The sequence below is a fragment of the Camelus bactrianus genome, chromosome X (assembly GCF_048773025.1).
Source record: "Camelus bactrianus isolate YW-2024 breed Bactrian camel chromosome X, ASM4877302v1, whole genome shotgun sequence".
Lineage (NCBI taxonomy): Eukaryota > Metazoa > Chordata > Mammalia > Artiodactyla > Camelidae > Camelus > Camelus bactrianus.
The window spans coordinates 29010645-29154823 of record NC_133575.1 but is presented as its reverse complement, the minus strand read 5'-3'; the positions used below and the strand labels follow the sequence as shown (position 1 = coordinate 29154823).

Here is a 144179-nt window from a genome sequence, read left to right as displayed (position 1 = left end):
CCTGGAATTAGTAAAAAGAATGATCTGGACTTAGGGTCAAATGGGGCCAATCCAGGGTTGGCAATTCAGGGGATCATTTGGGTCACTATGGTCATAGAAATGACAGAGCCATTGGATCATGCCAACTTTGCATAGCAGGAGGTGTGTGGGACCCTCATGTACATTAACAGCCAATTAAAGCCTTTTTAATTAGTGATCTAATTGCCTCATTAGACCATATGGCCTTGATCTCGCTGCTCTGGGGAGATCATTGAATTATTATGGCAGCAGTGACATTTTGGGGTGGGTACCACAGGCAGCACACGACGGAGGCAATATGGGAAAGCACGCAGCAGCATGACAGCCCTCCAGCAAGCAGTGTTCTGTTCCCAGATGGTGTCACCCATCTGGGTTAGTCAGTGAGCAAGCCAGTTACAGCTAAAGGGTGTTCCCCTTGATTAATTGCAAAGGCCATCATGCAGTCCTGTCAGCTAGGCCAATTGTTTTGTGCTGGTCTCAGCCTATCAGTAGCAATGCAATTGGATAGAAATGCCTGGGGTCACTCAGCTGGGCCTGAGATGAGCCCCCACATACATTTCCCTGATAGGAACCAATGCTGTGGCTTGACCAGCCTTTGTGGTTCTTATTATAAGATGCACCTAGGTAAAAACCATCAGAGAAGTTTGGGAAAAACCCCAAAGATTATTACTCATAAATCCTGGAGGATACATGGTACACCTGTAGCCATGCAGTAGAGAGATGGTGGACCTATGGTTCTGCCTTTATTGGGGTCTAGGATGGGGTGCCTAAGACTTTACAGGCTCACTCTTTGTCGGTGAATTTAAAATATAAGGGCCAGAATTAAAACTCAGGAACGGAAAAATATGTGGTCAAATGGTCACTTATCTAAGTCAGCCTGAGACCTCTAAAACAAAGGAAGCTTCAAGGGTGGGGCAGCAGGGCTCTTTATCTGGTCCTGTAGCTGGCAATGTGTTTATTCAAGACTGACTTCTTTGAAGGGGATGCCTAGGCAATCAAAAGCTTAGTAAAATGTCATATATTTGCATTACAATAAAAGCCCGGCAAGTGCTTATACTACATTTGCATAAAAATACCCCATTACCCCCATCTTATTTTACATCCTTGAGGGCAAGGATTGGTTACAAAAATAGTTGAGGGAGCAAAAGGTGTCCTTCAAATGCACAGGTGTGCTATTTGATTTTTCTTCCAGTTTTACTGAAATATAATTGACATATAGCACTGTATAAGGTTAAGGTGTGCAGCATAATGATTCGACTTACATATATCATGAAATGATTACCAATGTGAGATAACATCTGTCATCTCATTGTCGACTGAAATAAATGCACAACCTAAAAGTTGACAGTTACGTTTTATTTGGCAGGAGGACTTGAGCCGGGATGACAGCCTCTCAGATGGCTCTGAGGGACTGCTCCGAAGAGGTAGGGGAGGAGCTAGGATATACAGGAGCTTTACAACAAAGACCAGGTAGTTGGGACAGTAAAAGATTACTTGTTATCTAAAAAAAAATAGGCATCTCAAGTTAAAGAATTTAGTGCTTTTCTATGTATGGGAGGGAGCAAACATGTGGGCTCATTGAATTCATTCCTCTGACAAGCACCTGGCTATCTAGGGCCAGTATCCTGTCCTTTCTTATTCTGAGTCCCCTCAGAGTGCACCACTGTGAGTGGCTGCAGAGGCCTGGCTGCAGGCTTGTCTTCACTGGGGGGTGGCGGCAGCCGCTGATGACTTGATGGCTTTAGCATTCTTTGTTTACTGATTTGGCTTGCAGTTTTTTGTTCACAGTGCTCCCCCTTGGTCCTAAATTCAACCAATATTTTGGGAGACATTTCATGACCAATTTTGTCCCATGGTGCTAGGAAGGCTCATTCCTAGATCACGGGAAGATTTTGTTGACCTGCCACTCAAAGGTGTTAACAGGGATTAGGCCCTATTGATACTCAAAAATTCTCTGGATCACCTGTCTTACTCATCTATCATGATCCAGGAAAATATTCCCTCTTGTTGCTCTTCCCATGTCTAGACTTGCACTATTGTTACGGAAACGACAGGCCAGTCAAGAACCAAGCACCACTCGGAGGGTTGAAGTACTCAGATGTATTACACCCGCAGGCTCAGAGGGGCTTTTGCTCCGAAGCTCTGAGCACCAAGACGTGCGCATGAGGTTTTATAGGGTAAAGTACAAGCTTGGGGTATTCGGCCAATAGGCATGGAACAGCTTTAGCAGCATCATCATCACAAAAGTGGAGGCGGGGAGGCAGCAAACCAACATTCCAAAGCCAGATATGTATCTTTGAAAATCCAGCTGGCTAGCAAAAAACATGAGCAGCAAACCAACACTAATTAACCTAGATTTACAAGTTAGTCTAGCAGAACTCAGATCAGTATTCCAATGCTTAGATTTGTGAGTTATCTTGTTAGGCCAGCCCAGCCTCTCCTTCACATTCCCCCCTCTTGATGCTTTCACAACTCTAGTTGGAGTAAGCATCATCACTTATCTGTTGCAGGGGCTCATGATTGGAGGCTAACATCTGAAGTTTTATAGCCTCTAACCACTCACTGACAAAGTGGGTCAGGAAGTTTAGGACACAGGGCCCAAATAGCAGAACTGCAAAAATCAGGAGCAAGGGACCTATGAACAGTGCCAGCCAGGAGGTCCAGCCCCAGGGGCCTGTCCATGGGCTCTTATCTAAAATATGTTTTCTCTTTTCCACTCAGTCTTGTAACTCTTGAACCATTTTTCTGACAACCCCTGATTGATTGGCATAAAAACAGCACTCTTTGTTTAGGAAGAGGCATAGTCCCCCATCTTTGGCCGTGAGTAGGTCCAGACTCCTCCTGTTTTGTAAGACCACCTCAGCCAGAGAGTCAATCTGATTTTGCAGAGTTCCCAGGGTTTCTGCTATTCATTGGAGATCGTGGCTGAATTCACCTGTAAGCTGAAAATACAGGTTGGTACATGGACCACTTGTCACCCGGTTCCATGCAGGTGCATTGTACAGCCAAGGGGAATGAGGGCATTAGCATCAGTAACATCAGCCTTATGATTATCTTAGACATGATGCTGCAGTGATGGCACTAATTATAACAAGATATAAAATAGCTACCAGGATTCTATGGCCTATGTTCCAGTCAGGTGGGGTGGCGCTAGCTAGCCCCACTGCTAATATGCAGACTAGTACAGCAAACAAGGAAAGAGGCAAGGGAGCACAAAAGAAATACATTTAACAGCTGCATTGAGCTTTCCTCAAGCTTCGGCAGTGCGTTGACTAGCCAGCCTCCGGGTGTGGCTAGAGCAGGGCTTGTCGATCATTTTTTGGTCCCTCTTGATCTTGATCTTGAGCAGGTCTCCCGGGACACACTCAATTTTCCAGGGACCCTCTGAGGTGAAGTCGCTCTCTTAACCCTGGAGTGGTGGATCCGAGGGATGATTCCTGCAACTTTAACAGCTGTAGGGGTAGTTAATACCACTAAATCTGGTCCCTTCCATGTTGGTTTGAGAGGTTCCTTTTTCCAGTCCTTTACCCATACTTGGTCACCTGGTTTATGGGGATGCACTTGGACCCCTAACAAAATGGGGGTTCTATTACCCAACCCCAAACTTCTCGTAGTACTTGTCCTAGTCCCAACAGTTGTTGGTGGAGCCCTAAATTTCCTATTATGGGATGGGATTTCCCATCCTGACTAAAGGTGGCAGTCGCCCATAGAGGATTTCAAACGGAGAGTACCCAATATTAAATCTTGGGGTGCATCTTATTCACAACAGAGCCAGGGGTAGAATGTCCACCCAGGGGAGCTGGGTTTCTTGGCTGATTTTAGCTATCATTTGTTTTAGAGTTCTGTTCACTTGTTCTACCTTCCCTGAGCTTTGAGGCCGGTATGCTGTGTGCAGGTTCCAGCGGATGCTCAGTGCCTTTGCCACTTGCTGTACAATTTCTGCCACAAAGGCGGGTCCATTGTCAGACCCGATGGAGGTAGGTATTCCAAATTGAGGGATAACATCCCTGAGGAGAGCCTTTGTCACATCCCTTGCTTTTTCTGTCCTGGTGGGGTAGGCTTCTACCCATCCTGTGAAGGTGCAGATGAAAACCAGCAGGTACTTATATCCCTTACTGGGCCCAAGTTCAGTAAAGTCCACTTTTAAATCTTCAAAGGGAGCCAATCTGCATCGTTGTATTCCCATTGGCCCAGTTAGCCCCTGTTTTGGATTGTTTTGTGCACAGAGCAAGCAACGTTGGGAGACTGATGCGCACAGAGTAGGGAGACGAGAAATTAAGAAATACTTCTTTAAGAGGGCCTCCAAAGCCGTTTTTCCCATATGTGTGGCTTCGTGTTGTTGTTGGACTAGACAATAAGCTAGTCGTTCTGGGATGAAAACCCTCCCATCCGTCGTGATCCACCATCCGTCCTTTCCTTTCTTTCCCTGTTCAGCCTGTGCCCACTTGTTTTCGTCGTGGCTATATTCTGGGGCAGTGGGTAGCTCTGGTGCTGCCATAACTTTAATTACTGAGTGTTCCCAGGCGGCTGCCTCTTGCCTTTGATCAGCCAGCCTGTTCCCCTGGCTCACAGGGTCATTTCCTTTTTGGTGTCCCTTACAGTGAATAATGGTATGTGTCAGTAGATGGCCTCCTACTTGACAGGATCATGGTTGGCAGAAATGGCGGGCAGTTGAGTCCCCAGTAGCCCCTAAAATAGTCGCGTTTTTCTTGGTCGGGGGGGTACAGGTTGGGTCACCACAGAATACTCTGCTCCTGTGTCTACCATAAAAGTCATTGGTTGGCCCCCTATAAACATCTTGACCTTGGGCTCCCGGGGGCCCAGGGGCAGGGAGCCTGGTCTCTCCTGTTCTGAGTCGACCCCAGCCAGTCCGATGTGATTACTGGCTGGTGGCTCCAGCTGATAAGTAGGCCTTTTGGGGGTGCTCTCTTTCCATCCTTTCTGTTTGGGCACTCGTTTCTTCCAGTGTCCTGTCTCCCGGCAGTATGCACACTGGTCTCGGCACAGGGGCATCCATGGTTGGGGTCCCCTCTTCCGGGGTGGTGCAGGATTCTGGCTGAAGCTTGTTTTCCCCAGGGCTGCTGCAAGGAGTGCGGCTTTCTGCTTCATTCGCTGGTCTGCTTCTCGTTGGGCTTCCCGTTCTTGGTTTACAAAAACTTTGTTTGCTACTTCCAGCAGCTGTGTAGCGTTCATCCCTGCAAATCCATCCAATTTTTGGAGTTTCCAGCATATATCTGGGTATGATTGGGCTACGAAGGCAGCGTTGACCATCCGCTGGTTTTCTTGGGCCTCAGGATTAAAAGGAGTGTAGACTCGGAATGCTTCACATATTCTGTCATAGAAGTCAGTTGGGGTTTTGTGTGGCCTCTGGGTCACCATGGTCGTTTTAGACATGTTAGTTGGCTTCTTGGCTCCTGCTCTTAGCCCTTGTAGGATGGCCTCCCGGTACTCACACAGTGCTTCTCTTCCTTCTTGGGTGTTAAAATCCCAATCTGGTCTGGTGTCAGGGGCATGTGTCATGGCCCACCCCTCAACATCCATTGTGTCCCCAGGAGCTCAGCCCTGCAGCCATTTTCGTGCTTCAGTGAGAATGCGTCTCCTCTCCTCCGTATTGAAAAGAGTCAGAAGCAGCTGGCGGACACCTTCCCAGGTGGGCCGGTGAGAATGGAAGGTAGACTCTACGAGGTCAATCATAGCCTGTGGCTTGACAGCCTGATTACAGTCGTCACATACCACCAAGTAGAAATCATCATGGGCTGGACAGAGACCAAATATTCGCATGTCTTTGCGACAGAGCCCTATTACTATCCCAGCATCATTTCAGGACTGGGCAGGGGCCGGTCCTCCCCGACAGTTGCCATGGAGGTGGCGGTGGCCCAGGTGGAGGCGGTGCCAGGGCTGCGGGGGCTGCTGCTGCTGCTGCTGCCGGGCGGCAGTGGTCGCTGTTCCATCCGCCGCCGCTTGGCGTGACTCCCCATGACGTCCTCCGTGGCCCGCTCTGACACTTTTCACTCCTTTTCTTTGGAGGGCAGGCCAAAAATCCTGACAGGTTTACCAGTGACTCTTTATCTGCTGTTATTGTGGAAGCTCTTCTTCTTAATTTTGTTTAGACCATAATGTGATTGTAATGCCTGCAGTTTTTCAGAGTAGGAAGGAATACGTTGGCGCCAATTGAGAAGGGCTGTAGTGCTAAAGGGTTGGTAGCAGAGTACGGGGTGCCCAGGCTGAACAGTCCCATCTTCCCCAACTTGTGGCCCTTGTGTCTCCCGCAGCGGCATTTGGAAGGCCGGTGGTGCTGGCCTCCCAGCTTGTGCTGACCGGAGTCTTCTTCCTACCGGCTCAGGCTGGGGGCTGGGCTCTGCCTCTGGGTCTTCAGGTTGGGGAGGTGTTGGTGCCCCGGGGGCATATGGAGGGGGCAGGCACATTTTGTTCTCTGTGTCTCCCTGGAAAATAGGCTTTTTTTTTTTTTATCTGACCTTTTTGGCCTGGACCGGCTGAGCTGCTAATATCTTGCATTGTCCAGGTCCATTTGAGCAGAACCAAATCCATGGGGGTAAAGTCTGGGCGATATTTAGCCAGGAGTCAATGTAAGGGAATTGATCTGGGTGGCCTGGGGTTCCAGTGATTATTTGATAGACTGCTCACACTGTTGCTAGGTCCAGAGTTCCTCCTGAGGGCCACCTGACTCCAAAGGCCGGCCATTCAAGCTCACACAAAGTGCGGATCCTGCCGGGGATCATTCGAATTCCATAGTCTCCTGAGAACCCCCTTTTGAAATTCTTAATCATGCAGTCTAGAGTGGTGGGTTTTGACTTAGAGCCTCGCATTCTTTTTAGATGTTTAAGGATAACAGATCTGTTGCTCTAGATGTCTGGGAAGGTAGCCTTTATATCTTTTCCTTCTTCACTCCTCAAAACACCGGAGTTCCCAGAGAGACTGCTCTCTTGCTGGGTCTATGAGTTGTTTGAAGGCTAGTTTGGTCAGGGAGTCTGGGTTCCAGTCACAGCTGATGTCTCTGGAGCTCAAGGCCTCAAGCAGTTCCAGGGACTTTCTTCATTAAATCCTCTCTATATCCTGAACTAACGTATCAAGGGCGTGGGACTGATGGCGGATGGTAAAGCAAATGGACTAGAAAAGGGACCTCCAAGGCCGGGTGATCCCGGTCCTGAAGGAATTCGTCTTCTAAACTTGAGTCCTGGGGGTCTGAGGCTAGGCAGAAGGGGCACTACTTGGGTCAGTTCAGTAGGGGAACAACAAGTCTTGGGTGTTCTGTGACAGAATCAGGTAGGAGACTTTCTCAAAGAAATAGCATCCTAGCCTCTGAGGGCACAGGGGCGTTGACTCGTTGCCTGGCTATGTCCTTTTCCCTCCCAGTGTAGCCACCCTGTGCCGGTGTCGCAGACAAGACAAGGGAGGGTTTTCGTTGCGTCCGCCTGGCCGCTCCCCTCCCGGGGACGAAGGTGCCTCTTAGCTTTGGCAGGTCAGTATAAGCCGCTGACTCTGATCGGGACCCTGAGGGACCGATACCGCCCTGAGCCGTATGAGGTCACCACGGGAACCGCAGGTTGGGACTCACTCGAACTCCGTAGCAGAATGCCGTGGAGCTACAAACTCGAGACTGATCGCATGCTTCACAGGCCGCTCATTTACTCACACACACACACACACAGAGGTTAACAACAGTCCTCCCACCAATACCAATATCCTGTTTCCTGTAGGAGGGGATCCGCCTCCTCTTCTGTCCACTGAGACAGGATCTGATACCTGACCTGATTTCCCTGTCTGAAATACCATCAGACAGAGAGCCTGTAGGAGGGGATCAGCCTTTTCTTCTGTCCAATGGGACAGGACCTGATTCCTCCCGGGGGTTCCTACCTTGTCCGGATGGCCACCTGGTGAGTCTGCCAATCCCTCCACAGAGTCTGGCTCTGGTTGTAGCCCAGCCACCCGGGGGGCCGAGTTGCCGTCACGAAGGAGAACCCGGAATACTGTCGGGCGGTGCCACCTCGCTCTCTGCGGGAGTCCCATCCCCCGGTCGGCTGGAGCCACCAGTCCAGTGGCTCAAGGGGCCGGCCTGGTTGTATCTCGCTGGGGCCTCCAGAAATGTTACGGAAACGACAGGCCAGTCAAGAACCAAGCACCACTCGGAGGGTTGGAGTACTCAGATGTATTACGCCGGCGGGCTCAGAGGGGCTTCTGCTCCGAAGCTCTGAGCACCTCCAAGACATGCGCATGAGGTTTTATAGGGTAAAGTACAAGCTTGGGGTATTCGGCCAATAGGCATGGAACAGCTTTAGCAGCATCATCATCACAAAAGTGGAGGCGGGGAGGCAGCAAACCAACATTCCAAAGCCAGATATGTATCTTTGAAAATCCAGCTGGCTAGCAAGAAACATGTGCAGCAAACCAACACTAATTAACTTAGATTCACAAGTTAGTCTAGCAGAACTCAGATCAGTATTCCAATACTTAGATTTGTGAGTTATCCTGCCAGCCCAGCCCAGCCTCTCCTTCACATTCCTAGACTTGTGAGTTATCTTGTTAGACCAGCCCAGCTTTTCCTTCACACTGTTACAATCATTGGTCTCATACAGAAGTATGTATCTTGTCTACTCTTTCAAGTTCCCTAATCATTATTTTATCAGAGGTTCAGTCATACATTTGGTAATGCAAGAAACAACAATTTTGTAAAACAGGCAAAATACAAATAATATAGTTAGAAGTATTACTAAGGTCATAAGTAAGAATTTGAGTCAAAATTTTTTATTAGGTGCAGCTCAGTGTATCCCTGGGTCATCTGACAGTCTGCTTTGTATCAATCCTTATCTTTAAGGAAGACGTTATACAGGCATTGTTCATAAGACTCCCAGCCAAATTTCCTAGTGTTGTTAGGTTGGTTATCTTTAGTATAATTTAATTTTTTCCAACATAAGAGAGCCTTTAAACCTAAATGTCTATACCCTGGTGTTAACCATATAAGTCCTTTCCATAATTGAGGGAGGTTATATTCTTTGGCTGAAATTTTGCTTGTTGCCTTGATTGAGCTTGAGTGATCTTATAAGAAAATTCATATTTATGGCTAGGCTCAGAGCAGGTATTATTAATTGGCCAGGTGAGGGCTCCCACCTTGTAATGTCAATAGTGGCCTAAATAGAACTATAATTTTTTTAGAATAAATTTTCTCAGGGCTATCTAGTTAGAGCCTTGGAGTAGGGAAACCCACCAAGGTAACACAGAAGTGCTAGATATAGGTAATTGACCATAAACCTAACAGTTGGATTAGTTCATAAGCAACAGTATGAGCAATTATCAAAGTAATTGGTATACAGATCTGGTCCAGTGTCTTGGGTCAGCTGTCTACCTCAGATGTCATCTTCTCATCTTGGGCTGGTAGCTTCTCCATTTGAGCATTGTTTTAAGGTGAGCAGTCCTCTATAGGCCAGTCCAGTGCAGGGGCTCTTTCTGACTGGAAATTAATCCAAAAGTCAGTTTCCTTCAGCTTTTGCTGTGCATGGTCTAGTTAAGAGTACCTGATAAAGGGTCCTTCCATTCAGGCTGAAGATAGTTTTTAAATCATGTCTGTTACAGTATGTATAATCCCCTGGTTGCAGGTCATGGGGCATCAGATCTTCATCCAAGGATAGATTACTGAGCTTCAGAAACAAACCTAGAGTGTCCTTTTAATAATTCAATTAAACACAGTAACAATATAACATAACAGCAAGGAATGATCTGGTGAGTCTTAGTAAATAGACCTCAATTAACAAAACTAGAATTTAATATCCATGAAATATAATCTTTTTCTCTCTAACGTTACCCTCATTTTTATCAAATATAGTCAAATCAAGATTAATTTATGTGCAAATTAAGTCTGATTATTTGATCATATAGGCTCTTTTAAATTGTCTGTGCCAGAACTCAAGGTGAATTTTTAGTAAGGTCTCCTAAGGCCAGGTAAGCCTTGTTAAGGGCTTGTCACAGATTTTGCTTTACATATTTAGGTGAATTCTTCTCTTTTCAAGTTCCTCAAAATACCTTGAGACTCCTATACCTGTTAGGTGATTTTCCTTATTTATCTGATAGAGCCACTGGGGACCTAAGAGTTTCCAGTCTCTGGATGGATCAGATAGAAAAGATAACTGTTCCAAGTCTGCTTACATAGGTATAATTCATCAAATTGCTGAGTCATAATTAGCTCAAGGAGAAGGGTTTCCTTATATCTGGGAAACAGACTAAAAGCCAATAATATTTCAGACAAAATCAAAATTATAACTGTATTCATCAGTTTACTCAGTCTCATGGAACTAATCCTTTTTTGGTTGTTGTTAACAGTTTCATGAAATCAGAGTCTCCATCAGACTTCAAATTTCTTGCCCAGTTCAGTGCTATAATCTGAAACTTATCAGAAACCAGTAAATCTCCTTGAAGAGAAAGCATTTTGCAAAGGCATCAGAGTAAAACAGTAACTGTCTATAAATGACAAAAGGCTTAAAGCATGGTTAAACACCTAGTTATGTTGCTGGTGGATGCAACCAGTGTTTCACGTTCTTGTCCCGTCCCAGAAAGAATTCAGAGACAAGACGTAGTGGTTAAAAAAGTAAAGTGAGGATTTATTAAAGGATGGATAGTACATTCTCAAGGGGACAGCATGCAGGCTGAGGTGAGCAGCTGCCCTGTGTTTCTTTGGCAAGTGAGTTACATAGGGTGTAAAAATGAATGGGCGGAATATTCATTGCGGAGGGAAGAGTTTGGGGTCATTTTCCCTGATTATCATCCCAACTCCACCTTCCCAAAGGGAGGAGGGATTTTTGTCCTTATTTAGTCTGGATGGGAAGTGTCATGGCATCAGTGCATGATGGGTACTTCTAATCTGCAAGGCTAATTTTATTGAAATGAGGGCATAATGAGCAAAAGGTTACATTCGGACCCTGGAAATTCCTTCCTTTTCTCACCTTTCTTTGTGGGTCTCCAGGCCACTCATCACCCCAAAAGGTGTGACCACTTATCAGCCCAGAGGTTCCTGCTTTTCTTTCTCTGCCCAGGGACCCCTGGTGCTTACATGATGTATGGTTTCCTGCATTTGGCCTGTGCCCCTCCTTTCTGCCCAATTCCTGCCATTTGGTCTGTGTCCCCCTTTCTCTACTCATATCTGGCTATCTGCTTGCTCTAACAGTTACACTGTAATTGATAAAGAAATCTGGTTACAATAACCAGAATTATGACTGGTAACGTTTCAGACGTACCAGGTATTTAGGGACTTTATATAATTTCTAGAATATCTATAGTAATAACATTTTCTCATACAATATAACCTAAGAACATCACAACACAAAAGTAGGTGGATAATCATTCTGTTGATTCTCATTTTGTGGTTGGCTTTATTCCTCTGATAACTATGTAAGTTTAAAAAGCTAAAGCTCTAGTCTGTTCTTAGAAACAATGATTAGTACATATATGTAAACTAAAAAATATGTGCAGTATATTGTATATATGTATTAACACACAATATAATGTATATATACAGTCAAACTGTATTAATTCTACCTAATGAAACTGGAAAAGAAGTAGGAGGGTACTAAGATAAGTAGCTAAACCCAGTAAAAACAAGAAATTTGAGAATGTCTGAAAAGAAAGACCTTATCCCTTCAGAGATCTAGGAAAAGGCACTGGAGAACATGTCAGAGACCTGTTCGGTGACTCCTTTTCTATAAGCATTGACATAGCTGACTCACTGGGGGTAAAAGTACAGCACTCAATACATATTACTGTGAATGGGCACCCTTAGGTGGAATATTAAGAGCCATGTGGTTTTGTAAGACAGCTTTCCTTAATGGCCAAAGTAGATGTCACCATTAATGATCTTAGTGCTTTTCTAGATATGAGGAAATGAAAGAATTTGGGTTCATAAAATCTCCTGAAAATATTTAATTATCTGAAGACCTATTTTGGCAGTTTTCCCAGAGCACAGAGGGCCTCATTCCTGATTTCCACCCTGAGCTTGACAGGGTGTGATGCAGGTCAGCGACTTCAGTGGCTTGCGACTTAATCCTTGTAGAGGCAGATGGAAGGTGCCCTCATGATGATAAATTCGACCGTGGCTTGGGAGGCATTTCATGATCATTGTGTCCCACAGTGTTAGGATCATTCCTAGGTCAGGCGAGGATCTCACTGACAGGCCGCTCAGTGTGCTATTACTGAACTAGGCCTTATTAACAGTAGCAAAAAGTCTTTTGACCACCTCATGTTGCTTCTTCCCATATGTAGGATTACACTAGTATAATTACAAATCTCCTATGGAACTATATATCTGGTTAAGTGCTTCAAGTTGCTACCTGTTAGTCTGATGGAGCTTGAATAGCTTTAATAGAAAATTCATATTTATGGCCAGGATTAGAGCAGATATTAATTGGCCAGGTGAGGGAATCCCACTTAGTAATACTAGGGGCCAGAACAAAACTATAAGTTCTTTTTTCCAGAATAAATTTCCAAGTGCCTACAGATTAGACCCTTGGGGAGAAATCCACCAAGGTAACCCAGAAGTACTGGATGTAGGTAGTTGACCAGAAACCTAACAATTGGATTAACTTAACTCTGTGTTAGATCATGAAATGCATTCAGATTACTGAGCTTTAGAAACCAACCTATAGTGGTTTTGTAATAATTTAATTAAACTTTGTTACAATCCCCAAGGGCAAGACAGCTTTTTGTTGGCTGTGCCTTGCCCCCTTTCTCAAAATTTGCATTTTGAAAAGATGGCGAGATAAGGGAGAAGACCAGGCAGAATATTTGCATCTCAAAGGCAAGTTCCTCCTAGAATGACTTTGTTCCCTTAGGATCAGATTTTTTTTTTTTTTTTTTTTTTTTTTTTTGACTACATAACAAATCTCTTAAAATAAGTAGGGGAGGTTTGGGGAGTGATAAAAGGATTGATGGGTTTTAGATTATTTCTGGAGTCACATCTCTGGTCCTGGCACAGAATTAGCAATGGTGGTGACCATATATCTGGCTAGCCTTTTGTCTTTTCTTATCCCTTTTTCCTATTTAGCCCTCAGTATTTCCTCTCAAATGTTGAAAACCTTAAAGGTGGTGTCCAATGAAACAGGAAGAGAATCTGGAGAGACACATGCAGCAATTTTATGAAAATCCAAATTTGGGGAGAGGGCCATAAGGCCTGAACATAAGGGACCTCAGACCATTTGCCCAATTTGTAACAGAAAGAATCAAGCTGTAAGACTGTATTATAGCTCAGAGTCCCATGAAGGGACCAAGTCTCCTGATCTGAAAGTTGGTATTGGAGCCTGGTGACATTACAGAAAAAGATAAGCTGCTTTTTCCTTAATGTCTGGGGATCAAACTTATCCCAGTGTTTTAAAATGCAACCCAAAGGAGAGTCCCAGGGAATAGATGAAGCAAAGAGAAGGAAACCAGTGTAGACTATTCTGGGGTGTATCGTACCCCAGGGAGAGAGGCTAAAAGTGCAGATTCTATTTTGTGGCATCCCCAAGAAAGAGAAAGGCTAACAGCTCAAAACTATCCTGGGGCATTCTGTCCCAGAAGAAGAGAGGCTAACAGTACAGACTCTAATTAGGGGCATCCCCCAGAAAGAGAAAGGCTAAACTTTTGATGTTCTTACTTTGGGTGTCTCCCAAGAAAGAGAAGCCAACTGGTGCAAGGGCCAGAACTAGTGCAAGAGCTGAAGAGCCAGCACAAGGGCTGAAAAGCAAAGGAAAAGTGGGGGACTTCTACCTGGCATGGTGAGGAAAGGCTGGAGGCTGGGCCACTCTGAAGGCATCAACTGCAAAAGCGGAAAGAAGGTGCAGAGGTGCACCATGTGGTTTGGCCCAAGAACCAAGGAGTGTCTCCAGGGCCAGAGTCAGAGGAAGGGAGAGATGGAGGAAGGGGGAGATGGAGAGAAGAGTATTTGGAAAAGAAAATACACGTTTCCCATGTGTATTCACTGCTACAGCCCAGGGGTCATTTCCATCTGTCAAACCGAGTTTCAGAGCCCACTGAGCTGGGGTTCCTCAATCCTCCACAAGACTTCAGGGAATTTCTGAATGCTAGGGAGCAGCAGGAAGGTATGAGAGAGGAAAAGAAAGCAGAAAAGAGAAACGTGCCCTGAGGATTCTAGCCTGCAGTACAGAGCTTTCTTCTGATTAAGCCAGGGGGAGACTCCCGTAGGGAGGGGGAGAAAGAAGGAGAAGCCCAAAGGGCTCCCCCAGAGTCCTAGCCACATACGGGCCACCAAATGTTGTGGGCCACAACGGGGCGGCCCGTACAGGGACATGGTGATGTGGGTTCAGTAAAAGAATTTACCAGAGCTTAAGTATAAGAATGGAAAGGAGTTTATTAGGGTGCCCTGTCACAGACAACAGCGGGCCACACAGATGAGACGTGTCTGTCTGAGCACTGGGGTGAAGGACAAGGGAAAAGGTCAATAGTTAGGGTGCTGTTGGCAACAGCGGGCCACACAGATGAGAGGTGCCTGTGTGCGCACCGAGGGCTGGTTGTTGGGGTGTTTCATAAGGTATAGGGTCACAAGGTGCGTGATCGGTCTGTGCACAAGTCTCTGATTGGTTGCAGGTGAGGTAAGAGGTTTAGGGTCCATGAAGGGCAGTGAAGTTTATGACTCTGATAAGATGAACTGAAACAAACCAGCCTGAGCTATTGTGAGATTAGACATTCCCTAGGCCTGTTAGTTTGTGAGGGGAAACATGCCCAGTAAAGAATGTACTTCATCTGCAGAGGGATCACAGGCAGACATCAGGGAGCCCAGAAATGGGGGTCATTGGACTTTGAAGGACATCAGTGGGCCCAACATTTTTCTATAAGTTGTTTTGTTTTGTTTGGACTCCATATATAAGTAAAATCATACAGTATTTCTCCTTTCTGTGATTTCACTTAGTACAGTGCTCTCAGGGTCTATCCATGTTGTCACAAATGGCAGGATTTCTTCCCTCTTTATGGCTGAATAATACTCCATTGTATCTATGTATACTATGTCTTTGTTTACCATTCATCTGTAGATGGACACTTCGGTTGTTTCCAGGTCTTGGCTGTTGTAAACAATGCTGCTCTGAACATAGGGGTTGGGTGGGGACAGATATCTCTTCAATGTAGTGTTTTCATTTCTTATGTATTCCCAGAAGTGGAATTGGTGGATCATATGGTAGTTAATTTTTTAAGGAGTCTTCATACTATTTTCCATACTGGCTGTACCAATTTATAATCTTGTGCACCATCAGTCCACAAGGATTCCCTTTCCTCCATATCCATGTCAGCATTTGTTATCTCTTTTTGTTCCTAGCCATTCTAACAGGTGTAAGGTGATAGCTCATTGTGGTTTTGATTTTCATTTCCCTAATGATTAGTGATGTTGAACATATTTTCATGTACCTGTTGGGCATTTGTATATCTTCTTGGGAAAAATGTCTGTTCTAGTCCTTTGCCCATGTTTTTAGTTGGATTTTTCCCCCCTGTTTTTGCTATTGAGTTTTATGAGTTCTTAACATATTTGGATATTAACCCCTTATTATATAGTTGGTTTGCAAATATTTTTTCCCATTCCATAGATTCTTTTCATTTTGTTGCTTGTTTTTATTGCTATACAGAAGCTTTTTAGTTCAATATAATCCCACTTACTTTGTTTTGTTTGCTTTTGCTTTAGGAGTCATATACAAAAAAATCATTGCTGATACCCATGTTAAGGGGCTTGGTTCCTATGTTTGCTTCTAGTAGTTTTATGGTTTTTGAGTTTATATTTAAGTCTTTAATCTATTTCTAAGTTTATTTTTGATTTTTTCTGGTGTAAGGCATAATGTTTCAGTCTTACATATACATACATATATTTGTTTTCATATTTCCCATTATAGGTTACTAAAAGATACTGAATATAGTTCCCTGTGCTATACAGTATAAACTTGCTGTTTACCTATTTTATCTATAGTAGATAGTATCTGCAAATCTCAGACTCCCAATTTATCCCTTCCCACCCTCTTTCCCCCAAGTAACCATATTTGTTTACTAAGTCTGAGTCTGTTTTGTAGATAAGTTTATTAGTGTCTTTTTTTTTTTTTTTTAAGATTCCTCATATAAGTGATATCATATGGTATTTTTCTTTCTCTTTCTGGCTGGCTTCACTTAGAATAATAATCTCCAGGTCCATCCATATTGCTGCAAAAGGCATATTTTATTCTTTTTTATGGCTGAGTAGTATTCAGTTGTATAAATATACCACAACTTCTTTATCCAGTCCTCTGTTGGTGGACATTTAGGTTGTTTCCATGTCTTGCCTATTGTATATAGTGCTGCTTTGAACGTTGGCATGCATGTGTATTTTCAAATTAGAGTTCCCTCTGGATATGTGCCCAGGACTGGGATTGCTAGATCATATAGTTAAGTGTGTTTTTAGTTTTTTGAGGAATCTCCAAATTATTTTCCATAATGGCTGCACCAAACTACAGTATTCTCCTAGGGCAGTCTATCCAGGCAATAGAAATAAAACCAAAAATAAATAAATGGAACCTAATTAAACTTACAAGCTTTTGCACAGCAAAGGAAACCATAAGCAAAACAAAAAGACAGCCTATGAAGTGGGAGAAACTATTTGCAAATGATGCAACTGACAAGGGCTTAATTTCCAGAATATATAAACAGCTCATACAACTTAACAAAAAAAACAAAGAACCCAATCCAAAACTGGGCAGAAGACCTAAACAAGTAATTCTCCAAAGAAAACATACAAATGGCCAATAGGCACATGGAAAAAATGCTCAGTATCACTAATTATCAGAGAAATGCTGATCAAGACTACAGTGAGGTATCACCTCACACCAGTCAGAATGGCCATCATTCAAAAGTCCACAAATGATAGATTCTGGAGAGGGTGTGGAGGGAAGGGAACCCTCCTACACTGTTGGTGGGAGTGTAGTTTGGTATTTCCAGTTAATTTTTGTGAGTGGTATAAGATAGGGGTCTAATTTCATTCTTTTACATTTGAAGATCCAATTTTCCCAGGACCATTTATTGAAGAGATTGTCTTTTCTCAATTGAGTATTTTTGCCTCTGTTGTCAAATATTACATACATACATATATATATATACATATACATATATATTTGGGTTTATTTCTAGGTTCTTGATTCTTTTTCATTGGTCAGTGCCTGTTTTAATGCCAGTACGATACTGTTCTGATAACTATAGCTTTATAATATAGCTTGAATTCAGGAAGTATGATGCCTTGTTCGTTCTTTTCTAGGATTGCTTTGACTATTCAGGGTTTTTTTTTTTTTTGTGTGTCTACCTAAATTTTAGGATTGTTGCTTTTATGTCTGAAAAAAATGCCATTGGACTCTAGGTATGGATTGCATTAAACCTATGAATAGCTTTGGGTAGTATGGAAATTTTAGCAGTATTAATTCTTCCAATCTATGAACAAGCTATATCTTTCTATTTATTTGTGTTTTCTTTGATTTTTCCATCAGTGTCTTATAGTTTTTAGTGTAGAGGTCTTTTGCCTGCTTTGGCTATATTTTTTTCCTAAGTATTTTATTGGTTTTGATGGTATTGTAAGTAGGATCATTTACTTCATTTTGAGATAATTCTTTGTTAGTGTATGGAAACATTACTTATTTTTGCATGTTAATTTTGTATCCTGAAACTTGACTGTATTTGTTGCTTAGAGTGAACCTTTTTTGGTGAAGTCTTTAGGATTTTTCTGGGTATAAAATCATGTCATCTGGAAATAGAGACAGTTTTATTTTTTTTCCCCCCAAATTCTGATGCATTTTATCTTTTTTTTTCTTGCCTGATAGTACTGGAATTTCTAGGCAGTGCATTATCGAATGGAAGTGGTGAGAGTGGGCACCCTTGTCTTATTTCTAATCTTAGAGGAAAGCTTTCAACCTTTCATCATTTAGTATATTTGCTGTTAGCTTGTCAACATTATGACAATGTTTTATATTATTCTTATATTAAGGTAAATCCCTTCGGTACCTAATTTGTAAAGAACTTTTTTTTTTATCATGAACTGATGTTGAATTTTGTTAAATGCATTTTCTACATCTACTGAGTTGATAATGTGGTTTTTACTTTTCATTCTATTCATATGAAGTATCACATTGATGAATTCATGTGTGTTGAACCATCCCTGCATCCCAGAGATAAATCCCACTTGATTATGGTGAATAAAGATCTTTTTAATGTGCTGCTGAGTTCAGTTCACTAGTATTTTACTGAGAATTTTGCATCTATATTTATTAGGGATATTGGTCTGTACTTTTTTTTTCTGGTAATGTCCTTTTCTGGCTTTGGTAGCAGGGTAAGTTTGGGAGTGTTTCTCCTCTCTGATTTTTTTGGAAGAGTTTGGAAAATAGTGGCATTAATTTTTTAAATGGTTAAATTCAACTCTGAAGCCATCTGGTCCTGGGCTTTTCTTTGGGAATTTGTGATTACTGATTCAGTCTCTTTACTAGTAATTGGTCTGTTCAGATTTTCTTTTCTTCCTGATTCAGTCATGCTGATTGTATTTTTCCAATAATTTTTCCATTTCTTCTAGGTTGTCCTGTTTTTTGGCATATAGTTAATCACAGTAGCCTCATGATTCTTTGTATTTCTGTGGTATCTGTTCTAATGTCTAACTTTTTATTTATAATTTTGTTGATTTGGATCCTTTCTCTTTTTTCCTTGGTTAGTCTAGCTATAGGTATGTCAATTTTGTTTACCTTTTCAAAGAAACAACTTTTAGTTTGATTAATTTTTATATATATTATATATATATTTATATTTTTATATTATTTCCCTATTCACAATTTCATTTATTTATTCTCTTATATTATTTTCCTCCTGCTAACTTTGGGCTTGGTTTTCTTATTTTTCTAGTTCCCTAAAGCATAGAGTTAGATTATTTATTTGAAATTTTTCTGGTTTCCTAATGTAGGTGTTTATTGCTATGAACTTCCTCTTAGTATTGCTTTTGCTATATCCCAGAAGTTTTGGTATGCTGTTTCCATTTTCATTTGTCTCAAGTTACTTGTTATTTCCTCTGTAATTTCTTTGATCCACTGGTTGTTCAGGAAAGTGTTTTTATATTTCCAACTATTTGTGAATTTTTCAGTTTTCCTCCTGTTATTAACTTCTCATTTCATACCACTGTGGTCAGAAAAGATATTTAGTATGATTTCAATGTTCTTGAATTTGCTAAGACTTGCTTAACATATGGTCTATCCTGGAAAATGTTTCATGTCTGCTTGAGAAGAATGTGTATTCTGCTGATGTCAGATAGAATGCTATGTTTATGTCTGTTAGGTTCATTTGGTGTATGTTGTTGTTCAGATCCCCTGTTTCCTTACTGATTCTCTGGATGATCTCTCCATTGTTGAGAGTGGGTAAAGACCAACTATTATTGTATTGTTGTTTATTTCTTCTTTTAAGTCTGTTAGTTCTTGCTTTATATATTTGGGTACACCAATGTTGGGTGAATAAATACTTAAATTTGTTATGTATTTTGTCTCTTTACCATTTTTAGTTTGAAGTCTGCTAGCTATTCCTGTGTTTTCTGGATACCATTTGCTTGAAATATTTTTTTCTGTCTCTTCACTCTTAGTATGTGTGTCTGAAAGGCTGTCAGTTTCTTGTAAGCAGTGTATCATTGATCTTGTTTTTTTAATCCATTCATCCATTCTATGCCCTTTGATTGGATAATTTAATTCATTTACATTGAGTAATGAATGATAGGTAAGGGTTCACTATTGTCATTTCCTTAATTGTTTTCTGACTGTTTTGTAAATGCATTGTTCCTGCTGTCTTTTTTTTGTGTTTATTTTGATGTCTTGGTATCTGTATACTTTGAATTCTTTATCATGTTCTTTTGTGTAATGCTAAAGATTTTCTCCTTGTGGTCATCTTGAGACTCACATAATACAGCTTAAAGTTGCAACACCCTATTTTACACTGATAACAGCTTAACGTCAATTGAATGTGTAAGCTTTACACTTTTACTTCTCCTTCCCTCACGTTTTTGGTTATTAGTATTACAGTTTATATATTTTTCATATTGTGTAACTAATAACAGATTATTGTAGTTATGGTACTTTTTACTGTCTTTGTTTTTAACTTTTAAACTACAGTGGTAAGTGAATTATGTACCACCATTATCATATTACAGAATCTAACTTTGACTATACATTTACCATTACCAGTGAGTTTTACTCTACCTTTTTATGTTTTTATGACGTTTATTATTGTCCTTTTACTTCCACTCAGGGAACTACCTTTAGCATTTTTTACACGGCAGGTCTAGTGGTGATGAACTCCCTCAGCTTTTGTTTGTTTGAGAAAGTCTTTATCCCACTTTCATTTCTGAGGGACAGCTTTGTTGGGTATAGAAATCTTGGTTAACAGTTTTTTTTTTAATTCAATATTTTGAATATATCATTCCATTCTCTCCTGACCTCAAATATTTCTGTTGAAAACTCCATTGATAGTGTTATGGGGGCTCCCTTGTCTGCAACTTCTCTTGCTGTTTACAAAATTCTTTGTCTTTGACTTCTGACAATTTAATTGTAATGTGTCTTGGTATAGCCCTATTTGAGTTCAACCTATTTGGGATCCTTTAAGACTCATGGGTCTGGATGTCCATTTCTCTCCCTTGGTTTGTGAGGTTTTCAGCTATTATTGTTTTAAATATACTTTCTGTCTCTTTGTCTTTCTCTTCTCTTTCTGGAATTCCCATAATGCAGGTATTATTTTTTTTTTCTCCATTGTGTCCTGTATGTCCCATCAGCGTCTTTACTCTTTTCATTCTTTTTTCTCCTCTGATTGGGTAATTTCAATATTCCTGTCTTCTCAAGCATTAATTCCTTATTCTGCATGGTTGAGTCTACTTTTGAAACTCTCTATTGAATTCTTTAGTTTACTCATTATATTTTTATACTTTTTAGCTCTAGGATTTGTTTTTATTGTCTTTTTGATGGCTTTTATCTCTTTGAACTTTTATTTTTGTTCATGTATTGTTTTCCTAATTTCACTGAGTTGTCTGTGTATTCTTGTATTTAACTTCTTTAAACAGATTATTCTGAATTCTTTGATGGTTCATAGATTTCTGTTTCTTTAGGGTCAGTTATTGAAGCTTTATTAATTTCGTTTGGTGGTTTCATTTTTACGTTTTTTAAAAAAATGATCTTTGATTCCTTATATTGGTATCTGCACATATTTAAGTGGTTTCCTTTTTCAGACTTTACAGACTTGCTTTGGCAGAGACAGCTCTTAACCAGTCAGCTCAGTTTGGGTTCCTGGACGTACCTACTGGTAAAATCCTTGAGCTGATGGGGCTTGCCATCTGGGTCTATTTTTCGGTGAGGCCACTGCCTGAGCTCGAGGCTGAGGGTGTGTTGTTGGCTGAGAACTGTTGGACAGGACTGTTGGCTCAGTTCCCTGCCCCTACGAGGCTGTAGGATGGGCTCCATGGTTGCCTGGGTTCTCTGCTCGGGCTTCCTAGACGGCGGGGACCGTGTACTTTAGTAAGCAGTAGGAGGAGCTATGAATTAATATTAGAGAACAGCAACTCTGGGAATCAGATTCTCCCCCCTCCTCAGGGTTTGCTTTTGATATTCTAGTAGTTTGTTGTTTTAGTGACATTTGAAACTCTTTTGTAAAGTCTGTATTGTCTGTGATATGTGGCCACTGAAGTCTCATTTCTGTTATTGTAGCAGTCAGCTAGTGATCTGACAGTTCCTTAAACACCTAGCATGCCCCCTGTAGCCCCGTCATAAAAGAAGTGTCCTAGTTTTTGCAGATGGGCTCTTTGTGTCAGAGGAAGCCTTCAACTTCCAGCCATACAATACACAACTCTATCACTTTACTTCTTGCTTATGGAGGACCTGAAGGTCAAAGGTGAGCGTTTAAAGCCTCTCAGATTTTTTAGAGCATGCATCCAGCTCTGGATATGTGCTTGGCTTTCTATATTCCTAAGACAATGTGGGAGCTTTTCAAAGCCCTTACTGTCTTCATTTCCTAGCCTTTCCTCCCAAGATTTTCAGTTTCTCTGTTTATCCCATTGTTATCCCTTGTCCAGTTGCTAGCAGTTAATGCTTTTACCTCTAAGTATTTTTGACTGCCTCCCTCACCCCTGTCCCCGTAGGTGCCTCCAAGTTCGGAGAGTTCCAAGTAAGGTGAAATAAACATAAGCCCTTTGAGCTGGTACTTCAGGAAGCCAAAATACAGGGCTAAACGAGCAACCACAATTCTTTGAGAATAAGGTCCATTTTCTCCCAGGAACCTGTATCTGGAAAGTGAGCTGTTGTCTTCCACGATGCCACTGAGAAGGGAAGCAGGGGATAAGGCCAGAGTAAGTTAAAGGTTTTGTCTTGATTGGTTGCTATAAACTGTAGTTTCCAGTGTTCTAATGAAGTTGATTCTCAGTTTTTGGCAGGTTGTTTGCTACTTTTCTGGAAGAACATGCTTTTGGAGTTCCCTATTCCATGCTATCTTCATTGACACTACTCCATGCTTATTTTTAAATGTGGTTTATGAAACTATCATTTCCACAAATGCAAGAGGACTGAGTATTGAAAATGTAGCCAAAAGTATGGTGATGATGAAAATGATGTAAACAGTCAGAACTGTTAACATTCCATGGCTCTCTTCTGACATAATTTTGATAGATAGTGTATGTTGCTTGCCAGTGCAGCATACTTGTGAGTTGGGAACTATTGGTCCAGAAAGAACATTTTGAACCCTAAGCAGTCTGTTAGTGCTTGTGTGTGTGTGTGTGTGTGTGTGTGTGTGTGTGTGTGTGTGTGTGTGTGTGTGTTAAGATGAGGGGCTATGAAAGTGGACATCAGTAGATGTTGTATTATAGTGGTTTTCCAATTATGTTCATCAAATTCTGATGTTTGCAGAGTGAACTTGGACTGACCTGAAGTAAGGGGGATTGACAAGGAAGGTCACAGATGGTGAGGTTCCAAGCTTCCCACTTCCCACTAGTAGTCAACCACAGTAGTCTAGGGTTCTAGGGGAAAATTTTTGAAGCTTAGTTTCCATTGCTAAAAACTTATAAAAATCACAGCACAGCCTGATACACAAGACTGCGTGGTAAAGATGACTGATTGTAAACACCATGGGACTTTGGGCAAGAAGAATCTCTGTGAGATGGGGTGGGATTAGGGTTACACTAAATTAGAAGGTGAGAACGTTAGCCCAGTCTAACCCCCAGGGACAAGGGCTATCGGCACCATTGCTGTCTCACCCCATTAGTGTCTAACGCAAGGTAGGCACTTTGTAAATATAGGAGCAATGGAAAGAAAGAAGGTTAGCTAAGCCTGTGGGGCCAGATTATAGGTTTTGATTTATAAAAATGTAGTAGATAAAGTAAATAAAATTGCTGAGAACAAAATGTCACCATACAAAATTTAAGGAAATGGCAGATGATAAGAGTTATAGCAGAAAGACAAGCATTAAGGAGACCAGAAAGGTGCTGATGTTTTGGTCACAAAGTATTAGAGAAGTCCTCACTTCTAGTTTTTTGATGTATTTGCGCAAGGGAGTGAAAGGATTAAGCACAATTCTGGCCCTCAGACAGCTTCAGGTATGTGGAAAAGGCTTAGCAAGAGTAGGTGATTTCAAGGAGAGTCAAGAGATGGGAGAACAGATCTGGAACTTCTGGCTGGAACTTTCTGGAAATAGACTTAAGAATTTAAAAAAGGAAAAGAAGCAAGTCCATATGGCCACAGCCAAGTTTGAAATTTTAACAATTGATCTTTTATGATAGATGTGAGAATAGTGTTATCTTTAAGGAGCAGATGGGGTAAGAGGGAGCCTTCTGGGTGCTGGAAATGTCTTGATCTAGGTGTTGGCTTTCATGGATGCATTGATCTCTCCATTAATTTTTATAAACTTCTATATATATAAAAATATGTTTATTGAAGTATAGTCAGTTTACAATGTTGTCAATTTCTGGTGTGCAGCACAACGCTTCAGTCATATAGGAACACACATATTCATTTTCATATTCTTTTTCACCATAAGTTAACAAGCTATTGAATATGGTTCCCTGTGCTTTACAGTATAAACTTGTTGTTTATCGGATTTTGTGAGAATCCTCCTGTACTTCAAAGCGAGAGACACTCTGCCAGAGTTCAGTAGGTGTTCTGTGCGAGTCCGAGGGTTTGTAGATGTAACTCTTGGTGTGTTTGTGGGAGAGGGCGAGTTGTGAGTCTCTCTACTCCACCATCTTGCTGCTACCCATATAAATTGCTATATATTTTTAAAAGTACCTTTTTATGACATTTTAGACAACTCTCTGAAAACTTATGCTTATAAAAGGTGTATTTAGACCTACAATTTATACTTAAAATTCTTCCTTGGATAGAAGTAAATAGTTTTAATTTTTTATACCGTAAAGATCAAGCCACATTTATATTTGCTTGGTTAATGGTATATCACGTCAGCTTTTAGTTACTTCAAGTAACTGCACTTAGGAAGATACCTTGTGGTCACAAATGTTCCCATCTTGTGCTTTCCTTTCTCATTTCCTTAAATGTCAACCACAAGCTTTTCTGCTAAGGAGGAAAAACCCAGCTCCTTTGTATCTGCAGACAACACTGTTCCCACTAATTGACAAACTGCACTATAGCAAGCAGCTCGGTCTATCCCATTGGAGCGAGTCTTCCCATTTTGTATCGTGGCAGCATCATTCAAAAGTGGTACAGATACTTCTTTCTCATGCAGAGCACCCTGAGTTTTTCACCAAATTCTTTCTTACACAGAGAACACCCTGAGTTTTTTACCAGGTAATTTATGATTTCTTTACTGAGCAGTATTCCCTAAATATACAAGAACAAAAAGAAATTAATCATTTTATCGTGTTAAAAAGATCATAATTAATAAGAGCTTATGCAGCATGTTTATCACCTAACCATAACATAATTGACACATAGCAGAAGAAATCTCTTGGGTTTAAAAATAGCTTTATTTAGCATACCAAAAACACAGAAACATAAGAAAAACCTTACCTAGTATAAACATAAAAATAGTTAAATACCATAATTTAATGTAAACCAAGTATTTTAAAATGTGAAATATTACAATAAAATACACACTATTTACAGAGAACGAAGTTAAAAGCTCCCTCTACAGTTATCATAGCAGATCATCCATCTTGAAGTCCATTAACAGTGAATCAAACACAGCATCTGTATTTGTACAGGAGATAGGAAAAAAAGAAATCCTTTCACTTACTTTAAGCAGATACAATTCGTTGTGACATTCAAAGCAGGGAGGCAGAAAAGTGCCACTTCGGGGATTCCAGACCCAACCACTGCAGGTGGAGGCCAGAAACCATTCCACTAGGAAAGACCACGAAACCCATTCTTTCATTTAGATGCAAACTGGTTGATTCAATTTAGTTACTGCTTAAGAAAGGTACTAAATAAATCTGTAAAAATAAACCTTTATTAAAAATGATCAAAGGTGAATGTAATATCAATCAGGTAAGAAAGGCAAAAGCATAAAAAATATATAGTATTCCAGACAAGCCCCTTTATAATAAATGTTAAGAAACTCAGTTTATAAAACCAGATGGAGTAGCAAAGGGGTTTTTAGAAATGTAAAACCGAAACCAAAATCAAATGAACAAGCCTAAGGGAAGGTTTCTTAAAGTCAGTGTTTATTTAAAAACTGTGTTTATCTTGTCAGCATCACATGAGCGCTGCTGTGAGACCTGTGGCTGAGGCCAGTTATGACTGGAGGAGAGTGTTTTCTTTGACCAACAGTCTGACAAGCTGTAGTCATTGATCAGTGTAAGCATTTGGCTTTTGCTTTAAGGATCAACATTCATTCTTATACTTAAATTCAGGTATCTCTAAGAGGCAGCATTAAATCCAATATTGGGAGTTTAAAATGTAAAATAAAATTGCAAGAATATATTCTGCTCCTTTGTCTAACCCTGTAATTGTCACACTTTTGGTCTCCAGATCCCTTTATACTTTTAACATTTACTGGGGAGCTGGACGCCAAGGAGCTTTTGTTTCTGGAGTTCATATCTACCAGTATTTGTTGTATTAGAAAATAAAACTGAAGACAGTATTCACTTAAAAATTAAGAAGTCCATTACATGCCAACATAAATAACATTTTAAAGAAAGGAGCTATATTATTTAAAAGAGAAAAATAATTTGTGGGAAGATGGCACTTACTTTTTAAACTACTTTTTTAAGAGAGAGAGTGTAAAAAGACAATGTCTGTGTATCACCAGGAAAGCAGCTTTGATCTCACAGATCCTCGCAAAGTTCCTCAGGGACTCCCAGGGCTTCGTAGGCCATACTTTGAAAACTGCTGGTTTAGTCTAAGGCCTGATATTAATGACCGAAAAAAAAAAAAAAGTCCACACAAAAGGAACCTTAATTTTCTTTTAAAAATAAACCGAAACACACACACACACAAATACAAATCAGTGGATCAGATACTCAGCCTTTCAGCTTTAAACAGAAGCCAAAGATCACCATGTACTTGCAGCCAAATTTAAAACATTATTGTCATTTCTGCTGAGACCAGGTTCAATATTTTTAATTCACGAAAGCTATAAAACCTATTAACTAACCATATACATCGCAGTTCCCCTTGCCAACATCTGTTGATTCCTGTTTGTGCTGAGCTGGCAGTCGTCGTTAAGTTGGCACAGCTTTGGTGTAGACCAGAGAATGACAGGAGTTTAAGAGGCCATACGCTCAGATTAGGAACATGTTCGCCATTTATGGGGCAGCCTAGTCTATTTCTCACTGTGTGAAAACTCGGATAAATTTTAGGGAAACAGGGCGAAGATTCTGCCTTAAGGGCAGTGAGGACAATGCTACGACCTTACACCTAGACAACTCGTCACATATTACAGATTATGTTCATGCACACCATCTCATTGGATCCTTTTAAAGCCCCAGGACAAAGGCAGGACAAAAAATACAGTCACCATTTCAGAGGTGAGGAATTTGAGGGTCAGAAATGGGTGTTTCCCAGGGTAGCCTGGCAAGTACGTGGCAGGGTGGGATTAGAATTCAGGTCATCTGACTCATTTAGGGTCCTCCTTCCTTGGGCTTGGGGCAGGGGTTGGTGGGGATGGAGACGGAGGCAACAGGGTATGACATTTCCTCAACCTGCACTCCCTCTGCCTCGTCAACCATTTTACCCGACACTCAGGAGTCTGGGGAGTGGCACAGACACGTCCCTGACTGATGGGATGAATTTTCCATCAGTGCACACATAATAGAATTTCACACCAGACAACTGGTTTCTTTCTTTTCTGAGCCAATTGATGTTGCAGTTCATTCACAGCCAATTCCCCCCGCTCCAAGGGAAAAGTAAAAATCCTGCAGGTAAAATAATCTGATGAAAATACAAAATGAAATACCAACACTGAGATCTGTGTGCAGCTATAACAGATTTATTGTGCACCTGCCACAGCACAGATTTTGCACTCTTCCGCCACCTACTGGAGAACAATATAAAAATCACACTTCTTAATTTAATGGAAAATTACCTCCTAATCATTGTGAGACAAAAGCTTCACTCTATACAAAAACATTAAGAAAATAACATCAAGAATTTTAGCTAAATTCCTAGGTGTTTGAAGATTCTGTGGTGGGAGCAGAGGGAGTAGACTAAAATGCAGTGAAACAACGAGGAAGAAAATATTGTCCCCAGTGAGCAAAGGAGAAATCTGCATCTGTTCCCTGTCATTAATACCTATGTCTATTTTAGAAAGTATTCCGTTGCCAGGAAATCCACGCCACCAAGATGTTAATACAAATAGCATGAGACATTCAAAGATAATAAGCAAATACTGTTTAATTCTTGTGGGGGAGGCAGTCAACAGAAAGTCCCTCCTACAAAGCCAGCCTGATGCCACTAATAAGCAAATTTGTGTTTATTGTACCATCTTCATTATCTTTCTGAGATGTTTCTAAAGTCGAGATTGACTATATTCATTTTTTTTTCCTTTTAAGGTAAGAAAACCTTAAGAAAAAGGAGGTTAATGAAAACCTGTAAGAATTAGAAGACATGCTCGGGTCATCTTATTTTCAAAAGTCAACAGCATATTGCTGGCTATGACACAAATGGTTGGTGCCTTCCCCTCCCCCCCCAATTTTGGTGAGTAATGTTCCCTTTATGGGTGATTTAGACAGAAGTTAATAGTGTTTTAAGTGAGTTGTGCATATACTGGGCTGACGCACGCACACGTATATGTGCATGTACATATATACGCACACACACGTGTGTGTTCACATGAAGACCCCCCCACTAGCCTGTTTTCCCTCTTCACATATTTCCATTAGCAAAAATGAGCATAGATAATGATTTTATAGTAGGAAATCAAACTAATGAAAATCAAATCAGAATGTGAAGTGGTATGCTGTCAGAGTCCAATAAGTCAAATGGACATTTATGTAGTGGTAAAGTGCTAGAAAGTTCTTTCATTAGTATTTTAAAAACAATTATAGTAAAAAGAGGTTTGTAGTTTCACTTGACGGTGGTGACCACTGGCACCATAGCAATGGCACTGGCTGAGTTGGAGTTGATGATGTCCTCATATTCCGGGGGTGGATCCAAATGAGGTTCTGTTTCACTCCTCCGCAGGTTCACCTGGCCAGTGGCTTCCTCGTAGGTCGGCGGGGGGTCACAGTTGGACAGGCGGGTGGAAACAGAATCCGAGCGCCCAACGACATATTCCAGAAAGCCTGGGGACAATCCGCTGCTATCAAACACTTCGTCTGGTGGGGGAGGCGGAGTGATGATATTGAGGTGCTGAGGGAAAGGAATGTGGCCTTCAGTCACTGTCTGCCTGCGAGTTTTATTTCTGAGGAAGCACCTCCAGATGAGGAAAATGACAAGGAGGATAATGAAGAGGCCAAAGATTAATGGGAAGGTAAGGTAAAACTGAAACCAGTCACTTCCTCTGTTGCTCTCGCCTTGTTGTGCTTTTGTGTAAGTGTTCCAAAACTCCTTCTGGAAACAAAAGACGAAATGAGTTGAAAATCAGTGTGACCCAAAGATAGGAAATACCATATGAACACATAGCTGGGTTCTAGTAACCTGATGAAAACAAAATCCAAAACCAGAGCTGTTGTTTCAAATATTTTTTATGACAAGAAATTACAAATAAACTGTGGTGCTCACTCTGGATCCTCCCCTAAAACGGTCAGAACCCAAAAGTCCTCAAGACTTGGCGTTATTTATATTTTCAGTTATGACATCTTAGGAGGAAAAAACAAAGCATGAGGGATTTCCTCTTTCCCAATCATACCAAATAATCTTCCTTTAAAAATCTAAGTGAAATATCATTTTCCACGTCCAGCTGTGAGGTGGTCACCCCGGATCCTGTCGTCAGTATGTGCTATTTCAGGCAGTTAGAGGCTTTCAGCGCTCAGACGCTTCACAGATGAACACCTTGTTTTCAAATGGTTCTGTTTCGGGTCCCTTTCTACCAGAAATTCCTCCCCAACTTTCTCTCTAGCCCTGAAGTACACAGATCTAATACATCTACTTAAGGCCCTAGCATATAAACACTCAGTAATTTATAGTGATTATAATGAATTTTTACATATCAAGTTTTTGGTACAAACACCACCTCCAATCCCAGTGCCTCTGTTTTCAATGCTTAAACTTAGCCAATAAAGGCCTTTCTTACAGGCATATTTGTTTGCAGGCATTACAGGTCACTAATATTATTTAACTATCTGGCAGAAAGTAAGACTCTGGGCACTAAAGCTACTTGTTTTGTAGCACTATATGTTACTAGTCACACAGGCTTTTAAAGTACTCTGTGGGGATAATGATGACCCAGAGCCATCAATGTTCCCAACCCTGAGCTAGCTCCTCTATGAGGTACAGTATTACTCTAACCATCCAGTGATTCTGAGAGAAAATTTGGACATGCTATGTAAGAAATGTGGTCTGCTCTACTGAAGGCTCTGTACAGATGAAAACATGCAAGGTACAGTATGAAAGCAAGCACAGAGTGGAGATACAGCATTTATTTTAGGAAAATACCCCAAACCTGAAATTATCAAGTGATTGTTTCACTAATAATCACTGGATGGAAACTCATAAAACACAGATACAGGAAATTTTTTAACAATAACTTTTTGTATAATCGTCACTTTATTTCTGATTATAGAATAATGCAGGCACATCTAAAAAAGAAAACCAGTCATCTACAATTATAATCTGCAAGTATATCACAAAGATATAATCATTATTAACATCTTTGGTTTACATCATTTAAAAAACAAGGTTTTTAAAAGTTGAAGTATAGAACCAGTGAATACTTGTGATTGCAAATAATTGTATAATGCTAACCTTAGATAAACAGTAAAAAGTGGCTTCTTAATCTTGTCTGGCCACTTTGGGATAATCGAGCATCAGTAATACACATGAAATTGACTTTTCATGTTTCGCTTATGTAATTCAATCTCTGGTTTCTCTGGCATGTTGGGAAATGAAACCTACAGACTAGTATGTTTTTTCTTTTAGGGAAAAAAAACTAGGAAAGGAAATCAGACTCTCATTTTGAAGAGTTAAAGTAAAAATGGCGTTGTAATTCCATTTTTGTCTTTAAGTATAGTAACTCAATTCTCAATCCACACGCAATAATGAAGGTGTAATTATCATCCTCACTTTCAGATGAGGAAATGGAGGCTCAGAGAGGTTACCTAATAATAAAACCAAGGTCATTTAAAACAGAAATGTTGGACTTGGGATTTGAAGGCAAGAGGCCCAGCATCAGAGCGAACAAAAAGCAATCCGCTCTGATGTAGAAGGTATTTTGAACTTGGCCACTGTCGGAGAAAATTCAATTTTCCCATGTCATAGGTGTAGCTGAATGTATTCAGATGAGTGTCACTTACTAAGGTACTGACAGATTTCTTTGGGAACTCGACCTATTTTTTGTCCTTGAGGTGAGAGAATCAGGAAAAATTCACCTGACATCAGGTAAAATATAAATAAACTTAGTTTATTGCTCTGGTAAGCTATTTAAATTCTTCTTTATCTTACTTTAAAAAGCCAAAAAAGTTATTAAGACAGAGCAAATGATTTCAAGACTTCTTTAGAGGGAATGAAAATTTGTTTAATGAAGAAAAACAATTTACTGAAACCCTTTAATTCTTTCATTAGTTTTAGATCAGGTAGAAATTATACAAATAATACATGTATTCATCACAGCAGGTAAGTTTTAGACTCTTTCACATGCTGAATTTGGTTCTATCAAGAAAAATTTGGGGGGGGGGGTTCCTTTATAAAAGGTTTGCTTTTCTGTTTTTTAATAGAATTGAGTGACTCTTCAAAGAGTAAGGGTGGGAATGTTTTCAGTCTCTGATTAATTAGCTCAGACTCTACTTTGGAGGCTAGTGATATTCCCAGTGAGCTTGCAATGCTGAGAAGGCCCAGCAGCATCCATCTCCCCCATTCCCAGGGCTTTTCCCGGTCCTTGAACAAGCATGACAGGAAAGACAGCCAGAGAGGAGGGAAGAAACCCACAGTCCTAACTCCAAAAGTTGCCTTGTTGATTGAGAACAAGTTGGGACATTACAGCAAGAGGTTGATTAAAACTTTTAAAATTCTCTATCAAGGATGGATGTTCTACAGAAAATGACTGGAGTTACAAAAAGTCACTTAACATCTTTGTGTTATTTCCTTCAAGCAGATCTACGTTTTGACAAAACAAAGAATACTTGTAAAGTACAATACAAAGAAGTAAGGCCACTATGGTGTCAATTCCATTTACTTCAAGTTGACAGTTACACAGCTGGGGGATGAAGAAGGAGGTACGTACATATATTCCTTTTCCTATTCTTTCTCATTATAGGTTACTACAGGATATCACATACAGTTCTCTGTGCTGGACAGTAGAAACTTCTTGTTTAGCCATTTTATATATAGTAGTTAGTATCTGCAAATCTTGAACTCCTGATTTATCCCTTCCCACCCTTCTCCCCTGGTAACCATAAGTTCGTCTGTCTTTATAAGTGATAACATATGGTATTTTTCTTTCTGGCTTACTTCACTTAGAATGACAATCTCCAGGTCCCTCCATGTTGTTGCAAATGGCATTATTTCACTCTTTTTATGGCTGAGTAGTATTCCATTGTATAAATATACCACAGCTTCTTTATCCAGTCATCTGTCAGTGGACCTTTAGATTGCTTCCATGTCGTGGCTATTGTCTATAGTGCTGCTATGAACATTGGGGTGCATGTATCTTTTTTGAATTAAGGTTCCCTCTGGATATATGCCCAGGAGTGGGACTGCTGGATCCTATGGTAAGTCTCTTCCATAACAGCTACACTAAACTGCATTCCCACCAGAGGTCCCTTTTCTCCACAGCCTCCACCCCATAAGATTACCTGTCAAGGATAAATACAAGTATCAGTAAAAAGCTTTAGCTATTAGAGCAGGTAATGGTAATTTGGTCAATCTGCCAGTGACACAATCGGGATTCAACTGTTACTTATACTCTAATGGATGTTGTATTACTGTACCTGATTCCTGGCTAAAATATTGAAATGGAAGCTTTAGGGTGCCTATGGATGCATGCTATGTATATGTGACATTTTTTCTGCTTCCCGCCTCCCAATGGTATGGTTAATTTATCTCTCAAAGCTCTATTTAATTGACTTACAGAATAAGGGCTTATCAAATTAAATATTTCTAAACTCTCCAAAAGACAGAAATGAGCCACAATGATTTATAAGTTCACATGATCTAGGAAATTAGTTCATTAAATTAAAAAGCTAGTTTATTGATTTAATTAAGATAGGTATGTCCTCAGTTATCAGCATTCAATATAATGCAGACATGCAACTTTTATTCTGAGTTTACTAGTCAAATAAGCTCACATTAGCTCTCTTACAAAATTTGTAACTATGGCTAGCTTTTTTAACTTCTCATGACGTTTTCCTGAGTAACTTGAATATGATTGTTAAGAACAATTAAATAGACATAAGGTGGATAAAAACTTATAAGTGAACTTTTCAACAATAATTACATTTCATCATCTGTCTACTTAAAAAGCTACTCAAATGTTTTTGGTATTTGATGGGAATTCAATGCATTTCTATACCATTTCCAAGTAAGATAAAATACCAAAAGATTAATTACTGAACATAGGGTTACACAGCTTTGGCTTCTTACTGCAGCAAAACTAGAGGTATCTGTCAGCAAATATGTGCCATGTTAAAAAAAAAAAATGAGAAAGCTTGTGTTTCTAGAAATGATGAAATGTATTCACAAATTGCTTCTTAGTTTTTACTAGAAGTTAAGGTGTTGGGAAAACTGGACATCAGCATGTAAATCAGTGAAGCTAGAACACTCCCTTACACCATACATAAACATAAGCCAAGATCCAATAAACCTCCTAGAAGAAGAAATAGGCAAAACATCCTCTCACATACACCTCAAAAATGTTGAAATAAAAGCAAGAATAAAACAAATGGGACCTAATTAAACTTACACACTTCTGCACAGCAAAGGAAACCATAAGTAAAACAAAAAAACAAAAACAACAACCTACAGAATGGGAGAAAATATTTGCAAATGAAACTGCCAAAGGCTTGATCTCCAGAATATGTAAGGAGCTCATACGACTTAATAAGAAAAAAACAAACAACCCAATCCAAAAATGGGCAGAAGACCTAAACAAGCAATTCTCCAGTGAAGACATATGAATGACTAATAGGCACAAGAAAAAATGCTCACTATCACTAATTATCAGAGAAAGGCAAATCAAAACTACAATGAGGGAGGTGTCACCTCACACCAGTCAGAATGGCCGTCATTCAAAAATCCACAAATGACAAACGCTGGAGAGGCTGTGGAGAAAAGGGAACCCTCCTACATTGCTGGTGGGAATGCAGCTTGGTACAGCCACTGTGGAAAACAGTATGGAGATTCCTCCAAAGACTAGGAATAGTCTTCTCAGCATATAGCCAGAAGGAACCCTGTTTCAAAAAGACAACCTGCACCCCACTGTTCATAGCAGCACTATTTACAACAGCCTAAATGTCCATCAACAGGTGACTGGATAACGAAGTGGTGGTATATTTATACAGTGGAATAATACTCAGCCATAAAAAGAATAAAACATGCCAAAACATGCCTTTTGCAGCAACATGGATGGATCTGGAGATTACCATTCTAAGTGAAGCCAGCCAGAAAGAGAAAGAAAAATACCATATGAGATCACTCATATGTGGAATCTAAAATAAATAAATAAAAATACAGAACAGAAACAGACTCATAGACATAGAACACAAACTTGTGGCTGCCAGAGAGGGAGGGGACAGACTGGGAGTTCAAAATTTGTAGATACTGACAGGCATATGCAGAATAGATAAACAAGATTATACAGGATCTTCTGGTAGCTCACAGTGAAAAAGAAATGTGACAATGAGTATATATATGTTCATATATAACTGAAAAATTGTGCTCTACACTGGAATTTGACACAACATTGTAAAATGACTATGACTCAAGGCTTCTAAGGGTTAAGAATTGTAATGAATATCTGTAATTGAAACTACTAGAAATAAGGAAAGTTGGAGATGTCCTGACTAAGGAAAAGTATGGAGATGAATCTTGTGGGGAGGGTATAGGTCAGTGGTAGAAAGCAGAAGGTCCTGGGTTCCTGGTAACCTCGGGACAACAAGTATGTTAAGAAGACTTTGAAAACAGGAGAGCAGCCTCCTCTCCCTTCTCTGAAGTGAACCTAGGACCTCCTGCATGCTAGGCCTACACTCTACCCCTGACCTATAGCCTCTCTCTATCTACCTTAATTTCCCCAAACGCACCTCTGTCCTCCTCCTTCCCCACCCGCGAATCAACAGAGAACCACACAAAGAAACCAAGTTTACTAATTAAACTGTCAAAAGTTAAACACAAACACAATGAGATAATCTGAAAAGCATCAACAGAAAAACTTGGACCCCCCCCCCCGCCAGGTCCATCAGCGGATTAATTACCTCCTCATCACCTCACAGGATTGTTGCTAACCACAACACAGATTTCTGGACAGCACCCAGAACCTGTTCTATATGTGAAACCTCACATACAACACTGCTAATTAAAAAAAAGGGGGTGGGGAAGGAAGATGTAATTTCACAGGAGGCTAAAGAATGCCTTGTCCCTGTAGTCATCTTATACCTGTTAGATTAACCCCAAGAAACAATCCCCACAAAAGGCCGTAACAGTACTTTCTTATCAAGAAGCCTGGGTGATAGACAATGCTAGGGTTGATGACTCCAGCCACAGTCTACATCGCTGTCGTGCAGTCCTCTCAGCCTTTCCTCATGGGTAAAAGGTGGCGTTCTCTGTCTCGGGCATCACATCCTCATACAAACATGCCAATAAGGATCAATAAAATGGGGGTAAAATGCTTTGTTTTCACAGAATTGTCTCCTTTTATCAGGGAAGCAAACTTCCCAGGCGGACAGCTATGTCTCAGGCCAGAAGTCAATACCGTGCCCGTCCTTCGCAGCAGGAGAGGCAGATACAGCAAGTAAGGAGAACGTAACTGCCCTGATTCACCGATGTAGACTAATTACAAATTGTCACCAGTGCCTGGGGACACTGTCATTCCCCCCAAATTGGTGTTGCCTTAGCAAGGAAGGAGGAGTGAATTGGCTGTAGGATAAGCAGCCAACCGCCATACCTCTCTTGGCTTGGACATGCTGTAGTACATCGTTATCCTCCTAGAGTAAATGTATACAGTGCTTTCCCTTCTGCCAGAGTGTGGCTGTGGCAGGGATATTGATGATTCAACTGTCATGTGCATATGTTGGAGGTATAAAGACAGTAGAAAATTTTTAAATATTTAGCAGCCTTAGGTAAATTCAGGGCCTGTGACAAGAAACTATAAAACGGGGTTTTGCAAACATTTTCTATTCAGAATAACATAGTGTATTAGACTCTGTGGGACATAAAGTCTTTGTCTTATCCACTAATTGTGCAAACAGCTTTTGGCAGGAAAGAGTTCTCTGCAGGAGGCCCCTTTTGTCAATGTAGCAAAGCTGTATTTTAACTTACCTCTGGTGCAATCACACCTTTCAAATCTTTTGATCACACAGAGCCTTGCCTAACCTGTTGTTTCCATCCTTAGCTCAAAGAAGAAATAATAAGTACTTAACAGATGACCAGATCCCTTCCCTAGCGTATCCCCTTCAGTAATCTTGCAAACAAACCAAACCGTGTGAACAAGATAGCATCTAAAGAAAGATCACAAGGAGTTGACAAACCTGTACACGATGGGAGATGGTTGCAAATCTGACACCCTATCTCAATGATTATTAACAGAGATTACGTCCCCTTTTTTACCTTTAAAAACTTTCATGGTGGAGGAGAATCTTCTTCAGACACAAGTCTGCCTTCTCCTGAGATTGCCAGCTGTCTGATTAAAGCAACTTTTCTCTTTCTACTGATCCTAGTCTCTCATACTGACTTTTGAGTAGCAAGCAGTGGGACCTGAGTTCAGTAACAATTGTGGCAGCATAACACGAACCCAGCAACAAGCAATTATGCAAGCAAACGGTCATCCATTTGTTCCAATGAACTCTCTTTTTTTTTTTTTAAACAAAAGTAGATGGTGGGCTAGATTTGGCTTGTAGGCCACGCTTTTCAACCCGTGTTTGTGATAAAACATACGGGTTGCCAACCCATTTATAAAACAATGCTTCAAAAGTTTGGGCACATATGCAACATCAATGGAAATGAGAGGTTTCTAAGCCTTCTTTAATATTTGCCAATTCAATAATTGTCAAAGTTATGGTAAGTTTTCAGTGTGTTTGGTCCAGTATATGCATAAGGATCTACCTGGATGAGTTATTTAAATCCTAGCATCAGTATCATTCTACAGCATCCCAGAATATCCCAAGGTATAGCCATCATTGAGAACTAGGATGCTAAAACAGTGCTTCAAACACTTCGTTATTAAACTGTAGGTTCTGATGCGGTAAGTCTGGGGCAGCACTTACAACTACCGAGCTTCTCACAAGCTCTAAGGTGAGGTTGCTGCTACTGGCCCACAGACCACACTGCGTAGCAAAGCGTCAGTGCTGGCTTAACTGCCTGGGATACCTAGGACCTTCCTCCCCTCAGGGACTGATGTAATCGGTCTGGGACATACCCTGGAGGTAACATGCAACAAAGCTTGAGAACCCCCATGGCAAGGTGTGTCATGATTTATCAGTTTTAGTTGTTACTTCATTAGTCGCTCTAACGTGATCCTGTCTGTCTACTCCTCACCGTGCCATTTGTACCCACCCATTCCTCTCCTTTTCAGATCCCAACATCCAGATGATGGTGGGGATCAGGATTAGTACTTCATCCTTTTGCTCTTTTCTGTCTCTGAGAAGTGGGAGGTACTTTAGGATGGAAAGAAAAGACTTGGGCAACTTGGAACTTGGGAAGAATAACCAAAGAGTGTCTGAGGAGGTGATTTAAAGGGGAAGCTGAGTGACAAAATGGCAAAGATTACCAGGGACAGTTATCACAGCAAAATCTGCCTCTAGTCTTGGGCGTGAGTTTGGGGCAGTGAAAACACCAATCTACCCCCCCCCCAAGTCCTGGTAGCACCTGACAACTAAGAGCTACCGAGAATTTTCCCTTGTAAACATGCAATGTGACAGAGTTGGTCAGAATGCGAGAGAATCACCAGTGGCAAAGTAGAAACAGGAAATCTCCCCCCCAAAGCATAAGCAACACTAAAGTACTTAGATGCGACTGGATGACGATGACACATGATGACTAACACAGTGTACTTACTGTACACCAGATGTTGTTCAAAATGGTTTACATATAACTCAGTTCACGGCAAAAACCCAGTGGGACTGACACTTTTATTATCCCTATTTTACATGTCAGAAAACTGAGGTACAGAGAAGCTAAATAACTTACCTTGGGTGAACTTGGTCAAGGTAAGCGGATAAACTGGGATTTAAAGACAGGCAATCTGAGGTTAAGAAATCAGTAAAACAAACTGGTTCCCCAGAACAGGAACATAAACACCCTCAGTCAGTTTTCAGTGATACACAAGACTAGGTGATCTCCCTGAGCTTCCTCATCTCTAGAGAAGAACAGTTAACTGACATTTAAATAGGTAACATCTGAGTGCATGTCAGAAAGAGGAGAGGTCCTCAAAGCACGCAGAGAAACAAATACAGTAAGAAGACCAATTTCACTAAGAAGAAATAAAGGACAATAGCATTTTCTGGAAACTGAACTCAAAGGGCCATAATCTTCATTTTTATAAAACACAGTTACAGTGCAGTGATGAAATGTGGACGGTAAACTTAGTCACATTTTACTAAATGTTCAAAGCAAACTGCTAGCTTTAAAGAGACACACAACCCATGTAACGTTAAATACTGCATACAAAGAAACGTAACTTTTAACTTTCATCTCTGTAACCCACAGGCAGCTCAGAAGAAACAATGTTGTGAGAATTTTTTTTGCACACATGGACAACCTTAGAGTTCACATGGGTACAGATTTCAGCTGGTCAGATACATTGGATTGAGTGAGAGACAGAGGTTATAAAAGTGAACAGAAAAAAAAACATAGAAAAGCAGATCATTTCCTTAGGGAATCTTCTTTTAACTGGGAAATAATTTCCTTCTACCCATAGCCAATAAAACAAGGTAAAATGCTAATTCTTTCACAACCTGAAGAAATCAGAAAACACACTTAGGTCAGAACAGGCTGATGTGGGGCCACTGGGTGTGGACACAGCTGGTCCCAGTGTGGAATGAGGTAATGGTCCAGGTGGGGCCAGCAGCCCTCTGGGTGTTCTGACTCCTCATCCCACCCTCCACTGGGAGCTGCCCTGGGTGTGGGGCTGGCTGTGCCATACTCTCTCCCTACTCTCTTTCCAGTGACCTCATCCAGTCCCATGACCTCAACGTCATCTATGGCTGATGCCTCCTCTATGTATCATATGTTTATTTCAAAACCAGACCTCCTCCTGAGCTCCAGATTATTTTTCTGGCTACCTGCATGACATTTTCACTTGGATGTCTAATAGGCATCTCAGATTTTTTTTTTTTTTAGATGACGCCTTCTCTTCCCTTCCACATCCAATGTGTCCCTAGCAAAAGAAGGTTTAATAAACAGCATCACCATCAACCCAGGTGCTCAAGTCCAAATCTCTGAATCTAGATTATTTTCCACATTTCTCATTCCTCACTTCTTGATCAGCGAGCAAATCCTGTCAACTTATCCAAAATCCCTGTGAAATCTGTCTACATCTCATTTTCTTAACCCCCACTGTCATTTAAACTGCCATGGTCTTTCACCTGCACCACTGCAATGCCTCTTACCTGGTCCTCTTGCTTTAGCTCTTCCCCAAACCCTACATTCTTCAAAACAGTCAGAGTCATTTGCCTACTTAAACCCCTTACAGCCTTCCCATTACACTTGGAACATAATTTGGACTACTCTAATAATGCTCACAAGACCCTACATCTCCATCTTGGCTTGTACAACTCTACCTGAACTCATTATGGTCCAGTGACGTACATCTCCTCCTTTTTGTTACTCGAACATCTAAAATGCTTTCAACTGCCTATTATATGCTGAGTCTCACTTACTCTTTGACTTTCAATCAAACATCAACCCGCACAAGTATCCCTGATCACCTTATTCAAAATAATAATAATGTCTCCTCAAGCAATACCTACTCTCCATCACGGTAAACTGAATATTTCTCTATGGTTTTAATCCCAATTTAAACTACTCTTGTATTTATTTACTTACTGAATTTTAGATTGCTAAGCATAATAAATAAGAGTATCTATTTTTACTTTTCATTTATTCAACAAATACGTATAAAGGATCTATTACAGATTTTTTTATTGTAAAAAAAATCTAACATGAGACCTACTTCAATAAAAATTTAAGTATACAATACAGTATTGTTAACTATAATCACAATATTGTTTAGCAAGCTCTCTAGAATTTTTTCATCTTGCGTAAGTGAAACTATATACACACTGAACAGCAAATCCCCAGTTCCCCCCTGCCTCAAAGCCCCTGGAAATTAAATGGTGATAGTAAGTCCTTATCTACCAGTAATTGCTTTAAATATAATGATTACATTCTCCAATCAGAAGACAGAATGGCTGGATGGATTAAAAAAAAAAAAGACCCAATGATAAGCTGCCTACAAGAGAATCACTGTAGCTTTAAGGACGTACATGTATAGGGAGTGAAAGGATGAAAAAAGTTATTACTAGCAAATGGTAACCCAAAGAAAGCAGACTTATATCACACAAAATAGACTTGATGCTAAATATAGTCCAAAGACACAAAGAAAGTCATCATATAATTATAAAAGGGTCAATCCATCAAGGAGGTAATTATTGGGTAAGTATTTAGGCACCCAACACAGAATGCCTAAATATATAAAGCAAATACTCACAGAACTAAAATGAGAAATAAACAGCATTACAATAATAATTGAGGCCTTTAATATTCCACTCTCAACAATGGATAGATCATCCAGACAGAAAATCAACAAGAAACTGTTGGACTTGAACTATACTTTAGACCAAAAGAGCTGGATATAAACAGAACATTCCATCCAATAGCAGAATATACCTTCTTCTCAAGCACACAAAAAACATCCTCCAGGATCAATCATGTGATAGGTCACAGAACACATCTTTGCAAATTTAAAAAGACTGAAATCACACCAAGTAGCTTTGCTGAGTACAATGGTATGAAACTATAGGTCAATCATAAGAGGAAAGCTGGAAAAAGTTCACAAATATGTAGAAATTAAAAGACACTCCTGAACAATCAATAGGTCAAAGAAGAATTCAAAAGGTATATAGAATAATATCTTGAGACAAACAAAAAAAGAAACACAGCGTATGAAAACAAATGGGATGCACAAAAAACAGTTCCAGGACGGAAATGTACAGTGATAAATGCATACATCAAGGAAAAAGATCTCAAATAAACAACCTAACTTTATACCTCAAGGAGCTAGAAAAAGAAAAACATTAAGCTCAAAGTTAGCAGAAGGGAGGAAATAACAAAGGTCATTGCAGAAACAAAATACAAAGCAGGAAACAATAAAAAACATTAATGAAACTAAGACTTGGTTTTTTAAAAAGATAAACAAAACTGACAACCCTTGGCTAAACTAAGGAAAAAGAGGAAAGATTCAAATCAAATCAGAAATGAAAGAGGAGACATTACAACTGATACCAGAGAAATAGAGGATCATTAAGAGAGCCTCTGAACAACTATACACCAACAAATTGGAATCTTGAAGAAATGAATAAATTCCGAGAAACATGCAACCTACCAAGACTGAATCAGGAAGAAACAAAATATGAATAGAACAAAAACAGTAAGGTGATTGAATCACTAATGGAAAAGCTCCTCAAAAGAAAAGCCAGGACCACATAGATGGTTTCCCTGGTGAATTCCACCAAACATTTAAAAAGAATTAACACCAATCCTTCTCAAATGCCTCCAAAAGCCTGAAGAGAAGGAAACACTCCATAATTGTCTCACAAAGCTAACATCACCCTGCTACCAAAGCCAGATAAGCACATTACAAGAAAACAAACTACGGTTCAATATCCTGATCAATATAGATGCAAATATTCTCAACATGATACTTGCAACCTGAGTTGAGCATCACATTAAAAATATCATAGCCTATGATCAGGTAGGATTTTCACTGGGATGGAAGGATACTTTAACATATGCAAATCAAAAACTTATCTATTACACTTACAGAATGGAAGAGAAAAATCATATAATCATCTCAATAAATGAAGAAAAAGGATTTGATAAAATAAAACATCCTTTTCATGATAAAAATTCTCAACAAATTGGGTGTAGAGTGAAGACACTACCACATAATAAAGGCTATGTATGCAAAACAAGTCCACAGCTCACATCACTCACGAGGATGAAAAGCTGAAATGTTTTCCTCTGAGACCAGGAACAAGACAAGAATCCCACTCTCATCAAAAGGCACATGAAAAAATGCTCAATTATCACTAATTATCAGAGAAATGCAAATCAAAACTACAATGAGGTATCACCTCACACCAGTCAGAATGGCCGTCATTCAAAAATCCACAAATGACAAATGCTGGAGAGGCTGTGGAGAAAGGGGAACCCTCCTACACTGCTGGTGGGAATGCAGTTTGGTGCAGCCACTATGGAAAACAGTGTGGAGATTCCTCAAAAGACTAGGAATAGACTTACCATATGACCCAGGAATCCCACTCCTGGGCTTGTATCCAGAAGGAACCCTACTCCAAAATGACACCTGCACCCCAATGTTCATAGCAGCACTATTTACAATAGCCAAAACATGGAAACAGTCTAAATGTCCATCAACAGATGACTGGATAAAGAAGAGGTGGTATATTTATACAATGGACTACTACTCAGCCATAAAAACCGACAACATAATGCCATTTGCAGCAACATGGATGCTCCTGGAGAATGCCATTCTAAGTGAAGTAAGCCAGAAAGAGAAAGAAAAATACCATATGAGATCGCTCATATGTGGAATCTAAAAAACAAAAACAAAAACAAACAAACAAACAAAAACAAAGTGTAAATACAGGACAGAAATAGACTCATAGACAGAGAATACAGACTTGTGGTTGCCAGGGGGATGGAGGGTGGGAAGGGATAGAATGGGATTTCAAAATTGTAGAATAGATAAACAAGATTACACTGTATATAGCACAGGGAAATACACACAAAATGTTATGATAGCTTACAGAGAAAAAAATGTGACAATGAGTGTGTATATGTCCATGAATGACTGAAAAATTGCGCTGAACACTGGAATTTGACACAACATTGTAAAATGATTATAAATCAATAAAAAATGTTAAAAAAAAAAAAAAAAAGAATCCCACTCTCACCGCTTCTACTCAATATAGTATTGGAAGTCCCAACCAGAGCAATCAGGCAAGAAATTAAAGGTCTCCATATTGGAAAGGAAGAAGTCAAACTGTGTTTGCAGGTTATATGATTTTATAATATAGAAAGTCCTAAAGACTCCATCAAAAGACTGTTAGAACTAGTCAAGAAATTCAGAAAAGTTGCAGGACATCTGAAAAGGAAAGAGAACAATCTTGTTCAAAATAACATCAAAAAGCAATAAAATAATGAAGAATAAATTGAACCAAGGAGGTGAAAGATCTGTATACTGAAAATTTTAAGACTGATGGAAAAAAATGGAAGACACAATAAAATGAAAGATATAATGTGTTCACTGATCAGAAGAACTGATATGGTTAAGATGTCCACACTACCCAAAGCCATCTATAGATTCAGTGCAACTACTATCAAAATTCCAATGGCATTTTTTTTTTTTTTACAGAAATAGAAAAACCTGAAATTCCTATGGAGGCACAAAAGACTTCAAATAGCCAGAGCAATCCTGAGAAATAAGAACAAAGCTGGAAGCATCATACTTCCTGATTTTGAACTATAATAAAAAGCTATAGTAATCAAAACAGTATGGTACTGGCAGAAGAAAACAGACATAGCCCAATGGAACATCATCAAGAGCTCAGAAACCCATGAATATATGACCAACTAATATTTGACAAGGGAGCCAAGACTATTCAATGAAGAAAGGATAGTCTCTCTGTTAAATGGTTTTGGGAAGACTGGATAACCACATACAAAAGAATGAAACTGGACTCCTATCTGACACCCCTCAAAAATTAACTCAAAAAGGATTAAAGGCTTAAATATAAGATCTGAAGCCACAAAACTGCTAGAAGGTAGCATAGGGAAAAACCTCTTTGACATTGGTCCTGGCAACAATTTTGTGGATATGACATCAAAAGCACAAGCAACAAAAGCAAAAATAAATAAGTGGGACTACATCAAACTAAAAAACTTCTGTACAGCAAAGGAAACAATCAGCAAAACAGGGAGATCATGTATGTGATAAGGGGTCAATATTCTAAACATATAAAGAACTCACAACTCAACAGCAAAAAAAAAAAAAAAAAAAAAAAATTAATCTAATTTAAGAACGGTCAGAAACTGAATAGACACTTTTCCAAAGAAGACATACCAGTGACCAACAGGTATACAAAAAAGTGCTCAACACCACTAATTAACCAGGAAATGCAAATTAAAACCACAATGAGATGTAGCTCACATCTATTACAATGGCTATCATTAAAAAGAAAAAAGATAACAAGTGTTGGTGAGGATGTGGAGAAAAGGGAACCCTTGTGTACTCTTGGTGAGACTGAAAACTGATACAGCCAGTATAAAAACCAGTCTGGACATTCCTTAAAAAATTAAAAGTAGAACTACCATATGATCCAGCAATCCCTCCTCTCTGGGTATTTATTCAAAAGAAATGAAAACAGGATTTCAGAGATACATCTGCATCTCCATGGTCAATGCAACAGTATTCATAATAGCCCACATATGGAAATAACTTAAGTGTATATCAATGGATCAACAGATAAAGAAGCTGTGGTGTGTGTATGTGTATATATATGTATGTTGGGTGTGTATGTGTATAAATACACACACACACACACTCCACATACAATGGAATATTATTCAGCCATGAGAAAGAAGAAAATACTTCCACTTGTAACAACTTGGAGGGTATAATGCTAAGTAAAATAAGTCAGGCAAATACTGTATTCTATCACTTACATGTGGAATCTAAAAAAGCGAAACTCATAGAAACAGTAGAATGGTGGTTACCAGAGGCTGGGAGGTGGGGGAAAGGGGCAGATGTTGATCAAAAGGTACAAATTTTATGACTTTAATGTACAGCATGGTCATTACAGTTAATAATATTGTATTATATACTTGATTGTTGCTAAGATTGTAAATATTAAATATCCTCATCACCAAAAAGAAATGGTAGTTATGTGAGGTGATGGAGGTTTCAGCTAAGGCTTTGGTGGTAATCACTTCACAAAATATGTGTATTAAATCAACACACTGTACATATGAATATAACACAATGTTATAGTCCACAAAAGTATACCAAAACAAATCAACATTGACCAAATAAGTTTTATTAATTCTATACAGAAAGATCTATTAATCTAATTTATAGCATCGATATATTAAAAGAGAAACTATATAACAGTATTTGGACTGCAGTTAGTATTTTAAAAAATAATTTCTGGATTATCATGTCCCCTTTTACACAACCCCATTTTCTCCTTCAGAAATTTCTATTGGTGGCGATTAGTTGTTGCACAGGGTCCTTCTATGACTCATTATTTCTCTGAGATTCAATCCTCTATATTCCCATTATCAAAAATTTGATGCTAAGCAACTATGTTAAATTTTCAACTTTTAAACTGAGTATGGTTTTCTTTTCATATCAGATTATTAGTAGAAATTGTACCCCCAAAAAGCCCATAAACAAAGGTTTCATAATAGCACGCACGCCTGGCGCTGGTAACCATGTGAAGTCATACCTGTGTCTATGGAGAGGCCAACCTAAGGCACAGTCTCCAGGACCACCACCAAGGGTGAGCCTGCTAAACAGGTATACTCCACTATGCCAGTTTCCAGGGCCCTTAGGTTGTTACTGAGAAACAATAAATATTAACACTTGCATAATTTAATAAACTAAAATATTTCAGCTACAGTTGAAGACTCCATTTATTTAATCCTAGCCCAATCTCATTTTTCACTTCTTCCCCAGAGGCAACCACTATGATGAATTATAGACGATGTTTTTTCCCCTATATTTTTACCATACACATGCACTCATAGATACCAGGGCCCCAAACTATCCATCTCAACTACCTCCCAACCCCCACATAACCACACTGTGTATAAGAGGAAAGCAGAGGTTTTCTAAGGACAACATGCATATTCTGCATAAGGGACCACAGAAAGTCACTCTTATCTATAGGGAAGCCAGCCTAAGGCTCAGTTTCCCTCATCACTGGAACCCAGGGTGAGCTTGTCAAAGAGGTACCCTGCCATGCTGGCTTCTGGGGTCCCCATCTTGCTACCCAGAATTAACCATTAACATTTCAAGTAGGTCTTCTGCCCATTTTTGGATTGGGTTGTTTATTTTTTTCTTATTAAGTCGTATGAGCTGCTTATACATTCTGGAGATCAAGCCTTTGTCAGTTTCATTTGCAAAAATTTTCTCCCATTCTGTAGGTTGTCTTTTTGTTTTACTTATGGTTTCCTTTGCTGTGCAGAAGCTTGTAAGTTTCATTAGGTCCCATTTGTTTATTCTTGCTTTTATTTCTATTGATTGAGTAGACTGTTCTAGGAGAACATTTTTGAGATGTATGTCAGATAATGTTTTGCCTATATTTTAGCAATTCTCCAAGGAAGACATACAAATGATCAATAGGCACATGAAAAAATGCTCAATATCACTAATTATCAGAGAAATGCAAATCAAAACTACAATGAGGTATCACCTCACACCAGTCAGAATGGCTATCATTCAAAAGTCCACAAATGACAAACGCTGGAGAGGCTGTGGAGAAAAGGGAACCCTCCTACACTGCTGGTGGGAATGCAGTTTGGTGCAGCCACTGTGGAAAACAGTATGGAGATTGCTCAAAAGACTAGGAATAGACTTACCATATGACCCAGGAATCCTGCTCCTGGGCATATAGCCAGAAGGAACCCTACTCCAAAATGACACCTGCACCCCAATGTTCATAGCAGCACTATTTACAATTGCCAAGACATGGAAGCAGCCTAAATGTCCATCAACAGATGACTGGATAAAGAAGATGTAAATTTATACAATGGAATACTATTCAGCCATAAAAACCGACAACATAACGCCATTTGCAGCAACATGGATGCTCCTGGAGAATGTCATTCTAAGTGAAGTAAGCCAGAAAGAGAAAGAAAAATACCATATGAGATCGCTCATATGTGGAATCTAGAAAACAAACAAACAAACAAAAATACAAAACAGAAGTAGACTCATAGACAGAATACAAACTTGTGGTTGCCAAGGGGGCAGGGGGGTGGGAAGGGATAGACTGGGATTTCAAAATGTAGAATAGATAAACAAGATTACACTGTATAGCACAGGGAAATATATACAAGATCTTATGGTAGCTCACAGAGAAAAAAATGTGACAATGAATATATATATGTTCATGTATAATTGAAAAATTGTGCTCTACACTGGAATTTGACACATTGTAAAATGATTATAAATCAATAAAAAATGTTAAAAAAAAATTTCAAGTAAAGTGAAAGCCCCGTCACTTTAACCCCTTCAACCCCTGCCCAATCCCATTCACTCATCCTTTCCCCAGATCAACCTCTATCATGATTTTCAGGCCATGTTTTTATACTTTATGCACAGGCACCCACATTCACCAGGGCCCCACCTCCCCCTCCCCCTAATAAACCCACGTTGTTCATTAAGGGAAGACTGATTGTGTTTTCCAGGGTCCCATGCAGTACCTTCTCCCTCCATCCATGGAGACCCCGAGCTGCATGTGGACGGGGCATGGGTGGGTGGAGAGACTCCTGGATACCTGTTTTACACTTACAAAGAGAGATGTGCACACGCGAATCAACCAGAGACCTTTATTTAAGAACCAATAACTTTATTGGAAGAAATGGTAACAATGAAAGAAGAAAAACTTAAGTGAACTTTTTTTTTTTGCAAAGGCAATATTGCCGTATGCATGCCAGGCAGGGTGACCTCGGGAACTCATCCCGTGACCACGGGGAACTCCAGTCCAGGCTCAGTTCTTGTCACTGTCGCCCAGGGTGAGCTTGTTGAAGAGGTACTCCACCATGCCGACTTCTGGGGTCCCCATCTTGCACAGGGTGGTGATGTGGTCCCCCAGCTCCTTTATGAACTCGACCTGCTGGTTCAGGCAGTGGCTCTGCAGGAAGTGGCACAGGTGGGCGTCGCTCTTGTCGCTGGCCAGCTGGTGCAGGTGGAGCAGGCTCTGGTTGACGCCCTTCTCCAGGCGCAAAGCGCACTGCACGGCCCGGAGGCCGTTCTCCCAGGCGTCGCGGTCTGGCTCCCTGATGTCGTGGAAGCAGAGGCGGCCCCCGCGCTGGTTCTGCAGGCGCATCAGGCTCTCGGCCCGCTCCCCCAGGTGCCGCGTGCACCGCAGGAAGAAGCGGGCCAAGTGCTTCAAGGCCACGTCGTCGCGGTCGAGGTAGAAGGCCATGGCCAGGCACACGTAGGAGGCGTGGAGCTCCAGGGTGACGGGGCTGTTGGTGGCGGCCTGGCAGTCGGGGTGGTAGTTCTGGCGCCCCTGCGAGGGCCCGGCGGGCATCACAGCTGGCGGTAGGGGCATCAAGGCCAGGACGAAGGCAGCGTGGAAGCGGAGGACCCAGAGTGGGCGATGAGGGTGGCCGGAGGCAGGTGACTCCGGTCAGGGCGGCAGCTCTGGGATGGACCGGAATGTGGTTCCGTTACCCGGGTTGGGGAGGCGGGGGTGAGGTTCCGATTCTTTTACAGCAGGGAGGGGGGCCGGGGTTATGGGGGAATGAGGGTGGGGCACGAGCGCTGTGTCCCAGGTTCCATCAAAGTCTGGGTGAGGCGCGGAGACTGAGCTGAGCAGCTGGCATCTATTAAAGTTTAAATTTTGCCTTGTTATTTCTATTTTCCAAGGACTTTCTCTTGTTCTCCAATTGCTCCCTTTCACAGCACCCTGTTCTTATTTTATAAACCAACTGTCTGTTTAAATTCTGAAAATATGAATTTGAATTTTTTGGTAAAGTTCTCTTGTGTTTCCTATTTTTTTTTAAACTTTTTTTATTGAGTAATAGTCATTTTACAATGTTGTGTTCTGTTTCCTATATTATATTTACTTATTTTCTCCACAAATAGTTATGTTTGTTCCTCAAGATCATCTCATTTACTTTCCTTAAACATCTGGCAAACCTTTGTTCATTTATACTTAGGAATAAAGGACTCATTCGCTTAGTCTCGGTAATTAGCATGGATCCGGTCTAGAGCTGCGCCGCCCGTTACACTAATAGGCTTCTCCTCAGAATGGGTGGGCAGAGTGTGTCTGTTATTCGGGAGTCTCTCCTTTGGAGGTACATGGCATGATGCAGGTAGCTTTATTCTGTTGCCGAAATAAAGATGATATTTCTGACATTGTAAGAGGAATGTTTTCCCCTTCAAGGTAGCTGTGTCGCTGTCTGCTGGCTGTGCAGGTCTGCAGTTGTCTTAAGCTCATTCACTTTCTTGGAGTGTAGTTTGTGGAGATTAAATGTGGTCAAAAGGTGCAGGTGCTTATGCCCAATGTAAGGAGGGGTGGGGGAGGCTCAGGGCAGGGCAAGACAGATGTGCTGTTCCCAGAGTAGCTCTTTCACCTCACAGTTGACCTAGGGCTTTTGCTGACTGTTCTTGAAGTGTGTCTGAATGTGCTCAGTTTTCCAATGCAGATGTTTCAAGTTCTCTGAATTAACCAATTTGATCGCTTCTGCTTTTCCTATCTTCCAAGAATTCTTCTTATTTCTGGTGTGCTAATGATACCCTTTGGGGTGTGTGTGTGTAAATGTTTTCGGTGTGTTTAACCGCTACCATGATCCAATTACCATTTAAAAAATTTCTGAAAATGTAAGTAATTTTCTGAATAGGTAATATAGTCACATGATTCAAAGCCACACTAGTCTCCTCTCTGCAGGCAACTAGTATGGTCTTATTTCTTATAAATTAGGAGAAAGAGGGAAAAGAGGAAGAAATAATACTTATGAGACAGAAGAGAAGAAACTTTAGAAGCACATTCTTCTCAAACATGCATAAAATATTTACCAAGATAAATCATATTCTGGGCCATAACCAAGTCTTAATAAATTTCAAAGAATTCCAATCATACAAGATTAGAAAAGACAAAACATCTAAAATCAAAAATCTAACCTTCTCCGTTAAGGAACTAGAAAAAGAAGACTGATAAATACCCAAATCAAGCAGAAGTCAGCAAATGATAAAGAAAGGAAAATTCAGTGGAATAGAAAACAAACCAAAAAATAGAGAAAATAAAACTAAATAGATTCTTTAGGATTTAAGAATAAATAAATCTCTAAACAGACTGATCAAAAAAAAAAAAAAAAGAAGACAAATTACTAATATCAAAATTGTAGACTAGATAAACAAGATTACACTGTATAGCACAGGGAAATATACACAAAATGTTATGATAACTCACAGAGAAAAAAATGTGACAATGAGTGTGTATATGTCCATGAATGACTGAAAAATTGTGCTGAACACTGGAATTTGACACAACATTGTAAAATGATTATAAATCAATAAAAAATGTTAAAAAAAAAAAGAATGAGAGAAGACATGACTACAGATTATGAAAAGGGAACAATATTGCCATGACTAGTCATGGCACTGACTAGACTAGACCACAATCATGACTAGATTAATTATGATTCACCTCTAGCACCTGGGTATATTCTTACTCCCCCAAATCGGGGTTCTCTTACCACAGAAGGAGGTAAAATGGTTTTTAGATCAACAGTATCTGCCACACTTCTCTTCATTAGCAGCTTAGAATACATTAATTCAGACAATTACTCTCTTTTCTCACCAAGAACGTCAGTCATAGGGCAGCCCATGACCAAATGCAGTGAGCACAGAATTTCTAGGATGATGGAAGTAATACAAGAGGTGGTAGAGTGGACACGCAAACAGAATGGCATGCACTGGAACAAAACATCTTTTTATGGTAAATTGAGGAGATTCTACAAACCCTAGTAGATAATTATTTATCTCTGTTTTGTCTAGAGTTTGCCCTGCATTTTAATATTTTAAAATAGAAAACAGCAAAATGGTACCGTTTTCAAGAGAAACTAGTACAAATTCCGAGTTTATGGGGAATTATTATTCTTACTACTTTATCTCATTTGTTATTAGTATGCACCTGCATCTTTATAATGTAATCTGTCCTTCAAAGTAATAAAAATGAACCTCTACAGAATTGAAAAGTTTCATTAACTTTATATAGAACTAACTCTTTATCACCTCTTCTACCTCTTCAGGCATTAGTCTAGAATTTTAATGAAACTTCATCACTTTACTTAGCTTTAAGACAGCTCCCTTAAAAATGATCTTGGAGGGTAGATATAGCTCAAGTGGTAGAGTGCATGCTTAGCATGCATGAGGTCCTGGGTTCAATCCATTAAAAAAAAGATAATTAATAAGTAGACCTTGTTACCTCCCCCTTGCAAATAAAAACAAACAAAAAAACCCTGTGGTTAAAAAAAGATAAAAGAAGATCTCACCATCAAACCAAACAAGTTCAAAACTGTCTAAAAGTTCAGATTGCCACTTTTCAGATAGCAGCAGGAAATCTCAGCCTATTTCTATTTTTTTTTCAGCCTACTTCTATATTCCTTCCTACCTAGTCCTATTATATTACAAGTTCTATTAGGTATTGCCCTTTTCTTTTCTTCCTGCCTTGTGCTCCAAGTGTGTCAGCTACATGGTATGATGCTCAAAAGTATCTGAGTAGACACAAAAGCCACAAGTTTCAATTCCAGTCAGAAATCAGGTGCATCATTGGTCTTTTGGGGACTCACAATATTGGTCTAAAGATGCAAAGACTATCACCCGCTTTGCCTGCTCTAAAGCATTTTAAAACAGTAAAAATAAAAATACAGCTAAGAGTATGAACCAACCACCAATTTTTCCATTTCAGTCATATCTGGGCTTGAATAAACATATTGTGACATGCCTTTACTGATGGCCTGGTAAGAACTGGCATAAGAAGCCTGGAGGTAAGTTGTTCCACTGTAAAACCCTGGCATAACCATCCCCACTTAAATTAGGAGGGAATTGCGTTCAATGCAGAGGGAAAGAAGGGCAGGGACACCTGGGTCCTATCTCTGGCTGCACCACTCAGTATCTTGCTATGGGAAAATGAGCACCTTGACAACTCTGGGGCCGTTATTTCCTTATCTGTGAAATGAACAGCTTGACCCTTTTGGTTTTCATGGGCCCTATCAGTTATTAAAATGACCAGAGCCTATTCCACAAATCTTTCTTCAATAATAGAACGGAAAGAAAAATCACTCTTTAGTCTATTCATGATGAGCAGTGATTGGTATCAAATAGTAGCCATGGGAATGGGGTAATATGTCAATATTCAAATAATAATGCTATGTTAAGTTATGACATTAGTGCAACCTTCTGCAGCACACAATTCAAGAAAAGGCAGAGCCCTCTTCACTCTGCTGTTTGCTGGATGTGCAGGGGGGAACCAGATGCCCTGTTTCAGCTTGATGATACCTAAAACCTAGGGCCGACAATACAGGGCTATTGCAAAGTTCTAATTTCCTTTGTCACTGATTTTATTGTACCTTGAAAGTGGCTACTTATTTCTACAGTTGCTGATATTCCAACCATGAGAACCATGGTCAGAATACTTGTCCTGGGGGAACTGTGTCCTAACACTGGGGGAAAGAACTAGTTACAACCCCCAATATTAAAGAAATCAGTAACAGAAACTGATTTACAGTAGTGGCCCCACCCAGATGGGAATCTCTGGGGAGTGGGCAGGGGTGGTGACTGGTTGCTGTATTTTATCAAATATACCATGAATTGAAAAGTACACTTTTTAATGCATTAAGAAAAAACAAACATGCTTTCAACTAATCCATGACATGTCAGTGATTGAAAGCTGCACCTCAATTTCAGGGAAGTTAAAATGTGAATAAATGATTACAGAATTGATGGAATATAGTAATATTTACTGGATTTTGTCATCCACTTGCTTTATTTATCAAAGTAGCTACTTTTAAAAACTATTCATAATTCTTTATGCTTTTTGGTAATTTATTTGTGGCCCTGATGGTCTACAGTATTATGTATAAAGATAGAAAACATTAATTTAAAAAATGGGTATTTTCTTTTGGATATTGTGTCATTTTATAACACTTTAGCCTCATCCTAGAATGTGTGGTCCCTGACTTTTTTCTTTTCTTTACTTTTTTGGAGAGAGAGGTCTATATTAGGCTAAGGAATGTAATTCCTTGGGTAACAGGTAAACCCCTGTTCTCTGAGTTCATTGCTAACCTCCTAGCATGCTGTGAGAGACATGTGACATCGTCTTTCAAATGAAACAGGTGCATTAAACATTTACCAAGCAAAGTTGCTGATTTAGGGTTCTACTGAAATCCCAATTTGAATGTGAAGATTTCATTCTCATCATTTCCACTGACTGAATGCAGCTCTGCTGGATAATGTGAGCCATTACTAACAATGACAGTACTGCCTAGCAAGCAGTCAACCACCCCACAGTGGCAGCACCCTGGCTGACAGGAACACTGGGATGGCCACTGTGCCTGCTAGGTCGGATTGTCATACTTTCATAGATTCAAAGTTACTGTTGAGACCTTAAGGCTCTGAACTGCAGAGGGGAGCTCCAAGAAAGCCAAATGTACCTGCAAATGCACCTTTCGCTCCCCAAATGCACATCTGCTTAAGCAGGGGGATGCCTGATGTGCCCCACTCCTGCCCACTGTGCCCATAGAAGGGCAGGGCAGATATGAGGAAAAGCAAGGCAGAAAACAGGGTCAGCAACAGAGCAGACTCCTTTCAAGGATTAAAATGAGGGTGTAAGAATTTCCCACAGGTTGGGTGCATAGTGTGGAAAGCTTGTGCCATGATGCTACTACTCTGCCCCAGAGGGCTGTGTGCCAGGCAGAGGGTCTTGACAACGAAGAAGTGGGGTGTGCATACCAGGACAGGAGCCAGCTGGGGAAGGGGGCAGAAGAGACCAGCACAGAATCAGAGCTTATTCCTGAAACTATGTTGCTGGGGGGGCTTCTCCTAGGACTCCCTGAGCACTGTGCATCTCCCACCCAAGTTATAACTAGGCCCACCAAAGAGTGAGTGACAGCCAAGAAGGGGCTACAGCAATATCAGTTAAGTTAGAGACCTCTATCCGGTTCCCTTCCCTTCCCCCAGGTCCTCAACACACCAGGAGAGAGATGGGAAGCAGTAAGGGTTAAAGAGCAGATCATGACCCTCTCCTCACACCATGATCTTAAGGTCAAGGTCTAGCAGGAGCGGAAGGAGCAAAGGAGGAAAAGGTGAGCATAAAGCGAATCCAACACTAAAGTTCTAAGTGGAAGAGAGCGGATAGGAGTTTTTTGCCAAAAGGTGCCTAGAAAGGTATGAGATCTGCCTGTCTCTAAGGAGTAAGAGCTTAGACTATCAAATCAGAGTGGTTATACAAGGCAGGGTCTTTTCAAACACTTATGTAACCTTAAACTCCAGTACAATATCACCATGGAACCCTTGGGTATCCACCAGGTCCAGTAGAAGAACTCCTTCTATCAAATTAATTCTAACGAGGAGCACTGATGAGGTCTGAAATTCTACATGTGCCTTGAGTGTAATCATGGGTAAACAGCAGCAGATCTGGACGTTAAACAGGGCATCGTGAACTAGATACTGCCGTCTAGGATATGCAGAATTATATTAAGTCTATGGTGCAGATGATCTACAAATGACAAAAAAAAAAAAAAAAAGAAAGAAAGAAAGAAAGAAAAAGGACCCACCAGTCTCATCAGTACACAGTCTCTGAGGGCAGGTATGAAAAACATTAACTGGCATTGAGAGAGGAAATCTGCTGAGGTAACTTCAGGTCAAGGTCAACAGAGAAAGACCCACACTGGAGCAAGCCTACTACTTTGGTAACATACAGGCTGAAAACCCTCCAAATTAAGTTACTCCCATAACCTGAAACGAGTAACTGAGACTACATGGGATTTATTATCTACAAAAAAGCCCAACTGCCATAGAATAAAGTTCACCCCTTATTTAAAAACAACATTGACAAAATAATCAACAGAAACTTACTTTAAATGATCACACAATGGACACAGTGATGTCTGCCTGCAGAAGTGAGACCATCCTCATTTTTCCAGGAGCTCTAGTAGCTTCATTCCACAAAACAACAGACTTTGGCCCTGTTTAACTTACTCTCAAGAGATCCCATTAGTAGTGAGAAAACCTGTGGGAGCCCCAGGAAACCAACCCCATGTGGCTGAAGGGAAACTTCATATCTCGCTCCTCCGAGAGGGTCGAGTCTAGGGCAGGGGTGGAAAGACTTGGATGGAAATGCATAGGCATGGCTGGGAGACAGCCACAGCGATGCTCCTTGTTTGCCCCCTAATTGTCTACGCCCAGACTCAAGTCCCTACCTCTCTTCCTTCCTGAATCTCCTCAGCCCTCAAAGGGCAAAATTCTGAATCAGTGGCTCAAGTGCCATCAGTGGATCATGAGTGGATGAGTCAAATAGGAATTTCCCTAACAGTGCGGACGCATCCGAGTTTCTGCCCACAAGTGTGATGAGTAACCACCAGAGAACTAGCGACCAACTCTTCAATACCTCAGACACTGAGCACTTCCTGTTAATCACTATCTCCACCGACCAGTATCTGCATGCTACCTCCTGCCATGGACTCTGAATTTAGAGATTCCCAGTGTAGCTTTTGTAACATACCCTAGCATGAACGGGCACTGCTTATCTCTTTCTTCAATTTCTCCTCTAACAATTTCCACACAAAACAAATGAAAAGCAACACTTTGGAATGAGAGTTATCTAAAAAGGAATGGCTAGACTTATACTAAAATTTCTGGACTCAGTTTCTAACTTGCAGACACAACTTGGGGGTGGAGCGGAGCATGGAGTACACAGGGCATTGAGCAGACCCAGACAGGACGGGCACCCACACCCCCAGAAACACTACCCACTGCAAAGCTTTCTGAGTATTCCAACTAAGAAGTTTCATTTAAACCATTTGCTTTACAATCTCACAGAATGTTATCTGCTGGTCGCCTACATTAGAGTCCCCAGGACTGCTCATTAAAGCAGGTTCCCTGGCCCCATGGAGATCTGTGGACCCTGGACTGTGCATTTTTAAAATAATTCTTTTACTTTGGAATAATTTTAGGTTTACAGAAAAACTGCAAAGATAGTACAGAGCATTCTCCTGTACCCATCACCCAATATCCCCTAATGTCAGCACCTTACCTGAGGATGGTGTACTTGTTATAAGTAATGAACCAATATTGATCCATTACTATTAACAATGGATTTGGACTTCACTAGTTTTCCCACCAATGACCTTTTTGTTTCAGAATCCAATCCATATTGCATTTAATCATCATGTATCTGTAGCTTCCTCTGTTTTGTGACAGTTTCTCAGTCTTTTCTTCTTTTTCATGACCTTGACAGCTTTGAGGAGTCAGGTATTTTGTAGGATATCTCTCAGTTTCGACGTCTTTGGTAATTTTCTCATGATTGGGGTTATGGGTTTGGGGGGGAAAATAACACAGAAGTGAAATCCCTTCTTGTACCATGATATACACGATTTATCACTGATGATGCTAACTTCGATCCCCCAGGCAAGCTAGTGTTTGATAGGTTTCTCCACTCTAAGGTATTTCCCCCCACTTTCCACATTCTAGTCTTTGGAAGGATTTAAGTCCAAGCAACAATCAAGAGAGGCAGAGAATTAAGCTCTGCCTCCTGGAGAGTGGAGGGTTTACATACATATTTTGGAATTCTTGTGTACTATAGATTTGTCTCCTCGCGCCTATTTATTTTTTCATTTGTTTATATCATTATGGACTCATGTATTTATTATACGCTTTGGGTTATAATCCAATACTACATCATTGATTTTGTTATTCAAATTGCTCTGGCTTTGGCCATTGGAGCTCCTTAAGGTTGGTTCCTTGGTCACTTTGACATGCTCTCATTCTTTGTTTTTTTGAGTACTTCCTTACTTTCTGATGCTAGAATATGCTTCGGCTCATCTTGTATCCTCCCCTGCTCTAGCCCTAGAATCAGCCATTTACCCCAAAGAGTCCTGGTTTCTTTTACTGTGGCGTATTATTAGAAACTCAGATCTGGGCACCATGCAGTTCTGATAAGCAACCAAGCTGATTCCTACACACTCTAAAGTTTGAAGACAGCCATTTTGGGAAGTCAAGCACAAAAAAACTAGAAATAATCCTTCAAGAAAAGTTCTGAAATAGTTGCTTTAAAGAATTACTACCACTTTCTCCATGTTAGTTCAAGATTAAAAGTTCCAAAATACAAAGTACCCAAGGGGACTCACAGAGAGGAAAAGATAGAAAACAATGGTAGAGAGCAAATAATGATTCCTAAATAAAGTGGTTCTGACTCAGCACATGAAAACTACAATAAAACGTATTTATTGAAGACTTTCTCTGTGTGAGGTACTAAGTAGAAAGCTTCAAACCTAATGCTGCAGGTATAATTTCTCCTTTTTTAAAGATACAGAAATTGAGGCCTACAAAGGTGAAATGTTTGCACAAAGCAACACAGTCAGTAGGTGGCAGAGCTGAGACACCAAATCAGGTCCACGTGATTCTCAAAACAGAGGATTTGGGCATGGAATTCTGTTAAGGGCTGCTTTGTGAGCTTTTGTGTGTTTGCAGGCTGTCTCTCCCAGATCTCAAATGCCACGAGGGTGGGTCAGCTTATTCATTGTTGTGTATTCTGTGTCTGTTATATAGTAGGCACTCAGCAGATGACATCCGAATAAATCCGACCAAAGTTCTACATGGTGAAAAGAGGACCACAAAGCACAGTGCGTTTTCTTCTGCTGTATGTTATAACTCAACCTGTGTTCCAAGTTAGGTAACAAATTACTAAAAAAAGAATTCTACTGAAAGCATATTTCTAACTGACACAGTTCAGATTTGGGAATGATGAAAATACGTATGAGTAAAATTGTTGTGAGTGATAAATTTTAGTAAACAAAAAGATAGTAGTCTAAGTAGAAAGCAAATGCCAAAAGTCAATAATTTTCTTCAGTGTGTGGATCAAATGAACTTCACAGATGAAACTTTTGCTCAAATGCTTAATGTAGAGCAGATCCTTCCTAACATATAACAAACACTATTCTGAAACAAAGCAAGGATCAGAATGCCATTTCTACTACACTTATTAGACCAAAAGCCCTTGGGTACACCTTATCCTAAATTATATAGTTTTAATTGCGTAAGCAAACTCAGAAGACAGGCTTTAAACCATAAAGAAGGAAAGGAACCTAACACCAACAAAATTTCAAATTAAGCTCACATCTATCAGCTAACTTGTGAACACATTTTAAATCACTACTTCCTAAGAATTAAACGTGTTTCATAATATACCAATCCATTTGTTCATTCCTTCATTCACCAAATATTTATTTAATTCCTCTATGTGCCAGCACAGTTTCATATGCTAAAGACCAGAACTATGAAGGAAACAGAAGAGAAATGCTTCTGGGCTTACAGCTCTGGGGGAGAGCAGTAATAAACACAACAAAGAGATGTCAGGTGGTGATAAATGCTGGGAGGAAAAGTAATTCACAGAAGGGGAAGAGGTTGCAATTTAAGGTAGGATACTTCCTCACTGAGAAAGCGAACTTGATGGAGAGCGGCAAGGGAGCGCAGAAATACCCACCTGGAAGAGGAAAGAGCAAGCACCAAAGTCCTGAGGCGGGACACGTGCTACGTGTGTGTAAGGAGCCTCAAGGCTGCCGCGGCAGAGTGAAGAACAGGTGATGGGTGGTGAGTCATGCGTGATGAGGTCAAGCAGCACTGGCAGCAGTAGTGGAGGGGGAGAGCGGAGAAGGGTGGGGACTGACAGTGCAGTGCCTTGTGGGAGATTCTGAGCACTGACATCTACTGAGGGAAACAGGAAGCCCTTACAGAGAAGACATTGTAAAGGATCACTTTAGCCTGCTGTTTGGAGAATTACCTGTGAGCAGAGGGCCACGAAATCATATGGATGAGAGAGTGACGGTGGCCTGGATGTTAAGTGGTAATGAGAAGAGAGGCTGAGAGGTGGCTATATTCTGAGCATATTTTCATGCTAGAACCAAGACTGTTGTGCATATGAAAAAGAAGAGTCAGGGATGACAACAAGGTCTGGGGCTTAGCAAAGAGATGTATGGACAGAGTTATTACCACTTACTGAGACCAGAAAGGCTGTGGTAGTAGCAGAATTGGGGGGAAGGCACATGAATCTGTCTGTTTAGTTTGAGAACCATATTCAATCCCAAGAGGAGGTGCTGGGTAGGCAGTTAGTCACCCAGGTCTGCCGTTCAGAGTAACCCTCCAGGATATAAATTTGGGACTCATTAGCATTCCAACCCACAAACTAGGAAATCTCACCAGGGTAGTGAGTAGAGACAGAGGAGAGCAGTTTCAAGAAATGAGGTGATTGCTAGAGGGAGACACAGGGTGAAGAGAGTTGTTCTTTTCCTAAAAGGTGTGTAGGCTACTGAGAATGATTCTAGAGAGGAAAAGGTGATGTTGGAGAGTGTAGAGAATTGCTTGAGCAATTGCTGAAAGAGTTTCTTCTTCTATTTGCTTTGAAGATCGCTGAAGCACAGCATCCTGTTTGTGAGCAGGAAAGGATACAGAGACGCACTGAGACACATAAGGACCAGAGAGGGAAGCAATAAAAACACTGCTCACCTTGAAAGCAATAAAAGAGGTCAGTAAGGTAGAAAGATATACAGTTAACACATAGAAATCAGTAGCCTACAAAACACATATATGACAATGGATTTATATCTAGAACATATGGAAAACTTTCAAAACTCAAAAATGAAACAATCCAATTAGAAAATACTCAAAACACATGAAGGAAGACAGAAGAAAACATATAAATGGAAAATAAACACATGAAAAGATGTTCAACATTATTAGCCATTAAGAAAATGGAAATTAAAACCACAATGTGGTATCACTATACACCTATCAGAATGACTAAAATAAAACACAATAACACCACCAAGTGCTGGCAAGTATGCAGAGAAACTGGATCACAAACACTGCTGGTGGTAATTTAAAATGGTAATTTCCACAATGACAAATTGGCCTGTTCAATGTCCTAAAGAACTACACATATATTTACCATACAACCCAACAACTGTACTCCTGGGGATTTACCCCAGAGAAATAAAAACTTACGTTCACACAAAAACCTGTACACAAATATTCATAGCAGCTTTATATGAAATAGCTCCAAACAGATGACCATCAACAAGTGAATGGTTCAATAAACTGGGATACAATCATACCATGGAATACTACTCAGCAATAAAAAAGGAATGAACTACTGACACACGCAACTTGGATGAATCTCAAGAGCATTATGCTGAGTGTAAAAAGCCAGCATTAAAAGGTTTCATATTACATGATTCCATTTATATAAGATTCTTGTAGTGACTGAGTTATAGAGGTGGGGAACAGATTAGTGATTACCAGAGGTTAGGGATGGTAGCAGGGGGGTGATTATTAAGGGAGATTTTGTAGTAATGAATGAATTCTGCTTCTTAACTATAGTGGTGGTTACAGGAATCTAAGTGATAAAATGGCACAGAGCTATAAACATGGGTTGTACCAATGTCAGTTTCCTGGTTTTGAAACTGCATTACAATTATGTAAGATGTAGCTATTGGGGGAAACTGGGTAAAGCTACATGGGACCTCTCTGTATTATCTTTGCACTCTTCTGAGAATCTCTAATTATCTCAAAATAAAAACTTTAAAAAAGTCTAATGCATCCTTGATAGTATTTACAAACTAGTGAATATGACAAAAAAGAAGCAGACTCATAGATACAGAGAACAAACTAGTGGTTACCAGTTTGGGGCGGGGGGACAAAATAGAGGCAAGGGATTAAGAGGTACAAACTATTAGGTTTAAAATAGGCTACAAGGATATATTGTACAACTCGGGAAATACAGCAAATATTGTATAATAACTATAAATAGTTTAACCCTTAAAATTGTGAATCACTATACAGTACACCTGTAGTTTATACAATATTATACACTACACAGTACACCTGTAGTTTATACAATATTATACATCAACTATACTTCAATAAAAAATGGATAAACTATTTTTAAAAAATCCTTTGACCATAGGATTTCTTAGAACTCAAATCAAAATAAATACCTGGTTCATTAATTTAAAAAAAACCAACAGCCTAGTACATAAGTGTTCATAGCAGCCTCATTTGTAATACCCCAAATTGGAAACAACCCAGATGTCCATATGTATACAATAATACACTACTCAGTAATAAAAATGAATGAACTATTGATATGTTCACTAGGATGCATCTGACCATAATTATGCTGAGTGAAAGAAGTCAGACAAAAGAGAGTGCATAATGTACGATTTCACTTACAGAAAACTCTAGAAAATATAAACTAATCTACAGTGACAGAAATCAGATGAACCATTGCCTGGAGGTGGCCATGATCATGGGGAGAGGCGAGGTAGAGGAAATACAATGGGACAAGAAGAAACATCTGGGAATGATGAATCTGTTTACTATCTTGATTGTGGTTACGGTTTCATGAGTGTACGCATGTGTCAAATTTTACCAACCTGTATAATTTTTATATGTGTACTTAATCATATATCAATTATAATTCAATAAGGTTTAAAAATCCACAGCTAGCTTGCACAGTCACAAATAATAACCAGTGCAACTGTATCATGGAAAGGAACAACCCATTTACAACAGCAACAAAGCAATACTTAGGAACCAACCTAAGAAATGTGCAAAACATATATAATGAAAACAATTAAACATTCCGGAAATAGAGAAATATTGACTTCAACAAATAAGAAATCTCTTCTTGAGAGAATGATTTAATATCTTAAAGATGTTAGTTCTCCCTAATTTACAAACTGAAAGAAATTCCAATAAAAATACTGACATGATTTTTTTCTAAGCTCAAAAATTAATACAAAAATTTATATGGAAAAAGAGGTGAACAAGAAGAGCTCACAAAACACTTAAAGAGAAAAGCTTATAAGGGGAATCAGTTCTCATTTATACCAAATATACTAAAAACATTCTATAATTAAAACAGTGTGGTACTAGCATTTGAGTAGAATGATGGACCAACGGACTAGAATATAAAATCCTGAAATGGACTAAGTACATACTGAGTTTAGTTATATGATAAAGGCTACCCAAAATCACTGGGGCAAAGAGAGATTTTACAATAAAAGGTATTTTGACCCTGGATAGCCGTGTGAAAAAAAAATCAGATCCATAACTCACACCACACCCAGAAATAAACTGTAAGTGAATCAGAGATCTAAATGTAAAAAGTTAAATATGTTAGAAGAAATTGTGTCAATTCTTCTATAACTAAGGATAAGAGGAAGGTTTTCTACTATAATTAAAAATCTGGATTTAATAAAATACCTGTTTAATTAATGGGTATAATGAAACTGAAAAAAACTGCATGGGTGCATGGGAAAAAGCCATAAACAAAGTCAAAATATAAATAACAATTACAAGCAAACATTTGAAATATATCACCAATAAAAATTAATATATCTAATACACTTTTTAAAAATTGAAGGGAAAAAAGGACCATAAATATGACAGAAAAATGGGCAAAGACAATTCACAAGACAGATACAAAAATAGCCCATAAACATATGATTAAACATGCAACTTCACTCATAAGAGAAATGCAAATTGAAACAAGGTATCATGTCACATCCAACAGATTGAAAAGAAAAGTCAAACCTTTGAAAATACACTCTGCTGGCTAGACCGTGAGGAAATAGGCACTCTCAAATACCTGGTGGGAATGCAAAACACTACAACCCTTATGGAGGGTACTCTGGCAACAGCTCACCACACGGGCATCAACCCTCAACCAGCAATCCACTTCTAAGAATTCACCCTGAAGACATACTTCCAAAAATGCAAAAATACACATGCACAAAATCATTTACTACACATTATCTGTAATTGCAAAAATACTGGAAACTACTTAATGCCCAAATACAGCAGACTGGTTGAATAAACTGTGACACACACTTACAAGGAAGTACTATACAGTTTTTACATATCTGTGAATACACACAGAGTGACCTCCAGAATGGATGGATAGATGGATGGATATAAACGTTTCCCTCCTCCCTATTATGATATGGATATTGCAACTGTGAAACCACTGTATGTGTGTTGCAGAACTGAGCAAATGACTTAATATATTGATGTTACTGGGAGTCAGGATTCTCATTGTGGAAAATTATCTGCAAAGAATGTCTATATCTCGTCCACAAATGTAGAATGGGGAAAACAAAGAAGAACCTTGAGTAGTATTGGAATTAGAGATTAGCAGGATGAACTTGCAATTCCATACACACAGACAGGCACATATTTTTTTAATGCGTGTAATTTTCCTAGCTCTGTTGCCTGAAGGCCCAGAGCCATGGTACTTTCACAGCAACAAGAACACTCTAGCTCTGGGATCAACCAAGACTGCGGAGAGAAACAGCCAATTCCAAGGCTGGGTCAGGAATGCATCAGATCATCCTCGAACACCTTTGTTGGGCCAGTTAAAAAGTGCTCAAAAAAATGATAGGGACATGTCAAAGAGACAGAGAAGCCAGTTTGAAGACACTTCTATTAGCCAAATCTGAGATAATTTGATCACAACATTGATAGTAATGGATTATAACTCATTGAATAAAGTAACCTATGAAAGATATAGAGAGATCAAGGGACAGTTCCTGCCCACAGTGGAATGCCTACAAACATACATAGAACGATGGAGTCAGAAGTTCACATTTAGCATTATATTAAACTATACTTTAACTGATTCAGTCAAGAATTATCAACAGCAGGCGTTAAAACTAGTGAACAGAAGTTTGGTGGAGAAGAGAGTATGTACATAGTTTCAGGTATATTCCCACTAAAGTACCGACCTTTCCTTTAAAGGAGAATGATAAGCAGGCTGAAAAGTCATTAGCTTTATGAAAACCACAGTTGAGTATCTAAAATTTGTATTTTTTGAAAAACATAATATCAAAAACTGAGTCTTATTTAAGTACCTGAGGCAGTTTTTATTAAAAACTGCATGCGACAAAGAACTATTTATAAGCACTATTTATACTATAGTCCGAATGTTCTTATTAAAAAATTATCTATGTACTAAAAATAAGCCAGAATGAGAAATAGAAAAATTATAAATCTGATGGTGTTAAAAATTCAAGTGATCTTATTCATTTCATGTTTTTACTATATTGTCAATTTCTCTATAATGAACATGTATTAATTTTATAAGAAGAAAAAATATGTAAAATAAAACAAGCAAGGAATAAGCAGATGCAGAAGAAAAAAGCTGGAAAGAAAGAAAAACCCCAACAGTGCTGTGAACAGTGCCCTGTGATAACATGGTGGGATTATGGATGATGTCTTCTTTTCCCTATTTTTAACTGTGGAATTTGACTTAAAAACTATGATGCTCAGTTTACCATTTTATAAACTGATTTTGTCTTTGCTGTGCACAGTGGAATCTAGCACAGCTGCCTCTCAAATCATCTCTTCTTGAACTCCTTCCTCTTACCCCCGGATCCTTCTTTACCTAACAAGAGCACAAAGGTCCTTTCTTTAAAACATCTACATCTACTGCTCCTGAGATTATTTGATGTCCCTTTAGCACATCTGACATCACTCATCTCCATGCAGTGCTACTTTCCCAGCTGGGGCACAGGAATGGACCGATCTTCACAGAACGGCTGCCTCTGGTAACGTCACTGCCAAGTGTGAAGCGGTTCCGAAGACGGCACACCCCTGCCTGGTGCCGTCTCCTCCCCGTTCTCCTTGAACAGCACGCAGTTCAGAGGAAAGAGAGATGAAGGAGTCTTCTCAGAGCGGGCAGGGAGTTCACATAGTCTTTTCTTTTGTAGGAGAAGAAAAATGTTTTAAAACGGGGTCAGAATCTATATGTTTCTCCTGCACTTTCTCTCTCATCCCGCAGGACAAGGTGAAGATGGGATCTAGAACTTTCTGAACAAAGCCTCACGGGAAACAACTGCCGCCCCCTGGCCAGGATGACCAGTCTCTCAGCTCGGCGGGTCCTATGGAAACGGGGCCCTCAGAGATGGAGCAGCACGCAGGGAAGTGGACCTCACTCCCCGACCCTCGGGGCATTTTAGTCACAGGCCATGTTCAAGAGTTCTTGGAGAGGGTAGTTTTTAACTGACAGCAACGCATACAATTTGGGAGTGCAAATACACATCACAAAGGTAGGCAAATCTGTGGACATTTTAAAAAAAACTGCCAATATACTTACAGTTTTCTCATTATTTTCGAAAGCTTCTCTTGCTTCTTCAAATGTGCAGACTTCTTCCTTGCATTCACGCTCAATGTTGCCCTGTCTTATCTCCTCAAAAAGTCCATTAGCTCTTGGGTAGCGTTTTAACACTGAGTTGGCTTTTTCTCCTGTGAGGAAAACTAAAAAGAGATATAATAATAAGTATAAAATTATAATTAAAAAGACATGTAGAAAGTTACTATGCAAGGTGAAATCTGCTAGACGCTCTTTAGAAAACAGAGCCAACATCCTACACCTCTTCCCTGGCTCAGTGACGAAACGCTCGGCTCTAAACCACATCTGCTGTTCTCCTCCTCATGTGAGGATGTCCTTTCAGTAGCAGTCGCCCTGGGCAGGGACAGTGACATGATTAACTACGTTATCTCCAGACATTAGCACATTCCTGCCAACCATGGGGGTTTAAATATAGCATAATACTGATAGCAGCACTCAGACTTGTTACTGCAGGAGGAGCCCCTGGCATTCTGCTGTCAGACAGCAGCAGCCAAACCAAAATCCAGCCTCTGGACCGTCAGTCTTTGTCCCCCTCCCTCAAAAGAAATAAAACTCCAATTGACCTTCTAGAAGCCCAGAGACCCTTAGTTGTATAAAAAGACAAGATGACAAAATATGAAGAAATTAAGATAAATTTGGCCCTAATTTATTCGAAGGAGTATTAATAATAATTTTGTTCTACATGCACATAAGTTAAATATATCATGACACTTTAATATATTCAACCCATTTCAATGTCCTTCAGAAAAAGATTCTTCTGCACGACTTATAGAGGCATTTTATATAAACATTCAAAATGCACATTTATGATACCCAGTAAAATAAGGCAACAGTTATATGCATACTCATGAGAAATTGTTTTTATTTTTACATACAGATTCATTTTAAACTACACTTCAATTACATTTTTCTTAAAGTGTCATGCCTGTCTGGAGAGATAAACAGAATGCTACCAGAATTTAACCTTTGCTAATCCAAAGAAATTAGAAAATTCCCTAATCTTAAAGACTTCTAACATGAGGGACGGCACATTACAGATCCTTCAGGATGTTTTAAAAAAAAAAAGTCCTCATGCAAACGATCTTTTGAAGTAAAAAACAGTAAGTGCTCTTTTAAAAAGGGCAACAATAGCAATGAATTTAAGGTTAACCTCATTTATGAAATGTATATTTCACTTGATAGAAGATACGGATTCATTACTTAGGATTCTTAAAAATATCCAGTGGATAACAGTTACATGGCTACACTGAAAACTAGTTGACCTTCCAGAAGTGCTTCCTTCCTCCTGTACCTCAGAAGGGTGCCCATCTATAAAAATGAATCACACAGTCATCAATTATCATTCGAAGAAATCTTAAAAAATAAAAAATAAAAAGGTGCTGCAGAATTGGAGAGTAACACTGGAATTTTCTATCAGTGCTTTTCACCGTTCTGCAGCATCGGAATCCCCCGCTGGGCTTACTGTCACACATACTGCTGGGCCTGCCTCCTAGAGTTTCTGACGCTGCAGGTCTGAGGCAGGGCCAAGGAGCCGCACTTCTCGTAAGTCTCCAGGCACTGCTGGGACTGCTGGTCCCACTACCGCAGTTTGAAACCAATACTCAAATGTGAGCTGCTTAGAAAACTAGTACTGAGGAAGGTGTGTATGGAATGCTGGGATTAACACATTTAAAAACATCTTCTACTGCATGACTTTTTAGGGCCTTTTACACATATTTAATGTATTTGTAAATTTCCAGGAAAGGAACATGACACAGTATTTACCGTATTTACTTGACTATGGAGCCTTTCTTTAGAAAACATTTCACTGAATTAACAACTTCCTAGCCATTGGTCTTATTTATGCCAATGACAAATAATTCTCTTCCATATAATAGGCCAACTAATACAGGAAGACAGTAACTGATTTTCCTTAAGGCTCCTCTTTTCTAGGATAAACATGCCTAGCTCCTTCATCTGTTGGCCACATAAAACAGACAGGAGTCTCTGCATCTCAGAAAATACTGTATCCTATACTGAGTGTGGTCTGAAAAGTACAAAACTGATCAGGATTGCCTTCCTTGTTTTTAAACACAAGAGACATGTCAATAAAGTCTAATATATCCTTGGCTTTTGTGAGATTTTTCTTGAAAATAAACCAATCAATAATATATTTTAAGCTTTTAAGAGGGAAAAAACCTAAATTCTCCTAAGAGAAAATGTTATATGCTATCTCTATGGAAAAGGGAGTCAAGGAAAGCAGCTAACTCTTGAAACCAGAAAGTAGGCTAATTCAGGAGGTTTAACAACTATAAGGTAATATATAGCAAGACACAGCTCTTCTAATCCCAGTCCAATCAAATAAGAGCATTCCACAGACACCTTCAGATTATTTCTTGTACTGGGAGGCAAAATGATGTAAATTGAGAACTCTAAATGGAATAAGCTGGCAAGTAGATTTTATCTCAATTAGAAGATACCAGCTGAGTAAGAATCCAACCAGTAGGAAAGATACTGCTACAGATTAGTTGTGTCTGTCATATATTAGGGAATAGGAAGCTGTGGCAGGTTATTTGCCAGGCCTCATCAAAGTAATTTGGAAAGCTAATGGGTGATGCCAAAATTAGGATTCCTTCAATGTAGAAACAAAATAAAAGGGAAGATAGCAGCTTGAACCTATACAATAAGATCAGACTATTTCTTCCTAAAACAGTGGGCAATTTCTATGATGCAAGGACTTGTGTTTGGACTTCTAAAACTAAAGCAGTGATGTTTGAAACTAAAGCTGACCACTTCCCTCTGCCTCCTCCTCCTCAAATTGTGAGTTAGCCCACAGCTGTCCAGAATCATGTGTATGCCTACATCAGAGACAACATAATGTGACAAGTATACAGAATGTAAATTTACTCTGAGAACACAACACTGAGGTGTATTTCAAACGTGTTCTTTTCTCATTAAAGGAAATAAAGAAAAACCTAAACTGATTTCTTTAGATTCAGTTAGTAAACACCCTTACTAAAGAAAATATTTAAACTCTAAGGCTGATAAACATATACAATAACAAAATAAGTGTATTAATTCAAAAAATGTAACTACTTTTTCTTAATTTCGACATAAATACCTCTCACCCATGCTTTCTTTGCAAAAGAAAATAAAAATAATGAAGTAAGATGGCTTTGCAAGTAACTCCCTAAAGAACTAACTTAAACCAAAATATATAGCTATATTCTTTCAATTCATTGCAGGATACTAAAACTTATATTTTAGTGCTAAAAATTTTATCCAGGTGAAGTAATGTCCATACGTTCACTGAAAAACAGCAGATGATAAGGCCTGCAAATTAACAGCCCACTTGGAAAATCTCTACTCCAATTATCTAATCAGTTCTCTCATCTTGGGTCTGAATTCACTAACAGAGCCATTATTTAAAGTTGTGAATCTTTACATTTTTCTTTTAAGTGAACAAAATTCTTTTCCTTAGGACATATTTGCCAAACATAGACTATGTACAATGAGATCATGACAAGTCACAAAGATATGTAGGAGATGGCCTTTGCCCTCAAGGTTCTTCAGTGCGAGAGATAATGAAGATAAAAGAGATACACAAAGAACACTAATGCAAGATGGAACAAGGTAGTTGCTCTTTAAGGTCAGAAGGCAGGCATATTTCTCCTGGGTACGTGTGTTTGGGGGTGAGAGAGGGACCTGGAGACGGGCTCATGAAAAGTGTATTTGGGCTGGCCTTTTAAACATTGGCAGTGCTGGGACATTCAAAGATGGTGAGGAAGCACATCCTAGGGAAACAAAACAGTGATTGAGGGCCTGGAACGGAATAAACTAAGGGCCATAGATAAGGAACAGTGAGCTGGTCAGTAGGGCCAGAGTACAACATTCAAAAGAGGAAGAGAGGGAAAGGAAACCAGAAAGGGGCCAGTAGCCATGTCATGGAGGCACTTAATGTTAGGCTAAGATATTTAAACTCTTTGAGAGCATTCAAGATTTTAGACTGATACTTTGTGGAGAATAACCTAAAAAAATATGTATGTACAACAGATTCGGGGGTAGGATGAGGAGAACATGGAGGGATAAAGGCCAGGAAAAAGGCTACTTACAATGGACCAGGTTAAGAAATAATGAGATCATGCATTAGAATGGTGGCAATAGGAAAGGAAAGAAAGGGACAGATGTGAAAGATATGGCTATTGGGTGACTTCTCTGGCCACTACACCTATCATGTATCTTATTCTTTAGTTAAATCAAATCTTACCATTCTCCAAATAGACTCATATGCCTCCATAATTTTGTACCTAATATTTCCCCTACCTAGGAAACGCCTATTCCATTCAGATGTAACATCCTCTAAAACCCTCGAGTCTACTCCCCACTCCATTAGACAGAGCTGCTGTAGCTGCTCAGTATTTATGTATACTTCAATTACAGCAATTAACTAAACTGTATTATAATTTTTGGTATGGCTATCTGGTTCCCCCTCAAGACTATAAGCTTCTTGAGAGCACAGCCCATATATTATTAATACTTTGATCCAACCTCTTTAATAATACCTGGGAAAGAACTTGGTACAGAACAAGATTCACTAAGTGAACAACAAAGGAAAAGGTAGAATGGGAGAAACCTGAAAACTGAACAACTAGAAGCTGGGAAGCCATGGACCTCGCCTCTAATTATGTAGTAGCACCGCAAACTTAATGTAAGATTGTGAAATAAATATATTTACAGCAAAGTTGCTAGTGAGACAGCACCTGAATATCTTTTAGCAAGAGGAACTATTTTTTTTGAAATTTGTAGAATCCTCCTATTTATGCCCCCCTTGAAGCACAATTTCTTTTTGTTGTTTTGAAAGAACCACTGACTTCCCCTAATAGTATGTAGAGGAGTAGCTGGAAACTTACTGCTGTGGGAAGAGGGTCGAGCCAGATGCCCTTTGGCTTTGCAAGGAACCAGCACCTTGGCTCCCCAGGGCACTGCAGCAAATTCATGGAGGATGTGCGGGGTATTTTACATTTTGGGAGGAAATGCGTTGATACTCAACATCTGTTTAGACATCACACAAACTATTACCTTAAGGTAATTCACGGTTTCATCATTCGATAGTTCTACATTCCTTTTCTTTGGGAAGCCGGATTTTCGGCTAGTGATTAAAGAAAACAAGTGCTGTGTTTGAGGAGTGTGAAGATTCGAGAAGTTGTGCAGTGCCCAACAGGTACACACATCCCCATTAGTAACTGCATATCTTTTTAAGATAGAAATACTGAAACAAAGTGAGTCACACGAATTTTTTGGTTTCCCAGTGCATACAAAATTTATGTTTACACTGTACTATAGCCTACTGAGTGTACAATAGTGTTGTCTTAACAAAAACTACATATATACCTTAATTTAAAAAATTCTTTACTGCTAAAAAAAAATGCTATCACCTGACAGCATGGGATTGCTACAAACCTTCAATTTGTAAAAAACACAATAATGCAAAGCACAATAAAGTGAAGCACAATAAAAGGAGGTATGCCTGTATTATTTCTTCAGATGGCCACCAAGCTGTCTGGAGATAGATAGATACACACACACACACACACACCTATTAAACTGTCTGGACCTAATTATTTAATAAATGGAACTATTAGGTATTTCTTTTGGTCTATGGCTACTATGAAAACAGAGCACTGCAACAACTAAGGGCACTGTAAACTAGAAAGTTTGGAAAACTCTGATCTAGGGGGTCTGGAGACTGATGGAGTCTTGCCACTGCTCTCCCAAATCCATCTGGGACACCAAGCTTCAAGGGACTGGGAAGTTCCTTCTCCAAGGAAGGAAACCAACATCCCTTTTGACAGTTTAAAGTTACTAAAACCTGTCAAATGGGTTATTGTGGCCCTGACAACAACTGGCAGGAAAAGAATACAGTGTACTCCCCTACAGCAGCCAGTCACATCACTCAGCCATAGGGTTATCCTAAGCTCGCCCTTAATTATCCACTTCGGTTCTGGCAACTTGCCTGGGGAAGGGCTAGGGAGATGAAAATTGCAACAACAAGGGCACTAGAAAGCTGCAGCACTGGGCAGTCAGGCCTGCTAGACTATGGAGTGAGCACAGGTGAGTGAAATGCGGAGTAGAAAGGTGCCCTCCTCTTGTCCCAGCACTGCTGGAAATTACTGCCAGCCCAGCCAGGGCAACCTATGCCTCAGTGACTAAAGTGACTCCTCTACTGTCCTTGGAACTGTTCCGAGTACTGGAAAGCCTGGCTTGGGCGCCCTGGTTTTGAGGTAACACTATATGCTGGCAGTGGCAGCGAGAGCGCCAAGAGCAAGAGAGAATAGAGACTTTCTACGAATGTATCCAGCACTCCATTATCTTTCCCCAGTGCCAGAGGCAGGGTGTGCTGCCCTAGACCTAACGTGCAACCCCAGAGTTCTTGAATTTCCCACGGGAACAGGGTTGGTCAGGGAAGGAAGAAAGACATTCTTGTATTACCAGGGGCTGCGGCTGATTCATTTGAGTAACAAACGTAATCTCATTGGCATCCCAAGTTTGTTAAGTGGTAAACATCAGTTACACATTTAGAAAGTAAGAAAGAGAGCTGTTAGAGCAAACAGCTACGTGAGGAAAGCAAAAACCCTGAGCTTTCCTTCCTCATCTGTAAAACTGGAATAACAGCACCAACCTCATAGTTATAAATGAGGTAATGGACAAAAGTGCTTTGCTCAGAGCTTGCGGAAGAATGGAGCTCAATAAACAATGGTCTGACTTGTCAATGTCATGCTGGCAGTTATTCCATGAAGGGAAAAACAAGAGATTTATCAAGATGATAAAAAAAATGCATAGAAAATAAAGAATAAATGATCAAGGAAAGGGTTAACTAGCAGTGAGTTTGCCTATTTAATTCCAGCGATGCCTGGAAGTCTGGTCCCCTTGGTCAAGTTTGGGATGAAATGTACTAGCTTTATAAAGTGCTGTTTAAAGCCTAAAACTCCCTTAGGCGCTCTACCAGCTTGCCTACACTGTTTATTGCAAATGTATAGATTGATAGTCTGCACTGATGGTATGTAGCCTACTTTCAGCTATATGACCACTGGGTATCAAATCTCAGTAACCTTGTGCCTAGGCTCCCTGGAGATCAAACTTATCTTGCAGGTTCACAATCAGAAAACAAAGCATGTCTTGTGTGACTAAAAATGGCCTTAGGAGCCATCTTTCTCCTGCAGCACCATACCTTTGGCCATTATTAAAGCCTTGTGAGAATCTCATAGGTCCTTTCAATTATCTAATGTTGAATAGTGGCTACAATATACTTTACGAATGATTTATAAATATTTTGGAGATATCATTAACTTTAAAAATTTCAGAAATTCTTCAGAATGTGATTTAAGGACTATTTCTGTTCCTTATTTAGAAGGACTTGATTTTGTAAGAAAGTCACTAAGAAGCATCCTTTAACATATCTTATATGCTTACTTCTATTCAATTTCGGTCAAGTTTATGTTGATAGCCTATCATTAGGATTTTAACAATAGATTACAAAGAAGCTTTTAAGGACAGATTAAGAAATGAAAATTATACACATGATATATATGTTTAGAGAATCCTGAATGAGTAGCTATAACAAAATACACTAAATTATTTTCTATTAATGTGGGTTATTTGATAGTTCAGATAGCTAGTCAATATTGATGCAAAAATTACTCAGATAAACCCAGTCTCATAAACTCAGAAACAAAAGATGATCAGGGTCATGCATTATAACTTATCTTATGTTTTACCTACGGGGACGCCCCAGCTCCCTCAGACTAATCAAGGATCAATGTATTTAACCTTCATCCTGGCTATAAGGCTTGAAAGCCTAACTGCACATTAAAGCTGAGAAGTAGAAGGAACTAGGGGTGGGCAGAACTAGATCCACAAACTGACAGCAACAAGAAGTGAAAGCTGATTACTCTGAAAACAAGGGAAAAGGGAGATAGACGATAAAGAGGTAAAGCGATAGAGATAAATAACCCACTGAGGGTTATTTAGAGTAGGTTCTAACCCCACTCACACTGACAGCTCCGAAAGCTGTTAAGTGGCAATGATTATATTCAGAATGGTGAACCTGAGTCACCAAGAAAGGACCAAATGATGTTCATGATACTGTTTAGGAAGGCAGTAAGTTACATGATCTATTTTAGAACTATTTCCCTAAAAATAGGTTTTAAAAAACTTTTTAAAACAAATTAAAAAGGTCAGCATCAGCAATCGGCAAAATGTATTTTTTCAGATGGAAATTTTGTTCCTAGACAGTGTTGTGTAAATGTTGCTGTACCAGAGAATGAAACCATAATGAGCCCACACGCTAACCGCGAAACAGTTTTTCTCTTCTGAATAAATCTCTAATATATTGTTTAGTTGTGAATTTCTCATAAAACGCTGCAGAAGATGGTAAGCTATCCACTTATTTGAGCCTTCTGTTTGTCATGTGAAAACTGCCTTTTCAGACTATCTTGTTGACGTCTAAGAAAGACCATATCCATTCACCACTTTCACCAACCCTGTACAGAGACAAATGAAACTGCGGGAGAAGAGAAGAGTGTGGTACAGTGAAAAGGTCTTGAATTTGTAGTCAAGTATGTGGATTCTTGTCCAGCTCTGGCACTAAACTGACTGCAAGATTCTGCATTTGTTGCTTAATTTACTTGGGCCTGTCTCCTAATCTGTGAAGCTAAGACACTGTATGTATATGATTCCTTAGATCCTTTCAGTTGTAATTGTGAAATTTTACAGTTGGAAAAAGTTTTAAGTGGGAGTACTGTATCCTATCCAAATTCTTTTGGGAAATGAATATACTATTTTTCAGCTAAGCAACCACCATCCCCTAAACCAACAATAAAAGCAAACAAGAAGCAAAAATCCACAAGACACCCTCCCCATCCAATCCTGTGCTCAGATTTATATACTACTAAAAAATAATCCTATGAAGTGTCACACTCATAATTCCTTGTTTTCTTGCTTCTAAGCTATTTTGATGCTATCATTTACTCAGTTGTGCATGCATACAGTGACTTCAGGGTTCTTTCTGCTGAAATGGATATTAAATAGGTATTTCTTATCACAGACTACTGGGCATAACTTTCCCTAGAAAAACAGGTCTCACTAGAATTCTAAAGTGGCATTTCACTTACTAAAACACAAAATTATGCAAAATAACAAAATGATATTTGGATCATCTTCCTATTACTTAGGGAGGTGGAAAAACTAGAGTATTTCCCAATTGCATTTCACCACTGTAACCTATTTGTGGAAATTAAAGATTAATTTTTTCACAGCAGGTAGGTTTACAATTCAGAATTTACTATATGGTGGTGCTCATGTGCCCAAACAGGTTGAAATTAACTTATACCTTAGTTAGTATTCCATGTAGTATATATTTTCACAGGAAATTAGGAAGCTGAAATCCATTCAAGAACTGAGATACTTTAAAAAAATTTGAAGTTACAGGATTGAGCTAGTGAAAGTGGGGAGTCTCAGGGTTTGAGAGAAGAAATAACTGTTATTAATATCTTTAATACCCTGAACCTGCTCCCTAAGGACAATGTAGTGGTTATGATCATGACCTAAGACTTTAAAAAAAGATCTCTTTGTGCTAACAGAGGTATGCAATGAAATGCTAAATGATATAACAGGCAGGTTTCCGGGAATAAGTGTGGAGAAAATGCCAGAAATGGATTTCTATAAGAGAGAAGACAAAAGAGGTAATGTACGTCTATAAAGACAATATTCTTTAAAAACAACAAAAAATGGTTCTCCCCCAGAGTGAGTCTTACTAACACAACATGGTTTTCTTAAAAGCCAAATTTTACATCATATATTCAGATGTCTCTTGTCTAATGATTTTATGCTTCATAAGGAATAATGAGATAGAAATGATGTACTAGAATCTCCCACAAAGGAAGGCAAAAGGCCAAACTTTCTTCGAAGGGATTCTACAATTTATAACTCCTCCTTATCAAAAAGAATTCTTCATGAAATGGTAGATAAGAATAATCAAGTTACTAGCAATTTACAACAATTGATTTAAATGTAACACATGACATTTATGGACTACGGGCTGTGCCTTACCCACAGGAAACAAATAAATATGGACTTAGAAAATGGTCTAATTTGCACAAAATTAAGCACACAGTCAGGTAGAATCGCCAAAACGGTGGAATTTCAAAGATGAGTATTTCTCCTATCACTAGTGCCTCAACTACTATCTGTCACGATATCATTTGTCTTAGAGTTTACAGTTGTTACAACCATAACACTTTGTAGTTTATGGTCCTATTTACACTGGTTACAATTCTGTCCCGTGTGGAAGAATATGGAAACAACTACAACTAATAATCACCATTTAATGGGAAGAAAGACAGGTAGATAGAGTCAGCAAATAAGAAATATGGTTTTATATACATAACTCTATGTTACAGTGAATGCCTTACAAGCTATCAACATAGTATGATATTATCTATGTGCTAGTTAGCTGTAATCTAGACTCTAGGAGCAGATAATTGTCCTATTAGAATACATACGACATTTAATCAAAAAGCTTCATTTCAGAGGTGGCTGTTCAGATAGTATTCTGCTATCTTCCTCTTCTGTGCACAACAGCAGAGTGTAATGGATTTAAGAAATGGAGTCTCACTGACAAATTAGTGTCTTTGTAATTAGCACATGATTTTCAGAAATGATTTTTTTGCTGAAGTCAATGTTGTTTATAGGTGAATTGGTTCTAGAAATGATAATAGTATTCGAACTTTTGCTTGCTCCATCTGCAGGGGAGGTACTGTATACCAGGAGTACTCTGTTGTCTAAAGGGGTCCCTTCTCTCACAGTGGGTCCTCTCAGGGACCCCTTTAGAAAAGCTGTGGGCTTCACTGAGCACACCAGAAACCACTGATCCATCTCAATCGCTTTATTTTACTGACAAGAAACTGACATCCAGAGGTTAAGTGACCTATCCAAGGACACAGCTTCTTGATTATAGGACCAGGACTACACCTCAGTTTCTAGAACCATAAATGGAAGAAATTTTCACATACTCAGGTATGAGGAAGTCATTCCGGCTGATACATGATTTAACTTGAATATTATGCTAAATAAAACAGCCTGTTTATGGCCTATGAAACATACTTTGTACACCTGCTTTAATCCTTACAGGGTGCACTGACCTGAAATAAAGAATGTCCATGTTAAAAGATAAGATTAAACAACTCCCTTCCTGGGTCACCAATGCTGGTCGGAACCTTTGATAAGACTCCCTTCCCAGGTACCAGGGTCATACTGACTTCCTGTGTACGTGCTGACTTGCTGCTGTTGTTTGAAACCTTGAAGAAATGGATCCCTGACTTCTTTGATGTTCTTTGTTCCAACAAGATACAAAGCTGTGCTGAAAATCATGCTACTCCAGAGTAGTTCCTCAGAGTTATCTGAGAGGCTGTCTCCTGGGCTATAATGCTTAGTTTGGCTCAGCTTTCTATTCCTATCATAGATTGGCTTATTGATGATTTCTGTCGACAACCATATACCTTTGTCCCTCAGTAGCTATGGGGGATTCATTCCAGGACCCCCTATGGATACCAAATTCCATAGGCGCTCAAGTCCCTTATGTGAAATGGCGCAGAATCTGCATATAACCTATGTACATCCTTACATATACTATAAATCATCTCAACATTACTTATAATACCTAATACAATGTAAATGCTACATAAATACTTATAAATACAATGTAAGTGGTATGTAAAGAGTTGCTGACACACAGCAAATTCAAGTCTCACTTTTTTGAACTTTCTGGAATTTTTGCTTTTTTCCAATATTTTTGATCCACACTTGGTTAAACCCATGGATGTGGAACCCACAGATACAGAGGGCTGACTCTAATCCTCTTCTTTAGACTCAAATTATTTCTATGAAAAACATCATAATATGTTAATTATGGCTTATCTCTAAAAATTTCCTTTCCTTTATTCTCAATCAGTGGGTTCTTTTCTTAAATCAGTGGTTTTCAATCTTGGATAATTTTGCATCTCAGGGAACATTAGGCAGTGTCTTGATACATTTTTGGTTGTTACAACTTGGAGGGGTAGGTGCCACTGGCATTTAGTGGGGAGAGGCCAAGGATGCTGCTGAACATCTTACAGTGCAGAGGACAGCCCCCCACAACAAAGACTTATCTGGCCCAAAATGTCAGTATTCACTCCTACATACATGCCCCAAAGAATTGAGAACGATAGTTAAACAAAAATTTGTACATCAAGGCTTATAGCAGCACCATTTACAATAGCCAAAAGGTGGGAAGGACCTAAACGTCCACCACCTGATGCATGCATAAGCAAAATGTAGTATATTCATACAATGGAATATTACTCAGCCACAAAAAGGAATAAAGTACTAATACAACAATGGATAAAACTAAAAAAAAAAATTATGCTAGTGAAAAAAGCCAGGCACAAAGGGGCACATATTTTATTATTCCATTTATATGAAATATCTAGAATAGGTAAATTCATAGAGATCAGATCACAGGTTGCCATGGCCTAGGGAGCGGGAGAAATAGAGACTGATTGCTTAATGGGTACAGGGTCTCCCTTAGAGGTGATAAAAATGTTTTGGTACTAGACAGCTGCACAACACTGTGAATGTATTAAATGCCACTGAACTGTACACTTCAAAATGGTCAATTTTATGTTATATGAATTTTTTTTGCCTACATTATGTGTTTTGCCTCAATTAAAAAAAAATGTCAATAGTGCTAACCTTGAGAAACCATTCTAAACTGTACCAAAGTGATTTTCTTCTTGAATGGGTAAAAGGCAGAGAGGATTGCATTAAAAAAAAAAAAGAAAGCATGATCCTTAAACAGCTAGTTAGCTCATTTTTTTTCTGATGGAAAAGACTTGCCAGGAAAAAATAATGGCTGCTATCAGGCCCAAGCAGATTTGTTTTACTGTTATAAAATTATGAAGCTAGATAAGGGTTTACAATAAATTGGTGACATCATCTAAACTGTAGAGGCATGAATATACTACTGTAATAGAGACTCAGATTTAATATAGGCCAGAAAATGAAATAATTGTCTTTAAATGTGTGCCTTCACTTCAACTGTAAACCAGGGAGCTGTCAAATAAAATTAGGCACTACATTATGAGACAGTCACTTTACAAGGCTTGTCAGTTTGAACACTCATTCCCTGTTTGAAAATATGGAGCTGTATGCTCAGAATTAGAGTTTAGGATTGGTCTCAACTGAGCAGTAGTTCAGCAATGAATCAAAGAGCTTAGAAACTTACTGTGGTAGCTGTAAACCATCTTTCCTTTCATTAAATTTTGATAAGTGGAGGGGACATGTTGGGTTCATTGAACTAAAAGAGCCAAGCACATCCAGGGATGCAAAGGAATGATGCTGCTATGCTTTAATTAAAAAAAAAAAAAGACTAACTGGTACCTCTGTCACTGATTCTCTATAGCACAATAATATGTCCATGTATACTAGGACATCACGGGCATGTTACCACTAAGTATGGAAAATGAAGATGGAAACTGACTTTTCAGATTAAGTATTTATAGATCTAGGACTTCCTTCTAGGCTAGGTAAAAGATATTTCCAAAGACTAAATACTGAAAGAGGAGAAACAGGAAAAATGCTAAGGTATCTTTACATTTTTATTTTAGTTATTCTCCACAAATAATACATGTCTGCTTGCGATCAATCAGCTATTCCAGATATCGTTTCCTATACAACAAAGCAAAATTTGTTTGAAGATTCATGGCTAAATGTTATTCTTATTTTGTAAAAGAGGAGTAGGAACATCTTGTGGTTTGCTGTTATTGAGAAAACATGATGAATTTCTTCCAGAAGTTTTTTTTAAAGAGAAGACAGTGAAGTTCTGTATCAGTAATTGCATATTAGACTAATAAATACCATAAATTGCTGCTATAGCACTTAAAAGCACACAGTAAGAGAAGTGTGTTCTGACAGGAAAAAAATCAGATGGAAAATAGGTATGACTTAAAAATCAAATTCTGCTCACTGTAACAAAAACAAGAGTTTGCTTGGTGGAGTACTGAGACTTGTCATTTTATCGTGAATGTACCAGCTATGCAGGGGGGTAATGTAAAGGTAGAATAAAGTTTTAATTTCCATCTCAAGATGATTACAGATAAATCTCTCTAGTATTAGGAACATATTTGGTGAGCCTATATGGACATACTTGTAAAATCCTCAAATTCTCTTCCTTGTGAAAATGTTAATTCTCTACTAAAATCTTATACATAATTTTATTTATACATGCTGTTCTTCTGTAACAGCATCTCCCCTTGTTGTCTCATACTATGCTGGCATTCCATGATGTATTCTTTGTGTTAAGAAAAACCACAAAGATAAAAACTTATCGATCAAGAAGGGTGAATTTCACCACAGAAATGGTATCTTAGGTCCCTTACTTTAGGCAGCTCCCACAGTGAGTTGTGCACAGCAAGCTTCTGAGTTGAATTAGCTCGTTATCTAGCTTGGTGACTGCCCGTCAGTGCTGCTGCCTTTGAAGTACTGCAGCCATGACCACCGCTGCCCAGAGGATTTTGATATTTGAGGCACTCCACTATCTGATACACATGTGTTTTAGCTGTTAGCATAAATGGTGATGAACAATGAGCCATTTCTCTTTGCCTATCTGTCCAGTCCACTGTGCTGTGAGAAATATATGATCATCATCATAGTTCTTAGACAATATTTTCTTCTATACTTTTCACAGCATCAGACAGATCCTAAGTTTTAATCAACTTTAAACACTACTGCTGACTAAAGGTATTCAGAACATGGTTTATTGGAAGAAAATAAAAACTGGATATGACATAAGGAGACCAAGGTTTGCCTTCTAAACTGAACTTTGGGTAAGACTCTCTCATGACCCTCAGTTTTATAAGATAATAATCCGTATTTACATCATAGGGTTCTCTTACTACTCAATTAAGATAATGTAGGAGAAATATCTATGAGTTATGAAATGCTCTACAGATACTTGTTAACAGCAAAATAAAGATACATTCTTAAGAGTACTAAATACTAAACCCTAACTCCGAACTCAGATATAGTAAATAGGATTTCAATGTCACATACAATGGACACTGATGGTGGCCTAATGAAAAATTAAATACACAAATCTGTTCCCATCCTCTGCCACCATTTTTAACTTTATGAATTTTTTCATGTCACAAAAATAAAAGAATGAGGCAGGGAGGATATAGCTCAAGTGGTAGAGCGCGTTCTTAGCATGCACAAGGTCCTGGGTTCAATCTCCAGTACTTCCTCCAAAAGTAACTAAATAAATAAACCTAACTACCTCCCCTCAAGGAAAGAAATCTAACAAAACGAAACAAAAGAACTTTCATAGGAGATTTCGTGTATAAAGGACTCCTTCAGTTTTCAGATCTGATGGTCAAACAAAAATAATTCTTAAAATATAAAAATAAAAGAATGATTCCTCTAACACATATTTATAATTTCTTCATTCAATATCAAAGAATATTAAAAGAAATTCACCTCAATTAATTTCAATTTTTCACCCATACTGTATGGTTCCCTGGCTGTGTTCTTTGTTTTCATGGCTCCTTAATTAATGAGGCTAGTGCCATGTCTTTGTGATACTTTCCTCTGCTGTCCCTTTGTATGACACATTGAGCTATGTTTGTGAGAATCTGCCAAATTCATTAAAAACTTCATTGTATACTGCCAGAAAATAAAGAAAAAAGAGCACACAGTAGCATCTTTTTTTCCACTAACAGTGTCAGCAATTAACAAGTATAATCAGAAAAATGAAGCAAAGCTTAGAGAGTAAAGGATAGAATCTTTGAGATTCAGGATGTTAAGGACGTTTTTAAAGTGCCCAACACAGACAGTCAAAATGCTGCTATTACAAGCTTCCTTGTGTTTGTAAAAGTAGCATTTTCTTGGAAGCACCTTCCTTATCTCATCTCCAGGTTGGAAACATGCCCATCTTTGCAGAGTACATTACCAAGCCCTGTCCTTTAGCAAGAACTCTATTAATTGCCTGACAACTTACACAAATACTTGCCGGGGCACCCATTAAAGTAAGCACCTAATGATCTCCTTGCTGATGATCTGATAACCATTCTGAAAAGGAAGAGAAGAAACAGGAAGGAATGTGTTGCCCTATCTCAGTGCAGCTCTCTTCGCCATATGATCAGGATAAAATCCAATAATCAGAACATTCTCCAAGTCCACCGGAAGCTTGAGAGGAGGTGAGGACCAAGCCATGATGAGTTACTCTGGAAGCTTCTGGCGACAGATGACTTGGAGTTAGCACATGGCATGGGTTAGTCCAGAACTTACCAGTTTTTGTTTAATTTATTTATTTAAAAAAATTTCTAAACTGTTAGAGATTGGTATCTTTTGCGAAGGTTGCAAAAGAACCAGAATCCCTGGGTAAGCTCTGGAGAAAACACACAAAAGCTAACTTGTCAAGGTTCAGGAAGATATTTTCCATCCATAATCCTTGGGGCTGCCTACCAGTGCCAAGAGTGACGTGGGGTGAGCGAGATGCCTAGAGCATAAAACATAAGGAAACACTCTCGGTCACATGTACAACCCTAGTCTCAGCCCTGCTGCCTACAGAAGCATCTCAAATAACTTCATTTTAACTATTAAAAGACAGAACCAATGTAGATATATTCAGTAAGGACAGAAATGAGCAGATATCACCGCACTCTTCCATTGTATTTCAGAGTTCTCAACATGCTTTCATATGTATTATCACATTATGCCAACCACAATTTCCTGAGGCTAATAGTGCAGAATGTCATTAATCCCAACTCAGATGAACACACAAGTTTCGGGGAGCACTAGGATTTGATCAACATAGTAGAGACAGAGCTTGAATTCAGGCCTCTGGCTCTATGTCCAGTATTCGTCTCATTATACCACACAACACCAAGCCTTCCTCTGAGGTCCTTCATAACATCAGATTTTATGGTCTACATTGATTAGAATTATTTATGAAGTCATTGCAGTGGCTGTTTATTAACAACTTAAGAAAGAAATGACCTTAAATTTGTCTATTTCTCACTGCCCATATAATAGCCTTATGAGAAAGGAAAAATAAACAGACAGAATTCATCTAATGGTTCTTAATGCCAGGCTTTAACATTTTAGGTGAAACCAAAACCATTTATAAGTCAACCTTACAGATTAATTTTTTACTACTATCATTGGTTACATAGTACAGTCATATTTTTGTTTATGTTACCATCGACAAAGGCTTAGAAACCATTAGCAGCATATGGGTAACTTTGTTAAGAGTTGTAAAAAAGCTGTGATTAGGGCAGGTCTATACAGTATCAAGTTTGAGCCTTCTCTCCCTGTACTGAGAGATGTCCAGAAAAGAGGAGGGTTGGGGGGAGACTCTTTCCAGAGAGCAACATGTGATCTGATGCTCTTTCTCTGCACAGCCCTGCTTCAGACAAAACCTTTCTAACACTAACCAGAAAAGCAATTTAGGTGTCCACAAAAACAAAACAAAACAAAAAAACAACTTTGAGTTGCGAATCTAATTTCCTGGATACAGTGGATTAATGTGGAGAGCATCTCAATTATTTAAAAGTGAAGGGAAACTTACTTCTCCCCATGTTTTCTTGTGGTCTCCGGTAGGTCCCTGGATGATGATTCCCTGTACAAAATACAGCACATACACACAGTCAGATTCACGTTCCATTAAAGCTGATGTGGTCAACATGAGCATTTCATTTCAGTGCATTCCAATCTTGCCCCCTTACAGAAATGTTTTCTCCATCAGAAACAGACATCTAACCTCAGAGGACAGAAACACAGTATTCTGGAAGCATGGGCTCTGTATCAACTTAGTATGACCTTCTTTATCTGGCATTAGTTTCTGCAATTGCCAAATAAAAGCCATCAAATTGGTTACAGGGTTATCTCTTAGGAAGGCAGTAATATCAACAAAAAATGATGGACAAAAATGCCAACAGGCCTTGTTTTAATAATGAGGCTAGCATGTTATTAGTTTGCCTATCCTGGTTTCTCTTCAATGTCACTCTGTGATAAATCCAATGCCCTTTATGGTGTAACATTTTCCTGAATGGTGTCAAACATCAAATTATCCCTGCAGCAAAGCAGCCCACAGAGTTATTACCAATAAACAGTGTGAATCAATAACTATGAACTACTGACAACAGAAACTTGGAGGAAAAAAAACCACATACCACAAATGCAGGTGTGCATGGAAGAGCAGCAATTCTGTTTCTTTATGAAAATATACACACAGAAGCTAATTTATACCATAATGCTTCATTTTCTAATAGAGTTTAGTCATAGAACTACCACGAATTTATTGTTCACCTGCCACATTCCCATATGGAGCTCAGCACCAGAGAGGCAAAATTATAAGACATAATTTATCACTCCGTTAAGGAATATATAATCTACTTGAAGCCAGACATATAGGGGAGAGTGATGTCTTCAAGATGATCACATAGATCATTCCCAACTTCAGTCCCCCTCATAAGAAGACCAACTAGCAACTATCTATAGAAAAGACTCCACTGTGAAAATCCCAGAACCTGGGGGTAATGCTGAAGCACCCTACTGGGCAACAGAGACTGAGCAGGACCACATTAGGAGGGTAAGAGGATGGGATACACTCTCACCATATGGTCCTCCTCCCTAGGGGTAGGAGAGGGATGTGGTTTCTATAGTGGGAAAAGAGAGACCAAGGTGGACACCCAACTCCCCCCGGCATAGGGGAAACTTCTCAGGAGGATCACTCAGGTCTTGCCTCATAAAGATCACTGGAGGAATTTGCTGAACTTGACACTGGGGATCAGGTAGAGGTGGAGAAGGGGTCGGGGCTCACAGCAAACAGTGTTGAGGTCTTGGCAGATGGCATTCCTGCTCGCAGCAGCGCCTGAGCAAAGATCGCAGCCCGCAGCTCTGGTCATCTGCAGAACTGAGCAAGTGGCCCCTTCTGGCTAGGGAGCTTAGTTGGCAGTTCTACTTGATCTGGATCCCCAATCAATGGGCCACCCTAGCAGCGCAGCCTATTCTACAACCCAGCCCAGGAAAGCAAGTTCTCAGCCCCGCCCAAACGCTGAGCATAGCCTCCAGTCCTGCCTTCAAGGAGTCCTGGCCAGGGAACTAGAGCAGCCATAGGACCCTCTTACAGCCCGTCTTGGTTAAGGAGACAACCTAGCAGGCCTGACCCACTACTGAGTGTAGATTCTGGCTCTGCAAAACCAGACAGCTGAAACAGTGACCCTGGGCAACATGGGAGCCCAGCCTATGATACTGTGAGAGACGCAGAGCCCAGCCTACAATCCTACTCAGCCATGGAGCCCAGTCAACAACCCTGATAAGCAGAGGAGCCCAGCCTATGGCCCTGCCCAACTGCTGAGCACAGCCTGTGGCCTTGCCCAGGCAGGAAGCCCAGCCAGTAACCCTGTCGGACAAAAGAGCACACTGAACAAGGAAGCCCAGCCAGCGACCAAGCCTACCAGCAGTTCACAGACTACTGATCAGGAACACCAGCACATAGCCGTGTTCAACTTCAGAAGGGCACCGTCTGCGGCCCCACCTAATCACAGAGGACAGCCTGAAGCCACGTCAAACCATTATGCCCTGCCTGGGGCCCTGCCGCAACACAAAACACAGCCAGTGGTACCACCTGGCTTTGGGACACAGTCTGAGATTCCACACAGCAAGGGATGACTGCAGAACCCAACCTATAGCCCCGCTCAATCATGGGACCCAACCAGTGGCACCACCCTACCAGGGAACACAGCCTGGGACTTCACCCAACTGGAGGTGATTGCAGAGCCCAGCTAGTGGTCCCACTTGACTGCTGAGCACAACCAGTAGCCCCACCTAAACAGAGAGATAGTCATCCAGTGGTCCTGTTTGAACATGGAACCCAGACTATAGGCCTAACCAACTGCAGAGCCCAGCCAGTGGCATCCCCCATCAACCTCAGAACACAGAACACAGGTAATGGCCTTATCCAACTAGAGACCACAATAGCAAGCCTTGCCTGACTACTGAGGCTATCAACTGACCTCTCCAGTAGTCCTAAGCAGTAATGACTGGTGAAGGTCTTTCCTTATTGAAGTAGACCTATAAAGTCTGGAAGAGGAGACTGTTTAAATAAATGAACAGATAACAATGCAAGGAATCAGGCATTACGAAGAAATAGGTAAACATGACACCACCAAAAGAAACCGATAAAGCTCCAACAACTGACCCTTACGAAATGGAAGTCTATCAACTGTCTGAAAAAGAACTCAGAATAATCCTGTTAAAGAACTTCAACGAACTACAAGAACACACAGACCAGACAAAATTAAGAAAACCGTGCATAAACAAAAATGAGAAGTTCAAAAAAGAAAAAGAAAGAAAGAAAAAGAAACCATTGAAAAAAACCCCAGAAATCTAAGAGGTGAAGAATGCAATGACTGAAGAATTTAATAGAACAAAATGGCAATATCTACTAATAATTATTATTTAAGTGTATTAAATACTCCAATCAAAAGACAGAATGGGTGTATGAATAAAAAACAAGATCCCAATGATATGCTGCCTACAAGCGACTCACTTTAGCTTTAAGGACACATATAGAATGAAGGGATGGAAAAAGATATTTCAAGCAAATTGTAACCAAAATAAAGCAGGGATAGCTATACTTACATCAGACAAAGTAGACCTTAAGCTAAATATAATCACGAGAGGAAAGGAAGGTCATTATATAATGAAAAAGGGGTCAATTCATCAAGAAGATATAACAACTGTAAATGTTTACACATCTAACATTGGAGCACTTAAATACATAAAGCAAATACTAACACAAAGTGAGAAATAAACAGCAATACAATAACATCTGTTGTCTCTAACATCCCACTCTCAGCAATGGATAGATCATTCAGAGAATCAATCAGGAAACAGTAGGTTTAAATAACACTATAGGCCAAACAGACATAAATAGAATGTTCCATCTAACAGCAGCAGAATACACATTCTTCTCAAGCACACATAGAAATCTTTTCTAGGACTAATTATATGGTAGGCCACAAAACAAGTCTCAACAAATTCAATAGAAATAGAAAATCAAGTAGCTTTTATAACCACAATGGTATGAAGCTAGAAATCAATAACAAGGGGAAAGCCAGAAAAATTTTAGTACATGAAAATTAAACACACTCCTGACCAACCGATGGGCCAAAGAAGAAATCAAAAGGTTAAAAAAAAATCTTGAGACATACAAAAATGGAAACACAACGTAAGAAAAGCAATGAGATGCAACAAATGTGGTTCTAAGAGGAAATTTATAGTGATAAACTTCTTAAAGAAAAAAAGGTATCAAAGAACAACCTAACTTTACACCTCAAGGAACTAGTGAAAGAAGAACAAAACAAGCCCAAAGTTAATAGAAAAAGGAAATAACTAAGTATGAGAGCAGGAATAAATGAGATAAGGTACAAGAAAACAATAGAAAAGATGAATAATGCCATTTGCAGCCACACGGATGGACCTAGAGATTATCATACTAAGTTAAGTCAGAAAGAGGAAGACAAATACTATATGATATCATATATATGTGGAATCTAAAATATGATACAAATGAACTTATTTACAAAACAGAAAGAGACTCATAGACATAGAAAACAAACTAAGGGTTACCAAAGGGGAAAGGAGATGGGGAGGGATAAATTAGGAATTTGGGATTAGCAGATACAGATTACTACATATAAAATAGATAAACAAGGTTCTAGCATACAGCATAGGGAACTATATTCAATATCCTATAATAAACCGTAATGGAAAAGAACATATATGTGTGTGTGTGTGTGTATGTGTATGTATGACAGAATCACTCTGCTGTAAACCAGAAATTAACACAACACTGTAAATCAGCTATACTTCAATAAACAATAGCTAAATAAACGATTCTGGGAAAACTAGATATTCACAGACAAAAACCTGAAACTGGACCCCTACCTTATATCATCAACAAAAATTAACTCAAAGTGAATTAAAGACTTATATGAGACTTAAACCGAGAGGACAACAAGGTCCTAGAAGAAAATCCAGAAGAAAACAAAAACTTTTAGAAGAAAACAAAGGGAAATAGCTCCTTGAAACTGGCCTTGGCAATGATTTTTGGATATCACACCAGAAACATAGGCAAAAAGGCACAAATGAGACTACAACAAACTAAAAAGCTTCTGCACAGCAAAAGAAATGATCAACAAAATGAAAAGGCAGCTAAAGGAATAGGAAAGTATATCTGCAAATCACATATCCGATAAGGGGTTAACATCTGAAATACACAATGAACTCATACAACTCAAAGGCAAGAAACAAATAACCAAATTTAAAAATGGGCAATGGATCTAAGTAGACATTTTTCAAAAGAAGATATACAAATGGTGAAGAGCTACATGAAAAGGTGCTCAACATCACTAACCATGGGAGAAATGCAAATCAAACCCACAATGATACATCACCTCACAACTGTTAATATGTCTATTACCAAAAAGACAAGAGATAACAAATGCCAGTGAGAAAATGGAGAAAGGGAAACCCTTTTACACTGCTGATGGGAATGTAACCTGGTACAGCCACTGTAGAGAACAGTATGGAAGTTCCTTATTAAAAAAAATAGAAATACCATGTGATCCAGTAATTCCACTTCAGGGTACATATCTGAAGGAAATGAAACCACTATCTGGAAGAGACTTCTGTACCACCATGTTCACTGCAGCATCTTTTACAGTAATCAAGACATGGAAACAACTACATGTCCACCAACAGATGAATGGATAAAGAAAAAAATTATACACACACACACGGAATATTATTCAGCTATAAGAAAAGGAAATTCTGCAACTTGTGACAACATGGATGAATTCTGAGAACATTATGCTAAGCTAAATAAGTCAGACATTGAAAGACAAATACTGTATAATCTCATTTATATGTGGAATCTAAAAAAACCCCAAAATCATAAAAATAGAAAGCAGACTGGCAGTTGCTGGGGTTGGGGGCAGGAAGTGGTGGTGGTAATGGGAGAAGATAGTCAAAAAGTAAAACCTTTCAAATTTAAAAATGAATAAGCTCTAGGGATGGAATATACAACCTGATGACTATAGTTGGAAACAATTCTTGTATATTTGAAAGATGTTAAGTAGGTCTTAAAAGTTCTCAACACACTGCACAAAACATTATAACTACATGAGGTGAGGCAAGGGATCTATTAGCTAACCTTACTGTGGAAATCATTTCACACTATATCCGTGTATCAAATCATCACATTGGTACATCTTACATTTATACAATATCATGTATCAATTATGTATCAATAAAGCTGGGAAACAAAAAAGTTAACTATATACGAAACAGAGACAGTCAGGGAATAAACATGAGACTGAGACCTGATAATTAGTTATGTGACACTGGAAAATCATTTTCTATCTCATACTCCTTACAGAAGGAGGGGGCTGAACTAGATGAGTGTTTCCCAAATTGATGTCCACAGGATGTTAAAAGGTGCATTATTCAAAAATAGGGCTCTGATCAAATAAATGTAAGAAATGTTGTCTTTAGGTTAAATAGGTTTCTTTATTATAAGATTTTTCAGAGCATTAAAAATGCTAACAAGAAATGTGATAAAACTACAGTCTCTCAATGTATTTGGCTACATAATCCTTTTCTGTGGGCAATCAGTATTTCTTAGCAGTTCTATTCTTTGGAGCTCATTTTGGGAAACTGGACAAGATAACTGCTAAAGCCTCTTGCAGCTCCGGAATTTCATTATTTACTAACAAGGTATTAATTGCATGGAACAAAGTTAACATAAAGTGAACCAAGAGAGAAGTCAAGGGGGCTCAATTCTCAGAGGATTTTAGAGCCAAAAGGAACTTGAGAAATCATCTAACAATTTCTAATCACCCCACCTTTTACCACTCTCAAAAAATCTTATGCACAACACTAGGATATCAAATGGGTTAGGGCTGAACTCTTCACGATGAACTGAGGTGGAGGCCTGTACTCCCACCCACTGGGATTTCTCCTTGAGGCGGCCTAGAAATACCCCATCAGAAAGCAGTTGGAAAACTAGTGAGCCCTGGCCCTTCAGATGAAGCCATTCTGGGAAGGCTTTAGGAAAGAGCTGGAACTCTCATACTCATGGGAAGGCCCTATACCCTTCCCAGGTACCATCTCAATTTTTTCACTGTCACCCCTCCAAGTCAGATAAATGAAGTAAGCATTATACAAAGAATTACAAAACCTTTCTCACTTCAGTAAAAATAGTAAGAAATTGTATTAGGGGAACCACAAAGCAAAGGGCTGTCAGGCGTTGGCCAGGATTTTCAATGATGACTTGCCCCTCCAGAGGTCAACATGGAAAGAACAGACTTCAGAGGCAGCTCTCTTTCAGGGGAAGATGAAACCAAGGAGGCAAAGATCAATATGACCTGGAAGCTGACTCACCTAGTGCTCCAGTAGTAAACTTCCAAAGATCTGAACCTTGATTTTAAGAAGACAATTTCCTTACAGAGATGTAGTTCAAGGCCTACTGCCAAGATCACTCTCAAAACCTAAACTGCCTCAGTCTCAGGTTTTTGCCAGGGTTCAGCTTGCATTTTCTACTCTGATCCTTTACTGCTTTATTCTCTTCTTCAGTGGAGGAGGGGAGGGGGATGGAGGTGGGGTGTGTGTGTGTGTGTGTGTGCGCGCGCGCGTGCATTTTAAGTCTATATACCTCTCTAAGCAGTGGTATTCATCAATCTTGAGTCTTAGAACCCCATCCCAAACTAAACATTACTTTTAAAGTAATGACAACACACTTAAAAACAACAACAAAGCAGCTTTTAACCAGACATTAGGAAATCTAAATAAAAATCACTGTTCCATGGATTTACCCAGCCTGGCATTAAACATTCTTGACAAGCAGGTTCCACCTTCCTTAACATGACACTACACTCCAGCCAAACCGGCCTCTACTCATCCCTGAAATATGCTTTAAACTGTTTCCGCTCTATGCCTCTGCTCATTTTCCACTGTATTATCCATACCTACAAAGATTCCGTTCATCCCTCACCATCAGTAGTGAAGCCTTTCCTTATCACTTGAATAGGAAGTCATCTCTTTTTCCTTGGAACTCTCATACAATATGGAACTTAGGTGCTACCTCATACAGATCTGCATACCTTACGTATCTACCAGACTGTCCAGTTTTCAGAGAGTAAGTAATTTGTCTTCTACATCTGCATCTACTTTGTACATGACACCAGATCATTCCCAGTGGGGGCCCTAGTGGCCAGACTTTGAGGAAGCTCTCATAGCAAGTATGTTCAGGACATACTGTTTGCCTAAGTTTCCCTTAGTACAGACAGATGCATCAAACTTCAGTCATTTATATACCACCTTCATCAATTTTTTGATTTTTGCTAAACGCATTTACTGTCTACAGTGACTTAATGTTTCCTTCAATTAAGTCATTTTTTAAACTTCAGTATCCCCTTAACCTTGTCCTATGTAAAATCACAGGTTTGAGATGTTATTTTTCTAGTGCATATAAAAATGCATTACTATTAAAGTTCTAGAACTTTTTCAAGGTTTCCTCTAGTTACTGTGCATACCACAAGCACTGTACTTTGTCAAACACTGTTCATTTCTGTCTTCAGTTAATTAAAAAACACCGGCTGTCTTGTACCTGCCAGGCACTGTTCTATTCTTTAAGAGGGCAGTTGTTCTCAATTGGGGGCAATTTTCTCCCCAAGAGATATTTGGCAATGTCCAGAGATATTTTTGCTCATCACAACTGGGGAGGGGTGCTACTAATGTCAAGTGGGTTGAGGCCAGAGATACTGCTAAACATCCTACAATTCACAGAACAGTCCCCCACAACAAAGAATTACCTGGGCCAAAATGTCAACAGTGCCAAGGCTGAGAACCCTGCCTTGAGAAACAGTGACAAATAAGAGAGATGTATTCTCTGCTTTTTTTTTTTGGAGCTTACAATCCAGTAAACAATGTGGTAGATGCTACTCTCTTCCAGGATATTCAAGTATGATTCATCAATGTGCAGTTTTTAGGATGTCTTCTCTGTGGTGTGGATTTCTTATCTATGGAAGGCATGCTGATACTGAGCAAATTCCCAGAACTGGTCTCTTAAATAACGACAGGTTACATACATCCCGACAAGAATTCCACCACTAGGTCAGAGCGAGGGCTTTGCCAGCACATGTACCCGGGGGTGAGGTCTGCCTTGCCAATTACTAGCTGCCTGACTTTGGCCAAGTTATTCAACCTCTTTAAGCCTCAGTTTGTCCATCCATAATGGAGTTATTATTGGCAGCCTTAATTTCACAGGCTTTGAGGGAAGATTAAATGAGAACAGTTAGAATAGTTCTTGATAACAATAAACAGTGAGAAGGACCTGTGAGGATGACAACAAAGATTTTCTTCTCTCCAAATGTTTTGGTTCAATGTAGTTCTGGTGGTCAATCTGGTTCAATACACTCAGTGTAAATATTACTACTTCAGACAGAGGGTAGAATAATATATATTTTATGAACTGAATTTTTTAAATTTGATTTTAAAGTTTTAGCTTCAGCTGCATGCCCTATTTAAGTCTGGAGTGTGCACCCTCAGTTCTGTAAGAGCTCCCTTTGCCATTTTTGATGTCCTTACATGCGCTTGCGTCTCTCTCCCCAGCCTCCCAGTGACAACCACAGCCTGGAAACTCCTAATCCTGGTAGTGACTGCTCTTCCAGTAATCCTCTGAGATTCAATTACATCTAGCTCCTTATTAGTTCTGAAACACTGCAGGCTACATTTTAATTTGTAGAGAAGCACTTCAATGATGGCTCTATTTTTTAGCCACATGGCTCTCTCATGGCTGATTAGGTTGGTCAATCACTTCACTGTCCTCTACTGTGCAGAACACTGATACACCGTTTCATTATTTTCTGGCCACCCCTAATTAAAGGCTTTGCCAGTCCTATTCTCCTGCCTTCCCCAAGCCTCAAGGGCCTTCTAATTTTTAAGAATAAGAGGGCCTAAGGGCTCTGTGGCATACTCTAGAGATGAGATGAAGTTCATTCTGTCTTCATGGTGTCTCTTAAAGCCCCAGCTCTTTTTAGCTGCCTAAGAGCCCTTCTGTAACAGATGGGTTTACAGGCTTCTGAGAGCTTCCCTTCCCCTCTGCATCTTCCCCACTTCCATATCCTTCAAATAATAAAGATTCGGCTGCTGTGTGTTGTATATCTACAACAGTAAGGCAATTTCACTATACATCACCTCATCAGTGCTCACAACAACCTTATGTGGTAGGGACAATACCTTTTGATAACCGATACAACTAAATTCCAAAGAAACTGACTCACTCACGTTTACATAAGTAAGGGCATCTCAGGATTGCTGTTTTTCTCATCAACACATCTGCCTCAAAAGTACTCACATTATAACTGTTCAGCTCAACGACTTCACAAACACCTGTCTACTAGATATCCAAATCAAGATTGAGAACACATTCCACAGGATTTAACCTCAGGTTTCTGACACCAAGTCCAGCGCTCTTTAAATCACAGATACAGTCATTCAAGAAGTATTTACTTACTACTTACTAAATGTCAGTAATTCTGCCAATTACTGGGGACTTGATGCTGAATAAGATAAATTTGATCCCTGCCCTAAAAGAGCTTACAGTCTATCAGGGAGTCAATTAAAAAAATACATAGAGGAACTTAAGTTATTAGAGAAATTTAAAGAAATTCAATATGGCTTTAGCATGGCAAGCAAAAGAGGCTGGAGACAGACAAATGGTCAAATTATACAATGCTTTACTGGTTTAAAACGAGTTTGGATTTTATTTTAAACACAGTGGAAAACTGCTAAATACCTCTGCATACATGAAACAACCAAAAGAGCTTAATTCTTCAATTCCTCTAAACTTTGGGTATTTAATTCTGTTCCAGTCACTTCGCTAGGCCGTTAACTTCAATGTGTAAATATAACAACTGACAAAGCCTTGAGAAATTTATTTGGTAACATAAATATTAAGTAAAAATATAATAATTATTATAAAGTTAATAAATTATAAAATCATAGCATGATAATTGCCAAATAATTATAAAATTAATATATATAATATATAAATACTTATAAATGCAATTCCTCCCAGTGATATACACAAGACAGCAACATCAAAAGTGCCATCAGATACTGCTGAATTCCCTGGATACTTACCTTTCAGAATCTAGAGAGCAAAGTGAGGCAGGTTATACAAATGAAGAAAGGATACTTTGTTTTGGTCTGTTCTCCAGTTATCCTCAGATTTGGGTATAGTAATATATAGAAGATTTGGCACAATCATCTTTTCAATTCAATAAATATATATTGTGTGACTACTCAAATACACATTGTGTTTCTACTACATGTCTAAGTTCCGGGGAAACCGCAGTAAATAAAGACAATAATGCTTGCCCTCGTGAAAGTTACAACCTAGATGGGAATCTGTGCTCATTTATTTCAACAAGCAAAATGTACAGCATGCTAAATCGTGATAGATAGTGGTGCATACAAAGGATAAATAAGGCAGAAAAGGAGGGCAGGGATTGTTGTTTAATGACTGTAAACAACCACTTTTTTTTTTTTTTTTTTTTGGATATTGGTCTTTTAGTAGTTTATCAATGACACAGCTGCTGGTGTATACCAGGGGTCAGCAAACTTTTCCTGTATAGGGCTAGAGAGTAAATATTTTAAGCTTTGTGGGCCATATGGTCTCTGTTGCAACTAAATTCGACTTCGCTGTTGTAGAACAAAAGCAGTCACAGACACTTATCCAGAGGAAATCTTAATTCAAAACAATACATGTCCTCCAGTGTTCACAGCAGCACTATTTACAATAGCCAAGACATGGAAACAACCTAAATGTCCATCAACAGATGACTGGATAAAGAAGTTGTGGTATATTTATACAATGCAATACTACTCAGCCACAAAAAAGAATAAAAATAACGCCATTTGCAGCAACATGGATAGACCTGGAGATCGTCATTCTAAGTGAAGTAAGCCAGAAAGAGAAAGAAGAATATCATATGGTATCACTTATATGTGGAATCTAAAGAAAAAAAAAAAAAAGAAACTTATTTACAAAACAGAAAGACTCACAGACATAGACAACAAACTTACAGTTACCAGGAGGGGAAGGGGGTGGGAAGGGATAAATTGGGAGTTCAAGATTTGCAGATACTAACTAATATATATTTAATAGATAAACAACAAGTTTATACTGTATAGCACAGGTAACTATATTCAGTATTTTGTAGTAACTTATGGTGAAAAAGAATATGAAAACAAGTATATGCATGTCTGAAACATCATGCTGTACATCAGAAATTGACACAACATTGTAAACTGACTATACTTCATTTATATTTATACAAACACACACACATACACACAAAAACCCAACAGCCATAGAAATCAATTTTTGTGCGGCTGTGTTCTAATAAAATTTTTGAGATTGGAATTCTATAATTTTCAGGTGTCATAGATTTCCTTTTAAAATTTTTCAACCATTTAAAAATGTAAAAATCAATCTCAGTTCATGGGTCATACAAAAACAGGCAGCAAGTGATTATTTGCCAATCCCTGGAGTATACCATGAAATGTCTTACTTCCATAAATCAACAAGTCAAAAGTAAAGTCAGTCAGTCCAGGATAAATATTATTGAAACATAAAGATATACTACTATCAATAACAGTTTGAAAATTCTCGAATAACTTTTAAGTTACAGATAATAATTTTATATGATAGTGGCACTTATATTTCAACTACACAATAAAATATTATAAGATAATGGTGTAACTAAATAAATCATGCTAAAACTATAGAAGTATCTCAGTGAATAAAAAAAAGTCATCAGAAAATACATCAAATAATCTAGATGCCCTATAAATCACTTGATGAAGTCAATGGTTATTTCCTAACAGAAATCGTTTATTGCATCCACAGTAATGTTTCAATTATCACTTCCATCCCAATAAAACACGAAGCTATATACCCAGCCTTGACCTTTCCCCTAACTTCCGTAATTCCAAATGCTTCAGAGAAATCGAAACCTAGACATCATGCCACCACCTGAAGCATCACGGATCTAAAACCAAATACTTTCTCCATCATATATATAAAGTAGCTTCCCTTCCGAATTTCATAACTATATTGTCGATACCTTCATTATGTCATTCAACCCAAGTGTTATGGGATGACATTTTAAGATATTTAAAGTTTTATTTCTCCCCAGAGTTCATTTTTTCCCCCTTCTTTCTTTACTCCTTACCTACCACCTCTCCCAGAAGTAGCTAAGCCATCTTGTACTCACTGCTTCAAATGAAAGATAAGCCTGGGTCAGAACCTTGTCTTCCAAGGTACTTGGGAGAAACAACAGGTCTTTCACAGGGAAATATGACTGAAGACTGTAATGAGAGCATGGTTCCCCTTCAGTCTCACCCACTCATTCCCCTGTTCCAGGCTATAAAGGTTTCCCTGGGTTAAAGGTTGGAGAGAAGCCACTGAGGCCTAGGGCAGAAGGGCCAGATGTGAAGGGACCAAACCGATGAATAATGATGGGCCATTTTTAGTGAGAGGCATTGCTTGAATGCCCAGGAGTCCGTTGGGAGTGGTTTTAGCATCAAAAGACCACAAGTGCAAGCCTAGGGACAGAATCTTTCCCGATGGTGTGTGATGAAGGCTTCTCTTGGATGGGAGTCATCCTCATGCTGATGACCTCCCTGCTAGAAGGATGCCTATCTATGCCTGAGGTTTTACTTAGTCCCCATCCAGTTTTCCATGTAGACAGCCCTTTTTGCAACTTCTCTGGACCGTAAACCCTGAAGAACAGAACCCTGGTCACTCGTGGCGGGGATGGTGGTTGTGGTGGTTATGGTGGTTACGGTGATGAGGGTAAGCCCCGTACTTGGAATTAGCAACATGAGGAAAGTGAGGAGGGATTAGGCACTAGTAACCACTAGCCTGATTTCTTATACCACAGATAAGTTTTACAAGTTTTTAGATCTTCACATAAATGGAATCATAGTGTATTTTTTGAAGCTAGCTTCTTCCACTCAACTTCATGTTTGTGAACATCTATCCTGTTGCGTGTGGTTGCAATACATTCATTCTCACTATTGACTCTATTAGATATATATTCCTGTTTATATACTTATTCTACCACTGATGGATGTTTGGGTTGTTTCCAGTTTAGGGCAAGCAGTAAAACACACTCCCAAACATGGGTTTACAACAGCGGCAGTATCCTTAGCTCTGTCTAACATAACCAGTCATGAAACCTACCTGCTCTTTGTTGCATCTTTAATACCTGATGCCAGTCTTTCCATACCCACTACTTCAAAATCTAATCATATTTCTTCAAGTTGATAGTAAGCTTCCCAAGGACAAAAAATATTTAATTTTTTTTATCTTTCATAGGATATACACTTGGTATGTATTCAAGGAATAGCTATTATACACTATCATCAAAGTGATCACTAACAAGTTTTAATATAGAAATCCAAGTGGCATTCTGACATCTTGACTCATAAGGTCTGGGCATTTTTAAAAAGCATTATTTTGGGTATTCTCAGCATATGAAATGGCCCTAAGATAGTACCTAAATATTAAAAGAGCTTGGCATTAAATACATACCTCTCCTCATCTTTAGCAAGCAGCTCAGAGGGAGGTGAAGTAGGAGTGAAAGGAAGAGGTGCTGGTAGGATATTTGAATGCAGGACCAAATCAACGCATAGCTTTATTATCACCAGGAGAAACTGAGAACTTAGGCTTTTAGCATAGCAACCCGAAGAGAATCATAATAGCAGACAACTTTGTTATCAGATCCCTTATGCATATAATTTCTTTAATCTCTGTAATATCATGAGTAAAAAATAGTACTAGCATTAACACTAAAAGTACAGATAAGGAATCTGATGCAGATTAGTTAAGCAATTTGCCCAAAGTCATAGAGTTTGTAAAGTGGCAGAGCTAAAATTCTACCCTAGGGAATCTGACTTACGTGTTCTTGACTGGGAAGAGGGAGATTTCTTCCTCCAAATGGGGTGAGAGTTCTATAATTTAAATAAAACATTAGATTGAGCTACCTGTGAGCGTGTAAGTGTGGATTTTAAAGACACTTTTTATGTGTAAATAAAGTTTTTTGGCCATTAAGAAGGAAGAGAGGAGGGATTATGATAAAGAGATAGGAAGACACTTTTTGGAGAAGTTACTCATCTTGATTGTGATGACAATTTCATGGGTGCACACACACACATAATTTATCCAGTTGTACACTTTAAATACATGCATGTATGTCAACTGTTATGTTGATTATACCCCAATAAAATTATATGCAAAAAGGATGAAACAGATCTATAGATGAGCCAATAATGTATGGAGTGGAGAAAAAATTATGACAGTATTCATGATATAATTTGTTAAATACACAAACACATATGTAAAAACATTATACACATATGTATATATAAATCAACAAGTGAGCAAATAAATGAATGTTATCTGTGGGATTTTTCTTTTTTTTTTAGCCTGTAGTAATGCAAGTAGCTTTCACTGAGGCCTCTGTCAACAGGTAGGTGACTGAGCCACCTTGAAGCAGATCCTCCAGCCCCATTCAAGCCTTCATATGACTGCAGGCCCCAGCTGGTATCTTTTCTTTTATATATATATAAAAAAAATTTTTTTTAGTTGAAGTATAGTCAGTTTACAACATTATGTGAACTTCTGGTGTACACGCCAGCTGACCTCTTGAAAACAACCTTGTGAGCAACCCTGAACAAAACCACCCAGTTCAGCCACTCCTGGATTTTGATTCTCACAAACTATGTGAAATAATAACTTTACTATTTTAAACTGCTACCTTTTGAAGTAATTTGCTATGAAACAGTAGATAAATATTGTTAAAATGTGGCATACATACAGAAAAGTGCACAAATCTTGTTGACTTTCTATACAGAAAGCACACCAGTGTAATCAGGACCCAGATGAGGGCACCGGACAGAACATTACCAGCACCCCAGAAGTCCCGCCTTGTGCTCCCTGTCTCAACACTATCTCCCAACAAGAGTAGCTACTAGCCTGATTTCTTACATCATAGATAAGATTTTAGTGCTTCTGAATGTCATATAAATGGAATCACCATGTATACTCTTTCAGATCTAGCTTCTTTCGCTCGACACCATGTTTCTAAGATTCATCCATACTGTTGCACGTAATTATAGTTCATTTGTTATCCCTAATTCCATGTTAGGTATATATCTCCGTTAGTGTATTCATTTTACTTTTGATAGACATTTGGGTTGTCTCAAGTTTAGGTTTATTACACATAGTGCTATGAACATTCTTGTACATGTCTTTTTATGAACCTATATAACTATTGCTGTGTCTTTATCTGAAAGTGGAATTATTGGGTTCACAGGCATGCCTACCGCCAGCTCTACTCATTACTTAATAAACACTTTTCCAGTGTGATTGTACCAATGTACAGTCTTAGCAGCAGTACTGCAGACTTTCAGCTGCTCTACACTCCTGCAGACTCAGTACCATCTTTTCTGTCTTTGCGATTCTGCTGGGTGATAGCGGTATCACCTCATGTGTTTTCCTAGTGAGTGATGAAGTTGAACACCTTTCTTGAACATTAATTGGCCATCTGGACATCTTATATGAAGTGCCTGTTTTAAATCTTGTGTGCATTTAAGCAAATATTACATCTAAGATCAGCAAAATGCCATAATTTTCTAAACTAATAGGTGCTCTGTTGTACTGTGAAAATAAGTGTCTTTGAGCAGAAGAACAGTCATTAAGAAAAAGATAAAACTAATAGCAGGAATATGGTTAGGTGCCTCTTCTAAATCTAGAAATGTTTTGAAAAGGGAAACAAGGCAGGCAGTAAGGCAGAACGAACTTTCAATGTAGGAATGAGACAAAAAGGGAGAGGCCGTTAGGAAGATGATGCCCATGGGCAGGATTTGCTTGATTTTGGTGGCCGGGAAGCGCAGCACACACAGGACACAACTCAAGAACCATGTTAGCCATAGCCACTGTCCAGAAAAGCTTTTCTGAGGAAAACACAGAACATGTATGGGCTTTAATACAGTGCTATATAATTTGGAGAAGTTTAGTGCTAGTAGGGAAAACAGTAAATATTCTGAAAATGGAAAAGTAGATCACCTATAACCATGGTCCCATTAAATCACACTTCTCAAGAGAGGGAAAATGATAATTTATATATACCCTTGAATAGCCAGTAAATATATACTCACCTTCCTTTAACCTCACAAACCTACATTAGGCTTTACTTTATTTTTTTCTTTTATGAGTTACCAGAATGCACTATGACATTAGCTGCTTATTTTTAGTTTACTGATTAAATTTTAATAAGACTCTTCAGATAGCAGAACAATCAGTTAAAGAAAGTTAATACTGCTGGACAAGATCAATGCATAATGGACACCATGTGTGTGTGAAAAAGTAGAAGAATAAACAATGTGGCTTTGGTTTATTATCTTAGGCATACCACAGCATACAATCTTAGCCCTAAATCTAACAAACTGGTGCTTTAAATGCGGTCATATAAGAATTTCAGGTATTACAATTTTTTTTAAAATAACTGAGGTCAGATATACTAAATAACTTCAAGAGCTCAACATTTATAATTCAGGCACAAAAAAATCAGTTCTCACATTTTTAATATTCCCCCTGTCCTATTGGGCATGCACATGACAAAAAATGGCATGGAGAAATCATGACAAATAGCATATAGATCAAATCCGATATACTTCTGAGGCTTTAGAAGGAAGAGTTCTTTCTGTGACATGTAATAATTTGCATCACCAGCTAACAAAGCCTATCATTGTAGTGAATATGTTCAAGGACACTACACTAAAGCTACTGGGAGTACCAAATTTTAATGGTCTGACACGGACCGTTAAACATTAAATTAAAACATTAACCTCAATTCTAAAGAAGGTTTATTTTGCAGGATGACTTTCTTAAATAAACAAGATTTATAGCCTCTTCAATAGAAACTATTTCTGAGTAAAGGTCCATTTCCCATAAGTATCATTCAAACTTTTTAAAAAGGAAATTTGTTTCCAGAACATTTAGTTTGTAATGCTACCCAACAATAAGAATCACATTTTATAAAAGCATATGAAAGGTAAAATAAAAAAGGCCCATGCAAAAATGGTCTTTTCTTTTGCAAACTAGTTATTTTCTCCTGCAGAAGCAGCTCAGACAAAATCACAAGGATAGATTCCTAGGAGAAGCTATTACACTGATGTTGTTGGGCAACACTGACCGCGTCAGGGAAAAAAAACAATCTACAGATGGTGGAGAATGCTAGGCTTGAATTATCCATTGCCATTGTTTTAAAACTCTACGACTCAATCTAATTGAACTGGAGAGCTATGAATTCCCAGACAAAAAGCAGAAGGAAAATGAAACCAAGGTCCTGGAGAAGCCATAAACTAGAAAATGAGCTTAATCACATTGGACTAGAAATCACCAATTCCCAAATGAAGATTTAATTTCATAATGATGTCCTATTTTGTTTAATGCTGACAGGGATCATGTATATTTTGTTTGATGCCATATCCTCATACTCATCACTCTACTTGGCACATACTAGATATGCAAAATTTACTGAATAAAAAATTTATTGAATATTGTATTTTAACAAGTTAAGCTCATATGATACTCTGCGTCTAACTTTTTTTATTCATACATTGTAATAATCTTCCTATGAAATGAAATACCTCATAAACATGATTCTTGGTGGCTGCATTATATTCATGTATCATAATTTAACCAGTTCCTAAATGTTCTATAATTCAGAAATAAACTGTTACATCCATACAATAAAAATTTATGCAGCCAGTAAGAACTGATTCCATTTTTTGCTGTCATAAATAATGTAGTAGTGCATTTTTAAAATATAAACTGTTATTTCTTTTTTTTACAAAAAAACTACTGGTGGGAATGTAGTTTGGTGCAACCATTATGGAAAACATATGGAGATTCCTCAAAAAACTAAAAATAGAACTATCATAGGATCCAGCAATCCCACTTCTGGGTATATATCTAGAAGGAACTCTAATTTGAAAAGATACATGCACCCCAGTGCTCACAGCAGCACTATATACAATAGTCAAGACATGGAACCATCCTAAATGTCCATCGATAGTTGACTGAATAAAGAAACTGTGGTATACTTATACAATGGAATACTACTCTGCCATAAAATAACAAAATGCCATTTGCAGCAACATGGATGGACCTAGAGATTGTCATTCTAAGTGAAGTAAGCCAGAAAGAGAAAAATACCATATGATATCACTCATATGTGGAATCTTAAAACAAAACACTATGAACTTATCTACAAAACAGAAACAGACTCACAGACTTAGTAAACAATTTTATGGTTACCAGGGAAAGGGGGTGGGAGGGGATTAAATTTGGGAGTTTGAGATTTACAAATGTTAGCCACTATGTATAAAAGTAATTTTTAAAAAGTTTCTTTTGTATAGCACAGGGAACTGTGTCCAATATCTTGCAATAACCTTTAATGAAAAAAATATATGAAAACGAATATATGTATGTATATGCATGACTGGGACATTGTGCTGTACAGTAGAGATTGACACATTGTAATTAACTGTACTTCAATAAAAGAAATTTTTTTAGTTGAAGTATAGTCAGTTTACAATGTTGTGTCAATTTCTGGTGTACGGCATTGTTTCAGTCATACACATATGTACATATATTCCTTTTCATATTCTTTTTCATTTTCATTATAGGTTACTACAAGATACTGAATATAGTTCCCTGTGCTGTACAGAAGAAACTTATTGTTTGTCTATTTTACATACAGTTAGTATCTGAAATCTCAAACTCCAAATTTATCCCTTCCCATCCCCTAACCCCCCCAGTAACCAAAAGTTTGCTTTCTATGCCTGTGAGTCTGTTTCTGTTTTGTAAATAAATTTGTTTGTTTCTTTTTTTTTTTTTCCAGATTCCACATATAAGTGATATCATATGGTATTTGTTTTTCTCTTTCTGGCTTATTTCACTTACAATGATGATCTCCAGGTCCATCCATGTTGCTGCAAATGGCATTATTTCATTCTTTTTTATGATTGAGTAATATTCCATCGTATAAATATAGCACAGCTTCTTTATCCAGTCATCTGTCAATGGACATGTTGGTTGTTTCCATGTCTTGGCTATTGTAAATAGTGCTGCAGTGAACATTGGGGTGCTGTATTTTTTCGAATTAGAGCTTCCACGGGATATATGCTCAGGAGTGGGATTGCTGGATTATATGGTAAGTCTATTTTTCGTTTTTTAGGTAATTTCCATAGTGCTTTCCATAGTGGCTGCACCAAACTACATTCCCACCAACAGCGTAGGAGGGTTCCCTTTTCTCCACAGCTTCTCCAGTATTTATCATTTGTGGACTTTTGAATGATGGCTATTCTGACTGGTGTGAGGTAATACGTCACTGTAGTTTTGATTTGCTGCTATTCTCATTTCTGATTATTTCCTTGGGACAGATAATGGAAGAACCTGAGTTTAGATATCTACAGACAGCTATCTTATCCTTTGGGGCAAAGAGGCACACATTACTAAGAAAGTTAGAGGGAATTATCAGCTCTTCACACTTTATCAGCTTGCTTCTTAATACCTGAAATAGACCACAAAAATTGGCGTTTTTCCACGATAAAATAGAGGTGGTATGGCAATGGAAGAGTTGGATCATATAGGGTGGGTGTGGGAGAACTGACCCTGATCAAAGGAATATGCAGTGCGCTAGTCCTTTGTTCTGTTACTTAATGAGCTGGGAGACATTTCTGGGACTCTGTTTCCTCTCCTATAAAAGGTGGAACAAACAGACTTGAGAAGCTAGGAAAGGATAAGATATAACTTGTGCACACCTCGAGGTATTCACTGCAGGGGTTATTTTAGGCATACAGTCACTTGTTGCTTTACCTATCATGCTATCTTTCACTATTTCAGTACATTAAACTTAACATTTCAGTACCAAATTATTTTTATTTACTTATACCCTCCTAGTTCTGGAAAGAATTCAAGATGATTTATATAAAGTCAGCTAATAAAAGAAGACAAAATAATATTTAAAAATAAAAAGCATTTGAGGAAAATCTGACAAAGGGGAAAATCTAGAAGAGTTTCAGGATAACACAACCTGAATACAGAGGACTGAGATTTGTATATGAAAAACTTGCTGAAAGGTTGTGTATCTTTGTTAAAGGAAGAGATAAACCTCCTAGTAGCCAATGCCAAGAGGAAAAACCCACTTACATGAGCCATGATATCCCTACGATAAAAACAAACCAACTGCCTAGAAGCCTCATTACTAATGATTTTGAGATTAGAGAAAAATTACCCCTAGTGTTTTCAAAAGAAGAAATGTAATGACCAGTATCTTCAACATACAGATAGTAAATACTCTAAGGTATTTTACATCGCAATTTCCATAGCTTCTTTGTTCTAAGTAGGCCAATGGCAAGAAAGCACAGAAGCAGTGTACTCTATATTTGTGCAATATATTTAGAAATTGACCTACTTGAATGGCTTCCTAAAACTGTCTAGATACAACCAAAAACACCAGGCTCAGTGGAATGCCCACGCCAAAGGAAACTCAACTGCACCTGGCTGATTCAGACAACCATTCTGATGGCCACTCTATAAACAAATCCTGACTCACTCTGCTGGCCCTTCTCCAAAAAAAGAACAGCAGCCCTGAAAACAAAAACGCTTATAAGCAAACCCATAGGCCAAGAGAATTCAGAATATCCTAACATTCTAAATAATTAAGAGTGAAGGACTATAGTTTATCTGAGGGTAGCCTTGGGTCCCTAAGAATTACTATACCTCAGAAGCACATTGTGGAAAGCTTGACAAGTTAGTTTACCAAAGCACGACAGCCCTGGGATCAATCAGCCAAAACAAAAAAAGAATTTTTGTTGTAATATAAGGCAAAAAATATCACACTTGGCTTCAAGATGAGGAAACCAATGCTTGGTTTAGTTACAGAGCTGCCACTTGGTAGAACCTGTAGCACATCCTAGGCCTGACTCTCACGCCAATGCTGTCCCCACTGTAGCACTGAACCAAGAACAGAAATTTTTCAGCTCTTGACTTAATTTCGTACGTCCTACAGTGGATTTTCCGATACTAAAATGAACATTTCTGGGACTTGTAATTAAAAGTAATAAACACAATTGCATGCAAACCTGAATCAGAGTTCCAAAGTCAGGGGTGACATTCTCGGCTGAGTTCTGGCCCCAACTATCTGTTTTTCCACTCCAACAAGAATCCTACAAATCAAGTCAAGCTAGCTCTCTACAGATACTATGTACTTTCTCACTTCCAAGCCTTTGTTCATACCATTCCCCTTCACTAAGTATGACGTCCCTTCCTTTTGACTTATTTGAATCTGAAAGCCATTATTAATGATACTACTACAATTCCCTGCCCCCTCAGACATGCACTTCTATCTGCCCAGCAGGACGTAACCTCTGTCCTCTGAATTTCAGTAGCACTCAAATCTGTAGTACTCATTTATCAAATACTATTCTTTTTTAATTGAAATATAGTTGATTCACAGTGTTTCAGGTGTACAGCAAAGTGATTCAGTTATGCATATATATATTCTTTTTCCACATTCTTCTTCATTATAGGTTTTTACAAGATACTGAATATAGTTCCCTGTGACATACAGTAGGTCCTTGCTGTTTATCTATTTTATTTACAGTAGTATCTGTTAATCCCAAATTCTCAACTTATCCCTCTCCCTCACTACCTTTCCCCTTTGGTAATCATAAGTTTGTTTTCTATGTCTGTGAGTCTGTTTCTGATTTGTAAATAAGTTCATCCGTATCATTTTTTTTTTTAGATTCCACATATAAATACTATCATATAATATTTGTCTTTCTCTGTCTTAGTTCACTTAGTATGGTAATCTCTAGGTCCATCCATGTTGTTACAAATGGCATTATTTCATTCTTTTCATCGTTCAGTAATATTCCATGGTGTGCGTGCGTGCGTGCGTGCGTGCATGCGTGCGTATCACATCTTCTCTTCCATTCATCTTCTGTTGATGGACATTTAGGTTGCTTGCATGTCGTGGCTATTGTAAATAGTGCTGCTAAATATTACTCTCTACTGTTTGCTCACCAATTCTTTGCGTATTATCTCCCCCAGAGTGCAAGCTGCTTGCAGGATAAGGCCATCACTTGGTCTTTCTGCACTGATAGCATCTAGCACTCAAGTGACACAGGGAAAAAAATGCTCAGTAACTGATGGCTAAGACATCAAGTCCCCTGAACAGCCTAAACAAACCAGCTTACTTACTTCATTGCCTTTCTTTCATTATGAACTCTACCAACCTTTTAATCTCCTTTTTCTTCCTTCTTTTTCTGCTTTAACTGTTCATAATACAAAAATGTTTTACCATTGGATTATGTTGATTCTTGCATGATATGTATGGGAAATACTATCTATTTACTGATACATACTTAGGGCAGACAACTTGGAACACACATAAATGTTCATTGCTGCTTCACAAACCATTATATGAATATTTATCATTTATTTAACCAGTTCTCTATTGGTATTCATTTAGGATGGTTCCATTTATTATAAATAATGTTGATAAATGTACCCATTTATATTTTTATAAGATTTTTCTAAGATTAAATTCATAGGGTGATTGATACATACTGCTAACTTGTCCTCTAGAAAGTGGGAAGCAATTTCATTTTTACCACCAGTGGATAAGAGCACTTGTTTACAGAGTGGTTGCCTCAGGTCGGGTTTAGGGAAGCTGACAGTGAAGGAAAAGGGGAGGAAGGAAAGGGAACCAGATTAGGGAGGATTAGGCCTTTAAAATATCTGAAATAAATAAAATGATGGACACAGAAGTTTTCATTATATTGGCCTCTCTGCTCTTTGGTATACTTAATCTTTTATAATTAAAAAAACTTTTAAAGACTGTTTACTCTCCACACTTGTCAGCAACGAGTATGAGCATTTTCTTTTTCAAATTTGTAAATTCAACAGATTAAAAATGGTATCTCATTGTTTTAGTTTAAAATTTCTTGATCACAATCAGGTTGAATATATAATTCATAACATGTACGAGCTAGCTGTAGTTCTTTTAAGAAATTATAGCTTTTGGTTAGCAGTTCGTGTCCTCTGCTCTTTTTGGGCATGTGCACTCTGTTCTTAAATTCAAAAGCAGGTATGAAGGCCACTTTCTCTCAAAAATAAAATGTCTACCCAAAGGAACTACCCTCTAAGTAGAATCTTTACATATGTGGCCCTTATTTGATCTCTTCCTCTTTATATATGTGGCCCTCAAAGGGAAAATTTCTCCATTACCAAATTGGACGTAAGTTTCCTAGAAGCAATTCAAAAATAGAGTGCTCTTCAGAAAAGCTCCCACCTTTCCTAGAACAACTAAATGGAAGGCTTGTGGAGGAAAGCTTGGTCTCTGAGGAAAGGGATTTACCTACGAGATATGACTGCAGGGTTTTCCTGTTGCTGTGGTAAGTAAGGACAAGGGAATTATGGCTGAAAACAAATGCTCTGTATTTGGATAAAGAAAGAGACATTAAAATTCACAACTATCTAGAGAACACAGTAAGGAATGCCCATTAACTCTGGAATGAATCTCAAGAAGGAGTGCCTTAAGAAGGTAACAAAGAGTAAGAGTGGGGGCGGCAGCAGCAAGGATTAGACTAGGGTCCTAAGGGTGCCCAGAGGCCCTTGGCTTCATTCCAACTGGTTTAAACAGAGGACGCCCAGAAACAATTTGCTGATACAGAAATTAAATAAACTCTCACTACAAATAAGGGGACCCATCAAGTGCTGCACCCCTCCCACTATCAAATGCATTTCATAAAAGGAGAAAGGAATTGAAAGCTAAAGGACATCTGGAAATCACAGAACCCTAGGCAGCAGGTGGACTATTTATACACTTACAGAGTTAAATGGTTTCCATACCACTGGGGTCAAGTTCCTGGAACCACATTCTCTTGCACTACTGCTTATTTCCATCTCTGACCATATCCTTCATCTTGAAAATGGCCAAAGTAAGTTTAATTTGAAACCATGAGCCAGACCACACTTAAAACAGATACAAAGAATCTGAACAGGAAAGAAACAGATTTTGTCCATGAGATTTAGGATGGTAAGCACACTGCTACAATATGTTCAATATGTGATATAATTGATTGTGCCAGGATATTTTTGAGGGAGACCCCAATCATGAACAGGAAATCGTAGACTATTTACACAAATGCCATCCACAATGTCTTTGTCCCCAGCCTCTCTCTAGTAGAAGGGCTGGAAAAGTTCTCAGACTCCTTTTCAACTAAGGGTGTACATGTGATCCAGTTCCAGCCAATGTGATGTAAGGTGAAAGTCTTCTTTTTTTTCAAGAGGAAATACTTCTGGCAAAACCTTCCACCATTTGTCCTCTGTCATCCTACATGGAAGACAGATGTGAGGTGTGGAGTATAGCCACTGTACAATCATGAGAATGAGAACCACATGTTAAACTTCATGGTTTGGAAAAACTGAGAGATGTGTCCTTGAAGACATCTGCCCTGAACTGCCTGCCTCCAAACTTATTTTGTGAGGTAACTACACCCTTATCTAAGCCTCTGTTAATTGCATTTCCTACTAGTTATAGCCAAACTCATTCCTACTAATATACCAAGGGTACACAAACTGTAACTGAGCTCTCCACTGTGGTATAAAGAGGCAGATACACATAAAAAATGCAATAAAAATGTCACAGATGCTATAAAAGAAGTAAAGGAAACTTTAAGGGAAGGTGGTCAGGTCAATGGTATCCAGAAAAGATACGAAGGCTTCAGAGACCAGGGAACACATGAGAGTCTTGAAAACTGACTTGTTTGCCAGGGGCAGTAGGGAAAGTATATCTTACCACGCCTTCTGTCCAACACTGCTACCTCTATTCCCATGCTAAAACAAGGAAAGAAACCTAGGATGCTGCAATACAACAGACTTCCCATTCTTCCAACAAAGATGTATAAGGATGTACCACAGCCAAGCATCGTGCCAAGAGTCAATGACTACCAAAATGACATAAAGCCTGCCCTCATGTTGCTCGCAGTCTAATGGACTTTTTCAAGGCCACCTCAATAAAGCAAGTAGTCACAACTCAGTGGCTGCATAACTGTATCTAAGATATACTGCTATGCTTGGTCTATAAGAAGTCAGATTTTCCAAGTTTCCCGCACTAAAACCCACCCTTGTTCCTTATCATCAAGGTATCGCCTCTCTCCTAGAATAAAGGGAAGGACATCATGTTGCCATTTGTGATCATTAAAAATCTTGGTGTAATTATGAACCTGGCAAAGGTCCCAGGAGATCAAATCAGTCTATTTCGCAACTCACAGCTCCAAAGCCTCTCGAGACAATCAGGACCTAAGTACTTAAAATTATCTCACCATCTACTCACCTCCTTGGAAACTGATTCTGAATTGTCTGCAATGTCTTACTTTAGCTACCAAGGAAGGTCAGTCTTAGGGAAGGTTCCTCCCACATACCAATTTTATTATTAATTTGAGGAGAAATTTTTCTTTGGAAAAGCATTTCACCAAACTTCATATAACTGTTCTGATTCTAACACCTCATGCAGTTTATTCTAAAACATACTTTCTTCCTGCTCTTCTTATCACACAGACATTGTGAAACATAAGGTAAGTCCCTTGAAAATATAGCTCCTTACCTCCTGTTGAACTGAAGTACTCATCTACCTCAGAGATGGGAGAGTAAAACTAATGGTCAAAATTGATGTGGTCTGATACAGAACCAATACGAATGCAACTGGGTGCTCAGAAGAATCAAACAAATTCATTATATTATGAATAAATCTTTCAGAATAAAATAATGCCATTTGTAGCAAAATGGATGGATCTGAAGATTGACATTCTAAGTGAAGTAAGTCAGAAAGAGAAAGAAAAATACCATATGATATCACTCATATGTGGAATCTAAAAAAAATAAAGACACAGATGAACTTACTTACAAAACAGAAACAGACTCACAAATACAGAGAACAAACTTATGGTTTCCAAGGGGGTAAGGGGTTGGGAAGGGATAAATTGGACATTTGAGATTTGCAGATACTAACTACTGTATATAAAATAGACAAACAACAAGTTCATACTATATAGCACAGGGAATATCTTGTAGTAATCTATAATTCAATATCTTGTAGTAATCTATAATGAGAAAGAATATGAAAAGGAATGTATGTATGTATATGTATGGCTGAAACATTATGCTGTACACCAGGAATGGACACAATATTGTAAACTGACTATACTGCAACTAAAAAAAGGGGGAAGAATAAATAAATCTTTCAGAATCATCTGGGAAAAAATTGAATCCTGCTGGCAACATGCATGAATACCCATAAAAACATTCTTTGGCCTTACTTACCTTGTTATTCTAGTCTATGATTGTTTTCACATTTTCAGTGCTCACTCATGCAATTAAAGCCTCAAAGCAGTTTTGGGGCACTGAATTTCAGCCCCGGAAAGAGGGTGCATAGGGGGGATCCATAGCTACGCATCACTAGAGCCAATAGCAAGACAGCTACCACAGCCCCTTAGAAGCCCTAAGCCTTCTCAGGGTCCCACCAATCTGCCTACAGCACTGAGTAGATGGAGACCTAGGACAGAGAACTGAAGGGAGTTTCTGAGTGATGACACTGAATACTTGGATTAGTCTCAGGAAATAGTTCCATACAGCATCTCTTTTACAATAATCACACTTACAAGCTGATGCCAAATCTTTCATTTTAGTGATAGGCCAACATGGCTGCTTTGATCTCATTCCTGTTCAACAGTGGGTAGCACCTACAGCACAGCCAGTGATTTATCATAATGATACCAAGACCCTACAAAATCTCTTAGATGTGAATTAACAAGAGAGTAATGAGCCAAAAGTATTGCGAGTTGTATTTGGATGAATTTTATACTTTGTAGGTGCACATACTCTCCAAAACACTTTAACCCCATTATTCAATAAACTTCAATTCTTTGCTAGTCTATAATTGTAAATTCTTTGATGTTTTCTATAAGCTTCCTAATTAATATATGTATTCTTAAGGTGTTCAAGTTAATAATCTCGTTTACTTTGGCTGTCATATGAGGTAGAAACTACAGAATGAACTTTATTTAATTATCTAGCTCACTATTCCCTACAGTCCTTCAACAAATGAGTCAGACATAAGAATCATTACAGGGACTTCCACCCAAACAAGTCATTTATATAGCACTATATAATGAAGTCTATCATGGACAAATTAATCTTTCATTTAAAATGACTTGAAATATAATAGCTGTGTATCCACATGAATAAAGAAAAATATACAAACATATTTCTTTAATCATATTTCTGAGATAATCAAGATGCTCACTCTTGGCTAATTCATTAATAGTGAGTCATTTATTATGGTGAAATAATGTTTACTGAACATCTGTTACAAGCATTGTACTGAGCAGAGTAGAATCTAGCATTTGGCTCAAAACAGCTGTAAATAGGTCTTTTAAAAAACCTCTAGGCTTTGTGAAAGTTATTCTATTTCCAATACAACTTAGTGAGGTGGGATGATGTAAGTTGCTCATAGCCCTCAAAGGATTCTACTTATCTAAAATGTCTCTTCTACTCCTTTTTGTATGGAAAACAACAGGCTAGCGCATCACAAGGTTCTATCTTACCAACATTCACTAAAGGAACACATGGTCTTGGTTTCTAAGAGGTTATTTCAGCAAAGTAAGTTGGCTTTTTGCCCTCATGGAAATAGTCCTCAATACCTTCCATTTCTGGGTATGATAAACTCAGAATCTATAGCATTCTCTCCCTCCCACCCCCAACACATACACACAACTACACAGCCTACCTATCACAGAAAGAGAAACGAACTTAAGGTACTGGATAATGAACAAAAGCATACAGATCTCCCAGGGAACTCACAACTGCTGGGAGGAAGAGACAGGGAGCTATACCAGTTTTCATCACCACGGCTTCTGGCCTGGGGCTAAGTGCAGCATTTCTGACGAGCAGCAGCCAGTGGAGGAGGGTGCGCATGTGGGAAAGCCCAACATTATCCTGGCCTAGGAAACCAGAAAAGTTGAGTTGGGAAAATGCTGAAGTGAGGGAACCCCAGAAGGAATCCCTAAACCCTGTCTCCCCACATCTCTAACTGAACTACACTGTTATGGGAAAAAAAATGCAAAGCAAAAGAACAAATTCTGAACTGAGATTCGAACTGCCACCCAAAAGATGCTGGTGAATGAAGAGAAGCAGACAGACACTGGCAGACTGCCCTCACTTGAAGGATGGGAGATGGTGGGGCTGAAAAGGGTCTGGGTGCAGCCCAAGTGCTCACAGCAGAAGTGAGCACATGTGAAAAATCCAGTCCTGCAGACCTGGAGAACCAGGTTTAAGAAATCCAGGAAATCATGAGCACTGAAGAGAAAGAGCTAAAGAGTAGATCCCCAAGTCCTGACTACTCACATCTCTGACTAGACCCTGAACAATGCTTACACAGGCTGGACTCCTAACAGCCCATCCCAAAACAGATCTGAACACAGACAAAAGCGACTTCTCAACAGAAACCATGGAGGACAGAAAGACTGGAGCAACATCTTTAAAACCTTGGGGCAAAAAGGGAAATGTTAACCCAGAATTCTACATCCAGCAAAAAATATCACTGAAGGGTGAAAACAAAATATATTCAGATAGAAGAAAACTAACAGCAATTGTCCCTGGCAGACCTGTACTATAAGAAGTGCGTTTTTTGGCAGCAGCCTTGCACTGTAAGAAATGCTAGAAGTTATTTAGATGGAAGGGAAATGATACCAGATGGAAATGGGACACTCAAAAATGAGTAAAGAGCAGCAGAAATGGCAAATGGCTGAATAAATACAAAAGACTGTATTTTGCTTTTCTTCTCTAAAATTCTTTATAAACCAAATAACTGTTTAAAACTAAAATAACAGTGTCTTGTGGCATATATGTGTATGTGTGAGTATATATATATGTGTATGTGTCCATGTACATGTAACAACCATAACAAAAAGGACAGGAGTCTGGGCCAATAAGTTTGTAAGATTTCCATGTTTTACTTGAAGTAGTACATTATTAACTAATGTACTAAGTAGTATTATTAACTAATTTAGTGGACTGTGAAAAGTTATGTTTGTATATTGTAATCCCTAGGGTAGCCACTATAAAAATAGTACGAAACAAGAATAGCTAAAATATCAATAGAAAAAGTAAGACAGAATTCTGAAAACATATTCAAATACTCAAAAAACAAGGCAGGAAAAGAGGAAGGAAAAACAGAGGAGATGTGTAGAAATAAAAAAAAAAATATTAGGCCTATGACCAGTCATGTCAATAATTACATTAAAGATCACTGGACTAAACACTCCAATGAGAGTTTGTTACAGATTGTCAGAAGACAAAAATAAAACAAACCACACAAGCATACATTGTTTACAATATAAATAGGTTTAAAACGAACAGATGAAAAATACATACCCTGCAAAGAGTGAGAAGCAAAAGGCTGGAATGGCCATTAATATCACAAGACAAATTTCAAAACCAAATGTATTACCAGAGATAAAGGAAGACTCTTCATATGTAAAAGGGTCAATTCAACAGAAAGGCATCAATCCAGATGTATACGTATTCCACAGCAGAATTTCAAAATATTAAAACAAGAATTGACAGAATTAAAAGGAGAAATAGACAATTCTCCAATCACAGCTAGGGACTTTAACACTTGTGTCTCAGCAATGGATTGAACTAGGAAAAAAAAAATATCAGCAAAACCGCAGACCTGAACTACATTATCAGCTACTTTGACTTCATTGGTATTTATAGAACAATACATCCAATAATGGCAGGATATACTTTCTTTTCCGGTTTACACTGTATACTTACCAGGAGAGGCCATACTCTAGGTTATAAAACAAGCCTCAGTAATTTTTCCTTAAAAAAACTGAAATCATGTAGACTATGTTCTCTGACCACAATAAAACTAAATTAGAATACAGTTTTAGGGCAGACAGGACCACCCTTACATTTGTGATTCACCAAAAAGATTCAACAGTAGGTTATACTCATGGCTAAGATTTATCACAGTCAAGGGTACAGAATAAAAGCAGCACGAAAAAGACAAGCACTGGGTAGAATCAAGAGCAGGGAGACAAAGAATTCTTATACATACTTCCTCTCTAGAATCAAAATACAGGGACATATGCCAAGTATCTCTGCCCAGGGAAGACCAGAAAGAGCAACGGAGTCGCAGGGTTCATGGCTTGTATGGAGGGCTGGTCATAGTAGGCATATTCTGTTATGTGACCAGCCATGGTACCAAAACTCAGGACCCCAACAATTAAACTAGGTACACTTCATCAATCTGGATGTTTGTACAAAGCAGTTCTGACAAACAGGTACAGCACGGTCTATTGCTCCTGGTGTACAAAACAAAATCAACCATTAACATAAAAACAGGCAGAAGGCCATATTCCGGGGGGTTGACCAAGAGTCAATCATGGTTCCAGGTTCCCTCAGAGACATGAAGGAGTTAGCAAACAGACCCACTGTGTTAACATTTTCTCCACAAACACCAATATGTAAACCAGAAAAACCCTACATATTTGGAAAGTAAATAATAAAACTCTAAATAATCATTGGACCAAAAAATAAATTACACATATACTAACTTCTCTTACAAAAGGGATCTAAAAAATAGAAGGAGTATTACTGTATTAGAATAAAAATTACAGTAGTATGTAGGGAAATGTGTATGATTGCATTTGGATGAAAAGCTCTCAACCAAACAAAAAATAAAAAATAAGTAAATTACAAGAGAAATTAGACAACATTTTGAACTGAATGGTAGTGAAAATACAACACAAAATCTGTGGAATGCATTTAAAGTTGTGCTTAGAGAGAAATTTATAGCCTTAAAACGTCTCTATTAAAAAGATCATAATGCAAAATCAACAAGTACCGTAGAAAATTTTTCAAAAATATATAAGAAGAAATTACCCTCCATGTGGTCTTCAATTTTTCCCAAATACAATGCCAGAACAGAAATGTTTTGTAGATGTTTGTATGGTGAAACTTTTCATTTCTTTGGAAACCAAAATACCACAGAATCTATGAGCAAGTGGGAACCACGTCCTGAGTAGCAATGCATCACTTAAAGTACACCATTCTGAGGAGGCCCCAACACTGTGGTTGTTCTTTGTCTCCTACCATAATTAGGGAGATGTCTGGGTGGGGGGAAGGGACAGCTTCAGAATTTGTGTGGTCCTTCCAGTTGTATGAATAAGATTTTCTAATGAGCAGATCTTGGTGTTTTCCCTGGCCTGACAACGTGAGAAAAATGGTAATTTCAATAGAAAGCCATGGCTTCTGTCCACCTACAGATCGGGGGCCCCATTCTGCCCAGAGACAAGTACAAGGCTCAAAGAGTACTCCATGGTACATACAGCAGCTGAGTGTTTGGCTAGTGAGAGCCCCACTGTGTCACACAGTCAGACATTCCCAAAGCACCAACACAATGGCCGTGGGGGCCACAAGCATTACTAGTTCAGCTGTTAGGGCGGGCTTGCCACACTTTCATAGATTAGGCTGGTAAGGGGACAATGAGCTCTGAAAGATTCAATTTATTACTTGCAGAGACGGCAGAAGCAAAATCAGCATGGTGTCAGGGCACTGAGTCCTTAATCCCACATGCTGACATCAAACAGGAGGGGCCAGATGACAGACGTCCAAGTGATGTGTCATGCTGCTGTCAAGGAGCCACCTCTAAACTATACCCAAGCAGTTTTACAGACTTACACAGATACCTGAAGTCGTACTCCACCGGGTACAAGGTGGAAACTCCTGAACTCAGCTGAACTAGGAGATGGATGAGAAATGGACTTATGACAGGTTCCCACAAGGTTATGTTATGAGAAACTGCCTCATGGCAGCTCCTCACCAGGCTGCTTATCTCCCCTTGTTCCAGGAGGAATCACAGGGCATTTTGCCAAGACCTGAGTCAGACTATGGTCAAGCACTGCCCCTGTGGCCTGAACGAAGATATGCAAGGTGGCCAGGGTGCTGTACAAAGAAGCTTTTCTACAATATGCTGAATTTATCTGCTTCTCTGTGAACCAGAAGTACGAGAATGATATTCAATGCTAAGATTTCTGAAGCAGCTACTAAGAGGTGACACTGAACATTTCAGCTGGGCCCTGAATTAGTTAAAAGAAAGTGACAGAGGAGTAGAGGAAGTATGAAAGTTTTAACAGAATAGCCTCTGCCACCTACCCATGCAGGCCAATGGAATTAACCACTCCAAACAGAGGCACCCTTGAAACGGGGGCCTACTTCTAGGAGGTATGTACAGTGCACAGTGAAGGAAGCAGTGTACCAGCTCTATGACTCCCCGAGCCACTCTTGGTCCTACAGAAGGATACTCTCAGCGTCTGTAATACTCCTTGGAATTAATACAACTGCTTCTGGTCAAACAGAGCAAGGTCAGATCAAAGGCTATGGTTCTAAAACAACCAGCACACTATAATCAGAAGCACCTACCCCAGACAGTGCTAGAACCTTAGACTGTAAACAAATCCACATCAGGGCTCTCTGACACAGTCTGCCTTAGTCCTGGCTAGCTGAGAAACCTGCAACAAAATGACTTTGAATTACATTTCTTTAAATACAGAGATGGACAGACAGACAATGGATGATCACTAAGTAATGGACACAACTGCTTACAATGGACAGCAACAAAGATTTACCTACGCCAAAACGGAGGCCAGGTGAGCATCAACTTTTGGTCATCTTAACAGAATCCATAGCTTCCATCAATACTATGTAGAAATTATAGTAAACATTTTTGGAATAAAAAGAATGAAATACTCCTTAAAAATTTCTCTTTAATATGACTAAATGTAGGAAGGAAATGCTCTAGATTTCTTTGCCAACATTATACAGAGACAGCATCTGATTTAATTAAGGCTGTCTGAAGACAATTCATATACAGTACTAGACAAACAGGTCCTACCTAGTGTGTGATGAAGGAAAAAAGAGAAGCAAAACCACGTCATTGTGGTAATGTAACAGGAAAAAACATAACACCATCAGCTGAACAGTCCAGTGACTAGAGCACAAGGAGGGAAACCATGGATAGGCCAAGAGAATTAGGGTACAGTTAACTGCACAGCATCACTGGGCGGACAGGAAGGAACAGGAAAAATAACTCACAAAACAACTTATGGCCTATTATCCAGCCAGGAAAGATGAAGTAGGTAAGTGAAGCCTTCTGCTAGAAGTAGAGTTCACCGTATGCTATCAATTTGCAGGATACAAAGGAAAAAAACATCTATTAAAGCCCATCTTTTCTTCACCACAAGACTAGGCCTATCACTCAAATACTTATATTCATCATTATGTTTTAATAGAAGGGTACAATGGATAATCTCATTACTTCAACAATATTTGAATGGATAATCTCAATTCAACAAATATTTTTTGAGCACCTACTGCATGCCTGCCACTGTGTTAAGCAGAGATTACCCTTTCTAACAGATTTACATGGTATCCTCTCATTCATTCATTCATCAGTTCATTCAACATTCACTAAGCACTTAATGTTTGCTAAACCATGTTTGATGACCGAAGTGCACACACAGTAAGTGTCCAATATACATCTTCTCTCCTTAAACTCAAGAGTTTTACTGTGTAAAGCTGAGAATGGGAGGAGGCAGACCAAAAACATACTTCAGGCATTGGGGCCTCCTGAAAAAAAGCTCCAAGATTCAGTGTTAGAGAGACCTAGATTGGAATTCCAGCTTTACCACGTACCCTAGAGTGATCTTCAGCACGTAACCTCTCTGAACTGCAGTGTCCTCAGCATAAACTGGGGATAAATGTCATATTCTCTACAAGGTAATAAAAAATAGAAGTAAAATAGCCAGTACAACATAGCGGAGGTCATTGCTGTTGTTATTATCGTTATTAAGAAAGATAACCTGTGTGGCCAGGAGTTGGTTGAAAGATAAGAAACAAAATAACGTGGGCAATTTTCTGAATAATGAACTCACTATACTTCTGTGAAGGACAGGGTTGCTTAGAGTGTTTTCGGGTCCCAGAGGAAAAAACAAAATCCCATTCTAAACAGGATTTACCGCAGTTCCTGGTCTTTTGAAGGCCCTGGTATCCTCTTCCTCTTATCAGCCCTAAAGAAGTACACTAGAGGCCCCCCCACTGGAGCGGCAAGAAATCTGGGAGTATTCAGAATCCTGCTGCCCAGTCCTAACCAGACAGAGATCAAGGAGACAAAGACGGTAGAGACGCTCTGACCCCTGGCTAATGAGGCTGAGATTCTGGCAGAGAATTAGCACCAGTTAAATTGTTAAGAACTCTAATCCAAATGAGGAACTCAGACAGAAAAAAGCAGAAGGCAACTCTGAAAGGTTAGACACATACAACCTTTAAGAAAGTGAAGAGTTAAGCCTTCAGGGGTGGATGGCTTTTCTAGAAGCACTGTGAAGGGTAGTATCTGCAGGCTGGAGGCTTTCAGTTATCTGTGGACGGGCAGACTGGGTTAAGTAGTGGTATGAAATGACTGGGGAGACTAGTAAAAAGGATATGAGTATAGTGCTACAAAATAATGAACCCCTGAACAAGGATAAGAGCAGTGGGAATAGACTATTCAAAACTTTGCAAAGGTCAATTCTATAAACTGAGTGAATGTTCATAGTTTAAAGAATGAAGTATAAAGAAAATGTTAATAATAAATATTAATATCTATCATTTGCATTTTTAGTTAAAGGAACTTTAAAATTCAAGGAACACTAATTTTGCAATATAGTTCATATTAATGCAATAAAATATTTATATTTTCAGACTGCTTATGAGTTTAAGGAAAGAATTTTTTTTTACTTCTCTATATGATATTTTCTTGATAAATTCTAGGGAAAAAAATGAGTGAGATACTGAAGTATGATAAAATTACACAGAAGAGTAAATATATTCTTGCCAAAATCATTATTCTGGTCCCATGAGTAACGCTACTATAGAGGAAAAAACCAGGAACATATTCTATCAACTTTTTTTCTGCAGTGACAGCAAATTTGAAAATTAGGCATGTGTTTCTAACTTTGCCAGCTTTCTCCCTGAAGCAAACATGTCAGAGAGGATTACTGTGGCAAGTTAGTCATATGGATTTTTTTTTTAACAAAATTGTAATGCATAACATTAGAAACCAAACCACAAAGAACAGGCATTCTGGAGCCAGACTGGAACAAATACACAGAGCATACAGAGCTCTGAATAACAAGGTTTTGTCACTCAAAAAGGAAGGGTTTGGTTACCTAAGACTCCAGAAAATAACACATCTTCTAAAACACAATTTTGAAAGGAGGGAAAAAACAGAACACAAGGAATTCACTCCAAGTTAAAAATGTAAAACACAATACATGTTCCTAGATTCTAAATTCCGAGGCACTGAAAAATGTACCTAAGCAGCTCAAATTGTGATTGAAATTCTGGCTCATTTAACTGCCAAGCCTTTCAAGAAGATAATGAGTGCTATCAAAAATTCATCATAAGTATTTGAACGAGCTTGAAAAGATGTATACCAGCTATTACCACCCAATAACAGAGAAAGCAAAGCAACCATTGAGCATTTTTAAGAGCTCTTGATTATCCTGCCTTGTGGCACTTTGACTCTCAATACTGTGGAATGCAGTGAAAGTAGGGCCTAGAAGGAAATGTAGTGTTAAATGCGTACACTGAAAAAGATAGATCTAAAATCAAATTTAAGCTTCCAACTTAGAAAACCAGAAAAGAGCAAATTAAATTCAAAGTAAGCAAAAGAGAAATAATAAAAATAAAAGCAGATATCAATGAAATTGAAAACAAGAAATCAACAGAGAAAATAAACAAAGCCAAAACCCAATTCCTCAAAAAGATCCATAAAACCAATAAACTTCTAGTCAAGCTAAGAAAAGCAAGAGACAAGTTACAATATCAGAAATGAAAGAAAAGACATCATTGTAGATCGCATGGACATTAAAAGGTTAATAAAGGATTATTATGAACAAATCTATGCCCACAAATTTCAGAACGTAGATTAAACCAATTCCTTGAAAGACACCATCTGCCAAAATTTACACAAGAAGAAATAGACAATATGAATAGGCCTATATTTACTAAAGAAATTGAGTCAATAATTAATAATCTTCTAAAACAGAAAGCAACAGGTTCAGATGGGCGCACTTGTGAATTCTATTCAACACTTAAGGAGAAACTATACCAATTCTCTACAATCTCTCCCAGAAGATAGAAACCATTGGAATATGTCCTAACTCATGAGGCCAGAATCACCCTAATACCAAAACCAGACAAACACATTACAGGCAAAGAAAACTACAGACTAGTATCTCTCGTGAACATACGTGTAAGAATCCTCATCAAAAGATTAGCAAATCAAATCTAACAATGTATAAAAAGAATTACACACGATGACCAAGTGAGATTTATCCAGGTGTGCAAGGCTGCTTCAACATTTGAAGACTGATGTAATCCATCACATCAACAGGCTAAAGGGGAAAAATAACATGATCGTATCAGTAGTGGAGAAAAAGAACTTGACAAAATCCAGCACTGTTTTATGATTAAAAACTCTCAGCAAATTAGGAATAGAGAAGAACTTCCTTACCTTGTTAAGAACACCTACAAGAAAACATCTATAGCTAACATCATACTTAATAGTGAGAAACTCAAAGTTTTTCCACTAAGATGAGGAACAAGGCAATGATGCCCCCTCTCATCACTCCTTTTCAAGTTACACAGGTTGGGAAGTAAGAAATTAAACTGTCTTTGTTCACAGATGGCATTAGCATCAATGCAGAAAATCCAAAATAATCAACAACAACAAAAAAAACTCCTGGAACTAATTAGCAAATGATAGCAATGCTGCAAGATACAAGATTAATATACAATAGTTAACTGCCTATATACCAGTAATAAATAAGTGGAATTTGAAATTAAAAATACATTATCATTTACATTAGCACTCTCCCCACAAAATGAATTACTTATGTATAGATCTAACAAAATATGTACAAAATCTATGAGGAAAATTCCTTGTAATTGTGACAAAAGATATCAAGGAAGAGTTAAATAAATGGATAATTATTCCATGTTCATGGACAGAAAGATTCAATATTGTCAAGATGTCAGTTTTTCCTGAGTTGATCAATGTATTCAACACAATCCCAATAAAAATCTAGCAAGTTATTTTGTGTATATCAAAAACCTTATTCCAACATTTATATGGAGAAGTAAAAGACCCAGAACAGTCAACTCAATATTGAAGGAAAAGAACAAAGTTAGAAGACTGACTTGACCGTACTTACTGACTTACTATAAAGGTACAGTAATCTATAGAGTGTGGTATTAGAGAAAGAGCACAAATAGATCAATGGAAAAAAAAGAAAGAGCTCAGAAATAGATCCATATAAATATAGGCAACTGGTCAATAACATAGGAACAAAGGCAATATAGTGGGCCAAATGGTGCTGAAACAACCAAACACTCACAAAAACCAAAAATGAATCTAGACAAAGACCTTACATACGTCACAAAATTTAACTCAAAATGGATCACAGACCAAATGTAAAATACAAAACTATAAAACTCCTGGAAAGTAACATAGGAGAAAATCTAACTGACCTTGGAAATAGCAATGACTTTTCAATACAACACTAAAAGTATGATCCGTGGAAGAAATAATTGATAAGCTGGATTTCATTAAAATTAAAACATTGTCTTTCACAAAGCAGAAATTTAAAAGTATGAGAAGACAAGCCACAGAATGAGAGGAAATATCTGCAAAGTAGACATGTGATAAAGGAGTGTTATCCAAAATATACAAGAAATTCTTAAAACTCAACAATATGAAAAAGAAAAATCTAGTTAAAAAATGGACAAAAGATCTGAAGACACCTCAAGAAAGATGATATATAAACAGCAAGTAAGCATATGAAAATATGTTCAATATCTTATGTCATTAGTGAATTTCAAATTAAAATGAAGTATTACTACACACCTACTTGAATGGCCAAAACCCAAAATACTGACAAAACCAAATGCTGGTGAAAGCATGCAGCAACAGGAATTCTCATTCACCGTGGGTGGATGTGCAAAATGGTACAGCTGCTTTGGAAGATATTCCGGTGGTTTCTCACAAAACTAAACATACTCTTACCATATGATCCAGCAATTGTGCTCCTTGGTATTTACCCAAAGGAGCTGAAAACTTTTGTCTACACAAAAACATGCATATTGGTGTTTATAGCAGCTTTATTCACAATTGCCAAAACTTGGAAGCAACCAAGGTGTCCTTCATTAGGTTAATGGATAAACTGTGGTATATCTAGATAATGGAATATTATTCATCACTGAAGAGAAATAAGCTGTCAAGCCATGAAAAGGCATGGACAAAAATTAAACACATATTGCTCTGTGAAAGAAGCCAATATAAAATGCTCATATACTGTGTAATTCCAGCTATATGGCATTCTGGAAAAGGTAAAACTATGGAAACATCAAAAAGATCAGGGCTGCCAGGGATGAAGAGGCAGAGCACAGAGGATTTTTAGAGCAAACTATACTGTATGATGTTACAATGGTAGATGCATGCCATTAAACATTTGTCCAGACCCCCAGAATGTACAACACGAAGAGTGAATGTTAATGTAAACAATGGGCTTTAGGTGATGATGTGCCAGTGCAGGTTCACTGCTTATAACAAATGTACCACTATGCTGCAGGATGTTGATAGTGGAGGAGGTTGTGTGTGTTTGGGCACGGAGGGTATATGGGAACTCTGTATTTTCTGTTCAATTTTGCTGTGAACCTCAAATGCTCTAAAAAATAGTTCAATACAATTAATAATAAAATATAAAAAAAATTGTGTGTATTGACTGAATAAAATTAATAAAACAAAAAACAGTAAAATGAAAAATTTTTAATATGAAAATGAATATATTGTATGTATATGCATGACTGAGACATGGTGCTATACACCAGAGATTGGCACACTGTAATTGTCCTTCAATAAAACATTTTTTTAACACTTCATTGATTTTTTTTTTTAAAACAAAGGCATGACTCCTTCTCCTCCCTTGTAATGACTTGATCCATTTCCAGAGCTTCCCGTCCACCCATACTGCTCTCCTGAATTCCACCTGGATATCACATAGTCATCTCAAACTCAACATGCCTATTACTAAATTCATGGTCTTCTTTCTCTCAAATTTTCTTCTCCAAAAATCTTCCATATCTCACTAAATGGCTACTCCATCCTTCTAGTTGCTCAGATCAAAATCCTTGGCATCATCCTTGACTCTGATCCTCTGTCGCAATTCCCTTCCAATTCCATTTACAACAAGTGAGCAGGAAATTATCATTTATCATACCTCCAACATCACACTACCTTGACCTAAGCTTTCACCACCTCTTCTCTAACCGATCTTTCTTTTGTTCTTGATCCCCTTGCACTCTATTCTCCACAAAGCACTCAGATCGATCCTTGCAAAACAGAAATCAGATTGGATCACTTCTCTCTTTAAACTCTCCATGGCCTTCTTTCTGACTCCTTACAATGTCCTCTCACCATGAGCTGGACAATCCTACATGACCTTCCCGCCCTCCAACACACCTTCTTACTTATCTGACCCTGGTTCTTATTATTCATCCCCACTCATTCATGCTACTCTAGCCACAAGGACTGTTTTTTGATTCCTAGCAAAACGGTCTCAAAAAGGTACCACCTCAGGACCTCTTTGCTTGCTGTTCTCTATGCCCAGAAAGCTCCTCCTCCAAGTAAGTGGTTTTCTCACCTCTTACAAGTCTTTGCTAACAGTCAAGTCTCCCCTGATCACTATCCTCCAACAGTCTCTATTCACCTATAGGTGAATACCTATAGATAGATGTTTCACTATTCTCTTTTACTTTGTATTTCTCCAAAGAATGCAATGCTATATGACATTACATATATATATATATATATATATGTGTGTGTGTGTGTGTGTGTGTGTGTGTGTGTGTGTGTGGAGAGAGAGAGAGAATGCATGCTTATATTTTACTTATTTATTATCTCTAATGAGATGTAAGCTCCTTGAGGACAGAAATTTCCAATAAAAATAAAATACAAGTATTTTATTCACTGCTGTGTCCTCAGTGCTTAGAACAATGCCTGGAAACTGAGAGGCACACAAACATTTGTTGAATAATAATTACATCAATACTTATGATATGTCAATCTTACGGCAAGTACTAGGGCAACAGCATTACAGCAGTGTGTCTAGACTTAATTAAAAAAAAAAACACTCTAAATGAGAACAGTTGTGAAAAAACACAATTGTGCAGCCATTAGAGGTAGCTGGAATAGCTGTACTGACTACTTTATTTACCAGCATCATTAAACTTAAAGAATCCAGAGTTCATGGATTATTTAAGTTCCACTGAAGAAGAGTAGTATGCAAACACACCTCCCTTACAGATTATTCCTTCAAGTTCTCCTGTCTCTACCTTTAGATTTATTTTTCTTCACTCACTCTTTTCCCCTCTATTCTCTTGGTGCCCAATTCCATTCCCTCCTGCTCTCTGGCTCCAGTCTCTACTTACCAATCATATTCCCTGAGGGCTACACTACTTCAAACACTCCAGCCGGATTTTCACCTCTCGTTACACATTCCCATTTTCTTGATCCCTTAAAATTCTCAAACTCCAGTTTTTTTCTTCCTTTCTTCCTTCATCAACAATTTACCAAAAAATGTGTTTATCTTCACTGCATCTACTTCCTGACCAACATTGTTCAAAGTGGTTCTTAACCAGGGTGTACATGAAAATCTGGAATTTTTTCATGCCCAGTTTCCACACTCTGCAATTCTGATTTGATGGGTTTACCTTGGAGGGAAGGGCACTAAATCTAAGTATGTTGGTGAAAACAGCTAAGAGAGCCTAATGCATAACTCAGATTAAGAACCATTACCTTAAATACCTCCCATGTTTTTTTCAGGTTATAATAATGATAATGTCCCACCAACTGAGAAGTATAATGAAATCAACCTTCTGCACCTGACATACCAAAAACAAAAAGGCTCCTGGTCACCAAATCCAACTGTGTTCTCTTAGTCCTATCCTTTCCAAACTTTAAATGATATCTGATACCACCAGCTTTAAGCACACTCCTCTCTTCAATATCTTTTTGGTCTTTTGGGCTCCTCTCCCTTCCTCCCTGCCAACTTGTCTTAATGCCACCTACTACATCAGTGCCACTCAATGTCATCCGAGGGTGAGCAGCATCACTATCGTTTGGAAACTTGTAAGAAATGAAAATTCTCAGGCCGTATCCCAGACATCAGAAACTCTGGGGGTGGAGCCCAGAAAACTATGCATTCTTGTGATTACTGTGCCCGCTCATGTTTGAGAACCACTGTGCTGAGCCATCTATTTTAGATACATGGGAGGAATCTACAACCACAGGACTGAAGCTCGAACACAGTAGATGTCAATACATACATATTTTGAAGTTAATTGCTACTGAAATAAGAGCTCTCATAAGAAATGGCAATTACAAACAACAATACTACCATTTTTAGGCAATTAGTATGTGCTAGATATTATGATAGGTTGTTAATGTACCTGGTCTCACTTATCAGGTATTATACTTGTTTTTACAGATGAAGACACTGACACTTAGACAAAGATGTTTAACACCTTGCCTCCAAATTTCACACCCTTGACCACCGTATTATTGTTTCCTGCATAGAGAAGGAAAGAAAGGGAGTCTTGGACAGAACCCTAAGAAAATGACTCAACAGAAGTGATTGATGTTGTCTGGCTAAAGTGTTAGAGGAAAAAAAAAAAAAACCAGAAGTGTGGGGAGAAAGTCCAGGTGAGGAAAGTTTTAAGTAGGAAGCCTTAATTACAGTGGCTGGGAATTTTTTTTTTTTTTTCAGTGCATCTACAGACAACAGAGAATGTAGAACTTTTTTTTCAAGTAAGTTTTATGGATGCTACTCATTCTCTCTGAGTCCCAAGTTTTATTCACAAAACCCAGGCACTAATGTGAAATGTTTGGGTTGGAGGGGGGGTTCAATGGTTAATATTATATAAAAAAATGAGATGAAAAAGAGCTTTCACATTTAGGTGGAGAGGGGATAAATTAAGAAACTTAGAAGTTTACTAATAGAGGGTTGCCAGGATAAGTTTTCTGCTTTGCAGGCACAGAAAGCTGGAGTAACCAAGTAACAAATTCTGACTCATTTTAAAATTACAGTATCAATTCTATTCACTTATAAATTAATTATTTGCTCATGACATTCCCTCCAATGGGTAAATCCATTTACCAGGCGAAAGTTAGGTGTTGGGGTGACAAACCTGAGTTGGTAAGGAGCAAGAGGAAGATAATCCCTGTTACGAGCCAGAGGTGACTCGAAGGCAAGTGATGCTGGTAAAGACACCTGGCTGGCCAAAATAGTCAGGTGAAGCCTATTGAGGCTTAATATGAAGACTCACTAGCCAAATACTCAAATCACCTTGCGATCTAGGAAGAATACAATCAATTAGTCTAACTGATCTAATAGGTTACAACTTCTTTAGTTAAACTAGTTTTCAGAAGACACCATCTGGCCAGCTTGATCCAGTTACAAATTCCTAAACTCCAGCAGCACCCTATTTGTCTCTTTCTACAAATGATTAATCTTCACTTCATGTTGACTTTTCACTAGTTTCAGTATCAGAAGTTGACCTTTAAAACAATTTTTGGCCTTTTTCTGATGCCTATTTTGCCTTTATCTGCAAAGATTTTGCACCTCTTTTAGAAGGATAAACCACAGATTACTACACAGGGACATATTTCCATACTTATTTCTTATCCACATCCCAAATAATGTTCAAACAGTAAATATAATTTCAGCATTCTGAATTCCTTCTATTGTCCCATGAACTTTATGTGATACAAATTACTATCTTTCTAACAGCATATATTAACTGTAAGTGCATTTATTAGTCACTTAGTACATGCCCAGCAGCCCCAAGCATTGGGGTTACACAGAAAACTGAAGTTCTGGTACCAAGAAGGAAATAAGGTCATTTGGTACCAGTTTAACACAAAAGGGGGTGATTAATTCATTCTGAGGAATTTGGCAAGTTTTTCCATGGGGTGAATTGGGCTGAGTCTGGAAGGATGAATAAGAGTTCATTAGGCACTGGAAAAGGGGGAAAAAATCCCTTACACCTCCCTCCCCAAATTTGGTTAATATTAGTGGCATTTAACTTTAAGTAACAGTAAAAGAAAGAGTAAAATGACAATAACAGAAGAAATCCTGATCACTTCATGTTTGGGGGGTTGGAGAGGGGACTGTGCCTTTAAACACACTTTAGATCTGAAAGTAAATGTTTATAAAGCAGGATTCATAATCAAGGGAAAGGGGTGGAGGAGGAAGAAGTTGTTTGTTTTGTTGTATTAAGTTAAACAAATGAGTAAAAATATCAACTCCATGCTTGGGAACACATATACTACATTTCATAAGGACCCTAAGTTTGAAAATGAAAGCCTTGGAACCTTATCCAAAATTACAGTATTTTCCCTGTTGTTTTATATCTCCAATATCACTTTTAAGGTTCCTAAGGTGAATCTGCCGAAGAAATTGGCGGCATCTACACGCACCCAATAATCCACTCTTGATTGAAACCACCAACTGCACCCTAATCAACTTTCCAGTTACCCTGACCTTAGCACCTTCACATCCTTCAAAGTTTGTCTTAATTTCTACTATGACTATCTCAAGGCATTAATTTAGCTCTAAGTTTTGACACTCCAACTCTTCATCCTTCCCATTATTTCCTCTTAAATTCCATTAGTTTCGCCTTTCTCCTGAAGGAACACTTAGAAAATACATCAAGAGCACAATTACAAAACCAATGGCTGCAGCCAGTCGGAACACACACACTAATTTCCACTCATACTCCTCTCGAGGCTGTTTGTACCTCTGATCAAAATCAGCGGACCAGGGAGGAGGAAAAAGCTGAGGCAGGAAGGTTGTTCCCCTCCTTCCAACTCCCCCATGCCTGCCCCGCTTCCCTCCCCGGTTCCCCAGGGCCGCACCGCGAACTCGTGAGCTCCCCTCCACCGACCTGCCCCCGCTGTCACCCGCCACTGCCTAGAAAACAGTCATAGCCTTTGTTAAAACGTCCACGAGCACAATGTACCAGAAGACGGACACATTCCCGGGAGCGGGGTGAAGAAAGTCACACGAACGCCACGCCCTCCTTGGCACTAGCTTGGGGCGACAGCCCACCTCCCCTACATTCCCTCCTCCCGAGACAAGGAACGTTCCTGGCAACTCTTCACTTCAAGACGGCAGCGTGGGGGAAGGGGTGGGCCCGGGACGCACGCCGCCCAGGGGCACCAAGCGGCGATACTTAACTTGAAGCTGGGACACCCTCCAGCGCCCTTGGCGAGTCTCCCGGTCCTGCCAAGCCTGAGCCCGGACTTTCAGCCTCTGGAGCCCTTTCCTTCAATCTCTCTGTTCACACACACCCTCGCCCGCTCCCGCCACACGCACTCTGCTGCCCACGCGGCCGGGGCCGGACACCCTCCGGCAATGCGGCCAACCCCGCTACCGTATGTCTGGCAGGTTTCTCCTTACAGGACCGAAGGTTCCCCGGGCAGTCACCCGCACACTCCCCTATCCCTCCCGGGACGCTCGGCCGGAACCACGCTCCCCGGCAGCGAGCTCCGCGCGGCCACAACACTCACCGCGCGCCCCGCGCCGCTACTCCGCTCTCCGCCAGCCGCCAATCGCGCCTGCGCACTCCCACTGCCGCGGAGCTCGGTAGGAGCCTGGAGCCAGGAGCCGCCGGGAAGGGCGGTGGGAAGCGGCGGGGCGGGGCTAGGAGAGGAGGGGCGGGGCGGGGCTAGGAGAGGAGGGGCGGGGCGGGGCCTCCGCCGCCTTGGTCCTGAAGACCTAGCGCTCAGGGTGCCGGGCTAGAGCTTTCCACTCTTGAGATCTGTGTATTAACAGTGGCAGGGGAGTCTTCGAGGCTCCTGGATGCACCCACACAAACTCAAGACAGCTCAGCTTGGCGCGGAGCCAAGCTTGCCAGCCCCCGGGGTTACCACGCCTCTCCCTGGAGCCACCCTAGATCCTTGAGAGCCTTTCACCCTTTTACGTGCCTATCTCCCCACACATTATTCCGCCCACTGGCCTCTCTTCATCGCGCGCAATACTCAGCTCTCTTCCAGAGGTGAGCAGCATGGAAATCTCTCACCCACAGACCGCCTGTGCAGGGCACCCTATTTAATACGTCTCTGCTGTGTGTGAGCCCAGAAAGTAGTTGGTAACTTTCCAACCGTTGCCCACTGTTACAGCTCAGCCTTTACCCAGCGAACAAATTCTTTTTCTGATCCTGGACTTCAGCTGACAACATATGCTTTTTCTTAAAAAAAAAAAAATCTTGACCAAACCTACCCGAATATCTTGGGAAGAACACATGTTGTCAAATAAGACCCATCTTTGATTAGAAAGCCACCTCAGAATCTGAGCCTTCTTAAAAGCCCCCGAGAAACAGAATATTCAGCCTGTGTTGTCCTGTGGATTTTGCCCTAATGGTTTCAGGTTTTCTGGCATTTAGCATTTTAAGAAGCCTAACTTGATTATTATTCCATGCTGCATGCGTGCTTAGTTTTCAGTTCTACGCTTTTCTGTTTAAAATCTGGTCAGCTGTGGTAACTCACGTGCCTTCAGATCAGCTATTAAAATAAACACACCTGAGTGAATCCAAAGTGAATTGGCCTGTGGGCCTGAAATGATTTATTCCAAGTTACTTTTCTTTTCCTCTTAGTTTTACTTTAGTTTGATGGAACTGAGGAACATTTGGCTTATTAAGAATAAAAGAAATGCCACAGGACCACGCCAGTAGTCCTTCCCAGCAAGTATTTTGACTAAAAAGGGAAAGGAACATTTTGGGGGAGAGTCTGGTAATTGCCCTTAGAAATCTGAATATCCTGACATTCTTCCCATTAACCTTTGCAGTTCTTCCATTTGTGTATTTTACAAACCAGACTTTTGGAAATCATTTTTATTTTGCATTTGTCAAATAAGCAGAGGGGGACTGTAGTGAGGACATATTGTAAGAGTGTATGTATGTTGGCAAATGGAGACACAGGATCTGTAGACTGAGTAAATCTGTAAGTGCCTGAAGTAGGACCTTGCCCTATTCGTTTCGCTGGTAAAATATTTCACGTACAAAAGGTGCTAGAAGAAAAAACAACAACACTGGGTTAATAAAGATAATTTTTGCATCCTTAATAGATGTGTTTGTATGTTTGCTCACTTTCATTTGATTACCAGAATTATTTTCTTATTTTATGTCTGACTTCGTCTGAATATTTTGACTGAAGTGATGAAAACTAAAACAAAGTAGCTTAGGCAAAAAGAGAAAGTTATTGTGTAACCCAAGTTGCGAAAGGGTAAGTCTAGGATTGGCTTTAGGAATAAATGGAACCAGTAACTGAATGCTTCAAATTCCAGGTTAGGCTCTCAACCCTGCCTCTCTTGGAAGGGGTCATTCTTCAGAACCTCTGAAAGTCATACTGTGTAGACTTGGAACCATGGCCTCTGGCAAACTGGGCTTACACCTACCAAGCGGTTACCACACACAATGTGCCTCTCTTCGGTCAGTTCCAATTTTTAGAACACCAGATAAACAGCGTGATTGAGTGAGCTGAGTAATATAATCATTGAGAGAAAGCACAGGTGTGACATAAGAATGGTGTCAGCCGAGGCGGGGCTGAAGAGGGATTCCAGGAGGTGAGCTGTCCAACTGGAAAAACGCGCGAGAAGCCGACACGGAGCAAAACAGCACTTTACTGCAGTACAAGCGGGTGGTGCCTGCGGCAGTGGCGGCGGCACTCTGCGCTTTGTTCTAGTTCAACAAGACGGCGCTGCCCACGTGGCGCACTTGTCCTCTTTTTATCTATTTTTGCCTGCACACGTGCAGTGTTTCTTTGTTTATGGGGCTTACATAACATCACTAGCGCATGCGTACTTCTATTTTCTTTGTCCTAAGACTTATTAACTGGCACACGCGTACAATCACTGTTTACCTTATTCATAGGCATGTTGTTGTGACCCTCGCCCTGGGTCCCACGGCCTACTCGTTCAAGGCTGCTGACAAATGGTACCCCCAGTAGAACCACATAGTCGGAGGAAAAAATGAAGAGAAAATTTCTAAATGAAAACAAAAGGTAGAAGGAGATGCTGTTTTCGGAAGAAGAGAAAAGTGCTAGAGAGACCAAAAAAGAAAAAAAAAAAAAAGGTTCACCATGGAACAACTGTATTTAAGGAATATAGCCTTGGAATTTCTTTGATCTCTCTCTCCGAATTTTTACTCAAGTACTAATCAGCCTTCTCAGTAATGTCTCTATTGGTTTTCTATGGCTGCTATAAAGTAAAAAAATTACCACAAACTTAGCAGTTTGAAACAACACAAATGTTTTACAGCTCTGAAGGTCTGACGTCTGAAAAGGGTCACTGGGTGAAAATCAATTGTCAGCAGAGTTGAGTTCCTTTATGGAGGCTCTAAGGGCTTTCTCGACTTTTCCATTTTCTAGACACTACACATATGCCTTGGTTTCTGGCCCCCTTCCATCTTGAAAGCCAGCAATATTACTCTCACACATTGACAATTCTGCTTACATCTTCCACATTTAAGGAGCCTCGTGATTATATCAGACCCACCCAGACAATCTGAAATAATCTCCTTATTTTAAGGTCAGCTTATTAGCAACATTATTTCCACCTGAAACTTTAATTTCCCTTTGCCGGGTAACATAATATTTCCACAGGTTCTGGGTATTAGCCTTTGGGGGCAAGGGCATTATTAATCCTACCATGGTCTTTATTTTCATAAAAACCACAGAGCCAAAGGCATTGGTTCCCAAACTGGGACACCTGTGACAAATACTGATGTCTGGATACCACCCCCAGATATTATGATTTAATCGGCCTAGAATCCATTGACCCCTCGACACAGACACACATATACATGATTGGATCAGGATGGAGCATCTCACCCATGTGAAGCCAACCAGAGAACTTGCCTGGGGATTTAGAATGCAGAGAGGGAGTTGGTAACACTGGGTGTCTGAAGCTGTAACATCAATTTAGGAGCTATGGCATCAGGAGAAACAGGAAAAAAAGGTCAAGAGAAGAAGAGATAGAAAGAGAAAAGAGGTAAACAGAGTGGAGCCAAGCCTGGGTTCTCAGTGGCTGTCTGCCTCCTGGTTACGGTGGCATTCTCACCATTAGCTTCTATGTGGCACCACTGCATTCTCATAAGAAATTCTTATTTTACTGAAGCTAACTCAAATTGGTTTCTCTTGCCCAAACCCCCAAATGTTCGATTTAATACACTATGGGAGCTTAATTTTCCCCCAATTAATTTTTTATGAGATACTTCTTCTTTAAGAAATAAAGCAAGTAAAGTTAAATATAATTTGTAGAATCTAGATGGTGAGTGTTCACTGTACAATTCTTCCACTTTTCTGTATGATAGAAAATTTTTATAGTAAAACATTGTAAAAATACTCAGCAAAATGTGACATAATTAGAAGACATTAAATAAATGAACTTTTTTTTTTTTTTTTTTTTTTTGCTACCCATAGTTACTGAGTCTCATCAGAATACAGAAGCTTCCTTGGGCTGCAGAAAACAAAAGTTGTTATGTAACTAGGATGGCCACGGATGTAGAGGTTAACTTATTTAATTCTTTAGATAATTCAGGCAACCAATATTCACATTTTTAGAAATGTCTTAAAGTGAATTTGAAATTCCAGTGTGTATCAACAGAATTCAGTCTATCTGTCCAAAAGAATACCCTCTGGTATACTTTCATGATGGATAGAGTACAGCTTTACATTTCTAACGTCCATGGCTCATTTTTGCTTCCAACTTTCATTATATCACAGAGTAATCCAAAAGCATAATCTATCATCCTTCTGAATACAGTAAAAAGTAAGGATATGTAAAAAACATATTTCATTTTCAATGAATGTTTTATATATCTCACTGATGTTAAAAGTATATTTTAAATAATCCTTCATTACATTCAAGAAATATGAGGCGATTCTTTGTTCATTACAGTACAGAACCTCTTAAAATATACTTGGCAAAATGGATACAGTGCCTATTCTTAAAGAACCTGAAAACTAATAGAAAATGCTGTTTTTGCATCTAACATGTGCTTGTAATAACAAAAATATGACTTTAAAATTACAAATTTTAATCCAATGCAAAACATAAATGAAATCTTATGGTTGGGTATCTCAGCATCTTGAATGCCAACTTTATATTGCTATATTTGGGAACATGGGAATGAATATTTACTTAGTTTTCTTTAAAAATAAAATAAATCAACTTTTCAACATCTGTTTTAAAATCCTTTACTATAATTGTAATTTGTTATTTAAATTTAACAACTCAAGAATTTGGCAAATCATATTCAAAAAAAAGTATGAAAGGCTTTAAATTATAAAATTTTAAAGGATGTAAGGTATAAAAATAAGAAAAAGACTTAAAATATATTGAGGGTATGTATATTATAGGAACTGTCTTTGGCAGCCATTCAGGTACGCCTCTCATATCCTCCTTCAGGAAAGAAAATTGTTCAGTTCTAAGGAGTAGACTTAGCTGGCAGCCTCCAGCTAGATTGCCTTCAAGTTATGCCTCAACTTTTTGGGGGGGCTATGCATGCTTGGTGGGCAACCCCCACCTGTGAATGAGCACGGTGGGGTGCTGGCATCTTGCCATTCCTGCCCAATGTGGGACTCCTCTAAGAAGCTCTGGAGCTTCCCCTTGGGTTCGCTGAAACTTTATCAGATCTGCATTTTGGTCTGAAGTTTTCTGATCTGCTTCCTTCCCACTTTCCTTTCAAAAGTATCAATTCCGCACCTCAGGAATAAGGTTTTCTCCCCATTTATCTTCTACAGATGTTATTTCTTCACCCTTCCCCCAAACTTCCTATAATCCTGACTGTCTCAGAGTTGACTTCCTAGACAGGTACACTCTCTAAACCCTAACTTCATTAAATTTGGATCATCTTTTTGGTGGCTAAATAGTTCTCAATTGTTGGGAATGGATATTAATATTAATTAATATTAACACAATATTAATACAGTATTGTCAACATTAGGATATAAGCTGAAATAATTACTATAAATATAAATTGTACTTCTGCACATTCTTTTATTCCCTAGGCTAATCGTTTCATTTCTGATTAAACAGAATGAGTATTACACAATAGGTATTCACAGACCATGGACCTTCACGCAAAAGAGCACGATTTGCAATTAAGAGATTTGACTGACTGGAGTGCAGTCACCTGGGACTTTGCCTTAGGGTACCAGCATTTCTTTACAGGCTGAAAAACTGTAAACAATAATTTTTAAAAAATAGTTCCCTTTCAATGAGCTAATGCCACCAATTCTGACACTCATTCCTTCTAGCCAGTTGCTCTAACTACCTCCCAAAGAAATGAATAAATAAATTACAGCTAATATTTGTTGAGTACTTGTATGTCGGACACAGTGCTATGCTCTTTACATATGGTTACTCCATATAGTCATTACTTATAACAGTTTGGTTCTATTATTATCCTTGTTTTGCAAACAGCAAATCCAAGGCTAGGAAAGGTTAAACACTGTGCCGAAGATCATGGCTGGTAAGGGTCAGGGACTAGATAAGAATTCAATGAGTGTCTGATCTTAATTCGCTCAGCTCTGAGAGGTTGTGTCTTTACCTAAATACCTAGTGGAGTTGGGATGAGAATTCAGGTCTCCTGAAACCTCACTTTGTGCTCTTGCCTCTAAATCATGAGTATCCCTTTTAAGGCTAAAAGTTATGATTCTTAATCTAAGACATTTGAATTATGAAATCCTTTAGTGATACAAACAAAACAAAAGCTTTCAGACAGAAAAATAGATACAACATTCAGTAATTTTTTATTTACTCTCTATTTAGTCTGAATGTTTGTTGGCCATTTTGTCTTCAACTCTAATCTATCTTTAGTTTCATCATAATCTATTATCCTAAATCTATTATTCCTAAATCTATTATCACAGGGAGAAGAGGGGCCAAGTCTCCTTTTATCCCTAGCAAGAAGCCCAACAGACCCCTACCTTAACACATGTTATTCGATAACATTTGCTTCATTCGTATTAGTCTTCCATTTTGATCAACAGCTGTAGATTTTGGGATATATTTCCCCAATATGACCCAAAAAATGGGGAACATTTTCCCCAAATAATGACAACTCTTCCATGTAAGACATTTGAGAAAAGCCCAATTCCTAATTACTAAAACATTGAGATTATTCCATCAGAAGCCACCTAGGATTCCACTACCCTCTTCACTTCAGCCCTTTAGTCTAACCAGAAGTAGCTATTAAGTTATTATGATCCCGAGTAAGAAAAAGAAAATTCTGTTTATTTTGTCGGGGGTAGGGAGTGATTTATTTCCCTCTGTTCTGGTGGGTAGACCCCGAGGGAAACACAATAGGCGAGGTCTCAACGATAGTTCTGCCACTATCTACTTCAAAATGATTCTGTAAGGTAAGATAACGAGATGTAACACTGAAATGTTTGAAAGCAGGTGCAAAGGGAATCCTGCACCAGCTACAGAAGGCAGCCTCAGCTTGCAAAGACCTTGGCCTTTATTTCATAAGATGAATGATGCACTGAGATAGAAGAACAGAGCCAGAGTGGTATAGGATGCCACGGGCCACAGGCACATTGTTTTATTGTTTTAGACTCTTAATCTTAAAAAAAAATGTATAAATTGATACTTATGCGTCACAGTAACTGAATTTTCAGAGGATTTGGGGTCTTAGTTTTGTGTTTTTAAGCTAATAATTTACAAAAAAAAATTAACCGATTGTAGGAGAATTCCTCCTCCAAAGAAATTAGGATTGAAATTGGTTTGTAATTGGCAAACTTGGCTAAAGTGGAGAAATGAACATTTTATTTTAACATAAAATTACATGTACATTTATTTATCAGTCCTTTGACATAAAAGCCCAGGAGTCTCCTCTGAATATGGCTCCACCAATAGATAGTCTAAGTTGTCACTCTTGAATAAGCCACATACCTAGTAGCAGTAATAGTATTAAGAATAACAGTTGAGTACTTACTACGTGTTAAGCATATTTAGTCTTTCTAGTGTCTCTTTGAGGTAACTAGTATCATCATCTTCATTTTACATTTGAGGTTAAGAAACTTGCCTAAGATTACACCATCAGTAAATGGTAGAGATAAAACATATGTTGCCTGGCTCCCAACTTTACACTCTTAACCAGCACAACATCATCTCTAATTTCCATTTCTGGGTCTCCCTAGAGAAGGGCTTTAAAGAAACTGAAGACATCTGTGAAGCAATCTAAGTCAAGAATCCTTCTAGATTTTTAATAATTTTTTTCAAAACTTTTAAGTAGTTTCCCCCGTACATACTTCCATAGCAATTTTATTAGCTATTTATTTGCATTAAATCTTTTCAAAGTATTTTCATGAAAATAGGTTTCTTTTCCAATTGCTATTTCATCAGTTTATGAAATGTTTAGTCAAATTATGGAATTAAAATTGTACATACATAATTATAATATTTGTGGTCAAATTACAGATGTATCAATGAAATAATTAGGTTTGGGAACAAATATAACTATTCTTAGAGTAGACAACTGAACTGGTGGGATAGAAACAGGCATGAGAATTATTGCCCAAGAGTATTCATGTGCTGTGGACATTGGTTAGTATGTTTCACAGCTGAAGTGGAGATCATGAATTAATCCTCAACTCCTTCAGGAGGAGGTCAATTAAGAGAGTTTCTGCCATATTTAAACCTCATCTGTGTTTTACTATAGTCACAAGTGGTAACTGCCTCTCGGCTCTTTAGTACAAGTGGCATAGTGATAATGTATATCCTCCTTCATATGATTCCAGAGGAATGGGTTGATTTTCCATTTTTATTAAAGGTCTAACATGTCAGATACTTGATTTTATAAATATATGTGTGTGTGTATACATATATGAATAGCCTTTTTATATATGAATATATATCAGTAGCATTTTTATTGAAGTATAGTTGATATACAATGTTGTGTTAGTTTCTGGTGTACAGCAAGGTGATATATGTATATAATATATGCATATATATTGTATGTTATATATGTGTATATATTCATTTTCATATTCTTTTCTACTATGGTTTATTACAGGATATTGAATATAGTTCCTTGTGCTGTATCAGTAGTTTTTAAATATATGTTATATATGTCTATATATGAATATGAACATATATGTATGTATACACACAGATATATATACATTACATATAGCCTTTTTTTAAGCCTTCAGATCTATTCAAACTGGCTTGCTATATTAATTTCCTATCGTTGCTATCACAAATTACCACAAATTTACTGACTTAAAGCAACATATATTTACTTTCTTGTAGTTTTGGAGGTCAGAAATGTCTAAAATCTAAAAAAGTCTAAAATCAAGGTGTGGGCAGGGTTGTGTTGTTTCTGGAGACTTCAGGGGAGAATTTGTTTCCTTGCCTTTTCCAATCTTTGGAGCTCTCCTGTATCATTTGGCTAGAGATTCCTTTCATTCTCTTCCTCACATCACTCCTACTTCTTGCTTCCACTGCTGCATTCCCTGTTGTCGCCAAATCTCCCTCTGCCTCCCTCTCAGAAGAACCCTTGTCATTACATTTAAGGCCCACTTAAACAATGCAGGCTAATCTCCCCATCTCAAGATCCTTAACTTAATCACATCTGCTAAGACCCTTTTACCATGTTAGGTAATAAATTTATGAGTTCCAGGGATTGGGATGCAAGTATCTGTGAGGTTCATTATTCCATCTACCACACATAGCTTAATTAGAGACTAAAGAACTAATTTCCAAAAGTCAATAAAAAACTAATCAGGCCAATGTTTTCAACAGGAATGCCCAGAATGCCTAAACTGTGAGAAATTAAACAGTAGTTTAACTTTTAAAAGCAAATTAAGGACTTTAGTAATGGAGATTTTCAGATTGAATTTGGGAATTTGTAGCATACATGGCTCATTTCTTTTAAAAACAAAATCTATTTAAAACTTAAGGAAAAAAATCCTCCCTCTCTTCTGCCTTCCCTCTTCCCTCCCTTTGCTCTTTTCTTCCCACTCTTCCCTACCTTTTCTCAGTTACACTCCTGTATGAATTACTTAATAAGTCTGTAAGTTCTTGAGGTTTTACAGTCATTTCTTATTCAAATTTGAACTCAATAATCAATAAAACCCCAGCTTAAAATTTTCTGTTACCAATACTAAATGGAAGGGCAGTGTTTATTTGAAAGAAGATGCTAGACTTGCATATAAAATATGTAACCAAAATAAATATAAACAGAATAATTCATTTTTCTTGCATCCCGTGAAGAATTTGCCAGATTGCTCTTTCCCAACATGGGCCATAAAATTAGATTAATTAGTTTTATCTCATGCTGTTTATTTATGAAGCACTTTAGCTACTCTAAAGTCCCAAAGGACTTTTAGGGCTAATGTTATTAGTCTTTGGGGTGACATCAGTTTATCTAAGTTGGGGGCTTATGAGCTATCACTAGCTTTTTCCTATTGAGGAACTAGCACTAGGGATTTTTTTTATCTCAGAGATTTTGTTTATGGCTTATTACTTCCTTTCGTACCCTTAAAAGTGTTAAAACTATATCTTTGTAAGTTTTACTCTATATGGAAACAAAATTTGCCACACCAAAATGTATCTCTTTGGCATGTGGATTATTTCAAGCTGAACACAGTGAAGACCCAAAAGACTCAGGAAAAATCTTTGACCTTCCACTTTTACTGCCTAAAAGAATTTAGACAGAAGGTCTGTTCCCAGGATAGAGCTATTACCAGAGATATCGGCAAAGACCATGGGCTAGATGTGGTGGGGAAACTTGGCAGGGCCTAGAGATCAGGGTCCACTCTGTGCCCATTATCTCTGCCTGGCCCAGCAAACATTTGTTTACCAAACATTTGCTTTTCCATCTGTGTGAACTGTCTTCCCCTCTTTTGAAGTCCCACTACCCTCAACATCCTCTTTTGTCTTTAGCTGAAGGTGGTATTTAAGGTGAGGGCTTCAGCCATTTTGGTGAGTGACTCAAGTTTCCCAGGGTCTCTCCCATGTATATATGTTATTAAATTTTTGTTTGATTTTCTCCTGTTAATCGGTCTCATGTCAGTTTAATTCTTAGACCAGCCAGAATAACTTAGAAGGGTAGAGGAAAATTTCTTCCTCTCAGGCTCCTTTTTATTCATTTAGTTGCTTTTTGATTTTCTAATGTCAGTGTCTCAAATCTTGCGTTCTCTCCATTTCTACCTAATGCCTCCACAGCTTTTCATGATTTTGTAGTGAATTTGCCCTGTCTCTACTTAGAAATATCACCAAATTTTCAGTGTATAAGTTTTCTAAATTGTAAACAATGATTGAGTTGATGGGACTATGAGTGATTTTTTTAATTTTAATTTTTTGGGGTATTTTTCATATACTTTGTATTATACAAATTCTAGAAAATATGACCTATAATATGCAATGTTATAATATATATTAACATATAATCATATATTAATGTATTATAATATATAACCCTAGACATAATATATTACTATGATATATAACATATATTCTAGAAAATACTATATATTAAAATAATAAAAAATTTTTTGCTAAAATTATCTATTGTGACAGAGATATTGGCTCTTTCAGAAAATAGTTTTTGATCATTTCTGCACAAAAAATACAGTACTGTGTATAGAAATCACCATCTATTCCTATATCTTTTGGTTTCTCTACTTCTCTCCCTCTCTGTATATATGAAAGGAACTAAAAAAACAAACTGAGTATGTTAAACATTTACTTTAGCAAAACTGAGGAAAGAGGTTAAAGGTAGATAGTTACAATAATACAAAGAAACCCACCAGATAAACTGTAAGAGATCAGCTAAGATATTCTAAGTTAAAAAAAATTAAAACCATAACAATACAACAGTCCAATGCATAGTAAGTACAAAATCCAATGCAGGGAATTCTTTGGAAGAGAAAAATCAGTATTTAAAGGAGAACCTTTCAGGCTTTGGGATTCTTGAATTGATTACACATAGGCCACTCCCACATGTTAGGGCAGGCAGCCCCAAGAGAGAAAGGTCAAAGACCAGCCCACTAGCTTTCCTGGGGTTGAAGGGCAATCAGCACGAAGGTAGCCCCAGCTGCACCAACCCTCAGTGGTGCTCCAGACAGGCTGTAGATTATCTTCTTGTATATAAAAGCTGTATATACTATATCTCTTATTGTACAACAATCACACAGTCTACATTGCCCTTGTAAGAAAGAGCAGATTGCTAAAATGAGAAAAGTGGGCAGAAATAACATCTTATAAAACAATAGAACAAATGAATTTATTTACAGAACAGAAACAGACTCACAGACATAGAAAGCAAACTCATTGTTACGAGTGGGGAAAGAGGGTGGGAAGGGATAAATTGGGAGTTTGAGATTTGCAGATACTAACTACTATATATAAAATAGATGAACAGCAAGGTCCTACTGTATAGCATAGGGACCTATATTCAATAACTTGTAATAGCCTATAATGAAAAAGAATATGAAAAGGAATATATAACGTATGTATGTATAACTAAATCACTATGCTGTACACCAGAAATTAACACAACATTGTAAACCGACTATACTTCAATTAAAAAAAATAAAAAAGATAAAGTAAAAAAAAAAACTCAGAAAATCCCCAAATACCAGTCTGCCTATAAATAAAGATATATCTCTTTATAGTAAGTAGGCCCCTTTACTTCTTTCGGATCAGCTGCATGAATACTTTTCAGAGGTAACCTTGATCCTATCAATATTCTTGCACTATGCAAGAAGTAGTAACTGTAGAAAGAAAGTAATCTCTCTCCCTTTAAGAAGAGAAATGTGGAATAAAAATCATATCTTTTTCTAACAGCTTTGATTAAAAGGAAAGTGTGGCACACACAGTGCTATGTGTTCATCATACTGTTTCCTTTTCCTGCACACAGAAAGACAACATGTCCAACTTCCCTTGCAGATGGATCAGGACCATTTCACTGAGTTCTAGCCAGTGGGATGTAGACAGAAATGCATGCCATTTCCAAGATGGGCTATAAAAAGCCGGTGTGCAAGCAACTCTCTGGCTGTTTCTCTCCCTCTAGTAGAGGTTATGCAAGTCATATGTTTACATGGCAACATCACAAGATGGTGGGAACCTGCATCCCTGAGTCACTAAATGGAAGAGAGTCCCTACATCAGACTTTGAGACAGAAAACCTGTACTGAGGTTTATTCTTTATTCATAATGACTTAGAATCAAGGTCAAAGCCTTTGTGTTTACTTCTCACCTTATGTCTTCTGTAATGTCACTTATTCTTACTTCAAATATCCTTAATTTATAATATGAATTTCCAAGTAATTATTTTTCTAATTACTTCTTACTTTTATTTTATAATCTTTTTGAAAAATTCTATTTTTAAAACATTTAAGTAGCTTATAGAAAAGCTATATTTAGTAGGCTCGCCTTTAATAGTTAGATTGATTATTTTTATTATAATACCCCACTAGCAAGAACACCATAGAAACGTTTACAGTCACAAAGTTTATTTTACAGTTGTAATATCTGAAATCACATAAAGCTATAAAATTATGCTATTAGTATAGCTGAGTAGTTCTACTAGATCTAACCCTGCCACAGGAAACAATGAAAAATTCTGGAAAAAAATACCACAAATAATATAAAACAGTGACTGGGAGGCATAGGATAATAAACAGAAACAGGTAGATCATGGAGGGAATTCAAAACTCAGAAGAAGGAACAGGGCACAGTACTAGTTTTCCATCCTTTAGACTAAAGACGGAACAGAGATATCTCGACATGGAGTGGCTGAAACTCTGACAGAAAATCTGCAGAATTCCTGGCCTAAAGGACTAGAGGACAGAATCCAAGGCAACCAAGGGGGTGACAATGGAAAGGAGACAAGAGGGGTAATGCACCAATTTGTCTCTCAGAAACTTTGCTCAATTCTGTGGCTGAACCCTCAACCACACAAGTGCTGGGGTAGGCTCAAATGAACACAGCTAAATTGAAAAGAGCTGAAATTTGAGATGTTGACACCTCAGGAGATTCAGACTATGAAGTCTGAAACCACCCAAATGACGTACCTGATTTAAAAACGAACAAACAAGCAAAATATCAAAATCAACTCTTCAAGAAACCATAACAAAATCTAGAGTCTCCATGACATAACATTCACAAGACTCAGGGTAAAATCCAAAATTACACAACAAAACAGGAAAAGGTGGCCCCATTTTTAGGGGAAAAGATAATCAACAGATATCAACCCTAAGATGACTCAGTTGTCTAAATTATTAGGCAAGGATATTAAAGGAGCTATTTTTATTATGCTCAGGGAAGTAAATAAAAATACCCTCACAATGAATATAAAGATAGGGACTCTCAGCAAAGAAATAGAAACTATAAATAGAACCCAGAGGAAATTCTAGAACTGAAATCATATAGAGTTGCAGTCCACCTCTCAATTATGAATTACAAAGTAAAATTAATTTTTTATAACATAGCCATAAACAAAGAAAGAGCACTGCTTAGCATCCAACTCTAAGTCATTACTGAATGACAGTGCACACTGAGAACAATTCAGGATGAGGCCTTCTGTGCTTTGGGGAAAAACAAAGCCTCTTAGATAGTTAGATGCATTTTTCCATACATGGAAAGGTACTAAAATCATTAACTTGAGATATCTGTTCTTTGTGACTAGCAGTAATCTTTTACCAAGATGCAGGCTTGACTGCATGTATTCCCTACCCTAAAATCATATATAAACCAGGCTTCTTCCTCTTCCTCTTCAGAGCAGTTCCCTCAGACCTACTGAGAGGATGTCTCCTGGGCTATAGTCCTCAGTAAGATCTCTGAATAAAATTGAAACTCACAACTCTTACATAGTGTATTTTTCCTTAAGTCAACATAGCAACAAAAGCAGCAAAGTGCTCCCATCACCCCCTACTCTTTTCTCCAAATTTCTGTTATGGAGTAAACACAGAGAAGAGTCAGGGTGTGGGAGAAAAATATAAATAAGGAGTAATGAATTCACTTCCCTTCCTTAAAGGAACTGAAAGTCTTAGAATTTTGCAAAGCCAAATCCACTCACCTTTATTATGAGGAATGTAACAGAAATAAACATGTCTTTGTAACAAATGATTTATATACTCTAGACTGAGAGTATAGGAAAATAATCCATTGTGTGACTGTTAAAATTCTTTGATAGACATAATTCTTTCTCACATCATTTCAATAGGCTTTACAATACAATTAGAGTAACTCCATGCCAGTGATAAAAATCTTTAGCTCTCAAACTACTCGTTAATCAGTCTTTCTTCTTTTTTAATCCTATCTTCTTGTAACTTTCTGGCAAAACTCACTTCCCCTTAAGGTGAGTCTTTCAACATCTCTTCCATTAATAAATCTTTAGTTTGTAGGGGAAAAAAATAAAACTAATTACAAAGTAGTCAGTGAATGGCAAGGGGAAAAACAATGTGGGTAGATGCTAAAGAGGCATAAATGTTACAGGAATCTTAGAGGAAAGGAAAAGAGTTTCAAGCCAGACTCTAATAGACGAAATAGCTTTCTTAAATTATTACTCATTTTCTGGAAACACCCTGTGAAACTACATGAAATGTGTTAAACGCTGTCACAACGTTGTATTTTATGCACTCTGAAAAATCACATCGCTTTGAAGGATGAGGAAAAATTAGTTATGCTTAGAAGATGTATCTTGAACTGCATTATTGTTTTCTAACATTTTATATTGTGTTACAGTATCTCTTTATGATGTATTTACTATGAAATTGACATTGTAATTTTACCTGATGTCAGGCATCTTTTAATGTGATGATCTCAGTGAACACTCTGTTTTGCTCTTGTCTTTTGTTTTCAATCCCATTTCAAAACGTACTGTGTGAATATTTTTTCTTCCTTTGTTCACAAATATTTAACAACCCTTTAGCACCTAAAAAGAGTAGACGAAACACATTCGATGTTGTAGTAAAAGTAATGGTGTTGAAATTTTAAAAGACAACATTCACAAAAAACAAAACAAAACAAAGTACATTTTTTAAAGAAGAAAAAAAATTTTAAGTAGCAAACAAACTAAAAAGACAGTATTTGTTAATAACATGATCCCTCTCAATCTCTACCCACTTTCTCCCTCTGCTGATATTTTTGGAAGTCAACAGGAGATCTTCATATGGTTTATTGGATTTTTTTTCTCACAATTCTCAGAACAAAGAATAATTGTGCCCCAAGGCTAAAGGAACAATGACACTTCTGCTTATTTTTCTTTCAAAGTGAACTATTGTTTCTGCTGTGTGCATTCACTGCCTTCCTGATTCTCTTCCAGAGCTTCTCACTGTGTAAAATGTTTGTTGCAAGCCGACATACTGAAATCACAGACTGCAAATATATTTGGAGTTTTATTTATCTTGGCAGAACAGGGGCGAGACGCCAAGTCCTTCTATAACTTTCTGATGAAACACGTGAACTTAGTACTGCTTTTCAAATTAAAGCCTGTGGTGGTAAAATGC

The 144179-nt window shown here is 38.7% G+C and overlaps 1 protein-coding gene and 1 pseudogene across 4 annotated transcripts; both read right to left on the bottom strand.

The window, feature by feature from the left end:
* Positions 1-24966: 24966 nt before the first annotated feature.
* PRRG1 (proline rich and Gla domain 1) lies at positions 24967-128345 on the bottom strand. Of its 4 annotated transcripts, none has more exons than XM_010949764.3 (4): positions 128227-128345; positions 82842-82892; positions 65168-65328; positions 24967-29009 (listed from the first exon to the last, which is right to left on the bottom strand). In XM_010949764.3, the coding sequence occupies exons 2-4, from the start codon at positions 82849-82851 to the stop codon at positions 28524-28526; spliced, it is 657 nt and encodes a 218-aa protein (XP_010948066.1). In that variant the 5' UTR covers positions 82852-82892; positions 128227-128345; the 3' UTR covers positions 24967-28523. The 4 variants fall into 4 exon arrangements, with proteins under 4 accessions (XP_010948066.1, XP_045368633.1, XP_074214833.1 ...); XM_045512677.2 differs by lacking the exon at positions 128227-128345 and adding an exon at positions 128117-128214; XM_074358732.1 differs by lacking the exon at positions 128227-128345 and adding an exon at positions 127895-127918.
* LOC141576218 (ferritin heavy chain pseudogene) lies at positions 47420-48573 on the bottom strand (annotated as a pseudogene).
* Positions 128346-144179: the final 15834 nt, after the last annotated feature.

Excerpts from the sequence above, each read along its gene's own strand:
- PRRG1 (XM_010949764.3), bottom strand. Across the intron at positions 29,010-65,167 it reads TCGAAAATAATGAGAAAACT|AAGGAGTTTTGGAACACTTA; the intron begins GTAAGTATATTG and ends TTTTGTTTCCAG.